This window comes from Felis catus, chromosome A1 (assembly GCF_018350175.1).
Source record: "Felis catus isolate Fca126 chromosome A1, F.catus_Fca126_mat1.0, whole genome shotgun sequence".
NCBI lineage: Eukaryota > Metazoa > Chordata > Mammalia > Carnivora > Felidae > Felis > Felis catus.
In genome coordinates this window covers 23,267,157-23,411,335 of record NC_058368.1, presented here as the reverse complement: position 1 = coordinate 23,411,335, position 144,179 = coordinate 23,267,157, and the positions used below count along the sequence as shown (strand labels likewise).

The 144,179-nt window shown below is 40.9% G+C and overlaps 1 long non-coding RNA gene across 2 annotated transcripts; it reads left to right on the top strand.

The window, feature by feature from the left end:
• Positions 1–65,992: 65,992 nt before the first annotated feature.
• LOC123384078 lies at positions 65,993–124,764 on the top strand. 2 transcript variants are annotated; one of them, XR_006594681.1, is made up of 4 exons: positions 65,993–66,391; positions 69,837–69,938; positions 120,930–121,004; positions 124,371–124,764. It is a non-coding gene; the product is annotated as an uncharacterized LOC123384078 (long non-coding RNA). The 2 variants fall into 2 exon arrangements; XR_006594682.1 differs by lacking the exon at positions 120,930–121,004 and having other exon boundaries at positions 66,069–66,391.
• Positions 124,765–144,179: the final 19,415 nt, after the last annotated feature.

The following is a 144,179-nucleotide window of genomic DNA, read 5'->3' as shown; positions in this document are numbered from 1 at the left end:
TAAACAGCTTAGAAGTTGTCACTCCCATCCTTACAATAAGAAAAAGCTGGATAAATTTGATAAATACTTGTGCACAGGATTTTGTGTAGACAAGTTTTTAAGTCAGTTGGGTCAATACCTAGGAGTACAACCACTGGATTGTTATGTTAAGACTCGGGGTGCCTGGGTGGATCAGCCGGTTAAGCATCTGACTTCAGCCTAAGTCATGATCTCATGGTTCATGAGTTCAAGCCCTGCATCGGGCTCTGTGCTGATAGCTCAGAGCCTGGAGCCTGCTTCAGATTCTGTGTCTCACTCTGTCTCTGCCCCTCCCTGACTCACACTCTGTCTATCAAAAATAAACATTAAAAAATTATTTTAAAAAATACTATATTTGGCTTTGTAAGAAATTGCCAAACTGGCTTCCAAAATGCTCTACCATTTTGCATCCCTACCAACAATGAATGAGAATTTCTGTTGTTTGTATCCTACTTAGCAACTGGCATTTTCAGTTTTTTGGATTTTAGCCTAATAGGTTTGTAGTGGTAGCTCATTATTGTTTTACTTTGCATTTCCTCATAGCATACAATGTTGAGCATTTTTCATATGCTTATTTTGCTGTCTATTTTATTTGGTGAGGTGTCTGTTCACATTGCTCACCTCACCTATCTTTAAAATTGGACTGTGTTTCTTATTGTTGAATTTCAAGAGTTCTTTGTATATTTTGGATACAAGCCTTTCATCAGATATATTTTGCAAATATCATATTGTTTTTCTGCCTGATCAGCTTAAGATTTCTTGCAGGACAGATCTGCTAACAATGAAATCCTTCAGTTTCTGTTTGTTGAAGAAAGTCTTCATTTCTCCTCAATATAGAATTTTAGGTTGGGTTTTTTTTTCCTTTTAACACTTTAAATACTTTGTTCTCACTCTTCTTGCTTACATGATTTCTGATGATTAAGTCCACTCTAATTCTTATCCAGGTTCCTCTATAGATAAGATATTTTTTCCTCTTACTTCTTTCAAGATATCCTCTTTGCTTTGGGCTTTCTATAGTTAAATTATTATATGCCTAGGTATAGATTTTTGGTTTTTATCTTGCTTTGTGTTTTTGAGCTTTCTGGATTTGTGGTTTGGGGTCTGTCCTAATTTTGGAAAATTTTCATACATTATTACTTCAAATATTTCTTTTGCCTGGTCTTTCTTTTCCTTCTGGTATTCCAATTCCATGTATGTTACACTTTTTGAAGTTTCTCACAATTCTTGGATTTTTAAATTTTGTTTCATTCTTCTTTTTCTGTTTTAATATCAGTTTGGGAAGTTTGTATTCACATAATTCAAGCTTACTAACCCTTTCCTTGGCTGTGTCAAGCCTACTGATGAGCCCATTGAAAGCATATATTCCTTCTATTACTGTCTCTAATTTCTAGCATTTCCTTTGCTTCTTTGGGGTTTCCATCTCTATTCTTTCATTAACCCTCTGTTCTTCCATCTTGTCTACTTTTTCCATTAGAGCCCTTAACATATGCTTAATAATTATTCTCAATTCCCTGGCTGGTAATTTCAACATCTGTGTCATATCTTATTCTGGTTCTGATCGTTGCTTTGTCTTTTCAAACTGTGATTCTTTTCTTGCTTTTTGAAATAACTTGAACTTTTTTGTGTGTGAAAGCCAGACATGTTCTATTGTGTACTAAAAACTGAGGTAAATCACCTTTTAGTGTGGGAATTTATGTTAATCTGGCCAGAAGTTAGGCTATGTTTCATGACTGCTGTAGTTGTATCTGTCAGAGGGATCAAATTCCTCTACTGTCCTTGTTTGTCTCACCTGTTGACTTTGGGGAGGGTTCTGAAGTATTGCTCCTCTGAGACAATCCACATCTTGCATCTTTTCACCTGTAATTCAGTTGTTATACAGGATCCCTGTTCGTGTGATCATAAGGGACAAAGGAGGGTAAATGTTCTATAATCTTATGTTAAATCTTAGTCTTTTAGTAGGCTTGTATCTCTTGTCTGTGAACTTCACAACTTTCTTTTTCCTCAGTGCTATAGCTCTTCATTTCCTTCCTTTCTCCTATTCCTTTGCCTGGCTGCAATGTTCCAATCTACTCCCTTGAATCTCTTATCCCTGTTGACTATGTTTCCTATCCCTCTCCCCATATTAAGTGAGACAGGAAGGCTAGAGCTGTCTGGAATGGGAGTAAAGCTCTTTACCCAGCTGACAGGAAGCTCAAAAAATCTTTTCTCCTGGAGAGAAGGTCTTTGTTATGGACGGTTTGGGTATATTTCACAATTGGTACTCTTCTTATTCCTGTGAAAGAGCAGTGAGGGGATGTTTGCAGGATTTTATGTTAAGAACCAGTGAGATTTCTGGGGGTTAGCCACACAGAGATTTGAGGACCCCCAAGAAGCTTTTCACTGTCATGTCTCATGTCCAAATGCAGCCTCCAGCAACACATCAAAACCACCATTCAAATGTTTCTACTGTTTTATCACTCTAGTGACTACTACTCCATGGGTGACTCTTTGTATGCACCTATTTCTTGTGATTTGGGGGCAAGATGTTCCCCTCCAACTTTGATTCTTTGATGGGTGTTAGAAAAGTCATTGATTCATAATTGCCAAAAACTAGAAGTAACCAGGATATCCTTCAATAGGTTAATAGGTTAACAAACTCTAATACATTTTGAACACTGAAATACTATTCAGCAATAAAAAAAGAATGAGCTATCAAGTCATTCAGTGACACGGATTAGTCTTAAATGTATTGTGAAAGAAGCCAGTCTGAAAAAGCTACATACTATATAATCCTATTTGTAAGACATTCCAGAAAAAGCAAAACTATAAACATAGTAAGCAGGAGAGTGGTTACCAAAGGTTTGGGGCATGATTAAATAGTTCGAGCACAGGGGATTTTAAGTCGGTGAACTATTCTATATGACACTGTGATGGTGGATACATGAAACTATGCATTTTTCAAAACTCATTAACTTGTGCCAGAAGCACAAGGAGTAAACCTTATACATACAAATATTTTAAAAATTATTTAGCAGGGAGATCTCAAGATAGAATGCAAAATGTAAAGAAAAAAGTATCTAACTATTACAAATGTCTGAAACAACATCATTGAAGGGAATGGAGGGAAAAGCTGCTGACCTAAGTGACTTTGGAAATAAGTGGAATCTGTAAGACAGAGATGAAAGGAACTATACATAAGACTGTACTCTAATTGATAAAGTCGTTTCCCATGGGAGGAGACATTAACAATTTGAAACCACCATACATGCATATTGAAATTAAACAAGTAAATGGAGGGCAGATAGTGGGAGTCAGGTTTCTCACTGCCAGAGTGAAAGGCTACGAAAAAGCAAGGGGTAAAGGCTATAATAATCCATTTGGCAATGGACTCAAAGACATCATTATCAACTCATGCTTGGCTTGATATAAATATGGATAGCTACATACAGGATTATTTATAGACACGTGTATATATACAAGAGCCCAGAAGCAACAAAAGATCACCAACAGATTCAAGGACATCTGGAACCCAGATCTTGGTTTCTAACACTACTCTTCAATAAAAATAAGGATTTCTTTTTTGAGAAATGGCCAATTCTAGGGCTGGCAAGAAATATATAAAATGACTTTGGAGTATTTTATAATACCAAAAAGTATGGAATTACTAAAAAACAAAACAACAACAACAACAAACACACACACACACACACACACACACACACACACACACACACATCATATTGGCGGGGAGAGGGTTGCCAAAGAAGTTAACTGAAAGAAATCCCAATAGCCAAAGCTGGAAAAATTTGAGTGCCAAAATAAATAATGTAGTATTAGATTATAATCCAAAGTATAAAATAAATATCTATGAGGCCATATTGATCTAAGAAAATGATTAAATAAATACATACATAAATAAGTAAATAGGGGAGAATAAACAAATCATCCATGCAGGGGAAGTCCATATAATTTGTGTAGATACTGTGCCCTCAAGGATGTGGAGTTTAACTCCCCACTCCTTAAGTATGTGCTGTGCATAGGGATTTCCCTCCAAAGAGGGGAAAGAGGGAATAAAAGTAAGTTTACAATGGAGAAACTTGACAAACACTAACATCAGTAATGATAAGTTATGTTGCTAGTATGTATACCTGATAATATAAAGAGAGTGGCACTTCATTTCTGTGGTTTTCTTCCACAAAATCCATAACCTGGCCTAATCATGGAGAAAACATCAGACAATTGAGAAACACTGTACAAAATATCTAACCAATACTGAAAATTTTGAAGGTCATCAAAAACAAGGGAAGTCTGATAAACTGTGACAGCAAAGGGGAAACTAAAGAGTCATCCTATCTAAACATAATGGGTAACTATGTGGTATCCTGGGTGGGATCCTAAAATAAATACAGGTCATTAGGTAAAAACTAAGTATATTTGAATAAAGTGTGGATTTAATTAACAGTAATGCATTGATGTTGGTTCATTAATTGTAACAAATGTGCCATATCAATCTAAGGTATTTATAAGAGAAGAAACTGGGTTTGGGATATATGGGAACTCTCTGTACTGTTTCACAATTTTTCTGTAAATATGAAACTATTTTAAAATGAAAAGTTTATTAAACAGTGTTCAGCATACCATAAAAATTATGAGACATACAAAGAATAATAACAGATAACTGATAATAAGAAAAATCAAAAAACAATGGAAGGAGACCCACAGATAAAAAAGTTATTGAAATTAGATGACAAGGACTTCAAATTAACAATTAGAAATAGATTAAATAAATGAGAGGAAAGATGGACAATTTCTACAGAGAAGTGAAATCTCTTAAAACTAACTAATGGATAGCCTAAGACTGAAAAATACAGTGTCTTAAATTAAGAATGAATTTAAAAGGCTTAGTTAACAGCAGACTGAACATCAGAAGGATTCATAAACTTGAAGATTAGTCCATTAAATGATCCAATCTGGAGAATAAAGAAAAAAGAATTAAAAAAAAAAAAAAAAAACAGGGGCATCTGGGAGGTTCAGTCAGGTAAGCATCCAACTTTGGTTCAGATCATGATCTCACGGTTCATGAGTTCAAGCCCTGTGTCGGGCTCTGGGTTGACAGCTCAGAGCCTGGAGCCTGATTCAGATTCTGTGTCTCCCTCTCTCTCTGCCTCCCCCCACTCCACACTCAAATAAATGTAAATAAATAAATAAATACATAGATAGATAGATAGCACAATGTGAAAGGCATGTTGAACAACACAAAGTTTTCTGACATACATTAGCTGGAATGGCATACATACAGATGGAGAGAGAATGAAACAGAACAATATTTGTAGAAATAATGGCCAATAATTTTCCAAAACTGGTAAAAAGACATAACATCACAAGTTCAAAAAGCTCAGCAAAACAGGATAATTATCAAGCCAAGCAATAAAAACACAAAGAAAACTATACCCAGGCACATCAGTTAAATGGCTAAAAAAACAAAGATGAAGAGAAAAGTCTGAAAAGCACTCAGAAACTACTATACCTATTACATTCATATCAACAGCAATAAGAATTTTGGCTGATTTCTCAACAGTTACAATGAAAGCTAGAATGGCACAATAATGTATGATAAGAAAAAACTGCCAGCCCTAGAATTCTATACCCAGTGAAATATCCTTCTAATCCAGCGCCTCCAAACAGAACTTACCTTCTCTCCTTACAAACCTTGTCTTCTTCTGAAACTCACTACATGCAATATGGTTTCAACATCCAGACTCTTAGGGCCAGCCTTGCTTTCTCCTCTTTTTGACTCTCACAATCTCACCAATTTCTATCAATTCCAATTCAGAAAATCATCAGAATTCAACACTCCTCTTCAGCCTCACTAATACTGCACTCTTCCAAGCCTTCAACATTTCTTGCCTAACCTATGACAACAGTTCATTGTCTAGGGCTCTCTACCACTGCTCTCTCCCTACAAAGTTTATCTTCCACACAACCTCTGAAATTAGTTTTCTAAAAACAAAGTCTATCCTGTCTCTCTGATGCTTAAAAGTCTTTTCTGACTTTCCATTGCTTTTGAATAGAATTTACATATTACAACATATAAGATCCTTCACAATCTTAACCCCAACAACTCTTCTACCATCTATTCTTGCATATTATTTTCTTCTTTTGTTGTTATAAAAATGTAAAATAATTATAGGCTTATGTCTTTTTCTCTTTTACCATATCATATATTAACTTCTCAAAATAAATGACCATGATCATCTGGAGAATGTTCTGCTAAAGACTAAAACTTGAAACGGTGGAGGAGGGTAAGGAGTCATCATCTTCTATATCAGGGGTTTCCAGAAAGTCATATTGAGTCCTCACAAGACAGAAAATACCATGGAATAAAAGGTTTATAATGAAGGTTTGGAGTCCCTGGAAGCCATCAGGGGAGCCATTAACAGGGGAAGTTATATAGTCCTATTCTCCAATAGTTAATATAGTAAGATCCTTTGTAGGTAAAGAGCCAGAAGGGTGAAAAGCTGTCCAACCCCTAATAATATAAATTGGTTGCAAGACATAGGGGACTATTTCACAAAGAACAGATCCCAGAGTCAGTTCATTAACAGTGTTCTTGGGGCTTCTGGTGCCTTAGAAAATGACTTTATATGGGACAAAAAGAAGCATCAAGGGCTATGTCCCTGGGAACTCAGGGCACAATACAGATTCAGTGGATTGCCCACCACACAGACATTTCTTCCAGGATTCCCAGTGCCTTGCACAGATGTGAGCCACAAGCCAACCTGAAGACTCTGTCAAAATGACCAGTTGTCCACAGTGACATCATGTGGCCAAAAGGAGTAATGGCAGTATCTGACCCATCTTCTGTTCCCCTAGCTAACCTTAACTTTCAGATCATGTTAGTTCTCAGGGTTCATAAAAGGGTGTACCCTAAAAAGATAATGCTGAACTTCCTCCTAATTTGGCATGCGATAATTTCAGTTGTCGCTATTGTTAAAATGGAAAAATAAAGGGTTTATGGCCATAATTGTCCTCTAGTATCTACAGTGATACAAACTGGGAAAAAAATATTTGCAACTCCTACCACTGTAAAAGAGTTTAAAAAAAAAAAAACCTAGAATCTTTTGTATCAAGAAAAATGTACTCTGTATTGCAGAACCCATCAGAACTGTTCTGGCTAATGTAGAGGTTGGAGACTTGGAGCCCCTGTGACTCAGACTCCTCATATGCTTGCCCAGCCTCAACAGCAGCCTTTGACCCCCTCCACAGAACCCAAGAGTTCCACAGAACATAGTTTACAAATCACTTTCTTGATGATAGAAAGACCATGAAAATTTTAAACCAGAGGGTGGCATCACCAGATCATCCGTGAAGGACACAGAATGTTTTTAAAGGTGGGGGGGGGGGGGGGACAAGACAAAATTGGGGACAATACACCTGGATTGGAAGAATTTCATGGAAGGACAGGCAAGCCTTTTGACCAGTTTGATGCCATGAGTAATGTTAGATATTAATACCCATAAAATGTGCTGAACTAAGTTTCTTTCTTTTTTTTTTTTAATTTGAGAGAGTACAGTGGAGATGGGAAGAGAGGGAGGGAGGGAGGGAGGGAGGGAGGGAGGGAGAGAGGGAGAGGAAGAGGAAGAGGAAGAGGGAGAGAGAAGAGAGAGAGAGAGAATCCTAAGCAGGCTCCATGCTCACCAGGGAGCCAGACACGGGGCTTAATCCCACAACCCTGGGATCATGACCTGAGCTGAAATCAAGAGGTGGATTCTCAAACAACTGAGCCATCCAGAAGCCCTGAATCTATTTCTAAATCCTTGTCAAAAGCAGTCCTAGGGAAAAGAAAATAGTGCTTTCGATCCTAGTAAGAAAGGATTCATATTTGACTACCTTGCAAATATGATTATCATCAAATTCTTCAATTGAACACTTTTCTGTTGAAAAGTTTCTTTCATGCAAGATTTTTTTTCCTGAAACATAGCTCGGAAAAATTATTTTCATCAAAGTGAGCCTAAATTCTGCTGAAAAGGAGGAGATTTAAGCCTGTTGTGATGAAAAGTCATGTTTCCAAGCTAATTTTTAGGAAAAATCTAATAAAAGAAATACTTAACAGAAAAGTACAGAATGCCTGCTGGGATAAAAATGAAATGAAGTTTCCAAGCAACTTGTGAGTAAAAATACAGTAAAAAATAATGTTTTTAACAGAAATTATGGAATTCAAGCATCTTGTAATAAACATGTATTTTCAAGCTAGTTTTGAGACGTATCTAGGAAAAAAAATTTTTAAATAAAAATGGAATTTAATCCTGTTGTCTTTTCCAAACTGGTTTTGAGGGTAATTTCAGCATAAAACGGAAAAAAGAAAAAGAAAAAAGTACCAAATTTAAGCATTACAATTGCAAAAAAGACAAAAACACAATGGAAGCATTATGAAACAGAGATGAAATTGTCCCCAACATGCCAAAAAATGACAGCCTTTGTATCACACTGGTGTAATCTTGCAGTGAGGCAGTTTCTGTAGTCCAAGGTGATTCTCTGGAAGGGTCTGAGCTGTGAGCTGTGAGCTGTCAGCAGCCTGGGGAATGAGTACCTGGGTCCCTGTGGGGGGTCTGGGTAAGTGCTTGGCAACACTATTGGCAAAGAGCACAAGTGGTAAATTTAGGGAATTTAGGAAGGAAAAATGTGGGACCACCTAATAGAGAACTTTAGGTAAGTTAGAGCTTACCAATGTCTCACCAACTCAAGAAAAGATGCCTTAATGAAGACTCAAGTTCTCAAAAAGGCATCAAGGTAACAGTGTTTCAACATATTTAAAGACAGAAAAGGGAGGGAGGCTAAATAAGGTAGTTTTATTCATTTTCACCAGGTGGAAACTCTGACGAATTTCAAGCCCACATGCTATTGAAATATAAGTGATGGCTAAGGGTAACAAAAGCAAGTTAAATCACATCTTTAGAAGAGAAAATCTATAATTGCAGCTGTGCTGTAACTTGCACAGGATATGGAGGAGAATTTTTTCCTGTTTTCCCAGATTCAAGGCTTGCCACCCCATACTGAGTCCAAGAAAGCATCACAATGCATAATTGGGGTCAGACACTCCCATAGAACACCTCTTCCCCCAAAAATTCACTGCCCACCCCTGTTAGTCTACAAATGCATACACAGGAATCAAAGAAACCACTGGACACACAAGTCAAGAGAATTTAGTATTCGTGATGAGCTTGTCCCTCCTTTCTCTGTGCTCCCATCTCAATTCAAGCAAGGAGACAAGAGAATCATTCTACTTAACCAGCAAAGAGATTAGCATTTCATTCCCTTGTTGGGCAATGGTGCTTCTGATCTCTTCTCTGTGTGCTGTTTGAGAAAAACACAAGAGTATGGGAACAGGGTCGCCAGATAAAATATGAATACATGAGACTTACACTAAAAACTTATTCACTGTTTATCTGAAATTCAATTAACTGGATTTCCTCTGTCTTTATTTACTAAATCTGGCAATCCTATTTGGAGGGAACAACAAGGCAGAGAGATCCAGTGGCAGAGGGACAGTGGAAATTGAACACATGAAGGTAGCTGGACCTGTGCTACCTTGCAGGTGCCCATTCAAGATCTCACTGACAGTAAGGAGATTCCACCAACAATAATAACCTGAACCTGAATATCTGGGGCGGAAGCTGTGTAGGGAGAATCAGGAAGGACCAAGAAACTAGGAAGCTTCGAAGGGTTCTACAGAGAGCTCTCCCACACATATGTCCCAGAGGGAGCCAGTATGTGAACACTTGTCCAACATTTAGTCAAAGCCAATGAAACAGTAACAGCAGAGAGAACAAAGGTACCAGTCAAATAAGAGATACGTGTGTCTTTCCATGTCCCTACAGCCAGCCCCAAAGCACCAGGGAAGACAGGACCCCAAAATGGCAGAGGTGGCGGAGAAATGAAAGAGCAAGTCCAGCGAGTCTCCTGAACCACATTGAGAAGAGGGAAGAAACAAGAGGAAATGAGCATTACATTGGATTGCATTAAAATTTTAAAGTGGGTCAAACTATATTAATACCGATGCAAAACAAATTTAGTGGCTTAAAACAACAGATGTTTATGATCTCACAGCTTCTGTAGGACATGAATCTGTATACAGCTTCAGGCTACAATCAAGATAGTGGCTGGGGCTACAACCATCTCAGGGCTCAACTGAGGGAAGATCTGACTCCAAGCTTATTCATTCATTCAGTTCCTCATAATGTCCTAGACTGAAGGCCTTAGCTTCTCCCTGGCTGTTGGCCAGAGACCATCTCAACTCCTTGCCACATGGCCCTCTCTAACACAAGAGCCATTTTAAGAACTTTCTACCACAGACTGCATTGACTTAATAACTGAGAGTGATCAAAAAGCTACAGTACTGGGACACCTAGATGGCTTAGTCAGTTAGGCATCCGACTTGAGCTCAGATCATGATCTCACAGTTCGTGAATTTGAGCCCCACATCAGGCTCACTGCTGTCAGCACAAAGCCTGCTTTCGATCCTCTGTCCCCTTCTCTCTCCGTCCCTCCCCTGCTCACGCTCCCTCTCTCAAAATAAATAAAACATTTTTTAAAAAGGCTACAGTACTGCCAAGTATTTCATTTATGGATGGGGAAAAAGAGACTGAACAGAGCATAACTGAAAAAGGTATTGAGAAAACTCAAACTTCTATTTGTACCCATTAAATTCAAACAGTTCCATAAATTGGATACAAAAGTTTACCCTCTTGAGCCTTTGGCAGCCATTGTATAGTAAGGAAGAGAGACAATGTGGTAGAGAAAAGAGAACTCATTCTTCGGAGAACATCAGAACCATTTGAAGCTCAGCCTCAACACTACTAGTAGCCATGTGTTCATTAACATCTTTGAAATACAATCTTCTTCTCAGTAATCAGAGTTGTGATGAGCATAACAGATGATGTACATGGTTACATAAAATGTCCACTCTATACATACTGGCCATTACTGTCATTATCATTACCATTGCCATTACCATTATACAATCCTCCATGGCTCATCTATCCAAGATTAGTGGTGAGCAGAACCCAAATTGTTCTCATCTCTATTTTAAAGCAAGAAGAAGACAGAAGTCAGAGCAGTCATTTGTGCATAAGCAAGCACATATTTCTAGCTTGTACCTGAATTTTGTCCTAAATGTGTAATTTTTCTGAGACTGACTCACTGCTCAGTGTTGCACTTTCCCAAAGAAAGTGAAAAATCATGTCTGTTGACACCTAGGTAGAGCTTGGTATGAAGTAGAATATCACTCGTGTGTATCTGCTCATAGAGTGTCACTGGATCAAGATGCTGTGAGAGAATCCAACATAGCCATATGCAACTAGAACGTCTCCACGTCCAGCAAGAGCCTCACTCCCGAAGCAACATCACAGCAGTCTTTATCTCACAGTTCAGACAATGAATAGCTGGCCAGAGAAGCAGCAAAAAATATAAGAGGGGTTTATAAGATGTTTTTCTCTCCTCCCAAACAGGAGATTTTGGGGTTAATACTAACGACCCTCCTCCTCCTCTTCCACTTTCATCATCTTCATCATTATCTTCTTCTTCATCTTCTTCATCATCTTTATGATCACAACCATGACCACCACTACCATTCATTGATATCTTTCCATGTATATTATTTATCTATTGTTGTGTATAAATTATCCTAAAACTTATAGTTCAACAGTTTAAAACAACAAGTATTTATTATCTCACAAGGTGTCAAAGGGTCAGGAATCCAGAAGTAGTCTAGTTAGATTCCTCTAGCTCAGTGGCTATCATGAGGTTTCAGTGAATCTTCTGGCGGAAAGAGATTCAGGCTTCAGTGATCTGAAAGCTTAGCTGAAGCTGAAGATCCACGTCCAAGCTCGCTCACGTGGCCATTGTCTGGAGGCTTTAGTTCCACACCGGGTGAGCCTTTCCATAGAGCAGCACAGCCATGGGCTTCCCCCCAGATGAACAATTTGAAAGGGAATAACCAAGACAGAAGCCACAGTGCCTTTGCATGACCAGTTCCCCAAAGTTGTACACTATCACTTCCACTTCAATCTATTCCCTAGAAGTCACCAAATACAGCACACACTCAAGGGGAGGGGAATTAGTCTCCAGCTCTTGAAGGGAGGAATATCAAAGAATTTGTAGACATATTTTTAAAACCATCACATCATGGTACAAGGACCATGGTAAACATGATACATGTATACTCTTCTCTGGTATAAAAGGAAAAATTGTTTATTCAAGCATTTATTCATTCAACAAACCTTTATTGTGGACTTTACCCATCCAAAAATATGTTCCAAGTGACTATTTTGCCCTATCCTTTGTGCACTTTATCCCTTATTGTTTCTTGTTTCTACCTTTATTCTTTTTCTTTAGTGTACCTATTCCAATCTCTTCCTGGAACCTTGCGATAGCATCTCTCTTCTGGCCCTCAAAACATCCCCACATTTATGTTTCTTTCAAGCCAACTTAACTCATTACAAAGCAGTATCTTAAGTCTACACTTAGATATAACATTTATAATTTAGCCACTGTCTGCAGCAAAGATACAATACAATATTAATTGGGGAAATAGTCGACACACGATCGTCTCAAATGTGACAGAAGACAGTCACCTTCAGGATGTGATCTGGGAAGGAGAGAAGTGTTGCTGTTACTAGAACAACTCCCTCCATCTATTCTTAGGAGTTCTTGCTTAGAGGAAATTCACCAAAGTTACTCTTTAAAATGCAAGTGTTCCCAGAAGACACAGAGGCGAAACTATTAGTGGCACACAACTCCTTGACTAAAATTGCTCCATCAGGTTAGCTATACAACCACCTGACTGGGCTCAGAAGAAATTAGACACAAAATACAAAAGACTTATTGAGACACAGAAACTTAGGAAGGGTGTAGATTAGGTTCCCATAAGATTTTTCAAAGATAGCTCAGGAGATGGGAGAGAGCACAAGATACCAGAGGCAGCATAAAGGAGGTCCATCATGAATGCTTTAGTTTGGGTTCTCTCAAAAGCAGGAAGGACATGGTGTCAGGGACCCTATTCAAGAGACTCTCCCAGGGTGCAGGAAAAAAAAGGGAGCAAAACAATGAGGCAGAAAATACAAGTAGAGGGTTCTGTTCTGCTGGGGTCTTCTCACCTCCCAGAATTGTTTCTGCCTAAAGGAATGGAGATTAAAGAATTATCCACAGTCTCCCTTCCCCCATTGGATAAGGACTCCTCTAGGACAACAAATCTGTTTTTCTGATTGTACTGTGGGCTTCTGCTCTCATAAAAGACCCTAGAGCCAAAAGTATAAAGACATGCTGGCCTCACCCTAAGTGAGTGTTTTGTACTCTAGGGGCACCTGACCTCACATGGAACTGTCCCTGGCAGCCATGGCTGAAAATCAGCAGTGAGTGAAGGGATGTGATGTAGGATGCCAAAGACATCTACTAAATGGCAGGTGCAGAAAGTGTACCAGTGAGGGGCAGAAAGGGGGTGCTGAAAACAAGCATCATCTACATCCCATTTTTACTTAGGCTCAGTGCTAAAGACAGCTCTGTTTGAACTCCCATGAAAGTGGGAGTTAATTATTACACATCCAAGAAGTATTCCTTCTAAGATGATCTCCCATAGATAATCTCTATGGTGTGTTAAAATGAAATACCAAAAGCGCAGGAAACAAAAGAAAACATTAAGAAATTGGACTCAGTCAAAATTCAGAACTTTTGAGCTTCCAAGGACACCATCCAGAAAGCAGAACAACAACCCACTGAAACTGGGAGAAACTATACGCAAATCGTATATATGGCGAGACATATATAGATTATAATAAAGAGATCTTATAATTCCATAATAAAAAGAGACAGGCAACCTACTAATAATTGGACAAAGGATTTGAATAAACATTTCTTCAAAGGAGATGAACAAGTGACCAATAAGCACACAAAATGATGTTCAACATATATTAGCCATCCGGGAAATACAAATCAAAAAACACAGTGAGATATCATTCCATATCCATTAAGATGGCTATGATCAAAAAGAAAGATAGTAACAAGTGTTAGGGAGCATGTGGAGAAATTGGAACTCTCAAACACTGTCACTGGTATTGCAAATGGTGCAGTCACTTTAGAAACCATCTGGCATTTCCTCAAAAAGTTATACATAGAATTACCATATGACCTAACAATTCCACTGCTAGATATGTACCCAAGAGAAATGAAAAATGTGTCCACACAAAAACCTGCATACGAATGTTCAGAGCAGCATTATTCATAATAGTCAAAAAGTGAAAGCAAATTAAATGTCCATCAAACGAATGATCAACAGAATGTGATGTATGCATAAAATGGAGTCGAATTTGGCAATAAAAAGAAATGAAGTAATGATACAGGCTACAACATGGATAAATCTTGAACACACTATGCTAAGTGAAAGAAGCCAACCACCTATTGTATGACCTCATTTATAAGAAATATCCAGAAGAGGCAAATAAAGAGACAGAGTAGATGAGTGGTTGCCTTTGGCTTAAAGAGTTTGGAGGGATATGAAGAGTGACTGCTAATGAGTACAGGATTTGACAAAAATAGTCTAAAATTAGGTACTGTTGACGGTTGCACGACGGTGAATATACTAAAAACCATTGACTTGTACTCGTTAAATAGGTGAATTTTATAGTGTGTGAATCAATTTTTAGTAAAGCTGTTATAAAAGAAAATTTTAATGAAAAATCAGGTGGTGCTGGCGTAAGATCAACAAGGCAATATTGGTACATATTGTAATAAATTTATAAGAAATACTGAGCACCTGCTGTATGCAAAGCACTATCAATAAAATTATAGAGGAAATACCCAGTGCATAACAATAAGCTAATCTGTCACATTATGTATTTTGATGCAAGCTATGCAAGCCTGATAAACAAAGAAAAGGTTAATAACGTTTCTCTTCAATGTATGCATTTATTCACTTCTTTTAAGTGAAGGAGAGCAATCAAGTTGCATAAAATTAAAATCTTAATTGCTCAGCTCGAGGCTGTATTTTGTAAAGAAGGTTCATAAACACAGCGCATGATCAGAATCTATGGAATGTCCTGAGAGAACATCAAACACAAATGAGTTGCCACAGGATGTTTCCACATAGAATTAAATACTACCGTTACAAGATTAACAAATGATTTATTTATAATTGCAGACTCTTTGTTGAGGGAAAGCTAAACAATATTTCAGTTCTAAGAGGTTCCTAAAATTTTAGCTATGTCTACTATCTCAGGAAAAAAACTCATTAGTTGAGAGACCTCACCTTTCAGATGAGAATCTTAGATGGATTCATTGTCATTCTAATAATGAGGGGAAAATATCCCCAATATCCCTATTCAATGAGCACCTGGCCAATTTCCAGCCCCCGAGGAAAGTGAAAATTCTGCTCAGTGACAACACATTATTTAACTCACCAGGGCAATTTAAGATAACACAATGTGACTCACACCTATGCAAGGAAGTTTGTCATGTGAAAGCATTTTTTTCCTTAAGAAATACCTGCTGGCCGTCAAGATAGAAAAAATACATGTCAAATTGTGAGCATGTTTAGAGAATTGCCCTGAGGGATTCTGTGACCATGCGCAAATTAGCTTCCTTCCAGATCTTTGTGGGGGTGACTTCCAAAGGCTTCAAACCACATACATGGCTTGATGGGAGAAGGTAGCAGTTTTTAATTTGATTATATATGTAACAAATCTATATAATATTGAATATATGATAAAAGTTAAAACTGGGGCACGAGGGTGGCTCAAGTCATGATCTCATGGTTTGTTTGAGCCCCGCATTGGGCTCTGTGCTGACAGCTCAAAGCCTGGAGCCTGCTTCAGATTTTGTGTCTCTCTCTCTCTCTCTGCTCCCTTCCCCACTCATGCTCTGTCTCTCAAAACTAGCATTTAAAAAAATGTTTTTATGTTAAAACTACATGTAATATATGATACATATAATCCATGGAAAATGCATGTTTATAATTAATTTATATAAATAATATATATAATATAAATATAAATATATTTATAATATATACTACACATAGGAAATATATAGTGTATTTATAATTTATAATACAGTATTTATAGAGCATGTATAAATAGTTAAATTTTGAGCAAGGAAGAATCTGTAACACAAAATGCTCACTGTGCCTTTCCACTAGCTGAGTTTGCGCTTACGTTTCCCTGGAAGTTTCTCCAGTGCCCTCATGTTAGCACTTCATTTCACACATCCTCCACGGTAGATAGGAGGCAAAGGACACGGAATCCTCTTTTTATCCTCACGCACTAGTTGGTTATCTGAAATGCAAAATAAATGAGAGGGAAAGAAAAAAGTCAAACAAACTGCCAGATCATCTCTGTATAATTTCACACTTGCAATTTTACCTAAAACAGTGATTTTGCTAAAAAGGGAAGTGAGAGGGTCCTAATATGGATTTAAGAGTCCTTTCTTCCCAAGTGGAAACGGCTCCCGCACCCCATTCAACTGTTACGAAGGTCCATACTGCTGTTTCACTTAACATCTTTAATTAGCTCCCCTCTGAGACACAACAACAAAACTGAGCTCGTGATCATAAAATAAACAGAAAAGATTTGCCTGGAGTCTAAACTAACCAGTAGTTGGTTTCTGCCTCCCCCAGGAAGCTCACTGGACTCCTGCAGCCCCCACTGTCCCTCATTAGCAAGTGTGAGGCATGCCCTGCTTTGAGGGTCTTCCCAGGTGGGGCCCCGTGTGACCTTGCGTTGGGTGTCTTCCCTGCGCTGGCCTAAACTTAGGAAATGCTTCCCAGAATGAATCCCAGCTGGAGGCACTTCTCCAGGGCTTTTGTTGCTGCTTATGGTAAGTGATCGCAGCAGCAAAGGGTATTAAATTTTAAATTATTGGGGATTCTTCTTCCTGTAACTTTGAAATTACTTAGCCTAAACATTTCTTAGGATGAGCTCAGAGCAGAACCCACTGTTGCCTAATCCTCCAGAGAGAGGCTCTGTTCTGACGAGCTTGGGAAGGAAGGAAAAAAAAAAAAGAAAAGAAAAAAAGAAAAGAAAAGAAACCATTATTAAGCCTCTAAATGCCAGAATACTTTCTGTTCTCATCTTACTTAGCCTTTATACCACACCTGTGAGATGTTCATCCTCATCCAAAGACATGCTGAGATGAGGAAACTGAGTCCCCAAGGTCAAGCCACTTATCCAAGGCCACACAGTGTGTACCAGACAGAGCAAGACAGCCGGTCTCTAAAGCAGTGGTTCTCAGCTCCTTCTGAGCCATGGACTTCTCTGAGCATCTGGTGATAGCTACAGACTTCTCCATGCACACATTTCATAAACAAATTTAGAAGCCGGGCACCCCTTGAGGACTAGCCCTGAGCCTGTAGAAATCCGGGCCTCGGAGCTTTCTTTCCTCTTCCCACACCGCTAGGCTGCCTCCCACGGGACGAGGCTGGGGAGGAGGGAAAGGAAATCGCCCGATATTTAAAACATCTGTTTTTCTCACGCCAAGATGCTTCCACCTACCTTCCCATGGTATTAAATTCTTTATGAGTCTTTTTCTACTGACCAAAGGCATTTTGATCAGAAACTACTTATAGGAAGCAAAAATTAAAATGATTTCAAAACCTATTCATCAGCCTCCTGTGTTGTTTTCCTCTCCGGAAATCCCACTTAAAGTATTTATCCAAAAGAACTGAACACAGAATCTCCTAGAGCTGTCTGCACTCTGATGTCCACTGCAGCATTATTCACAACAGCCGAAATGTGGAAGCAAACTACCAGTCCGTTGAGAGATGAATGGACAGAGAAAATGTGGTAGGTACATACGATGAAATAGTATTCAGCCTTCAAAAAGAAGGAAATTCTGCCATGGGCTACAATATTGATGAAACTTGAGAACATTATGCTTACATTACATACATACATACATGCATTACAATACATTCTTGTGAAGTAAGAGTTGTAAACATACACACTTTGAAGAGTAACCACCAGTAACAGTGACCAGAGATCTGGTTTTCAGGTAGTCCCAAACATGAAACACTGAAAGAACATTTTGTTTTCTGTCAGTCCCTCTATATCTAACATAACCATCCCTTGTGCTGAAAATCACTTAGCATCTCGTTTCAAGCTCAAAAATTAATTTTCACAACAGAATACATTACTCCACTAAAAGATTGCTGTCAGTAAAAGGGCCTGTATTTTCAAAGTCCATTAGGGACAGAACTGTTGGTTTTTTTTTTTTTTTTGTTTTTTTTTTTTTTGGAAAGAGATACAAATGGGTTTCTTCTTTATAAATTAATGTAAATGCAATTTAAAATGCACTAAGCTACTTACTTATTGACACTCTTCTTGGCACAGGGGAGATCGTGTTCTAAGCCCCTGCTGATCAGGTCCTGAAGATATCTCTTTCTTCCAAAGTCTGCCAGGGTCTCAGCCAGCTTGCCACCACTTTCCACTCACCAAGATGGTCCTAATGTTCCCCTAAGCCTGACTAAACTTTACTTGGTTTCTTCCTGACTATGGTACCCTGACTTCCCTTTTCTTAGAACATTTACTTTTGAAAACTTGCAATTGTGAATTCTTTCTCTGCCCCATGGAGATAAAATCTCTCAGGCTCTTGCCAGGTTTACAACTCAGGAAAGTCTTTCTCAAGGATCAGGAATTGCAATCGTCAAGGAAGATAACAACCCTATCTCCCAGTCTCTGTGAGAGGATAGGGGTCTAACTTCAGTAAAGTGTCAATTAGCAAACACTGAAGACCTAATCACATAGACCCAGCTCCTGCATAATATCATTAGGTCTCCCTCACTAGCTCACTCTAACACTTAAAAATCCTTCCTCAGGGAGCCTGGGTGGCTCGGTCAGTTAAACATCCACCTTTGGCTCAGGTCATGATCTCACAGTTCATGAGTTTGAGCCCCACATCAGGCTCTGTGCTGACCGCTCAGAGCCTGGAGCCTGCTTCGGATTCTGTGTCTCTCTTTCTCTGCCTGCCCCCTCCTTGTGCGCGCACGCTCTCTCTCTCTCTCTCTCTCTCTCAAATAAGCATTAAAAAAACCTTCGGGGCACCTGGGTGGGTCAGTCGGTTAAGCGTCCGACTTCAGTTCAGGTCATTATCTCATGGTTTGTGGGTTCAAGCCCCGCGTCAGGCTCTGTGATGACGGGTCAGAGCCTGGAGCCTGCTTCAGATTCTGTATCTCCCTCTCTCTCTGCCCCTCCTCCATTCATGCTCTGTCTCTCTCTCAAAAATAAAAAATAAACATTAAATTTTTTTAAAAAAATTCTCCCCCAAAGGATGCCAGAATATACAATGGGGAAAAGGCAGTCTTTTCTATAAATTGTGATGGGAAAACTAAGAAGCTATCTGTAAAAGAATAAAACTAGATCACTTTCTTACACCATACACAAAAATAAACTCAAAATAGATTAAAGACCTAAATATATGAGACCTGAAACCATAAAACCCCTAGAAGAAAACATAGGTGGTAGCAATCTCCTGAATATCAGCTTTAGCAACACAGTTATGGATATGTCTCCTCAGGCAAGGGAAAGAAAAACAAAAATAAACTGTTGGGGCGATATCAAAATAAAAAACGTTTGCACATTTAAGGAAACCATCAACAAAATGAAAAGGGAACCTACTGAATGGGAAAAGATATTAGCAAATCATATATCCAATAAGAGGCTAACAATCTCAAATCTCTAAAGAATCAAAAAACCAAACACTCTGATTAAAACATGGCAGAAGACCTGAATAGACATTTTTCCAAAGAAGACAATACTGATGGCCAACAGGCACATGACAAGATGCTCAACATCACTCATCATCAGAGAAATGCAAATCAAAACCATAGGAGATATTACCCTACACCTCAGAATGCCCAGTATCAAAAAACAAGTAAAAAATAACAAGTGTTGGTGAGGATGTAGGGAAAAGGGAACACATGTGCTCTGTTGGTGGGAATGTAAATTGGTGCAGCCACTGTGGAAGACAGTATGGAGTCTCCTCAAAAACTTAAAAATAAAAATACCATACAATCCAATAATTCCACTACTGGGTATCTCCTGAAAGAAAAGAAAAACACTAATTCAAAGGGATATATGCATCCCTATGTTTATTGCAGCATTATTTATCATAGCCAAGATATGGATGTAACCCAAGTGTCCACTGATAGATAAAGAAGAGGTCATGTGTACATGTGTGTGTGTGTGTGTGTGTGCGCGTATGTATATATAATATATATAGTGGAATATTGCTCAGCCATAAAAAAGAATGAGATCTTGCCATTTGTGACAACATGGATGGACCTAGATGGTATTATGCTAAATGAGATAAATCAGACAAAGATAAATGCCATATGATTTCACTTATATGTAGAATCTAAAACACAAATGAATGAACAAACAGACTTTTAAATACAGAGAACAAACTGGTGGTTGCCGTAGGGGAGGTGGGCAGGGGGGCAAAACCGATATAAAATAAATTGAGGAGATGAAAACTACAGCATAGGGAATATAGTCAATAATGTATGGTCAATAACATTGTATGGTGACTATATTTATCATGGTGAGCACTGAGCAGTGTATAAAATTGTTGAATCAATATGTTATACACACCTAAAACTAATATAGGACTGTATGTTAACTGTACCTCACAAATACATACATACACACACACATACATAAAAAGTCCCATCTTCGGTTTCAATGGAATTGCTTTCAATCTCTCTCCCCTATTGCTATAGTCTTGAATACAGTCTTCCTTGCCTGTACCTTTGTTGAGTGCAATTTTTCTTTGACACTGCACCTCTCCAGAACCACTACCATCCACTCCATTTTTTTAGGCCCTTCTTTAGGACTAGAATCAGAATAAAATGATGGAATTTGAGTAAACTTCCTGAAACACAAAGAGATGAATTGATGTATTTTCAAATCTAAAAGCCATTACAAAATTGTTGATCAGTCTGTATGCTTCATGCACAGACATACACTATATGCCTACAAGTATATCAATCCTCTGAGGTTTTTAAATAGGCTTAGAAAAGAGTCATTAAGGGCATATACCGGAATGATTAAAAATGGTCATTTCTAGGCAGCAAGATAATGGAATTTTTCTTTTCTTCTATAAGTAGGCCATATTTTCTAAATTTTCTACAAAGAATTGCATGTGAGGGCAAATTTTTTTAATGGGACGAAAGGGAAGATTTCAAACAGTAAAAAGAATTCTCAAATGCTATCCCTCAAAATAATCACACTAGCTTTTCTTTTTGCCAGCTTTCCTCCTAAGTATTGTGGGTCGGAAACAGACAATGCTAACAAAAAATATTACAAATGTACTCGCTGCTCTGAATACTAGTTTTTCATTCCTGGATGTCTCTTAGAAAACTAAAGCCTTCCGACCTTTCTCTTTGATTCTTATATGGTGAGTCCATGTAGGACCTACTGCATAGGTCCCGTGTCCTCCTCTGGTCCAGGCAAGTGTCTACCACACAGAAGTATCTGAATTCAATGCTGCAGACCTCTAAAAAGCCTCCTCAAGCCCCCTGAAGAAGCTACCATTCCCTCCAGTGAGTGATTTATATCTCAGATGTCAAAGACGCAGTAGGGCTCTACCCCCACCCCTGGCCTCAAAGTTCACAGGAACGAGGACCACTCATGTCATTCTGTCCCTCTCAAGTGAGCCAACTGACTGCCCAGAAGGGCAGATGTGAGCTCATATTATCAAAAGAAGAGAACTTGACACTTGTTAAGGTCAAACTTTAAACAAGCTAATGCTCATCTATAGGAAGAAATTGTGGCCGGGGATGAGAGGATAAGGGGTCAACTCTATTTACAAACACTTGTAACAAATATCATATGATTTCACTCATATATGGAATTTAAGATACAAAACAAATGAATATTAGGGAAGGGAAACAAAAATAATATAAAAACAGAGAGGGAGACAGACCATAAGAGACTCTTAAATACAGAGAACAAACTGAGGGTTGCTGGGGAGGTGTTGGATAGGGGGGATGGGCTAAATGGGTGATGGGCATTAAGGAGGACACTTGTTGGGATGAGCACGGGGTGTTACATGGAAGTGATAAATCACTGAATTCTGTTCCTGAAATCATTATTACACTATATGCTAACTAACTTAGATTTAAATTTTTAAAAAATTAGTTGTATAAATTTATTTTTACCTAAGGAGAAGAAGGAATACATTGTGAGTAAAATAAAATGGAATATGATACCTAAAAACAAAATAAATAAAATTAAAATAAAACACATTAAGACCACAGAAGGGAATCTCCCTGTTTTGGAGTCAGACTCCTGGGTGGCCCTATACCTATTATTTCAAATGGAGTCCCCTGCACACAAGTAGGACACAGACTAATTAGAGCCCTGAAAAAAACAAACCAAACTGCACCAGGATTAACCAATATCTACAAGGAGAAATTTGGGAAGAATTAATCTCTGTAATAGGAAGCAGGAATAAGTCCTTGGCAAGGCAACACTTAACAGTGGAGAAGGAAAATTATTTATTCAAAAAGCCTAAGGAAACTATAGGATCTCCACTGGAAAGATGAAAAACCCCACGCTCCAGGGAAAGCCAGGTTGAGGCGGCTATTTACAAAAGTTCTTTGCGCTAAGCAGAAACAACGTAGCCTGAGTCCTCATCCTAGGACATATCAGGTGCCAGAGAAAGAAGGCTCTCCTCCACAGAGAGAAGCATTTAACAATCACAGGTCCCCAGACTCTAATACCAACCCCTTGGTGCCACACGTGTTCTCATATTCTGAATTTTGGGGATTTTAGGAAGGAAATCTGGTGCATAATCAACAACATTGTATAACATCTCCAGCGGGGTCTGGGACAACATCTCAATTTTTTTTTAAGCAAAACACATGAAGAGTCACACTAAATAATATAAATAAAGGATATAGATAAATAGACTCACATCAGTTCAAGTTTTGCTGCCAGATGGATTATGGAAAAAAGAATTCAATTTCGTGAGGTTTGGGGGTTTCAGAAATGTCCATAAGGGATTGTGGAGCTGGATTTTTTAATAGGTCTGTCTTTCCCGCCACAGACTAAGAATCGTGCCGTATTTATCTTCCCCACTACCTGGCTGATGTCTGGTGCTCAGCAGGCATGTTGAATTTAATTGATTAACCCCAGGCTTTCCGTCTCGGCACTTCTCCAAAGCTCTGGATGCTCAGAGAGACCCACACAGCAAGAGCAGGGGGTACTCTGCTCAATGTATTCTGAGCCTCTTTAAATTGAAGGAGTTAAAAACCAAGCAAATTTTCTGCCTGCTTTTCACTTCCCCAATTTCAAGTGCTGCCATTGTGATCACAAAGGCCAAGAATTCGGTTTCTGCAGTATCATGTTGTTGGGAGGTTTGAGAGCAATGTTCTGGAAAACCCTCATGAAATGACAAGGATGCCTCATCTGGGGAAACTAGTCGCCATAACTATTAATGCCCGTCCCTGTGAAGCCTGGAGGCAAAGGGAATGACTGAAGGCATAGCGGGAATGGCAGTTTTCACCTCCCTCCCTGGGCAGGCGAGATTTCTGGGGGGACGCTTCTCTGAGCCAGGCTTCTCTGCAAGGCCTCCTCAGCACTGCCCTGTCTGCCTCTCCCCCTCACCACTGCCAGAAAAGGAAAGGCCATCAGCTCAGCCCTGCCTCCTCTGTGTCTCCCTGGAAGTCACCGGAGGTCTGGAAATAGATGCGTCCTGTTGTTCTCTATGGTCCCAGTCCTTTATCATAGGGGACAAGGTCACCCTACTTCCTGGCAGTACTGGTAGCACAATTAGTCTTCTGTTTCATGAGGAAGAGAGTGTGAGCTTAAACTTTAAGGCAAGGAAGAAAACACAGATTTTAGAACTAAATAGTTAAAGGCGTGCCTAGGTGGTTTGGTCGGTCAAGCATCCAACTCTTTTTTTTTTTTTAGTTCAGTTTATTTATTTATTTGCAGGGGGAGGGGGGCAGGTGCAGAGAGAGGGGAGAGAGAGAATCTCAAGAAGGCACTGGGCTGTCAGCACAGAGCCCAACACAGGACTAGAACTCACTGTGAGGTCACGACCTAAGCCACAATCAAAAGTCGGAGGCTCAACTGAGCCACCCAGGCACCCCAAACATCCACCTATTGATTTGGGCTCAAGTCATGGTCTTACAGTTCACGAGTTTGAGCCTCGCATGGGGCTCCATGCTGACAGTGCAGAGCCCTGCTTGCAATTCTCTCTCACCCTCGCTCCCTGCCCCCCCACTGCATTCTCTCTCTCTCAAAATAAATAAGCTTTTTTAAAAATTATAAAATTCAATATTTAAAGCAATGAGGACACCGGAAAAAGCAGCTGGGAGTAGGGAGAGCATCACAGTCACACAGGCCAACTGGGTATTCCTACCTGCTGACACCGAGGGCTGGTCCTTTGAGACGCAACAACTGTCTGATCTAGAAAACTCAACATGAAGAAATTTAAATGTGGAGAATACATTCATTCTCTAATGGCCATACTGCAAGTACTTTTTTTAAGTTACCTTATGCTTGCATTACCTAGTTAAATGCCTCACGTCTATTTTTCGGTTTTACTTTTTTGCAGTGTTCCTTAGTGTATACATATACACAGCTCAAATCAAGCAAGCAAACAAGCAATGAGATAGATTATATAGGGAAAAATTAAGTCTCCAGTACCACTCCTGTTCCAAGGGCCCTGGCCTCAAGTTCTTTTTTTTTTTTAATGTTTATTTATTTTTGAGAGAGACAGACAGAGCATGAGCAGGGGAGGACAGAGACAGAGGAAGACACAGAATCTGAAGCAGGCTCCAGGCTCCGAGCTGTCAGCACAGAGCCTGATGTGGGGCTCGAACTCAAGAGCCTTGAGATCATGACCTGAGCCGAAGCTGGCACCCAACTAACTGATTGAGCCACCCAGGCACCCTCCCCCGCCAAGTTCTTCTTTTCAGAGGAAACTACTGTGGCTAGATTTGGGATTCTTCCAGAAATAGTCTCTACATATATAAGGTTGTATCACTTTTTAAATGTATGCTCTATGGCACTGTACACACTATTCCACATCTTGCTCCCTCTCTTCAAATGCATTGAAATTATTAATATCCCTCTATGCTTTCAGCATGCTAACCTCTTCTTTTTTTTTTATTTTTATTTAATTTTTTTTCAACATTTTTTTTATTTATTTTTGGGACAGAGAGAGACAGAGCACGAATGGGGGAGGGGCAGAGAGAGAGGGAGACACAGAATCGGAAACAGGCTCCAGGCTCTGAGCCATCAGCCCAGAGCCCGACGCAGGGCTCGAACTCACAGACCGCAAGATCGTGACCTGGCTGAAGTCGGACGCTTAACCGACTGCGCCACCCAGGTGCCCCTGACCTCTTCTGCAACATGCACAGGCCTTCAGACTTCTTCAGGGACTCCCACTGCCTATATCTGAAGACCTCAGCTTGGCATTCAGGGCTGGTCTGCTACTTTCTAACCAACCCCCATAGATGCTGCTATGCATTGAATTGGGTCCCCCAAAAAGACTTTTAAATCTTAACCACCAGATTCTGTAAGTGAGACCTTATCTGGAAATAGTCTTTGCAAGTGTGGTTAAGATGAGGTCATATTGGAGTAGAGGGAGCCCTTATTCTAAAGTGACTGTTGTCCTTGTAAGAAAAGAAGAAGAAATACAGAGACCTACATGCAGAAATGGAAGGTCATGTGAAAAGACACAGGAAGAATTCTGTGTAAGGATGGAGACAGAGATTGGGGTGAGGCATCTACAAGCCAAGGGACACCAAACATTGCAAGAAACATCAGAAGATAGAATAGAGGCATGGAACAATTCTCCCCAGCAGCCTTCAGAAACAGCATGGCCCTTCTGCCATCTTGATTTTGAATTTCTGGGCTCCAGAATGATGAAAGGATAAATTTCCATTGTTTTAAGCCACTCAGTTTGTGGCATGTTGTCAGAGCAATTCTGGGCAACTAATACAATGCCATTGAGCTTTTCTTTTTCCCTAACGTTTCCACCCCAATGGACAACACTTGCCTCCCTCTCCTTTTCCTACCCACTCCTCACAACCCTGTCAGCCAAGCTGAGTGGCTCTTTCTCCAGAATCTTCCTTGAACCTTCAGGCCCGCTTTTTCTCTGGCCTCCCCTGAACTACTTATTTGTGCTCTGCATAATTTGTTCCCTTGAGTTCTATTGTCTCGTGTGTGCACGTCTTTCCTCCTCAACCGGACCAAAGTTCCTTGAGTATCGAAACTGTGTTTTACTTTTTTCTTGATCCAGGATGGACTTGCAGTGTATATTCAACAAGCAATCCTTGATACGATAGTGTTAAAAGATTAGTAACTTCTGGAAATGAAAAGAAAAGAGCCCTCTGAGATTCTTCATTAGGCTTTCCAAAGTATGTTCAATGTCTCAAATCTAATACAATGAAAGAAAATCTATTAAAAAGGCATTTATTCTTCACTGCATTTCAAATGTAAAATGGATTCCTTGTTGTTGTGTTGTGGGGTTTTTTTATATGAAATTCAAGTGAGGATAATCATTACAAAGTTCACTATTACAAGTAGTAAATTAAATGCTAAAGTGTAAGGTGACTCATGAAAACCAAATATAAATTACCAGAAATACATTTATTTTATAGTAAGATAATACCTCATTTTTTGATAATCTGCAGAAAAAGGAATCTAAAATAATAAGGACAAGGACAACATTAATGGATCTCTAACAGGCAATTGATTTAGAAAGTCTGAGAAAGTGCCCAGCCAACTTCAGACATTACTGGAATAAGAGAAGTGAGTGCACACTTATCAATAGACCAGTACTAATGACCATTGGATTTACCTAGATGCAAACTTCCTTCTCACAAAATTATTTTAGGAGTACTGCAGATCCTAGAATCAAATAATCTTATGAGTCAGAAAGGACCTTGAAATTCAATATCATGTAATCTCTTACCCCATATAGAATCTCCTTCCCTTCCTCCCTGAATTTCCATCAAACCTTTGACAAACAGTTGACAGCAGAAAGCTGTGTTGAAGGTCCCTGGAATCTGTTCCAACTGTGCATCCTGAAGGAGAACACCTAGAGAGAGACCCCTCAACTCTACCTCCTCACCCTCAGCTTTAAGTCTCAACAGGAAGATTTCACATCAGAAAAAAAAAAAAAAAAGATGAATGGTAATTCTTTACCTAAGTCACCAGTCAGGTCAGCCATCTCTTGGCCCTTGAGTCCTCAGAACCACCTCTCCAACAGGTCACTTCACATTTCCTACCAAGCATCACCTGTAAGATCAGGTACTTCTGAAAAAAACAAGGGTTTGCTCACTGCACCCAGAAATGGCATATTTCACTCACACAAAGGCTGTGGGGGTGAAAGAGCAGGTTTTGGAATCCTACAGCTTAGACCTAATGGGTTTGAGAATGACTACTATTGAGTCATTCCAGAAGCATCTGGATATCTAATCAGCATCTCGTCTTAAAATGAGACCTCAACTAGGGTGGGTTATAAAGAAAAAGCAGAATAGACCGTGTATTAGTTTCTGACACTGCATAACAAATTATCACAATTTAGCAGCTTTAAAAAAAAAACATATTTATCTACTTCTACAAATCAGAAGTCGAGGCACAGCTTAGCTAGGTCCTCTGCAAGGCTGTTACCATGGTTTCACCCAAGGGTTCAGTTCTCCTCTGGAGTCATGACTGGCAGTAAATCTATTTCCAAACTCCTTCAGGTTGTTAACCAGAATTCATTTCTTTGTGGCTATAACACTGAGGTCCCTGGTTCTTATTGGCTATTGACTGGAGGCCTCTCTTAGCTCCTAAAGGCTGCTCACAGTTCTGCCACTCGGCCCTCTCCTTAGCCTTCTGAGAACATGGCAGACTGATTTTTCAAAGCCAGCAAAGGGAAAAGAGCAAGTCTGCTAGTCAGAAACTTATTTTACCTGGTGTAATCAGTCATCACATAGTGACATCCTATCGCCTTTGCCATATTGTTTGTCAGAATATTAGTCACACGTCCCAGCCCATACCCAAGGAGAGGGGTTTTTACAAGAGCTTGAACATCAGAAGTTGTGGTCATTGGAGGATTGCCTTAGAGTCTGTCTACCAGAGCCCCAACAATCCATATTTTTTAAAGCTCTCCAGTGACACCGATGTTGAATCAGTCTTCAGAACTATTGTTAAAAGATACAGTAGAGAAGACAACACAGGGGGGAGATTACTTTGCTGTTGTAATTTTCAACCTGGACTGTCCCTTAGAATCGAAAATACCCGTGGAGTGTTTTCAAACTCTGCACCCCAAACCCATCAGATCAGAATACCTGGAAGTGGATTTGTTTTTTTTTTTTTCAAACACCACAGGTGTTTCCAAAGTGCAACCAAAGCTAAGAAACACTGTTTTACTGGAACAGTGGGGAGTCAGAGTCAGTCTTAATGGAAAAAGGTAATCCTTCGGGCAAGTTTTGAAAAACAAGTAGATGTTTTCTAGGTGAAACACAGGAGTGACAAGTGATAAGGCAGTGACATTTATAGTAATTTCATGAACTTTGTGGAGTCAGAGAAGGGAATGAATGTAGGAGGCAGCACTGATAAGACTTTGTGCCAAATGTAAGGTTAACAAAGAAGGAGGAATCTCAGATGACTTCCAGACCTCAAGTTTAGATGCATGAGAGAGCATATAAACCACTAACTGAGAGAATCAAGAGGAGAAGCTGGTTGGAGGATGAGAGGAGGTAGAGACGCTGAGCTCTGTTCTAAATATGTCAACTTGTACACATGTTTAAAGGCATTTTACTTTAACTTGTACTAATGCTCCATTGCTTGCTGAGTCCATTTAATATAGATGGGGCCTTGCCAACATTTTCCCAATTCATTTACTCTTCTGTTTTCTATTTTCCATAGGATTTAGCTGCCCAGCACAGAGTCATGTGAATTTCATATTTACCTCTATTTCCTACCCCAAAACGTCATTTATTATTTTACCAGTGACACAACCCCTTGAATGACCCTTCCCACCATTAAATGTCAAGTGATTATTTTGCAATGCTAGCTATTAAATTTTAATGTGTGTTGATTTAGCAATTACCAAGGTGTTAAGAGTTTTGAGAACCATAATAATTAAATCCTTTTGTAAAAATCCTTTTTAATGTGCTCAACTTGATTTCCTCAGTACTCCCTCCTAAAGGCAAGTAGCCTCCCACAGAAATGAAGAAAGACTGAACAGTTCTCTGATGAATGATTGATGAATGATTATTTCCAAAATTTATAGAATCTAGCATTGTACACTATGTTGTGCAGTGGTTAATTATCCAATTGAATGATGTCAATGTTTCTTTGCTTATTTACACATTAATCAGAAGTCTGACTAGTGTTAAACCTTGGAAGAATTTTATGTGCATTTGCACATAAAAATGTGGACTAAAACTCCTTCCTGCAATCTTAAAGTGCTATCAATTACTGGTCTTTAACGAATCAGTGAAAACATTATAATCACTGCCTCTTCTCATAAACATTAGCCATAATAATATGTATTTTTTTTAAATGCTATAACTCAGCACCCCTTATTCTCATCACTTTTTAAGGCATTTTTCCCTAAAGTATCATCATTTTTCAGAACTTCTCTAAGAAAATCACAAAGAAACCTTTCTAAAATGAAAGGAGTGCCTGGGTGGCTCAGTCGGTTAAGCACCTGACTTCAGCTCAGGTCATGATTTCTCTGCGTGACTTCGAGCACCATGTCCGGCTCTGTGCTGACAGCTCAGAGCTAGGAGCCTGCTTCAGATTCTGTGTCTCCCTCTCTCTCTCTGCCCCTTCCCTGCTCACAGTCTGTCTCTCAAAAACTAATAAACATTAAAAAAGTTAAAATTAAAACCATAACATGTAGACAACAAGATATTTAAGATAGTGCTTGAAGGCTTTTTAAGATAAGAAAATTACTGTTACTTTCTGCATACGAAAATAGAAACGTATCAAAACCTCAACCTCACATTTTAGAGGTGAATATCAAGGGAGATCTTTAAGGTGAGACGGAATTCCCAAAAACATTACTAACTGAAAACTCTTGGGGAAAGTAATAAATTGTGATTCAATAATACTTTCCCTTCATCATTATTAAGAATGTTCTTAAGTAGCCACAAGGTACATTTTGCTACCAAAGAAAGTGATGAGGTGTTCATAGCAAGACTAGTTTGGGAAACAAATAAATCTTCCCATTAAACTTAGCAGAACACCATACCCTGAAGGTCCCATAAATTAGGTGAGTGTGACTCAGTGAGAAGCCAAAGTGGAAAATCTATCCTGTAGGATTTTTCATTTGTAAAACACTTTGATTTTTAAAGCATCATTACACCATTATCACATTTTATCTCAAAAGCATCCCTATGATGGGCAGATGCTCATTGTTCAGAAAGAAAGGGTGGAAGCAAGGTTTGTAATAGGCCAATACATTTTGAAACTATCTTGATCGAGGTGAAAGCATCTCCTGTATGATAAAGACAGTCATTCACTTCAGACCACTAGGGCCTGAGGTCAGAGGGGAGTAACTACACACAAAAGCCAGTTTACAGCTTTTCTCCTACTCACAAGACAGCCAAGCAGCAGACACTAGGGAGACTCTGGTTCCTCCTTCAGCTGGAAGTGAGTAACTTTGCTAAAGGAAAGAATATCCCTGTTATCTAATAGCTCATTTCACTGTTCTTTAAGTCCACTTTCCTCCGTCCCTCACTTCTCATCCCTCTTTCATCAACTCAAGGCAGAGTCTCTCAGAATTCCAGAAAGCCCTGGGCCATTTCCATTGTTTTAGGCTCCCGGCATAATAAGACATAAAGACAATCCAAAATAGGATGACAAAGTTATTATTTAAAATTAATTCTTCTAGGAAAATAAGCCTATGAAGAGATGCTCAACACCATATATTATTAGGTTAACTGCAAATTAAAACAATAAGATACCACCACGCACCTGTGAGAATGGCCAAAATCCCAACACTGATAACACCAAATGCTGGTGAGGATGTATAGCAACAGGAACTCTCACATATTGCTGTTGGGAATGCAAAATGTTACCACCAGTGTGGAAGATAGTTCAGCGGTTGCTCACAAAACTAAACATACTTTAACCAGCAGTTATGTTCCTTGATTTTACCCAAATGAGTTGAAAACTTACAGTCACACAAAAACCTGCACACATGATTATACCATCTTTATTCATAATTTCCAACAGTTGGAAGCAACCAAGATGTCCTTTATTAGGTGAAGAGAGAAGTAAACCTGATACATCCAGGTAATGGATTGTTCATAATAAAAAGAAATGATAAAAAATACAAGGAGGAACCTTAAGTTCATATTACTAAGTGAAAGAAGCCAATCTGAAATGGCTACACACTATATGATTCCAACTATATGACATTCTGGAAAAGGCAAAATTATGGACACAGCAAAAAGTGCAGCAGTTGCCAAGAGTTAGTATAGAGAGAACAGATGACTTTTAGGGCAGTGAAACTATTCTATACAATACTATAATGACACATAGATTTCACTATATATTTATCAAAACTCATAGAATATACAACATCAAGAATGAACCCTAATGTAAACTATAGTCTTAGGGTGATAATAACATGCCAATATAGGCTCATCAATTGTAACTCCGGTGCAGAATACTGACAGTAGGGGAGGCTGTGTATGTAGTGAGGGCACAGGGTATATGGGAACTCTCTATTTTAGGCTCAGTTTTGCTATGAACCAAAAACTTTTCTTAAAAAAAATCTATTTTTAAAAATTAATGCTTATAGCACACACACACACACACCCACACACACACACACACACACAAATACAAATGTATAACTTCATTGAGAGAGAATGTCAAAACTCAGTTTGAGGCCTATAGCAGTCAGTATTGGCAATTACAAATAACACTTCAGCGAAAATAATTTATTAAAGAATATTTGTTAGTTTGCAGAAGTTATAGAGAAACCAGAGAACTAATTGTAATAATGTACATCTTAAAACAACTCAGAAGCAATATGCAGTCACAGGAGAGACTCCACCACTGCCGTCAGCTGGTTGGTCCTAAACACACAGGGACTGAATGCCAGAAACTCTGCCTCAAATGTCCCATAAGAACCAAATGCCTCTGCCATCACTTCCCAGATCAGTCTTCCAACAGCTACTTCCTTATGTTGCTTCCTTCTCTGAGTCCTACACATATACATCTGACTGTAGCACCTAAGTCATAGTTTTGCACCCTAACCACAAAAGGTTTGAAAATAAATTCTAATTCTGTCATGAGAAAGTGGGACTACCAATGCAAGAAACTATCATTACACCTAGAAATCTGGAAGATAACTTGGGTGTCAACTTATAGCAGTTAGACTTAATATGGGACAGGTTGAGCCTGGAAAAGAACGGAAGGAAGGAAGGAAGGAAGGAAGGAAGGAAGGAAGGAAGGAAGGAAGGAAGGAAGGAAGAAAAGTTAAATGTGAGAGTGTGTAGCTCATTGGAGAGGTCATATGTGGAGATATACAGGTAAGAAATCATAGCATCAAGTGATAGTTAAAACCAAGAAAGCAGATTACAAAGACCAGGGAGATAATGTACAGTGAGAAAAGCAAAGTTCCAGGGATGAAGCCTTTCACCAATGTTTAAAAGTAGAATAGAGTAAGAGAAAGTCATGAAGGAAGTGACAAATAGAGGTCATCAACTTTCAAGAAGAAAGAGTGTCAAGTCTGGAAAATCAGCAAAACACTCCCATGAAGAGTGAAAAATCTCCTTTGAATTTAGAGATCCAGAGAGTGTTGGTGGATCACCATGAATGTACCTTCGTTCCAACACTACTACTGCAATGTATCAAAACAGTCTGGTTCTGTTGATTTCTCCCCAGCCTTCTGAAGGCTTCTGAAGGCCAGGAATGATGTCTCATTTATCTCAGAATCCCAGCACCTAGTACAGTACTTGGAACAAGGATTTTAGTAAAGATCTACTGATCCTAACTGAACTGAGACCTGAAGTTCCCTGTAAAAGCCCATGCAATAAGCCACGGGTAAAAAATTCCTGTAATTCAGGTTTTGGGGCCTCTTAACACTCTGACTCTCCAAGCACCTCTAATACAGAATCACTCATTTGTAACATCTTGAGATCACAAGGTTCAGTAAGAGTTCCCTCCCTCATGTTTTAGAACTATCACCTTTCAAATAAATTAATTCCCTTCTCTTTCACAAGGTAATAATAGTGATAACAATACAAACAAAAAACATCTGTGGAGTACTTTACATTTTACGAAGAGTTTAATGCTCATAACTCCCACGTAATGCCAACAAAAACCCTGTGAAATGAGTATTTTCACTGCCCCTATCTTATAGAGATATTACATAACTGGTCTAAAACTTACACTTAAAAAGAGATTCCCCCCTGAATTTGCCAAGGTCCTCTGGCTTCAAACCCCAAGCTCATTTCTCTCTGCCACACTAGCTGGGGTGGCTCGCAGAGATTTTTGCTTCTATCTCTTTATACCTCCAGGCTCGTGTGTGATTAGCATTTTGCTAGTTGTCATTTATCATCCTGGCATCTGTTGCTGGAGCTGCTGAGGGTACGTATTAGTCATTTCAAGGAATTCAATTCAAATCCAGTGAATGAGATGATTTCTTAAGCTTTTGGGGGGAAATTTTTCAAAGGCTCACACCTTGATGTATTGGGGAAAGAGGAACGTTTTTTAGGTATTTGGGGATCAGGAATCCAGCCTGACCAGTTCACATGACTTCTGATTCCCTGCTTACATTTGGAGAATGCAAATGTGGGTGGGCCCCAGGGTAAATCCTTAGGGCTATTGGGTTGGTGACAGATTCTGCTTCACCAGGTTCTGATGACACTGCAACTGATCAAGGACCCTAAAATCCTGGGACTGCAGCAATAGAGATAACAAAAGTGACAGCTGCGGCCCCTACCTATTTCCCCAAATTTTACAAATTCCCTCTCTCTCAACTCTGAGCAGAGAACTCAATTTCTAGGCTACATGGGTCAATACCAGATGGTACTGGACAAAAAGCAGGAGCAATTGAGTAATTTCTCTCAGAGCAACCCAAGCACAGCTGTGACCTGAGCTGCTTGCCTTTTTTCTTTTTTTTTTTTAACTCAAAGGTGTTAAAAAATCCTTCAGTTACTCAAATGAAGAGGAAATTGGGATTATAGTCTTTGATTTTTATTTTTTTTTTTCAACGTTTATTTATTTTTGGGGACAGAGAGAGACAGAGCATGAACGGGCGAGGGGCAGAGAGAGAGGGAGACACAGAATCGGAAGCAGGCTCCAGGCTCTGAGCCATCAGCCCAGAGCCTGACGCTGGGCTCGAACTCACGGACCACGAGATCGTGACCTGGCTGAAGTCGGACGCTTAACCGACTGCGCCACCCAGGCGCCCCAGTCTTTGATTTTTAAATACTTTATCCGAAAATATTGGACTTTCCAAATTTTGAATTTTGGACTCCTTTCCAAAATTAAGCTCTCAGGGTGGCTCTGTCCTAAGGATATGAACTCAAAAGCAATACGTGCTGAGATGGATGCCCAGCAAACTGGAGACACAAGGCAAAACTGGACAGGACTGGGACAATATGCCTGGTGGCAAAGCCTGGCCAGGGCAAAGTCAAGTTGGATCATCCAAAGTGCCCAAAGAATGTATCAGGCTCAGGTATGGCCCTGGGATTCTCCTCTGGCAGCCAGCTCAAATCACTGCGTGGGCCCACAGGTTAAAGGATAATGCCATATCAGACAGAATTGTGTCACCATCCTGGAAAAGACATGACATAACAGAGAACTTTGCCACAGCCAAAAAAACATAGTTTGAAATCCTGTTGCTTCTTCTTAGCAGATAACTGGGGCTCCTCTTGAACCTGTTTCTTTCCTGTGAGGCATATTCATACCTATGACTTTTTAATTATTGTTGATTAAAGAAAATGTTCACTTAACTGAAGACCATCGGGGAGGGGAAGGGAAAAAAAGAAGTTAGAGAGAGAGAGAGCCAAACCATAAGAGACTCTTAAAAACAGAGAATAAGCTGAGGTGTTGATGGGGGATGGGTGGGAGGGGAGGGTGGGTGATGGGCATTGAGGAGGGCACCTGTTGGGATGAGCCCTGGGTGTTGTAGGGAAACCAATTTGAGCAATAAATTTCATATAAAAAAAAAAATGTTCACAAAGCACCTTGCACAATGCATCAACAAAACAGGAATGAAAGAATGAAAAATATTGTAATGATTCTTAAGATCTGTCCTTTCAGCACGGGACCAATGGTAGTAGCAGGGAACAGAATGTGGAGAGCACAGGAGACTGGCCAAAACTAGCAGGATGGTATGAGAATTGGCATTTGGGAACTTTAAAAAGCATTCATTTCATTAACTACACCAGGCTGTGCATATTACCCCAAGGTTTAGAGGGTTTTTTTTTTTCCTTAAACACACAGAAAACCAAGTCATACACAAAAGCAGTTATTATCACCATTAACATCCTCCTAGTAGAGTCTCTTGAAGATAAATTGTAGCTCAAGTTCTAATTCTTGAAGATAAATTCTAAGAAAAGAAGAGATGTGTATGTAAATGCAAGATGCCGCTGCCTACTATAAATCATTTCTGACAAAAAGAGAGGTCTATGGTGAAACTGACCATGACATTCTGATTACAAATTGCTTCCAAGGACACACAAAATAATTATAAAGTAAGATAAGAATGCCTGTGTAGGAGAATGAAGATTCTGAATTGCTTCTCTTAAAAGTTTTGATACGGGTTTTTCTGAGTACTTCTCCATTCCAAATAATAAACCTTCAATACAAGCACTTGTGACTTCAAACATCTGTATTCATCGTTGAAACATATTTCTTCAGTAAAGACAGGCTGGGAATGCAAGGAAGATAAAATTCAAATAAGTTTATTCTGCAACTGTGCTCAAAGAAGCTGAAATAAATATCCAAAAATGTTTCATTTTTTCATGCAACTCCTAGCTTCAACCAAAGAAAAATCAAACAGTATATTAACAGCATCTGTAAAAATGGCAAAGGCAGCCAACAAATAAGCCCAAAGACATAGAAAGAAGGATCTGAATCTAAGAGCTGAGAGAAAACTTGTTTTTTTTTTAATGTGTTTTGTTCTTTTTTGTAAAATTAATATTTTAAAATACTAATGGCCTAGAATTGTAGTTATCATTAATGGAAACATAAACCACATTTAGTTATACGCTTTTCTCATTTCACTTCTTAAATTTACTCTCAAGTGAGGGAGGCATACAGCTGGACAACACACAGGACGATCTGCCAAGAAAACAGCTTTAAAGTGAAGCTGATAGTTACTGTCTTGCTAATGGCGGGCAAAAGAACTCCTCATAATGATGGCTTTCACTGCTCTCCAGCATGAAGTGGTGAACATTTTCAAGTGCCCCCAAAGAAAATCCAGAAATTGGAGAGAAGAGCTTTATTTGGGGAAAAGAGGCAGAAAAGTTCAGATGCCACCAAGCAGAGGATAAAATAGACTTGTCTAGGGGCGCCTGGGTGGCTCAGTCGGTTGAGCATCCGACTTCAGCTCAGGTCACGATCTCGCGGTCCGTGAGTTCGAGCCCTGCGTCGGGCTCTGGGCTGATGGCTCGGAGCCTGGAGCCTGCTTCCGATTCTGTGTCTCCTTCTCTCTCTGCCCCTCCCCCATTCATGCTCTGTCTCTGTCTCAAAAATAAATAAAAATGTTAAAAAAAAAATAAAAAAAAATAGACTTGTCTAGTGAAGATGTAAAAATTGCATGATGTGAATAAGGTAAATCTACTCCTCTGTGTCCACTATAAAATCCTCCGTGAAACCTTCTTGGTCTACCAGGTTTCTGGGTAAGTAGATTCTTCAAGAAAGAGGCGCTAGGTCTGCACACAGGCACTCACAGGTAGAACACAGGAAGGGTGGTTGTGGCTTCTGGAGCCAGAGGATGAGAGCACAGCTGATGTCCGGGTCACAGAATGGTGCACAACCCAAGGACCAATCAGCAGGCCTCCACCCAACACCTGACCCATGCTTAGCAGGGACTTTGCCAACTAATGTAGGGAACAAAGGAAAGATAAGTCATGGAAGGATAGAAAAGAAAATGAGCAAAGAAAAAACCCACTCACAAATTACCACTTGCTAGGCATAACAAACCACAGAATGAAACCTGACTTTTCCAAATACTCTCAGCCCAAGAAGCAGCCTATTCACTAGAATAGCACAGGAATCTAGGGATCCAGTCATGGAATTGTACCTACAAATATACTGAAATGGAAACACATCTTTTTATTGGTCTTGTATGCTTTACAGCTGGCAGTCTTTTCCAACCCCCATCATCACTTCTCAGTCTTTCTCACTTCATTTTTATATCTCAGAGTACCAGAAAAAACTGTAGTCCTATATGATACGGTATTTGTGGCTCATACTGCAGTTTTCCATTAAAGGGACACCAAGTCCAGGAATAAAAGAGAGCCATCTCTCAAAATAAGGTCTTAGAGTACTGAGTGCCTCCCATAGAGTCAATTTTGAGCCAGAGGTTGTGAAAGATCTAGAAAATGTCAGTTCCCCTCTATTAATAAACTGATAGGTCAGTTTAGTGTAAAAGCTGGTAGTGTAAAAGAATAACTGTAATGGGCAGTGAAATTTACTTGTTCCGGAGAGGTAACATCTAAAACAAAAGCAAAAAACTCACAAACAGCAATATTTGTGTAAAAACAAGAACATTAAATCAATACAAGGTACAGAAAAGACAAGAGAAGCTAAGTGCATGGTCATGAACCAAAATATAACACTGTATTAAAAAAAAATACAGCTATTATTCTTAGGCAAATTTGGCCAAGAGGAGCTTGTCAATTAAGTTTCAAATATAATACCTTTCCAACTTGCAAAATTTGGTGTTTCCACGGTGCCATTTTGTTCCTGCCTCTACTGACTGCAGAAGGCTCCCACTCTCCCTTCTGTATTAGCCACAATCCAAACTCAACCACTTTCATAACTATCAAAGGCTGGTACGTGCTTTGCTTAATAAATACCTTACAAGGCACATAAGTTGTTACTTAGAGATAGAAAGGTAAAAAGCAACTTCTTCAGATGCCAATGAGATATTTATCCCCAGATGAATAACTAGATATCCCATCAGCTTTTAGAGGAAACCCTCATTGCTAAGGAAGGATTGAACTTTTCAACCTTTATCTTTGTGTTGCTGATCTTCCTGACCAAAGGTACTGAAGCAAAGTGCTATTAGCTAAATTATTAGCAAAGAAGGGCCAGCAAGTTATCACTATGAAGAAATATTCAATAGAAAATTTGAATGCAGTTGACCCTTGAACAACATGAGGGTTAGGGGCACTGGCCTCCACACAGTCAAAAATTGGTATATAACTTCTGACTCCCCTAAAACTTCACTGCTAATAGCCTACTGTTGACCAGAAGACTTAATGATAACACAAACAGATGATTAACATATTTTATATGTTGTAGGTATTATTTATACTGTATTCTTGCAATAAAGTAAGGTAGAGAAAAGAAAATGTTATTAAGAAAATCATAAGGAAGAGAAAATACACTTACAGGACTGCACTGTATTGATCAAAAAAAATGCATATAAGTGGACCCACGTAGTTCAAAACCCGTATTGTTCAAGGGTAAGCTGTAATTGAGTAAATGTTTGAGGTGGTAAGACAAATGAAGTCTTGCTAAATAAAAGATAAGGATTTTCCACGCTAGAGGCTGATGTGAAGGAGATTATCACATTACTGAATTTATAACTCTGACCATTTTATTTTGAAGTTTAAGTAGAATACAGAATTAATGCAATTAAAAGTTTAAGAAGTATTGCTAATTTTTAATTTAAATCTATAATTTTAAAAGTACTCATATTTTAAGAGTGGTATTTATTTTCTCTTATTGCTGTTGCCACAATCAGAAGGCACAATTTAATTAATAGTCAAAGAAAAATGGAGAAGCAGAAATTGAAAAATTAGGTCCAAGTTATTTAATTTGCAATAAGGCAGAAAAAAACCAGTGGACTTGCAAATGTATTGCCATACAAATAAAATGAAGTAACTGAAAAAGTATAGTTCCTTTTCAATATGGCTTCCAGAATTGGCTAACATCTCATGCCATCATTGTGGAATAAATCAGTGTATTACAAACCCCACAATCTACAAATGCAAATTTTCAAACACTCACCATCACCCTATACTTTTCCCTACCAGATTCGAGACTCCTAAGTATTCCAAATATTCTTAGCATGAGAACAAAATCCTGTCTTTCATATCTATTGGTAAGTCTGATATCACTTGTAGAAAATTGTATGCATGCATGTGTATGCAAACCTGCCTATCTCAAGGAAATTATTTGATTTAAAGAAATTAAACACGGGCTATAATGTAGAGTATCTGAGTTCCACACTTAGCCAGTCCAGAAAAGCCCCACCAGGATCTCTGTAACATTTGTCCTCATTGTGAATAGCAGACCCCCCATAATTCTCTGTCAAAACCCTTGTTACTTTCTTCAGAGCACTTATCAAGAGCCGAAAACATTTGGTTTCTTCGTTTCTTTGGTTGTCTGCCTCCCATGATTAGAATATAAGGTCTTCTAGGACACATAGGTTGTCTTCTTTGCTCATTGTCAGAGCAAAGAACAATGTCCAGGAGTAGATTCAAAAATAATTGGAAGAATTCTTCAGAATTCTAGTTATAATGGCTGAGAAAGAAAGAGGAATAGGCCCTGACATTGAGAAGATGGCCTGGGGCTCACAACTAGACCATGTGACTCTCTCAGGGGACAAACAATCTCACAGAATATCAGCCTCAGCCTGACACTCTGAGACCATGATAAAATGGGACAAAGCAGAGCCACTTCATGATTTTGGCAAAGCACAAAAACAGGTCACTGTGCCACCCACAAAGTGCCACCCACCTCCCCGCTCTTAGCCAAAATGAGGGACTGCTAGTTCATTACCATGTAGAGCTTTATCCTCATTCCAGTTTCCCCTTCCTGTAAGTGAGATTCATTGAAATACCCAATCATAGTATTGCCCAATTTTCTACCGGGACCCAATCTGAAGGCAATTCCTGCTTCCTTAGACCCTCCCCCAAGTCACCTAACTGAAGCCCAAATGCTTCAAAGTTTCCTTCTGACACCCTCTTACTGAGAGACCCATGATTTCCCACGGTAAGTGTTTTCTTTTTCTTCTGGAAGTCACAAATCTGACTGGTTCAACTGCAGGCATGTTCTTGGTGGTCTCTGGCCAAGGGGCATTAGCAGAGTATGGCACAAAAAAGTAGGAGAGAAAAATTTGGCCGAAAATGAGCCAAATTTTCAGACAAAAGAGAAGTGGAACTTACGAGTGGTATAAAATACCAGCCACTGCTAGATATTTTAATAATCGAATAACAACAGCTAGCATTACTTGAGCCTCCACGCTATGCCAGGCACTGTGTTATACCTCATCGACTTCCCACTACAACTCTCTAAGGTAGATTCTATTATCTACTCCACTTTACAGATAGGGAAACTGAGGGTTAGTGAAGTCATTTGCTCACATCCATAGCTAATAACTGATTAAATCAGCAGTCAACCCCAGAGTCAGAAACATTATACTGATTTCTCTCCCAGTGGCTTATTTTCAGAGGGGGTTAAATTTTAAAGTACTATACCGCTAAACTCTCATGACAAAGATAGTGTTCAATGTGAGAAAGGCAACCTTCAAAACTCTAGTAAAGAATTTCAGCATCCCTTCAGAATATCCTGGGGGGGGCTCCAGGCCTATGCCAAACCACTCTCAGACTTCCGCACTTCAAAGTAGTTTAGTCATTGGCACTATATTTGCATCATAAAACCAGCTTTTCATTGGTACATTTTTTAGAACTAAAAAATGATTGTCTTTCTGACTACTTAAGTGTTTCTCTGCTAGATACAGGTTTTGCTCCTGCCAAACGGAAGATCATCCTTTCAATAAAAGCAACAGACTATTTTTCCAACTGTGCCATGAACGTTCCACAGCCAGCACTGAATGGAGTGACTCAACAGAACATCTCTCTCCTTTCTGAACTAATAATAACCAGAACAATTGCATTCCCAGCTAAAACAGGGCAAAAAGCTGCAGGATCTATACCCTGAAAGAAATCAAAAGAAATGGCAACAGTGTAATATCTACTCAAAACATAATTCTAGTTCTTCTCTCAGCTTTGTAGAGAAATCTTCAGCATCCCATGGAAGGTGAATTAATTGCTCTTAAATGCCAGCCCAGGTGAGCCACTGACTAGATTATGAAGACATTTGCAGTGTACTTCTAATTGTCCCTGTAAGGAACAATAAAAATAGGACCAGCAGACAGCCAGTCAAGAGGCTCTTTTCCATGTCACTCATTTGGCTCAATTCTATTGGGACAATTTACCACAAAATAAAAGAAGGAATCATGGAACCGTACAACAGAGATACAGTTTCCTGCTCGGGCCTGACATGAGTGACTGAAGTAAGACTAACTGACAAAACAAGAGGGCTAGCAAAATTCCTGAGACAGCCAGACCAAAGAAGTTTCCAGGAGTAGGAGGAGATATACCACACGAAGAGCCGTTCTTTGAAAGTTGCTTATTCTTCTCTAATAATTGAGTGACTAAAGCCCAGCCTATGAACCAAAGTGAAGTAATTATTTCACAGAATACACTAATCCATATTCATATAAAGCATAGACTAGGTACAGGAAGCCATTATTATGTGGGGGGGGGGGTCTATTACATTGTTTTATATCATGAAGAGGCCTACCCCTCAGTAAAGGTTGGGAACCATGAGTTTCCACCATATTTCTCTAGTCTGTTATTAACAATTTCATGCAAAACAAAACTTAAAAGCTTACTAAAGTCAACGTTTGTTGAACTGCAATTTAATTTCTCCAAACCTGCAACTGTCTACAGGATGTCCAGGTCACTGAAATATGGAAAAATGTAATGGAGCAGTAACAATTTAAATTCATTTTAGACGAGGACCATCAGACACCTTAAGTAAAAAGTAATCTACTGAGTGCTTGCAACAGGTACCTTAACTATAGTCATGACCAAAAGTGTTCATATAATTACTGTCATATTTCCTTGTCCCTGGCTCTGGTGGATTAGTTCCCATTCATTAATTCTCTCTACAATGGGTCATTTCTGATAGCAGTCTTAAAACAGTAGGAGAAGATGAGGACCCAGAAGATATTTGCATTCTACTTCTCATTATAATATAAATTAAGATGTAAGGGGCACCTGGGTGGCTCAGTCGGTTGAGCAGCCAACTTTGGCTCAGGATATGATCTCAGGGTCTCTGAGTTCGAGCCCTGCATCGGGCTCCATGCTGACAGCTCAGAGCCTGGAGCCTGCTTCGGATTCTGTGTCTCCCTCTCTCTCTACCTCTCCCCTGCTCATGCTCTGTCTCTCTCTGTCAAAAATAAACATTAAATAATAATAATAATAAATAATATAAATTAAGATGATAAAATATACCAAACCACTCCTTCAGATTTATTCCAAGCAGTGTTTCTGAGATTCTGAGATTCAGCTCTGAGTATCCCATGCATTACTTACTCTCTTATCTCCTATTTCGTCTCCTTAAAGTTCTTCTTCTTAAATTCATAGACATTCCCAGAAACTCCTGAGGCTTCTTGGGATTTCCTTTAAAGAAATTATAGGAGGAAAACACACTTAAGAACAGTGATTGCTCTGGATGATGAGCAAAAAGAAGTTCCTTCTTTTTACGCTGGGCATGTGTTTCTTATAATCAGAAAAAATATTAAAAGTGAAATGTGGAAATAATAATCCTAACTCTTTCCAGGATAACTTGCAAACAAGGCAGCTTTCACCAACCTTCCCCACTCATCAGTCATTCTGATCTCACAGCATCACACACTGTTTGTTAGAGAGCATTTGCACTGACATTTGGTAAAAACAAATATCCTAGGTCTGTTCCTTGTTGCACAGATTACAGAGAACTGGTCCTTCCAACATCTTCCTTGTTGCTCTCTGCAATCAACAAGGGTAGGGTTTTGTCTTTTACTTTTTTCTGCTTCGTATCCTTCCTTTACCATTGGAAAGCAGGACTGGGCCTTCAGAGGCAGAAGGGTAACCCTGGGTCTGCATTCTCCATGCTTGATTCTTGATCTGCTAGATGAATCTGGGAATTTCTCTCCTGTGCACATCTATTTCCAAAACCTCTTGGTTGTACTCATGGCTACATGGGGAACTTTGTTTAAAAGAAATATTTAAATGCTTCCAATTATGATTTCCAAAATATTATCCCTGTTGCACATGTTTCCTTTATTTTTGTGATCAATATTTTGAATATTTACATATAATTAACTGGGTTTCCAGGAATAGAGTTCTAATTTATAACATTGCTTTTAGAGGAAATAAGGAGTTAATGCAATCATCATACAAGAAGAAATTAAGTAGCAAGTTTAAGGCATAAAACTCCGATTCCTTCTTCCATTTCCACCTCTTCTTACTTTTTATTTTAACCCTTCTTAAAGCACTGACCTGCCATAATTACTTGGCCAGCCTCCACTGTCCTCTCTAATAAACAGGGAGCCGTGCAGTTCTGGTTTTCTATAAAGAAGAATCTGAAAAGGCTAATGCAGAGATAAAAGGCAACAACCTACAGTGTTGCCTGTATTCCAGGGAAGAAATATAATTAACACAATCATGCCCACTCAGGCCTCTCCTTCTTATACTGGTAAGAAATTAGATGTGCTAAAATTAAACTCCAAAGGAGTGCTGATCTAACCATGTGTAAAGCCAACCGTATAGAAATAGTGACAATACAGTTCTATGATCTGAATATCATCAAGCATCTCTAAAACTGCTGTTCCCTTGGCATCTCTGATGACAAGCAGAATAATGCTGCATCCCCAGCCATTTGCTCAGACTGTGAAGAGCTTATAGAATCTGGTGACAACCTAGCTTCCCTAATAATTCATGCCAATTTCATTGCTTACATACTCTGCATCTTCCCTAAAAAGCCAGCCACTCACCCTCCCAGGCCGCTGTTCTAAACCTCAGGCTTTCACAGCACACAGCACTTGGATGCATACATAGACAGGATTACAGTTATTTCTAACTTGTTTGTCTGTGGTTCAAGCTCTCAGTGTCAGCGTGGCTTCATAACATAAGAGTAGACACTAATGATCTCTATTCAATTTCTATTCTTAAGAGCAGTGGAATAATTGGGCCTGGCTGCTGGCCTTTCTGGGTCCCACCTCCCCGCCCACCTCCCTGGTCCTACCCAAGCCTGTCTTTGTGACTATTATTGGTCCCACTGACCTCCCTCCATTCAGCTCTTCCTGGTGCTTGGACACATGCCATAAGCATTACTGTGTGTTGCAAGAAAGAGGCTTTCCTATGGGTCATGTGTTTGGCTCCCACAATTCCTGTCATAACTTTTCTTTGAAAAGATATTTTTGTGATCTTTCATATTAAAATATTGATGAAACCAGAAGGAGACAAAAGGCAGGCTAAGAAATATCATTAGGGTCCTTTACTGGGTTGGTGTGAGAGAAGTTCGTAAATATTTGTGAAAAGAAGAAAAAGAGAATGTAGCTCTAAGGACCTCTAGAGGATGTAAGTATATATTTAAAGCATTTTAAGATGCTAAGAAATGTTTAAGGTTAACGAAAACAAGAAAATGTTTTGTAAAATTAAGATAGCAAATGTCCCTTGAGGATACTGGGCACTTCCGTTTTGCACATTACTGAGCGAGGACATAGCTCTATCAGGATATTCTGAACTGCAAGTTGCAAAAACCCTGATTCAACTGCTGAAATAAATAAGGAAGTTTATCAGATAACATAAGAGGAAGTCAATAGATAGTTAATAGGACTGCAGGCACTAAATAATCAGAGTTCTTGTTCTCAGTGCCTACTATCCGTTCAGTCATTTGACTCTGATGTCTTCTATGTCCCCAGGTTAGCTTTTCTCATACTTACAAGATGGCTACCCACAGCAATGGGAACCTTCTTTATTTCCTGCTAGAGAGAGAGAGAGACAGTCTCCCCCCCCCAGTCACAGAATATAAGGCCAAGTTTGGGCCTAGTTAGATCCCATGCCCATTCCTAGATCCATAACAGTGACAGGGGAAATGCTACATGCTTATTGGATTGGACTAAGTAGGACCCACCCACACCTGGGGATGGAGTTGATTCCCCTAACTCACAGGACTAAATGGAAGAAGGCTGGTACCTGAACCAAATCAGATCTTGCCCCATTAGAAAAGAAGGAGAGAGCAAACCACTCACATCACCCACTGCAGTACCATCATGATTGCAAGTGTAGGCTTTTGTGTCCAACAGACCAGCATTCAGATTCTAGCTTCAGAATTTTACCTTAATTACTTCACTTTGTTATGCCTCAGTTTTTACATCTATAAAAGACCTCACATGGTTGTTGTGAACTTTCAGTGGGATTACATATAAACAAGTAGGCACAATATATGGGAAGTAGTAAGTACTCAGTAAATGATAGTAGTGGTGAATGTTCTTACAACCACTATTATTAATATCGTTGGTGATATTGTTGCTATTATTGCCATCATCATCATTATTCATTATTATAGTCCTCCTTAGCACTCCAATTTTTGGCCTAATTTGTGGACTGGGAACTGGGGGAATATGGGGGTTCTGGGCAGCTGAGAGACCAAGGCTGATAAGCTAAACTAGTTCTTCCCACTCCCAGCATGAAAGAATTTCTCTAAGCAAATAAGAGCTGCTGTCCCCACCCTCCAGGGAAACCACTGCACAGACCTTCCCCTTTTTGAGAATGCTCCAGGTGCTCTGGCCCACATTAGGCTCCCTGCAGATCAGGACCATCTAGTCCCCTGGAAAGGTGCAGGCCCAGTCCTGGGTGTGACCCCTTAAAGGACACATCTGTGCCTTTACCAGCAGCTCCTGTCATCCGGTTTCCCAAGAGGTTCCCTGAGGAGTATCACCTGTTGATTGATATGGTTTCTGTTCCCCTGTACTTTTTATTATTCTCCTGTCTTCCATATGGAAAATGTGATCTAGTGAGTCTTAAGGATATTTGCTTTGACATGACATTTTGGAACGAAGCCATCTAACATCCCTGCGATACAGTTCTGATTGTGTACAGGTTGAGTACAGACTGGTCATAGATTAGAATAGTGCCCTATTCGACAAGGAGTTACTGTCAACTTCTAGGATTCCCAAGGAGACCAACTGATGTCTCCCCCTCCCAACCACCATCATCCTGAGACCACTTTCTGGGTCCTGTGATGACCCTTCTCCAAGGAGCCTATGCCCTGTTAGCCAGTGTCGACCTGTAGGCTTTGGAAGCAGCTGAGGTCTTCATCTCCATTCCCCAGTCTGCCTCCCATCTCCTACTGTCCCAAAGCCCTTTCCTCACCACACCTCCCCACCCTGAACCTCCATCTATCATTAGCATCTGTTCCTGAGAGCCTTTCTGTCCTTTCTCATCAGTCAGTCCTGGTGTTTTCCAAGAGAAAGAGCAAAATTGAAAATGATTTTTAAATGAACAGCGACACGACTGGCAAGATGGAAGGAAATGGGGATTTGGGAAGTCAGTCAGATCTGGCTTCAGATGCCAGCTGTACCAGAGCTGTGTGGCCATGGGGGAAATTACTGAGCCTCTCTGAACCTTAACTTATTCATCTGTCTTCGGAATCTTTAAAAGGGCTGAAATGACATACACGGAAAGTGCCAAGCTTAGGAGCTGGCCCAACAAGTGGCAGCTTGGAAGTGTGGTGCTTACAGCACCCATAGAAGGAAGTAGACAGGAAGATTCTATCTTCGAGGAATTCTCAGCCAAGGATGAGGGGCATTCTTTTCTCTTTGCAAGCCCCAACTCAGTAGGCAAACGAATTTTTTAAGACTGTGAAGTTCTGAAAGATCAGAACATCAGGAAGGGACATCAACCAGGATTTTTACATCAACCTCTTTCATCTTGTGCTCAGCCCTTGGCTGGTGAGTTTTCCTTCTTGAAAGCTCTCAGAAGTTTTTTTAGTGAGGACTCCCCTGTCTCTAGTGAGTCAGGAAAAAGAGTTTCTTTTACTGTCAACCACCAGAGACCGTCCCTGCTCAGTTTTTCTAACAATAAGTTAACCTTGTCCCTGCAGAGAAAGAAGAACCCTTTTTGCACGGCTGGAAAACAGTATGGAGGCCACTCTGGAAAACAGTATGGAGGTTCCTCAAAAAATTAAAAATAGAACTACCCTACAACCCAGCAATTGCACTACTAGGTATTTATCCAAAGCATACAAAAATGCTGATTCAAAGAGGTACATGCACCCCAATGTTTATAGTAGCACTATTGACAATAGCCAAAGTATGGAAAGAGCCCAAAATGTCCATCGACAGATAAATGGATAAATAAGATGTAGTGTGTGTATATATATATATATATATATATATATATATACACACACACACACACACACATATATACACACACACATATATATACACACACATATATATATACATATATATATATATACGTATATATATATACATATATATATATATATATATTCAGTGGAATATTACTCGGTGATGAAAAGAATGAAATCTTGCCATTTGCAACAACATGGATGGAACTAGAGTGTATCACACTAAGCAAAGTAGAGAACGAAAAATATATGATTTTGCTTATTAGTGGAATTTAAGATACAAAACAGATGAACATAAGGGAATGGAAGCAAAAATAATATAAAAACAGAGAGGGAGACTAACCATGAGCAACTCCTAAATACAGAGAACAAACGGAGGGTTGCTGGTGGGGTGTTAGGTAGGGGGGAAAGCTGAAAGGGTGATGGGCATTAAGGAGGGCACTTGTTAAGATGAGCACTGGGTGTTGTATGTAAGTGATGAATCACTTACTAAATTCTATTCCTGAAAAAACAAATACATTTTGATTTTTAAAAAAAGGTAACCTCCTCCCTCTTCCAGGGGCTATGCTCTTCCATGCTTGAATAACTGGCAGTGATATCTTCCAATTACAACTTTTCATGTCCCATTGGGAGCAATGAGCAGTGGACTCTCTCTATTCTCCAATTAGAGAATTGGTAATAGGCAAAAATTCTCATCACAAGATCTGGTCAGATACAGAGATTTTGGAAGTATGGCTTGTATTTTCATCCTCTCCAAGTGTGTAACTTCAATAAATTATCTCTTGTGATACAATGCTCTGTTAATGACAGTTTTATCAATGGTATCCTTTCCCAAATAGAATGTTGTAGTAGGTCCATCAGCGTCCAATTAGGACACAGCAACTACTTAGTAATTTGATCAGGAAAAGTTGATTATGAAGGATTATTAATTATGACAGGGATTGCCATAATGGATTGGCTGGTGTCTCAGCCAGCTTGGGCTGCCATGACAAATTACCATATTCTGGGTGGCTTAATAAGAATTTATTTCTCACAGTCCTGGAGGCTGAAAGTCTAAGGTCGGGTGCTGGCCAATTTGGTTCTTAGTAAGGACTTGCTTCCTAGTTTGCAGATGGCGTGTTCTCATTGTGTCCTCATGTGGCAGAGAGCAGAGAGGTGAAGCAAGCTCTCTCCTGTCTCTTCTTATAAGGGCACTAATCCCATTCATGAAGGCTCCCACTCTCATGATCTAATTTCCTCCCAAAGGCCACACCTCCTAACACCATCACACTGGAGATCAGGTTATAAATTTGGGAGGACACAAACATTCAGTCAACAGAAACTAGTGAGAAGTAGAGAGAACTCTAAAGAATACAGAAATTATGGGAGGCTCAGCTGCTATTCCAAAGCTGAAAGAGAGCACCCAAGGAAGAAATCTTCTCCTTCAACCCAGGGTTAAGATCCAGACCTCCTGGAGAGGTCTCACTTGATGATGGAGAAGCTGATCAGGTGCTGCAGGAGTGGAACTTGCTAGAAATACACCCCCTGGGGGTTCCAGAGAAATCTGTCCACAAAGAGGTGCCTCATTCTGGACCTCACTCCAAAGCCATATGAGGGTGTGTGGGGAAACCACTCCCTGAATGGTGCCTTGATGGCAGCACTCAGCTATGTAACGGTCTGGAGGGGCTGAGGAAATTGGTGACTGCTGTGCTCTAAGAACTGGGTGCTGGAGAAGCAGGGAGAAGACCAGAGCTAGGAAGTATAGGAAACCCCTTGAGATGGACCTCAGAGTTGGCAAAGAATAGTGAACCGTCCTCAGATGGTAGAGAGAGCCAGAGGGCATAGGTGCAGGGGTGGGGCACTCCTCTCCTGTGTATCCTGAGAGGTAGCATAGGCCTCTGGGATTGAACTGTCCAATGAGGTAGCCACTAACCACGTATATGCGTTTGATTCAAATTTTAAATAATTAAAATGAAATCAAATTGTAAAACTCAGTTCCTCAGTTATACCAGCCACATTTCAAGTGCTCACTTGTCATATGAGACTGTTGGCTACAGCCTAGGGACAGCCCAGCTCCAGGGTGCCCTGCCTGTGATCCCACCCATCTGGTCTGGGAGCAACAGAGCTATGGTGGCCATGTTTGACCCTGAGGCAATGTGTCTGGCTTCTCATAATCTTTGTGACACATGCGACAGATCCGGAATGCCCTAAGTGAGCCGGCCAGAGGACCCAGGGGTTCTAGGAGAGCCGCTTTTCTTTCTTTTAGGTTTCTCATATACCGCATTACATTTGTGACCCTATTACCCCTACATTTCCCAAACTGGAGCCCCACGGCACATGTGTGAGCGTGCCAAGGGGCAAGTGCTTTCCGCTCAATGAGGATTCTGAAAACACTAGGCTAAACTAAATCGAACAGGGTTTTTTTCTGCAGAGCAGGCAATGTCCACGTTCTCTATTCCCCCTATGTTCCTCCAACTCATTTCCAATGGCCACTGCATCTCTTTGCCTGTGGGATTTCTCCAAAGCCTGAGAAACTGCTTTGCCAGTGACAGACTGGAAGTGTAAGAATTTGGGAGCAGCCCTCAACGATGACTGACAGAAGATGATGTACCAATATCCCAGATCCTTTAATCTTCAGATGGCACAATTCTGAGGCCTGCACTTGCACTTCATGCTGTCTCCCAGACTTTCCCCTTGGGCGTAATCTCTGGCCACCCACAGCAACGGCTGGCCTGATTACACACCCTTTTCTGGCTTCCTTACCATTCTCGTAACTGCCTCCCCACTTCTTCCCTGATGTTCCCCAGATCTCCCAAATAAATGACTTGTCCTTGAATCCTTATTGCAGGATCCACTTCTAGGAAAACTCAAACTGTGACATTCTAGGTGACATCTTAGCTATTAATACACATTTTCAATCTTCAAGAGAGGAAGGACATACACGGCAGTTCCTAGACTCATGGACATTGAGTCCACCTTCATATGGCATTCTTGCCACATCTACCCCGAACACTGTTCCATAAAAACGGCTTGGGAAATGCTGGTGTGAATCATAAAGAATGGGTTCCAAACTCATAGCTCTCAAAACGAATCTGAAGGTTGCTGTAAACTCGAGTCTAAAGACATCAGTCCAACGGACTGCTGAGGCCTTTGGCCTTATCTTTATAATAGAAGTTCTCTGAAATCATAATGGAAACTAAAGAGAAATTTCTGCCTGCCTTATCCAAAGCCGTAATGCATTCACAATAGGAACTCTGTGTGCAGTCCTGTTTAAGAATGGCATCATGGTGTGAAGGGAGTCCAGAGAACGTCAGACAGGAGGACCGAGGGAGCATGAGGCTTGCCACCTGAGGGTAGATGAAAAGTTGGGATTTTTCAGGGAGGAGGGGAAAGGCAGAAGTGATAGGCTAGGAATATACTATGAATAAATAGCATACATGGAATATCTGCCTCTCCTCTTCTCATTTCAGAATATCAGCTTTGAAGGGTAGCTCCTAACATCTGAGAGAAATAAGCTGAAGATAAAAAGAGCAATTCACTATTATATACAACTTATACCATTTATACAATTCTAGGAATCTTCCTCCACATCCTACCTCAAGAATTAAAAGCTGAATATAAAAACAGAATCTAAGAAAGGTTAAGTAAATTCCTGGTCACCAGAATCAATAGAGACGCAGGATTGCATAGCGTAAACCTTGGAGTCAAACAGGCCACGTTTGAACAGCAGCCCTGCTGAGCGACCAGGGACATCCCTACGTCTGTCTGCACATTAGGTTCCTCATCTGTGAAATGAAAAGTACCTGCCTTTAAGAGCTGTTGTAAGGAAGACAACTAATGGATATTAAAAACCCAGTATAGTGCCTCAGTCAGTAGGAACTATTACTACAGTCCGTAATAATTTCCTTAAAGCATCCAGTATATATTGTTATCTTGTTTCCATAATCTGCTGTGACCAGCCTCAGGGAAAATGATTAAACCCCCTCCCCGTGGGTCCCTAGCACCGCTGTCAAGGACAAGCCTCAGGGGTGGAAGGGCCAAGGTGGAGCAGGGGCCACCAGGACACAGAATCCATTGTGCGCTCTGCACACAGCGCTTGCAACGGCCTGCCTCACCCCTACCCGGGGAAGACCAGATTTGCCTCTGCTTGTCCTCAGCTGCAGCCATTAAACTGCATTAAGTCTTCCATCAGTGCACAGAAATGTCTCCAGGCTTAGGGACATTTTCATTAATGTTCCTATTCCCCAATCACACTTCCCCTGCCTGCAAAGACAATTCTCTTGACCCCACTTCTTCCAGTTGCCTCCCAACTTCCCCGCTCTTAAAGCAGAACTCCTTGCAAGAGTCCTTTACATCACTGTCTCCAAGCCCCTTCTCCCATCCTGTGTTGACCATACTGCCCTTTGGGCCTGCCCCTCGCAGCTCTGGTCAAACTGACCTTCCCATGGCCAAAGCCTATGTACATCTGTCAGTTCTCGTCTTTCCTGACCCTTCCGCGGTGCTTGATCCTGATGGTTCTTTTCCTTGCAACTCTGTATGCCCTTCATTTCAGGACCCTGTGCCCTCTGGTTCTCCTCCACCAGCCCTGCTCCTCAGTCCCAGGGGCTCCCAGCCTCACTGAGGGCTCAGACTCAGTGGCGGGCCTCCATTCTCCCACATTTGTCGCATCCTTCAGTGAATTCACCCATGGCCTTAAATACCATCTATAGAGGCACCTGGATGGCTTAGTCAGTTAAGTGTCTGACCTCGGCTCAGGTCATGATCTTGCGGTTCATGGGTTCTAGCCCCATGTACGGCTCTGTGCTGACAGCTCAGAGCCTGGATGGAGACTGCTTCAGATTCTCTATCTCCATATGGCTCTCTGCCCACCCCCCATACTCCATCTCTGTCTCTCTCTCTCTCAAAAATAAACACTAAGAAAAATTTTAATAAGTAAAAAATACTTTCTATAAGCTACCAACTCTCACATTTATCTCTCCAGTATGAACTTCCCCCCTTAAAATAATAAAAACTCTCCCTTTCTTGTCCCACCTAAGCATTCCTTCCTTTTGTTAGAGAAATAAAACGTTTCCAGTGGGTCAGTTCCTCCTTCAGGCCAAGTATGGACATTGACAACAGTCTCAAATAGATGCGTCTGTAGCTGACTTATTACTTTTGGAATGTTTGTCTTCCTCATCAAGTGTATCAGCCATACCCCCTGGTACATTCCATTTTCATGTGTTCCACCACCCCCGGACCTTTTGTATGATGGCCCAGCTCAGGATCCTCAACAATACTTGGTTTGTCAACATTTTACCTGCACCCCAGAATATCGTTATATTAAGAACATTTTAATCACTTCAAATAATAGGGGATATAAGACACAATACCCTTTTTTAAATGTCAAGGCAAAGTACCCATTTTTACGACCACCTTATCATGTCACGTAATCCAAGATTTGTTATCAAAATGCCATTCTGGCAGCAGTGGGGATGGACAGGAAACTGGTTGTGGGCCTAGAGAGGAGTCTGATCAAGAAATAATGAGGCCTGAAATAAGACAGCAACTACAGAGATAGAGGACGTGCCAGATTTGTCAAAGTCTGAGCGTATCAGGCCAAAAGGATAAGAGTGAGATAAAAAATGAACTCAGGTAAATGGCATCATGGAATAAAATTGGGAATACAGAATGAAAACTAACAGATAGGGCATAATTAATGGATCCTTGTGATCCAATGTTCCTTTTGTTTGAGAAAACAGTAACCCTCTTTCTAGCTCACAGGGAAAAGGAGTAATAATAATAACAATATACCAGGACCCTCCAGAATCGATCTCCTCTGTTCCTGCCCTTCCCATGCTAGATGGAGATTTTTCTTGATGGTACAGGAAAGTATTCAGAACTTAATCAGGGCAACACTGTGATATAAAGACAAAGCCACATGAGCCCAGGCCACACCTGTGCAATCCAATAGGCATAACACTTTTAAGGGAATAAATGAACTTATCTGAACTGACAAGTTGCCCTGGCCGCACTATTCAGTGGACATGGAAAAGTCCCACTCACTAAAGAGATGGGAAGTGGTAGAAGGAAGTGGTAAGGTTGACCTTTCAGCCAGAGGTCCTACCTGGGACAGCCTGCACAGACTGTGTCTGAGTACTTATGGTCAGTTTTGCTCACAGGGGGTGAATGTGAATGTTTCTCCTCTCGTCTACCTCCTCACGCTTCTATGATGGTGTGCCCAAACCAGATGAGTTGGTGTCATTGCCCACAAAGGACTTCCAGATTAGTCGTCATAACTGCAAACAACTTAGCACATACCCTTAGCCAAGCACCATGGTAGGTGTTTTACTTATATCAACTCATTTAATCCTTCCCACAACTCTGAGGTAAGGGTGCTATTGTTATCATCCCCATTTTAAAGATAAGGGAACTGAGGCACTGAGAGGTTAAGGAACTTGTCCAATGTTACACAGAATTAGGTGGCAGTTCTGAGATTTCAAACCAGGCCGTCTGGCTTCAGGGGCTGTGCTCTTAACCATTACGCTACTCTTGGGTCTATGGAAATAAACTGTAAACAATTGAAATGAAGCATTTCTGGTATCAGGTATTGGTAGTCAGTACCTGCTATAGCACGGGTCCAGCTTGCAGGGGGAAGGTCAGGAAAGACATTTAAGCTCTTGAACAGGGTCTTGCTAGATGACCAGGGGTTCCCCAGTCAGGTTGGCAGTGTGAGTTCCACACAGAGAGAACCTTGTGGTCAGAGACACATCAGACAGGAAGCTGGAAGGAGTTAGTTCAGAGTGGCTGGAATAAGGACTGAGGGGTGGGGAAGGGGAGGGGGCAGAGATGGCACTTCAAAAGGAAAAGCTAGATAGGTAGCCACGTGCCTGAAGCCTTCTAAGTTATGCAAAAAATAAACAAAGATACCTTGCTTCTGGGCCATAGTCTTTCACTCAATTCCACTTAGATCAGTATTTGAAGTCACCGGACAATGAGGGAGCCAGAGCCCCCATGTGACCAAATACAACGGTACTGCCTCCTACTAGCTCAGAACTGCTTTTGCTCAAGGCTTTTTAAGTGTCTCCTGTACTACATGTTTCAACACAGCGGTTTAACCCCCCACCAAACTGCCTACTGGGTGACACAAAGTGGCTTCCATAGTTGTACCCAGGGAGGGACTCTTTTCAGCTCCAATGCCAATCAGAAGGGGCTCTCCATGGCCAAAAGAAGTCTACCAACACATTCCCTTTGCAATCTGACAGACAACAGAGTCAAGAGCAGAGATTTAGGCTTGGAAAGCAAAGCTGCAGTATCAAACAAACAAGAAACTGTTCCAGGGAAATAGATGAAAAATAAAGCAAGGAGCCAGCCTTCTTTTTCATATGTTTCAGACAGAAAAATCAAACGAATGAACAAAAATCATCTGTAGCAATGTATGTGCTATACAAGATACTTAAGGAAAACCCAAAGCACGTGCCTCTGCAAAGGCAAAGCTACACGTGTGCCTGACTCTGGAAAGTCATGTCCCATGCAGATGGCCTTGAGAAAAGAAGCGTGTGGCGTGTCGAAGAGAACCTGGGGAATTCAGGTAAATTCTAGCCCAAAACAGAAACCATTCCCTGACCCTACATACTAGAGAGGGCTTTCATTAGTTTCTCAGAGGAAAGAGAAAAAACAAAAACAAAAACAAAAAACAGGACATTTACATCAGTATCTGCTCTCTCGTAGTCACTCTCACCCTTTCCTTCCTTCAGCCCACCCCAACTCAAGTCCATTCGGAGAACAGCAAACTCAAGCCCAACCCCCACCTCCCACACATGGGAACAGCCTCTCACAAGAGGCATCTTGTGAGTAATCACAAGCCCTAGTCCAGGAATGTGCCTCCCAGATCTGAGCTGAGAGGGTCCTTCATTTCTACTAATGCTGCAGATCTAGAAGGGAAGGTGCAGAGAAGGGAAGGTGCATGGGGACAGCTTGGGACTCCACGGCAACCTTGCCTTTCCTATTCTTTCATCCACACAGGGTCCTGAAGGCCTTAAAAATAAAAAGGATGAGGTATGTCTAGGTGGCTCAGTAGGTTAAGCATCCAACTCTTGATTTCAGCTCAGGGCATGAACTCACAGTTCATGAGTTCGAGCCCCGCCACAGGATACATGCTGACAGTGCAGAACCTGCTTGGGATTCTCTCTCTCAAAATAAATAAATAATCTTTAAAAAAAATTTTTAATAAGAAAAACATATTTATACAGTTAAAATTCTTATATTTTTGTAAAGAAGACAGTGTCTTCCCTAGAAAATAAATAAACTGAATTTTGAGGCAAAGCAGGTCTCTCCGGGAAATACAACTGAGAAAGCATATTACAGACTCTATTACATATTCATCTTTTGTAAACAGATTCCTCCAAAAGGACCAAGAGCATACATTGGGATTCGGGGCGTGTTTCCTTTCTTTGTGGAGTGAATATAATAATGCCCGAAAATGAGAACTATTACCATGCTAGACGACCCTACTTTAAAACCAAAAATAAAATTGAAGGATTGCTAATGACACACAGGAACAGAAGTAAGACACCTTATCTTATAATGTTTTCCACTTTCCCCATGAATCCTCTTACCCTGGATATTTTCAAAAGATGCTTCTATACACACATATCAAAATACCATCAAGGGAAGCACTCCTGCTCCTTACCTCTCACTTTTAATCAAGACCCCCCCCTCCACACAGCTGGCTGCCACAGCAGCAGGGAGACAGATCAAGCAGTTACTCAGCTCACTTTATCTTACTACTGTCCTAAATATCCATCAAGAAGCTGCAGAGGACAGAGTGAATAGAGCAGATCTGAAGTACACCCTTGCCCAGCCTCAGCCAAAGCCACGACTCAACTGCAAAAAGTGAGTAGTATAGGTAGACTCTGATATACACCCAAGTCATCAGTGACTCAAACCCCAAAATGGCCTCAGTGGGCAAGAGGGTCAACCCAGAGCTGGGCCTTCTCTCCACCCTTACCTGAGGGAACCTCCTTCCACCCTCCACCCTCCTATTGATATTGGAGCTTTGTATTAAACATTAGGGTCTACAAGACACACAGATGAGAGCCTTAAGTGAAGCAACAACAAGTTTGAGCATCCCAAGGAATCACTGCAGTCCCTGACCTCCAAAATGTGTCCAAATTTCAATAGACTAAAAATTAAGGAAATCTTGCTATATTCTTGGAGATTCAGACACAAAGCACATTAAGGGTTCTGAGAGAAAATGAAGCCAACACACGGTATCCACTTTAACCAGGGGCAGAGCCAACTTCACAGACAAGTGACCTGTGCTGTGCGGTCACACAGACCCCAGTTTAGAAGAGCCCATATGTGACTTGAGGCTCTGTGGTCACCATCTTGAAATTCTATTTTTTTTTAAAGGTTCTGAATTTTCACTTTGCATTGGCCCCCTACAAGTTGCATAGTCAACTCTAACCGGGGTTACTCTCGTATTGGCAACACCTCTAAACACCAAGGGATATAGTTTGCACGGGGTGCAAAGCTAAAATGAACTGAAATCAGGAAAACTCTAAAGGATATACTATCTCTCTTGTGCCTACTACCCCACAAAATTTTCCCTCCAAATTGTCTGAATTTTTTCACTTCACTTTATCAAATGGCCTAAATGTTTCCCCACCCCACCCCACCCTCACTGGGAAAAATAATAGTGAAGAAGGAAGGGGAGGGAGAGAAAAAAAAAATCTCTTTTTAAATGAAATAGCTCCAATGAACTATTGGGACCTCATCAAAGTAAAAATCTCTGCACAGCAAGGAAACAATCAGCAAAACTAAAAGGCAATTGATGGAATGGGAGAAGATATTTGCAAATGACATATCAGATAAAGGGTTAGATCTAAAATCTATAAAGAACTTATCAGACTCAACACCCAAAAAACAAAGAATCCAGTGAAGGAATGGGCAAAAGATATGAATAGACACTTCTCCAAAGACAACATCCAGATGGCTAACAGACACATGAAAAAATGTTCAACATCACTCATCATCAGGGAAATACAAATTAAAACCACAATGAGATACCAGTCAGAATGGCTAACATTAACAACTCAGGCAACAACAGATGTTGGTGAGGATGCAGAGAAAGAGGATCTCTTTTAAACTGCTGGTAGGAATGTAAACTGGTGCAGCCACTCTGGAAAACAGTAGGGAGGTTCCTCAAAAAATTAAAAATATAACTACCCTGTGACCCAGCAATTTCACTACTAGGTATTTATCCAAGAGATACAGATATGCTGTTTCAAAGGGGCACATGCACCCCAATGTTTATAGCAACGCTATCAACACTAGCCAAAGTATGGAAAGAGCCCAAATGTACATTGACAGATGAATGGATAAAGAAGATGTGGTGCGCGCGCGCACACACACACACTGGAGTATTACTTGGCAATCAAAAAGAATAAAATCTTGCCATTTGCAATTGTGTGGATGGAACTAGAGGGTTTTTGGCTAAGTGAAATTAGTCAGAGAAAGACAAATATCATATGACTTCACTCATATGAGGAATTTAAGATACAAAACAGATGAACATAAGGGGAGGAAAGCAAAAATAATATATAAACAAAGAGGGGGATAAAACATAAGAGACTCGTAAATATAGAGAACAGAGCATTGCTGGAGGGGTTGTGGGAGGGGGGATGGGCTAAATGGGTAAGGGGCATTAAGGAAGACACTAGCTGGGATGAGCACTGGGTGTTATACTTAGGGGATGAATCACCGGAATCTACTCCTGAAATCATTGTTGCACCATATGCTTACTAACTTGGATGTAAATTAAAAAATAAATAAAATATTAAAAAAATACCCAGCTCCATTAACATTCCAGGATATGAGTCATTCACAGGAGAGTATGAATTAATTGAATCTTCCTGTTTCCCTCAGCAGCCATGTTTCCATTGGATGGGCAGAGGGAGGTAGAAGGAGTGGTCTATAGCAAGGGTCCTGGTGAGATAGATACCATGGTGGTGGCCTCTGGGCAGAATTTAGGATATTAAGGTCTGGGCATTAAGGACAGGAGACCCAGAGGGCAGCCAAGGGGTAAGAAAAGGAGTAACAGCATGTTAATGGTAAATTACTCTGCCTCTTCCCGAAGTTTGCCTGGCACAGGTCAGTACCAAAGAAAGGTTAAGTTCCTTTCTCCACTCTGGACACCATGAATCCTATTCCACAAGAATTTCAGAATTAATTAGCATCATTAATTTAGCGACCTCATCTTCCAAAGATATATACACACTGGCTTAGCACTATATACACAAAACAGGTTTTCTGAGGGAAAATGCCTTCAAATTTCCAAATCTCTGATTTACAAATTAATTTTCAGGATACCTCCTATCCAAAGGTTAAATATAATCTGAATCCTATTCAACTGATTCACAGAACCAATGAAAATACCAGGAAATACATTCCTACAAATGAGATTTTTTTTACTGTGCATTGGTCCTTTCCCCAGTACATTCAATTAGTAAAATAAACAAAACAATGACTTTCTCCATTATTTGCCAGTATTTCAATATTGGCGATTGAAATTGAATGATCTGATGTTTTGACTTAAATGTAATAGGTACTTTTCTTCCAGAGACTCTAAGTTCCTAATTCATCCTCATGTGAAATGAAATATGGATGACTTTCCACATATCCACAGAAACAGCAAAAACCACTTGCCCACTTGACAGAGAGATGTACAAGTCAATAGTGGGGCCCAGTTTCCAGCTTAACACTTTTCTCCCCCGACTGGCCAGGTTTCAACAATTACCAGCATTCAGACCTGTGTGACCCATAAAGCCTTTCTCCCTGAACACCCATCTCCAGCAAATAAAACTTACTAAACACCTACTACAGGGGCATATGGGTGGCTTAGTCGGTTAAGCGTCCGACTTCAGCTCAGGTCATGATCTCATGGTCTGTGAGTTCAAGCCCCAGGTCGGGCTCTGTGCTGACAGCTCAGAGTCTGGAATCTGCTTTGGATTCTGTGTCTCCCTCTCTCTCTGCCCCTCCCCTGCTCTCGCTCTGTTTCTCAGAAATAAACATTTAAAAAAAAAAGCACCTACTAGGGGCCACTTTAAATGCCTTTCTTCTAATCCTAAATACAGTCTTTGAAATAGAAGCTATTGGCCCATTTTACAAATGGGAGAACTGAAGTTCAGCAAAGGAAGGGGTTTACCCAAGGTCACATGGCAAGCATACTGGGCTTAGGACTTGACCTCTACTGACACCATGCCACCTCCCAGGGCAGGATTTGGGCAACAGGATACTCTAGGTGGGTGAAAGGAGAGGGAGAGTGAATACTGAGTGCTCAGTGCCCAGTTCATAACTGACCTGACAGTCAGGCTAGGTACCAGTCATGGGAAGACAGAAGGAGGCTCTCACTTCCCCCAGTGAAGATGACCTCAGCCCCAGGCCCCAACTTGCTTCTCACCTTATAGTATGGGCTCTGTTCCACCCTCACTACCATGCCTGGAATCTGTCATTGTATCTCCAACCCCAAGATGACCACAGAGACTCTTCAACAGACTCAAAGAGGCTAGGTTAGGACGATGTGACAGGAATGGCAGCTGCTATCAATGTTATAAAAGCTACATGGCATGTGACCATGAGCACAGAACAAGAGAGGGATCTTGTTTCTTCAGTGCTTTCTTGTTTCTCTATCATTGTGCACATGCCCCAATAGCTCTTACAATAGCCCCTCAAAAATCCCCTTATATATCTTATGGAAATGTCATTATTTATGATCTTTTTCATTCCAACAAATCTCAATATGTTGGATTCTTCATTGAGCTTTACCACAAGAATTATGTAGAATGTAACATCAAGATAAAAATTGCAAATATATAAACCACTGATATATAAGTATGAATTCAATTTTACCTTTCTCTCTCTCTCTGTTTTTTTTTTTTTCCTAAAAATGACATGTATTTTCTCCTGGGTTGCTACCCAAATTCTCAATTAAGACAATGGTTCTTCTCTCTGGGAGCATATTCACATCACCTGGGGATATTTCATATGACACAGTGCCTGAGCCCCAATCCAGAAACAAGTGACTTAGTCTCAGGGATAGGAGGGCCTAGGTATTGCTTTAAAAATTCCTAGGTGGTTCAAAGAGGCTTCTAAGATTGGTAAACTTTAGGGTAATGATGCTCATTTGCAGCACCTGGGGAGATTTTAAAAGTACTGGTGCCTGATCCCACCCCCATAATTTCCACATAATTGGTCTGTAGTGAGCCTGGGAGTATTAGAGGAGCTCCCCAGGGGGCTCTAATGTCTGAGAATCACTAGAGAGCACAGAAGGGACATTATCATCCAACAGAAAGCAATGGCAAATGAGGAGACGTAAAAGGAACAAAATTATTCATGCTCCTCTGAATAGTTGGAACCCAACACTTGTGTCCCCGCCTGTTCCCCTTCCAAATATACGAGTAGTGAAGATAAAGATGGTTCCTCACACATCCACAGGCTGCCTTCTTTATATTCCCTCACAAGCACAGACCCCACTCTGCCATTTGCACAGGGTGTGTGGCCTCAGGCAATGGACTTAACTCCTGAAGTCTCAGTCCTCCCCTCTGTAACATGGGCATGCTCACCATCTGCTGAGTAGTAGTGAGGACATTAAAGGTGGCAATGCAGGTAAAGTGATTAGCAAGAGACTCAACACATAGTAAGTGCTCAATCAGTAAGTGTTAGCTATTTTAATTACCAGTGGCCTTTTTAGTCTCTTTTTGGTAATAATCACCACTGATAATTAACACTCACCAGGCTTATTACACTCCAGGCACTCTTCAAGTGTTTAAAATGTATTAATTCATTTTAAGCCTCACGATGACCTTATACATGAATCCAATTATGAGCCACATTTTATAGATGAGCAAGTTGAGGCACAGAGGGGTGAGTGAGTAGTAGCGCCCATGTCTTCACAGTACTGACTCCCACTTGCAGCAATGACTCTCACACCATTCTACGTGCAGCTAGACGACCTCTCCATTTACCTCCGCCGGCTCTCATATCTATTCTCTGTGCTACAAGCCTGAAGTCTGAGGCACCACCTGGGATGTGATGGAGACGACCGAGGCCATGGATCATCCCAAGGTCCCTCCTCCAGCCCCTGTCCCCAATGTCAGGGAGAGCTCAGTGCTTCCTTCCCTCTGTCCATCTTACAACTTCTTTGCAGGTTTAACCCTGCTCAGATAAGTTTACCTCTACCTTCTGTTCGTTGAGAGGCTTAAACAGAATAATTTGTGTGAAGGTCCAGGCACAGTGTCTAGGACACAGTACTCTGAGCCAATAGTATGTCCCTGTTCCCCTTAATCAGTGTGACTTCTCAGATCTCTTGGGAATTATTTCCTCCTGAGCAGCATGCCTGTAAGTCCATCAGCCCAGTGAACAGCTATGCCTTTCACATTGGCCCCACACATCGGCCTCTGGGCTGCCCACAGATCCAGTGCTGGGCAGTGGCAGCAAGTGTCGGAGGCGGTAGTCTGCAAAGGGAAGGGAACACGGCCCCACAGAGCCTTACAGAGACAGACACTGTCCCAGCACGCTGCCATCTGAGCGTCATTTCTTACCACCCCATCAGCCCGCTGGCCCCACCTACAAGCTGAATTAAGTCCTCCCCATTGATCCACAGAGAGTCTGCAGAGAGCTCTACCTTCCCCGACTTTGCACTCAACCAAGACTCAGATTCCAAACCTATCCTCCCGACCTCCCTGAGCCAGCCATTTAGATTTGTTGGTTCATTGTTGGCATTTTCCCCAAGCTGGCCCAGCTGTGTTCATCAATGCCAAAAATTACCAGTAATGTATTTTATTACTTCCTGATTGCCCAAACCTTTTATTTTAGCTTCCTAGATGCCAAATTTTAAGTCACCGGGCAGTAACGTTGCCCCTTCTGAGTCATCCATTAACTTCTTGTTTTTAATGGCTCTGCTTTCTGTCTGGTACTTCTTTGTCCCTGAGCATCATTTTGGAAATTTTCCTGGCCCATTATTTTTAAGCCACAGAGTCTACAAAGCCCACCAGTCTAAGTATGGGTAAGAACTATTGCCACCTCCTAGAAATCACTTATGGGGAGGAAAGGTCACATAGGAAACTTTCCTGATAAAAGCTGGGTGGGTTTCTGAAGATATGGAATGCTGTTTCCCCACGGTATCCAGGATAGCATTAGGAAATCCTTCTCTACAGAATAATCAAAGGTAGCCCAGCTCGTCTGCAGGATTATCAGACAGCAGGCGGCACAGTCCAACTGTGGGGGCTACAAGTGTAAACTCCATTGGTTCACTGTATAACTTAGTCGTGCTTCACTTCCTGACCTCAGTTCCCCATCTGCAAATGGAGATAACAATGGGATTTGCACAGAAATTAAAAGAGATCATGTATTTTCAATATGTGGCATGGAGCAGATGGTCAAGAAATTATTGCTGTGGTTACTATTACCATTTTCATTATCTTTTTGATAGTGACAGAATTTTCTTCTCTAGGAAGCTTCAAGAGCTAAGGGCTGGAAAAACACCTCTGTAAACAGGGAGGCAGGACTAGATGAACGTGATGTTCTCTGACTCTGGTCAGTCACCACAGAAGAGGAAGCAGAGCAGCGCCTGGGTCCCTGGGCATTCCTGACCTCTCCTATCCCACTTGCCTACTCCTCAGCCCCCCTGTCCAGCTCCCTTCCCCCCAGCCCCAACTCCTCCCCTCCTTTATCTCTCCAAGGTGCTGAAACATTAGATGGCCTCCTGGCTGTTCAGTGGGAAAACATACAGAGCTTATATTTTTCTGTCTTTAATATGAAGTATTTTAAAGACTAAAAGTTCCAAGAAGGGGATGCCTGGGTGGCTCAGTGGGTTGAGCGTCCGACTTTAGCTCAGGTCATGATCTCATGTCTCATGAGTTCAAGCTCTACATCAGGCTCTGCGTTGACAGCCTGGAGCCTGCTTTGGAATCTGTGTCTCCCTCGCTCTCTGCCCCTCCCCCACGCTCACTCGCTCTCTCAAAAAAAAAAAAAAAAAAAAAAACAAAACAAAACAAAACCAAGAAGTACCTTAAACTATTAGCGGCTGGAGTGGAAGGGAGAAAATGTGGTCAGAGTGTGCTTTTCACTTTTAATTGAATATAATGTATAAGTTATTGTATAATGTACATACTGTAATTTATGAGTGATTATGGCTAAAATTGGCTCTCTTCTTTGTATTTTTTCAGTATTCCAATATTTTAACCTAATTCATGCCTTTTGGGGATTAAATAAATGAGTAATAAAGATTTATCATTCCAATTAAATGAATTTTCCCTGATTCAGGAATTTCACTGCAGTAAAGCTTGCTTTCCTATATGATGAATAGCCCAAGCTCTGTCTTTAAGCCTTGTGAGATGGCAGAGAAAATTCACTGGCATCATGAAAAAAGCACAGAGGAAGTCTGAAGAGAGAGGAAGATACGATCTTTAGCTAAAAAGTGAGCACCCAGCCAGTGCCAGAGGTCAGAGGCCAGTAAGCTCCTCACCCTGCGATCCTCCTGCCTTCCTTCTCCAACACCCTGTATTCTAGAAGATCCTGCATCTATTTCCTTTTAGCACATTTGATAATCTCCTTTTGCAGTTAGAGTAATTATAAAGAAATTTACTTTCTCCATATTTGATACACGGGCTTGTCTATTAGTGGTGGATGCTTGACATATGTAGACCAAGGCAGTGCTCTGTGTGTCCATCGTTGTGAGCACACTGATGAATCTGGAGTTTTTCTGAGCTAAGAGGTAGGTGCCATCAGTTCTAGTACTGTCTGTGTACCCCTAAAACAGAGTTCAGGCCTAAGGGAACCTGCTATTTAAAAACCCAAGACCTAAGTTTATCTCAGTCCAGGTACCGCCATTTTGCCCAACGTTGCCACAGATACATTTCTCTGTATTCCTAATTTATCCCCATCAGCCAAGAATCGGTGTTTAGTCATCAAATCTAAATAAAAAAGTGTCCAAACCAAGTATAAATTGGTATACCTTTCTGGAGGGTAATTTGTCCATATCTACCTAGTAAAATAAAAGTAAAATTGGTTTTACTTCTATGAACTCACTTGCTTAAGTGTGCAGAAATAAAGTCACACATCCATTACAGCATGGTTTACAACAGAAACAGTAGGAACGACATAACTCCAAACATCCATACAATGGCATATATGCATTCTTTAAAAGGAATGAGGTATATCTCTAAATAGTGATGATGAAGATATCCAAAACACACTGTTAAGGGGGAAGGAAACAGTCCATTTACGTATTATAAACCGACATACAGGGGCGCCTGGGTGACAGTTGGTTCAGTGTCCGACTTCAGCTCAGGTCATGATCTCATGGTTTGTGAGCTCGAGACCCACATCCAGCAGAGCCCACTTCAGATGCTCTGTCACCCTCTCTCTCTGCCCCCCCCACTTGCACTTTCTCAAAAATAAACATTGAAAATAATAAAAAAATAAACCTACTTATATAAACAGAAAAGTAATTTGTTTTTATGCTCATATAGACAGACAAAATGTAGAAAATATCTCATTTCACACAATAAATTTTTTATATGTGGCTTAAAATGTTCCAGGCTCTGTTTTAAGCTCTTTATAAACACTAACTCATTTAATCCTCATGACCGCCTCTGACATAGGTACTATTAATCATCTGCATTTCAGATAAGGATCAGTAGCCTCAGAAAGCCCAAGGTCATAACAAGATCCTGACTCAGGCAGTTTGGCCCGGCACCTTTTTTGTTGTTGTTGTTATTTTTTAGGGTTTTTTTTGTTTTGTTTGATTTGGTTTGGTTTTTTTTTTTTTTTTTTTTTTTTTGAGAGAGAGCAGAGGAGGGGCAGAGAAAGAGGGATAGAGAGATTCCCAAGCAGGCTCTGCACTATCAGCACAGAGCCCAATGTGGGGCTCAAACTCGGGGACTGTGATGTGAGAACAGGGCCTGAGCTGAAATCAAGAATTGGATGCCTAACCAACTGAGCCACGCAGGCACCCCAGCATCTTTTTAACAATTACAGAATGCCCCTTCTTTCTAGTACTCCTCTAATTTTTCATATACCAGCAGTTATTTCTTTTATTTTAAAATTTAAGAATTAAGAGAAAAAAGTGGGGTGCCTGGGTGGCTCAGTCAGTTAGGCATCCAGCTCTTGGTCTCAGCTTAGGTCATGATCTCATGGGTTGATGAGTTCAAGGCCCGCATTGGGCTCTACACTGACAGCACAGAGCCTGCTTGGGATTCTCTCTCCCTCTCTCTCTGCTCCTCACCCACTCTCTCTCTCTCTCAAATAAATAAACTTTAAAGAGAGAGAGAAAAAAGAGTCTACATCCATTTGGGGCATTATCAGTTTTTGTTATAAGGCATAAACATGCATTCCTGCTTCAGGGGTCAGAGGTTTAGAACAGAATTCAGAAATATGAGCAGGTTATTTGCCTTTTAAGTGATAAAAATGGCAGAATTTGTTTCAACTCTTGATACTTACTGAAATCTAGCCCAAGAAAACAAGTGGTTTCAGAGACCCTGCTTTTGGAGATACATCTATGAGACCCTGAAAGCCCCAAGCCAAAGAGCTCTCCAATCACGTCTCCATTCATCAAGAAAGCCAGGCGCAGGTGGGGAGAAGTGGGTCTCACTGGGGTGCTGCAGTGCCCCGCACTGGCTGTGGATACCCACACGCCAAGAAGGTCTTAGGAATTTCATAGTAATCGCCCTGCCCTCTAAGGTGGGCACTTAAGTTATTGGAAATGAATCACAACTTACCTCCTAGTGGTGGTTTTGGCATCTACAAGCTGGGGGACTACTACTGTTGCTCTACTTAACTGATGACATCACACAAGAAGGTCTATTAGATGTACTGAGGGGTAAGAGAAAGTGGACGGCAACAAACAAGAAAATGTAATCAGCTGGTAAACAAAGAGAGAGAAAGCTTCAGTCAAAAGGATCAGACTGAGGAAGGGAACACCCCCAAGCCCCATGTATGGGACCAAAGGAGAGTGGATGAATGAGGTAGGCGATTCCCGGGTACACTCGGGTCTGGTGGGGAGGGGCGACAAAACAGCCAGGAACTTTGGATGTAAATAACAAGAACCAAGGCGGCTTACAGAAAAGAGGGTGGGCGCAGTATTGCAAGGGCGAATGGAAGCCAGCGGCCGTTCACAGCCAGGTAAGAACCAAACTGGAAGCTAGAAACCCAGCAGTCACCCCAGTTGCAGAATTCTCAGACCTGCCAAAATTCCAGGCGGTAGATATTCTTCAGCACACCTACATGGCAGAAGCAAGTGGTGTTTCTATTCGGTCATCTTCCCCAGGCTTCCAAAAATCAAGAGACAGTTCCAACATCTAAATCAAGTTGGCAGTGTCCTTGGCTCCCTGAATTATTTTGCAATCTGCAGCTCACACCTCTTAGCCTTCCTGACAGGAGAAAAGAGAGAGACAGCATTTCCATTTCTCTGTGTGATGCCAACTTCTTATCTCTTCTCACTTCTATCTCCCTTCTTTCCTCTATGACATTTCTTTGGCTGCCCAGAAAGTCATTTACAGTCTCCCTTATGGCATCGCTGGCCCCCTCCCTCAGCCATGAACCTTCCCCATGGTACATTTCTGTAATGGTTTGATGGATTGCTCAGAGTGGGATCATTCTGCAGTCTACATTCGGGCGTGACTGCCCCCACAGCTGCAGCTCCCAGGGCTCACAAGTGACCCAGCTGCACTGTGGAAAGCAGGGTCCAGAAACCTGAGTACAAATTTCATTTCAGGAGTCCTAGTTTTCACCTGAGGGCCTATCATAGCGAGGTTTCTACTAACAGCAGAGCCTGAAACAAGGACTCGCTGTGGGTAGTTTATTTGGGAGGCAATCCCAGGAAGCAGAAATGGGATGGGGATGGTGGTGGGGAGACAGATTATGACAAAGTGAAAAATTCAAGCTAAGAGTATGTTATCTAGCCTGCCTCTGAAGGCAATGGGAGCTCTGTTTTGTTGGGAACCTCTGACAAGTGTTCAGATCCTCCCAGAATTACCATCCTACAGAGTGGGAGGCTGAAGTTGGAGCCACAGACCCCAAACCTCTTCCTTCAAAGACTGTCCTAGGGGTCTGTATGCATCTTTACTTTCTAGTTGCTCCTATGCATGGACCAAGAGGGCTCTGACAATTTTAAAGACCTCCGCAGTAGAAAGAAAAAAAGAAAAGAAAAGCTAAGCTTGGAGCAAGATGCCTTTAGCAGAAGCAAGTAAGAACTTGCAGTAAATTCCGCTGAGTTGCAGCCAAATTCAAGAGTTGGCCGAAGGGAATGGGACACAAAACCTGGGCTGGGATAGGTCTTTAACTGCTCAAAGGAACACATACATGTATTTTAAAAAAACTTAAGTAGAGAAGAGTGTCCAGATCTTCCTGGACTTACAATGGGTTATAACCTGATAAACCCATTGTAAATGGAAACTGTCATAAATTGAAAATGCATTTATGCACGTAACCTACCAAACATCACAGCTTAGCCTAGCCAAACTTCAACATGCTCAGAACATTGCCCACAATTGGGCAAAATCATCTGACACAAAGCCCATGTTGTAATAAAGTATTGAATATCTCATGGCACTGATTGAGTACTGAAAGGGGCAAACAGAATCATTGCCTGGGTGCAGAACGCTTGTATCAGTGGTTCACCCTGGTGATGGCAGGCCTGTCTGGGAGCTGCCGCTGCCCAGCATCACAAGACAGGATCGCTCGGCGTAGTGCTGGCCCAAGAAAATATCAAAATTCAAAATTCGAAGTATAACCTCTACTCAATGCATATCACTTTTGTCCCATTGTTAAGTCAAAAATCCAGGCCTAAACAAAAGCCTAAGTCTAAGGGCCCCTGGGTGTCTCAGTCGGTTAAGCATCCAACTTTGGCTCAGGCCATGGTTTCATGGTCTGTGAGTCTGAGCCCCGCATCAGGCTCTCTGCTGTCGGCACAGAGGCCACTTCAGAGACTCAGTCCCTGTCTGTCTCTCCCTGCCCCTCCGGAGCTCATGCTCTCTTTCTCTCAAAAATAAATAAATATTAAAAAAAAAAAAAAAAAAAAAAAAAAAAACTAAGTCAAAGCATCATAAATCAGGGATCACCTGAATAGTAAAAAGCAGGAATTTCATACTTCCCCTCCCCAAGCCAAAGCCTCCTTCCCAGAGTCACCCCCCTTAAAACCATTACTGCCTTTTCTGTGAGTTACCTCCAATGACCTCCGTTTCTTACTCTTCCACCAAAGAAATGTATTGGAATCATCCCTCGTCTCCATACCAAGGATTTCTCATGAAGCTTTGGGGTTTTTCCCCCCAATCTACCTTTCTGCCCAAGGAATCACAAATAAGATAATGAGAGAAGGATTTGACCCAGCTTAGCTCTTCACATGCAGTCATTTATGCCTCATCAGGGTTAGGAAGTACTTGGATTCACACAGATTTATTTCCATGCCTGAGATGCCTACAGGAAACATACAGAGCTGTGGTGATGCCAAGGCAGAATCCCAGAGCAGCAAATAAATGGAATTACGTATCTGGAAATTGGTGCCACAGATATGCAAATTGCTTTGGGTGAGCATCGATTCCAACAAGAATTGAATTTCGGAAACTACTATACCCAACACAAGGAAATATTTGACCACATGACAGGTTTTCTGTGACGACTCAGACCTTCTCTTTATCCAGACAGCCTAGAGCATCATCTCATCGTGTGACGAAGGTGATGTGTCTACGGCAGAGGTATACTCTGAATTTGCCGGGACAAACACAATTGCAGATATTCTATCCAAATGGCTCATGGGGGCCCTTGTTAGACCACAAATATGGTGGCACAAGATATTAATGATCAAAAGAGGTGAACCTAGCCCTAGCATAAGAGTTCAGCCCAGCAGCTGTGTACTAAACTGTCTTGACACACTCTCAGCATTGCCACACTTAGCATACATTTATGATTCTGAGCAAATTACTTAACCACTCTGTGCTTGGATTACTCATCAGTAAATAAAGGGTAATAGTAACATCTACTTCAAAAGGTCATTATAGGGGCACCCTGGGTGGCTCAGTTGATTAACAGTCCGACTTCGGCCTAGGTCATGATCTGGATGATCCCGAGCCCCACATCAGGCTCTGTGCTGACAGCTCAGAGCTTGGAGCCCGTTTCAGTTTCTGTGTCTTCCTATCTCTCTCTGCCCCTCCCCTGCTCATGCTCTGTCTCTCTCTCTCTCTCAAAAGTAAATAAACATTTAAAAAACATTTTTTTAAAGATCACTATAAGGATTAAGTGAGATAGCACAATACTTCTCCATCCATCCTGGGTGAAAGAACATATTTCTAAAATTTTCAATCTGATGTGAACTAATACTCTTAAAAACACAATAAAAATAGCCACCATATAGCAATGACAAATGCAAACTGCTAAACACAAATATCCAATTCTCACTTCCCTCATGTTAAACAGGTTACAAGCTTTTATCAATCATCACCAGTCTGAGGACCACACTTAGAGTAACACCGCAATCAATCGCATCCATAAAGGGCTTGGCATCGTGTCTGGTATGCTGTAAGTGTTCGACAAGTGTTGGCTTTTTTAATTAATATTACCTGAGATATATCCAATTTTATGGTAAATGCTTTTGCTGATGTGAACCACGTTGTCGGAAGCTGTCTCTGCTGAGCAGGAGGAGAGCGGGGGAGAGCTGAGCTGTTTGAGTAGCAAATTAAAAACAACAGGCCAAAATGAAATAAGAGTGAAGCCTTTAATCACTCACTGTGATAGCAAAAGCAAGAGGCTAACCTGCAGGAAGCAGCCAACTCTCCCATTCCATTCTCCCCCACAGAACAGTGCTCTAGTTGGAGAGACAGGCGAATCAGCACAGATGGGGGGTGGGGGTGGGGGTGGGGCATCTCACTGCCTGGGGAGCCCAGAACAAAAGTCTTCTGCAGTTTTAATGGACCTGGAGTTCACAGGAGAGGGGAGGGCTGGAAGTTGAAAAGAACAGGGTATTGAATCTGAGTGCAGAGGACAGTATCTTCAAGGTTTCCCGATTAGAAGACCTCCAAATGCAAGTCCTGGCCTAGGAATGCAGGCCTGCGTAACAGCATGGCTGGCCAAGAGGCCCTGAGTCCTGACCGTAACTCCCCTCACAGACTGCAGTGCACTGGCTGTACATCAAGTCTATGTGGGAAGGGTATATCAGTCGGGATTCTCCAGGGAAACAGAACAAAATGGATGTGTTCACTACACAGAAATGCATAGCAAAAAAAAAAAAATGTGTTTATACATATTTACATAAAGAGATTTATTTTAAGGTACTGGCTCATGTGATTTTGAAGGCTGAAAAGTCCCACTGTCTGCTGTATGCAAGCTAGAGTCCTAGGTAGGCCAGTGGTGTAAGTTGAAGGTCTGAGAGCTGGAGAACCCATGGAGTAGATCCCAGTCCAACCAGGAGCCCAAGGCAGGGAAGGATTGATGTGAAAATCCAACCAATCAAGCAGAGAGAGAATTCAACCTTCTTCTGCCTCCAAGTTTTAGTCACACCCTCAAGGGATTGGATGTTGCCCGCCCACATGGGGAGGGCCATCTGCTTTACTCACTCTACCAATTCAAATGCTAATTTCTCCCAGAACCATCTTTGCTGATGTATCTAGAAATAATGTTTAATCTGATATCTCTGGGCAGCCCATGGTCCAGTCGGGTTGACACACAAAATTAAACATCACAAAGGGTAATTTTCCTTCCCAAAGCCTCCTAGATAAAGCCTTTGTAATTGCCTGTAGTCTAGCCTGAAAAATATCACACATAGGGTTTTTAGGCCAGGAACTGAGCTCCTCACTGTGATCAAGGTTCTGACCCAAGAAAGGGCAAAATTTGAATGACAAACACTGCTCTTTGAGGTAGCCTTTTTAGAAGAATACTCTGACTCAACAAATGACCTTGTTTTAGGATAAGTCTTTCGTAACACAGGTGTTTGAAAATCAACAGATAACACCATTTAGGAATTTCAACTAGAAAACAAATGCAAATTCTGAGAATAATTTGAACAAAACGAAGTTTTAAATTATGATGAGAAGTGACATAGCAAAACTCTGCTCTTTATTCCTTTCTGAAGAATAGTTCTTAAAAATCATTCCATGAACAACCAACTTGGTTATTATAACTTTCTAAACAATATTTCTAACTATGGGAATCTCATTAGCTTTGCCCAGTAATTTAGTAGCGATGATTCTATCATTGCCTGCTTCTTCAGTCTCTTCTTATGATTAAGATATTCTTTTTAAGAATGACCTCACCCGGTTGGGTGAAACTGAAATGTAGGTCATAAAAGTAGTAAGGGATAAAAACTGGGAAACTTTACCTGGGAAAAGAAACTTAGAAGGACCAGGAAATGATGACACAACAGCTCTCTTTAATATTTCCTGTATTAGATGTATTCAGAGAGAAATTAACTGGGACCAACGAATAAAGGTAAGAGAGAAGCATTATTTGAGCTACACATACACAAATAAATATTTTAATATAGGAACATTCAAGAGTTTTTAAGAACAGGCCACCTAATGAGAAAACCATATATCTGCAGCTCCAAGAATTTTTTAATGATAACTGATGAAGTTCTGGGGTGATGGGAGTTTCTTGGGGTCCAGAGCTGACAGCCAAGAAAGAATTCTTGAAGACATCTTTGGTGCAAAAGGAGATTTTATTAAAGTATGGGGACAGGACCCATGGGCAGGAAAAGCTTCATGGGGTCTTGATGGGTAACTCATTATATACTCTCAGGTTGGGAGGGGGTCAGGGATACAGCAAATCTCCAAGGAATTTTGGAAGCAAGGTTTCTAGGACCCTGAGGGGCTTACTGTTGCTAGGGAAAGACCATTTATTACTGTTGAATAAAACTTCAGTCAAGAGACCCTTCAGACGCCTATGGGGGGGCCATAAACTTGGAGCAAGATTGCCAGCATACATCCTAAGGCAGTTGAGATAAAGGAGGTAGATTTACTGGATCCTGCAGGTTGGGACAATATTACACCAAGGTACTCTTTTGTCCCTAGCAAAGTGTCATCATTGAGGCAGCTGAGCTCCTACTTGTCAGTGGGCTGTAGGCAGTAAGGGTATTTAGTTTTTCATTTGCCTTAGTTTCCCACATCACCATGGCAAGCACTTAACCCCTTTCCTTTGTTCTTGGGTAGCCAGGAGTGTCCAAGGAATTTCGCATGTATTCCACATGGGGAGGAGGGGAGGTTGTGCCAGCCTGTCCCATGCTCCCTCATCAATAACAATGGTGATGGGTGGATTAAAGCATGAATACAAAAGCAACACACACCAAAGGCTTTATCAATTTTATTTGTCCAAAGGTCATCATAATATTGATCAAGTTGCTGAAACAAGGAGAAATAACAAAAATAAACTGGTCTCAAAACAGTTGAGATCTATCTGATAGGGAAAAATTATGTGATAAGATGGCCGACGGGACTGATCTGGGAATTCCAGTTCCTGCCCAAAGACTCTCCTGCTGAGTTCTTCTTCCTGCTCCGCTTGCCGCGTGCACCAAATTGCCACTAATGTGGAAGTAACAGACTATAAATTGTCCCCCATGCTTAAGTTCAGGGATCAGACCTCTGGAGAATGATCTCCTCAGAGCCTGCTGGTGTGAAATAAACCTCCTGCCTTCCAAGATCTCCAAGTGCCGCTTGGTTCTTCCGCCGGCTGATCCAGACCAGGTTCCATAACATTTTCAATACTCATTTCTAAATTTGGACTCAGGATTTACCTCATAGATAGCAGCTCTTAACTGGTATGTCAATTTGTATTTAACTTGTATTTGAACACTTGCATGAAAAATATATTTTCATAAAGTTAGGCAGAAAAGAATGTTACCCAAACTTTAGCTATATGACTTTCATAATAGTTCTAGAATTAATTACTGACTTTTAGCATTACAGAGATTCTGTATCACCTTGAAAGTCTTAATTATCCCTCAGCATCATCAAATCCCCTCCAAACTGAGCCAAAGAATTCATCACGTCCTGAGGCTTGCATTTCAAAGACTATTGCAGAAACTTAATGTAAAATTCATATGCTTCAAATGTCTGTGAATTTGTTCTGAAATTGGGTCTTCATTTCCATAAAATAACTCTGGAATGCCACAAAGCATGTGATTCTACTGAGCTGAGGGACAGTTCAGCAAGAGGAAATGAGCATAGTCTCCAACTACCATCTCTAAAAATCACTCGTGCACCAGTTAGAATGTTCTCAGTAGCTAGAAACAGAAAACTCAACTTAAACTGGCTCACACATTGAACAAGACTTATTGGCTCACATAACTTACAACTCAAAGCTGGCACATTTCTTAGGCATGATTTGTTCAAGACTCCAGCTCAGTATCTCTGCACTTCTCTTTACGGTTATCTCGTGTGTGAACTTCAAGACAGCTTCACAATAGGACACAATGATGCCAGGAATTTCAGTCTTTATATCCATATTCTTCATCATCCACGAGAGAGAGAGAGAAAGGGCAAGAGAGAGAGAGAGAAAAGAGAGAAAAAGAATGGGTTTTCCTACGTCCTGGAACTCTAGTAAATTTTCTAAGGGTTACGTTGATGAGGCAACCTCTGAACCAACCCCTGGGACTATGGGAATGTCACGCACTGAATGGCTTAAACCCGGTGGTCTGAAACAACTGTGGGAGCAGAGGGGGCAGGGCAAGGCCTGGGTTTGCAGCATTCGCCAATTTCGGTGATATAAGTGCTTCCTCCCCAGCCAACGTGATGAGAGAAAGAGAGAAAATTTAAAAAATTAAAAAAAATAAAAATAACATGAAGAATGCCAGTGATATTGTCAAAGAGAAGGAAGAAGTAACAGTTTGAAAGCCCGGGGGGAAAAATAATGCCTTTTCCTGATGGTATCCTACTGAGGTAAATCCACTTGACAAAATGGTCACATACATAAAGACTACAATAATAGATTCCTAAAATATTAACAGTTGTTTTTTTCTTGGTGGTGGAATTACAAATAACCTTCATATTTTGCGAATATACAACATACCATTTTTACAATAGAAAAAAAGCAATAAGTTCTTAATATTACTTGCAAAACAAAACCAAAGCTCATCCAGGAACAGATGCCAGAATTCAGCACTCCCACTGCAGCATTTTCTATTAAATTACATGGCATCAATCAACAAGCATTCCTCTCATGCAACGGAATAGAATGAAATTGTTTAGGAAAGGAAAGGCTGCTTTGCCATATTATAAATTTGCTTTTTCGGCAATAGTCATGCAAATATTTATAGATCACCCTTTATCTGCCATAATAGTTTCCATGAATTGTTCCAAAACAATTTAGTTGGCATTCATCTTTTTAATAATATTCTAAAATTTTAATTGGAATAAAAAGCATCAAAACGAGTATGTTTTACAGATTAATCATCTCACTCAACTATCACAGCAGTGCTAACTCGGAACTGCAAGTCACAAAAGATTAGGAAAAAATGATGAAGTTGATGGACCAGCAAAACTATCTTTAATTCTATGGGGAATTTAAATGATCAAAAACTAACTGGTTCTCCTTGCTTAAAAAATTATAACGTCTGAGTGGCAGATGAAATAAGACAGAAATTCATCTTTCTTCCTCTGCCCCTCATTCATAAGCCTTTTTGTTAATTTCACAATGGAGAATATGAAAAATTAATGAGATTTTTGCTTAAAGCATATCCCTCTAAGCTTACATTTATTTAAATTAGAAATTCACCGAAATGATGTGTGCTTTTTCAGACTCCTGAAAAACAATTCGGTAGCCTTCAAATAACAATCTCAAAAGATAGAGAAATTATACAAATATATTTCAGAAACAAGTATCTAAATTTCTATTTTTTTTTCCTCTTGAGTCTTTTTTCAAATCAAAAGCTACAAAGTATTTAAATTCATTCAAGTGTACATGCTTATTTCTGCATCTAGCATAAGATTGTATTATTTTGTCGTGTCAGAAAAGCAGCAATTATAGGACCATGACACTGGAATTCATATGCCATAACACAAATGTCCAAAGGATTTACAGTGACATGACCTTGAGAGTAGAAGATGATCTTTCTCCCTAGATATATGTCTTCCATACCAGATTAGTTACTCCTGACGCAAAGGATCTTCTTTGTGTCATCGGCACCTTTACGTACCGGTGGACATTTAAAAGGTTTTCAGTGAGTGTTGAATAAATGAGTCAGCAATTAAATGAAGCTCTGTTTTGTCCCATGCCTCAAGTTCACTAATCCAGAAACCACTTCAAACTTAAATAAGCAGAGATATAAAGCTTAGTGAGGGACACAGTCACAAAGTAGCTTCTCAAGTCAAACATGGTCCATCCATTCTCAAAACCTCAAAGAGACCACTTTCTCATTTAAGGAAGCCATAGTATCTCCACATTATTTACCAGAATCCAATGCCTAATTCAGGTCTCCAGGAGCCCTTCCAGCAAGCTATGAAGACAAGCACCAGGTGTCCTTTGGAACTCTGAGTCCTGGGTTTGGGCGCCTCTCTGTCAATGAACTCTCCCCTATCTAGTCTTACATTCCTCCCCTCACAGAACCAACATTCTCAAGATGTGCCCCCACATGTGTTTCCCCAGTTTCTCTAGGTTCTTTTAGCCAGATTCTGTGATTCCTTTGTGAGGACCATTTCTTCCTGAAGCCAGACCCATACTTCCCTCTTCAGGCTGAGCAGAGACCTGAATCTGGTTATTGGCCTAATTAGGTAACGAGGGAGGGTGGGAGCAAAGAAGTTACCCACTTCACATGAGGCTTTGCATGGGACCCAGGCCACTGGGGTGGGGGTGGGGTTCCTTTGTAAAGGGCAAAGGAGATGCTTCTGCCAAATAAGGATCCAGAGCAACTGAAGTTTAATGTTACCTATTGCTTGCCTCAGAATCCCCATCTTTCCTTATCAGGGTCCTAACATTGACATAGGAGACCTGTTGCAGTGTTGCATATAAAGCTTTACACTCCTACCATCCTTAAAATTAAACCCTGACGTTGATTTTTCAGCACAGTCTGTATGGTAGCTACACCGGCTAGCAGAACATGGCTTAAATGTGTCTGTGACTCTGTTTACAAAGCTGCCAATGCCATCAAAAGAAGAGGCCCCATGCCACAATCCTTATAAATCTTCTTTCTCCCATAACATCCAAGTGCATCAGCAATAGGTCTTCCAACTACACTTCTCAATAAACCACAAGTGAAAACTTCTGTAACCAAGATGTGTATTAGGCAGAATCATGCCCCCACAAATGTCTATATCCTAATCCCAGAAACTATGAAATGTTACTTTATGTATTAACAAAAGAGATTTTGCAGCTGTGATCACAGTTAAGTACTTTGAGATGGAAAGTTTATCCTGGAATATCAGGTGGACCCAATCTGATCACACGTCCTTAAAAACAGAACCTTTCCTATCTGGATTAGATAGCTCTCTATGTGAGATGTGACCTTAGAAGAAGGGTCAGGGAGATGCTGCATAGCTGGCCTTTGAAACAGAGGAAGGGTCCACAAGCCAAGGAATGCAGGCAGCTTCTAGGAGCTGGAAACAGCAAGGAAATCGATTCTCTCCCAGACCCTCCAGAAGTAACGTAACCCTACTGACACCTTGATTTTAGCCTACTGAGACCCAGGTTGGACTTCTAACCTACCAGGCTTTAAGAAAAGTAATCAATACATTTGTGTTGTTTCAAGCCACTAAAATTACGGTAATTTGTCACAATAGCAATAAAAATCCAATTCAGGATGCTGTTGCACGCCAGGGTTATTAACACTCCACTCACCACCAACAATGGAGCTCCTATGGCTTTGAGACAGATAGGCAGGCAATTCGACTTTAAAATTGATCTTGAGGCTCTGCTTTCTAGGTCCACTCCTGTTCCAGTTACCTCCCCTAGAAAACAGTCTGTGACAAAATTCCTTTTTCATGAGTTTCCTAAACACAAAATTTCATCAGTACACACGCACACACAGCCCTAATTCAAAATTACTATATGTTAGTAAACAAACTGTAGGCTTGATTAGCCACAGTTAGCCAAAAATCAGTGGATTTTTGGACTGCCTTAGAGAAGTTCCTCTTTTCTGAGTTCTTGTTACTAAGAACAAGAATAGGGTCTGTACTAGATTAGCACTGCTCTTGCTGGGCAATCCTGATGTTGGATAAGACCAGATAACTCACTTAGGTCTTATTGAAAGGTCTGGGCCAGCTGTCCATTGTGCCCTTTGATTCTGGGATGTCTTAGCAGTCGATGGTGCTACCAGAGATCTTAGGTCTGGCTCTGGGTAGCTCCCCCCACGGAGCAATGTTCTTCAACAAACATGCCTATTAACATTCTTCCCTGTGATTTCTACCTGCGTGCCTTCTAAAACACACATTCCTCTCCTTATTGACCTTTTCACTCTAAAACTATATTTGTATCACAGATATACCTGTTATTACAATTAACTTAGTATTTATAGCTATTGAAATCAAAATGAGTTACAATTAAGTTCACTGCACACTACCCCCTTTCTTTTCCTGTGGGCTTTCACTAGGTTCTCTCTGGGTTTGAATTCCAGGAAAAGAAATCCAGAGTAGATCAAATGAATCATTTAAATTACTGATTCTGAGGCTTACAAACACAGGTACGGGACACTGAGAGAAGTTATAGGTCACCCTTTCTGTAAATATACAAACTACCTAAAGGAATCGACTTCCCCCTATGTAGGACAGTATGAGGGTTGGTATAAGTCTCCAAATTAAAAGCAAAATACAAAAGTGAACTCACTGACCATATATCCTCATAAATTTAGGAATCTGGGGAATTAATTCAAGGCCTCTTTGCACCCTATGTTCAAACCAATGAAGCTGCACAACAGTTTTCTCCCTGAACAGCCTCGGCCTGTTGGGCAATGTCCAGGGAATGGAGCCCTGAGGCCACAGAAAGCTGGTCCTGTTCAACTAACTTCATGGTTCCAGGAACATTCATAAAAATAATGGGTGATGACAAAAGCATGTATTTATAAGAGCTATTATAAATGTTGTTAAATGTGCTCAAGTATCAAAAGCAGCTTCAGGACTTTCATTTTAAGTAAAATATAGTCAATGGATTGAAATGGTAATAGCCTGTCCAGATTCTTGAAATAAATGGAGCCTGGTAGATAAATTGCTTTATGTGGAAATTACTTCAGAGTCTACTCTGATACATACTGTTTTTGAACATGTAGAGCAAGATTCAATAAAGTTAACTCTAATAGGATCTGATATCCTATGTTTTCCTGGTGGTTCTTGAAGTTTAATATGCTTAAGAATTGCCTGGGCTGATTGTTAAATAGGCCAATCCTGGTTCCCAGTCCCAGAGATTTGGAATTAGTGTATCTGAGGTGGGACCTAGAAATCTGTCTTTTTAACAGGCGTCCTCTCCCTTCAGAGGATTCTGACACAGGTGGGTGACAAAGCTTTCTTTTAAAATAATCTGTGTGAGTCTATCGCTGGACTCCTACTCTGGAATCTCAGTGAGTCCAATGACCCAGCAAAGAATGCAAGGAGGGATGTGATAGATTGTAAGCACTGTGCTTACTGATCCTCTTACTGATTCTCTTACTGAGCCTCTTACTGATCCTCTTAGGTCTCACCTGTCACCAGTCACCAGTATCTTTGACCTTGCAGCCAGTGGCCCATTCTTCATGGACTGTGACCAACTTAATGGGGTTACAATCCATCAAGACTTCCTCTCATGTCTGTGTCTCCCATCCTCACTTCCTGCCACAGGGCTTCACTGTATGACACACTGTGGGACTCACCTGCACCACACACATGTAACCTGTAAGTACTGGAGGAATTAATGTCCCATGAAGCAAAACTTGGATCTTGGGAAATGGAGGGGGCAGAGAAACTCTTCACCATCCTCCCCTGATGGACAATCCCAAGAAGCAGTCATTTACATGGTATCTTGGAAGATGGTTCCATTGAAAGCAAGCAATTATCACACCTGATACATCAAATGGCTCTCTCATTCCCTTTCTCCCCTTGTCTCTCACCTGTGTTCGTTGGTATTGCACTCATCGATAACCTAAGAGCACATAAGCCTTTGCCTCCAGCTTTGCTTTCTGGAGAACCCAGGCTAAGATATATCATATAATTAAGTTATTTAACCGTAGTGTAGCAAAGAATTATAAATCCAGGAGCTCCCCTGACCTGATATATTCCTCCCTCACTGAACATTGCTGAGATCTCTGAACTTTAGACAAAATATCTCCATGAGGGACACAGGAGGTACTGAGAAGCCACATCCACTTACACCAGCATGCAGCCTCGATCTTGTAGGCATCATTTACATCACTTGGTAGGTAGAACCCTAATCAAGCCCAATATAAGTTGCCATTCTCACCAATCCCAAAGTCTGGACTGACCAATTTTTATAGCCTAGCATGACTCACCTGGGTTACACAAAATTCATCTAGATTAAAAGATTTATCTGTTCAATAAGAATGCAATGTGAGTTTGACATTCCGAACTTCTATCCCAACAAAGCTAAGTTCCGTTTCTCTGCCGTGTCCTTTCGTGACCTACACTAGGACATCGCACCCACCACATTCCATTCAGCAGAAGCAAACCACCTGTGCAGCTCACATTCATCTTCACATGGAGGGAAAGGAGACTTCCCCTTGACATGGAAGAATATCAGAGTCTGCAGATGATCTGGAAACTACCACCCGGTTTTGCCCCAGAAAGGCTCACTAGCGTATTCACATCACAGAATCCCTAGTTAAGCTGCAGCTTTTTGATGACAGAATTGTGACCATCACTTCCTAGTGCAAAGTTGTATGTGCAGTAGACCAAGAATATAGGCTAAATAGATACACTCAAAAGCAAAAGACATCATCTTCATGGTTCCCTGCACTTTAGTTATTTCAATCATTACTAAAACCAGGTATTTACATTAAAGCCCTCAATTGACATGCCAGGTGGAAAACTGAGGCCGTTAGATGAGTAACTGGAGCAAAAGTCCCTTTCACTTCAATTACTTCAAAAGACGATGCAGGAGTTTTTGCCAATAGTGAGATTTTTCTCCTCCCCTCTGGAGGCAGCAGACTTTCCCCTCAAGTTTTTCTGTCAACTTCTTATTTCTCCCTGGTGGATCTGGGCAACTCAGAGAAGCAATTTGTCACCAATCCTTTTTATTGAAGATAGAAGTCACCGTTCTAGTCTAAACTAGTCCCAGGTGAGCAGCGTGTTAACAAGCACTAACTCCTTCATTAACTTCAAACAGGCTGTCATTCCTGGAACATCCAAGGGAGTGAGAACTAGATTGTTACAGTGAGACGAGATTGGTCCCAACAATAGAATCAGAAACCCGTTGAGAATTTTCAACAAAGCAAGCATCAAGCATAGGAAGCTAAATGCTTTAGATCTATAGTACCTGAAGTCCAAAACAAAATTGAAAAGGAAAAAAGATTCTCCCCACCACCCATTCCAGAGGAAGTTATGCATATTCCTAACTACATTTAAAAAAGAGAAAGAAAGAAACTTCTGCCAAAATGCTTCCATTCACTCCACTAAGATCAACCAAAGGAAAAAAAAAAAAAGTATGTTCTCCAAAAGATAAGAACCTGAAGCATAATTTATCCAATTTGCACTATCTCGTTATAGCCAACATTCAAACTGACTTTCAAGTGATAGTAAACCTTTTATTATATATGGCAATGGTTCAAGAGTATAAATTCAGTCTCTTTGAAAAGACTCTTACTCCCCTTACCATGAACTCATCTGTTTCTAACTTAAGAAATATGCCATTTTAATTACAGAGGAAGTGACTGTGAAAAGTCAGGTTTTGCCTATTTTTGTAAACTGAAACCTCGTAGGACACAAATTGCCTGTGCGGCCCACATGTGCTGTGCTAACTATAGACCTGACCAAGCAGCAAGACAGGAACATCACCAGACACAGATATAGAGCAAAGAAGATAGTGGTTACTAAGAAACAAAGCACTACGCATCTGGCCTTTTTTTTTTTTTTTTTCTTACAACTCCCACCACTGTGATAGTTACGAGAGATGCACTCTTTTCTTTTATTAGCACTTAAAATGGGTAGGTGACACATTACTGAATTTACTTACTAGGATACAGGATGCATCATTATAGAAGATGCCAAGACTACCTTCTAATGGCAAATGGGTAACTCTGGCTTTTTTAAGCCACCCCTTATAGGCCAGCCATTACAGTGGTAACAGAATATACAGGTGCTTGCACTCAGAGGCTGAGATTAGATGTGGATAGAATTCCAGGGGCCTGGGGGATAGAGCAAAAATGGAACAGGACACGTATGAGACTCCAGCTTAATAGCACAAGTTGCCAAGTATAGGAAGAGCCAGTGGTGTGGGTTAGGCCAGACCCACAGAATTAACGAGGTGAAAGGAAAGGACTGTGGGGCCAGGAAGCAGATCTGTGAGACAGAGAAGTTGGCACTGGTATCATTCTGGTGTGCCTAGACTTCTTTTTAGCCCCAGCCCTGGCAGGCTGGGAAAAGTGTTCTACGCTGAGTCATCTGAGAACACCCATTTTTATGTTTCTAAACTGTCACACAGGCTTCGTCACTCTGCCGCTGTAAAGTTTCTATCCAGGGCCATACAAAGTTGCTGTCCCCAGAGGTCTTTGAGAATGAGGAAAATGAGAAAAAGAGAGTAGAAGTGACAAGACGAATTCACAGACCCCTCCAGGTTTCTGCTTTCTAATAGACCTCAAATGGAATAATCCTCCTAAACCACCACATGGGCTTTGCAATCTGAAAGCCTTCTCAACAGCAACAAAGCTGAAGATCGATTTCACCCCAGCGAAAAGTAAAGTAAGCAAAGGGCATCAGAGAGAAGGAAAGCACAGAGAGGTGGAACTAGCAGCTTCTAAGATTTTTTATTTTTTTCAATTTTTTTTTTATCTGTTTTGAGAGACAGAGTGAGAGGGGAAAGGGCAGATAGGGAGGGAGAAAGAATCCCAAGCAGCCTCCCAGCTGTCATTGAGGAGCCCAATGTGGGGTTCAAACTCACAAACCGCGAGATCACGACCTGAGCTGAAACCAAGAGGGACGCTTAACCGACTAAGCAACCCAGGCGCCCCGGGCAGCTTCCAAAATTAAGTGGTGAGTATTCAGGCATTCTTAGATCAGTGTGAGATCGTGTCAGGGATTCATTCATTCCTTGGTCACCCTCTATCTGTCAAGAACTTCTTGGGTGTGGAGAAGAAAAGGTGAAATTCATTTATGACTTCCAGGAGCAGAAATAGAGACTTTACACCACAGCGGACTACTTGCTATAACCCTGAGCAAATGCTGGAGGTGCATGGAGGGGCAAATGCCAGGTGAAATAAGAGTGCTCAGCATGGAGGAGGGGAAAAGCCAACCAGGGGAGGGTGGGTACTCCAGAAAGAAGAGCTGGCAGGTGACAGGTCTATCATAGTAAAAGTTCTCTGACAAAGAAAGTCTGTCTCCCTGCAAAAAGACGGCAGGTGGGAGCCAAGCAAGGTCAGCTACTTTCCTGCAAGTGAAATAATTTACAACAAGCATGAACCTCAGGGCTTTGAAACGTTCACGATTTCAGGCACACCAACGCGATAAAACAGATGATCTCTCTTCTCCTTTAACATCTCTAGTCACTAATGTGGGAGAAATTTGCCATGCAACTCATTGAATGCTAAAATTAGTATTTACACGTTTGTAAGCAAAAGGCTAATACTTGGTGTTTCTGTAATTTTAAGACGTGGATAATTGTTAAACGTGGATGGCTGTGTTAATTGCGTTAATTTAGAATCTTAAAATAAATATGATTAATAATTAGCATCCACAATATTGCTTCACAAGAATCACTTCTGAGCGAGTGTTCCCTGCCGTGGTGGGTCTGAGAGGAGTCCGCCTCCTTGCTCATCTCTGGCAAATGTGGACAAGGGCAAGCAGACACAGTCACCTCATCTCCCTGGAAGCCTTTCCCCTCACCAAGGTGGGGGGCACTCGATCCTGGCAGAGACTTCGATGGGTCTTCAAATAAAAAGCAACAGGAAACAGCCTCCCCGGATGAGGGCATAGGATTCTTTTTTTGTTATAATTTGCTGGTATGAGCAAAACCATGCATCTTGAATTTGAATAGAACATGATGCAAAAAATGCTATTTTTGTCCTTAAAACTTTATCTGCCATGAAAACTAAATTTAACATAATGATCCTACTTTGGATCCTGAGCCACCAAAACACAAAACAAAAACAAAAACCATATAGATATTGGGACAATTGGAGAAGGGGAGAAACTTAAGTTATAGATCAATCTTGTATTGACATTAAATTTCCTGGTTTTGATCATTGTATTGTAGCTGTGTAAGAAAACGTCTTTATTCCAGGGGCACCTGGGTGGCCCAGTCAGTTGAGCGTCCGACTTTGGCCGAGGTCATGATCTCACAGCTTGTGAGTTTGGGCCCCGCATCGGGCTCTGTGCTGACAGCTGGGAGCCTGGAGCCTGCTTCAGATTCTGTGTCTCCCTCTCTCTGCCCTTCCCCCACTCTCTCTCTTCTCTCTCTTCTCTCTCTCTCTCTCTCTCTCTCTCTCTCTCTCTCTCTCCTTCAAAAATAAACATTTAAAAAAATTTATTTTGAAGAAAATGTCTTTATTCTTAGTAGGTATACATTAATGTCTTCAGGGGCAAGTGACAGGACTTCTGCAAAGTATTCTCAAATGGTTCAAAAATAATAATATATAGAAAGTGAAAAATGATAAAGCAAATGTGGCAAATTATTAGCAATTGGTAAATTGGGGTGAGAGGTATGCATGAGTTCTTTGTACTGTAGTTACAATTTTTCTCTCAGTTTGAAAAATATTTCCAGATAAAATTGTAGAAGAGTTCTACTTCTCTACCTTTCACAGAGTGCTGATTGCCTATTATCTCCTATCATCACACTATCTTCCTCCCAGCTGCCCTCCTCTCATGTGATTTTAGTTATCACTTGAGGAGCACTTATGTCACAAACACTGTGCTGGGTATTCTCAGGGAAATACAGAGATACAGAGTAGTGAGGTGCAAACCCTACAAGAGTGGGCACACATAACCATCCTGTGAGAAAGAAGCTACCATGAGGGGGAAGGACAGAGGAGGAAATCAGAAAGCACTGGGGCTGGTTTAGGCTACAGAAGGCTTCATGTAGAGCACATCTGATCTGAGGTCAGCTCTAAGGACAGGTAGGATTGTCACAGTATAACCCTAGAGTGCAGGACAAGTGGCAGAAGGCATAGGGGTAGTTGGAATGTCATGAAAAAAAAAAAAAAACCCTGACACGAGAAGGGGAAGGTGGGTTCCACCTGGGAATGTGCTGGGCATGAAGTAAGGTCAGAAAGGAAAGATAAGGTCAGATGCAGAGTAGCCTTAAATGACAAGAGAAGTATTTTGAATTTTAGTTTAGACACCAGGGAGTTAAGATCTTTGAGAAAGTGGTTGTTTCCATCTGAGACTGGGAACCATGTCTTGAGTTTCCTTTGTAGAATTTTACTTCACACATAACTGACATTCAGTAAATAGTGGTGGTGTGATATTTGTAAAAAAGTAAACATTTACAACGTAATGCAATTTTCTTCAAACTCGAGTCTCAGGGACACCTGGGTGGCTCAGTCGGTTAAGCATCTGACTCTTGGTTTTGGCTCAGGTCATGATTTCATAGTTTGTGAGGTCAAACCCAGGTTGGGTTCTGTGCTGATGGCATGGAGCCTGCTTGGGATTCTCTCTCTCTCCCTGTCTCTCTCTGCACCTCCCCCGTGCATGCACACACATGTTCTAAGTAAATAAACATTAAAAAAAAAAAAAAAAAAACAAGTCTCAGAGATTTCTATCATTAAAATATGAAATCTATTCTGAAGTGGGAAAAATTGTTGGGTGCCTCCCATGTACCAAATGTTTTACATATTTTCTTATTTAACCTGCCCAATTCCCACATTTAATAAGTGGAGCAAAAAAAATTAGGTAAACACCCAATATTATAGGGGACAAGACAGGCTGCTTTAGTTTCAAGCAATAAAAAAAAAAAAAATCAAAACAAAACAACAAAAACCAAAAAACACATTTAACTCAAGCATTTAAGAACTGAACAGAAAGTTTGGAAATCAGATTCAAAATTTTCAGTTAGGAACCAAAGCAGTGGCTACTGAGATGAATTCACCCCAGCTGCTTTTAATCTCTTGGTCACTCTCATCCTAATGCAAGTTCTGGCAGAAATCATTCATAGCCATTTTTAGCTAAGGGGTGGTAGGGCATCTCAACTGTTACTCCCATCATATTGTGTCCATGGTACCATAAAAAGAGAATATGTTTTCAGAGGCTGGGGTGGCCATGGATATGAGGCACTCTTATCTCCTGCTACAAGGATATCTCCTGGCCAACAGTTGAACAGGGTAGGGGTGAGAAGTGAGGAATAATAAGGGGTCATTCCAGCAGGACGCAGAAGTCCTCCAGTGGACACCTTTGGCTTGAAGATTCCCCATAAACCTAGCCAAACTTTTTTCAACACTGCATTTCAAGACTTCCCACACAACCTTCCTTGCCTCTCTCTTTCTCCAGGTGTCAGACCTGCCTGTGATCTGAAGGTCTGTCCCGTTCCACCTACCTCTGCTCCCTCTCCCAATAAATCTCTGAATATCTAATCCTGTCCTGGCATCTGCTTCTCAGCAGACCAGAACTAATGCAGCAGTAAACCAAATGTTGATCTCTAGCCTATGTCACGTCAAATCTATGTTCTTTTCACTATCCTCACAGGAGCAGTTATAGGCAGGAAAAACGTGGTTACCCTAATAATCACAGAGGAGACTCCACTCTTATTTAGGTGACAGAATAGAGGATAGATTTATCCATAATAAAAAAAAAGCTAGTTATGAAATTCATTTAAAAAATAAAGACCAGTTAGGGGGTAATGTTTATATTTCCCAAATTATGTGACTCTTTAGGGGATTGTTTCAAAGTACAGAGTTCCACTGGGATGTTTGAAATCTACAGTGACTTACTGCAACCCTCCTGAATGTCCAGTGGAAATTCTATTCCTATATTTGATAACAGGGAAAGAAAAGAGTCCCTACATCTCTCTCCCAAGCTCACCTCCCAAACTGGAAAGAGCTGCAAGAATCAAGCCCCAGTGAGGACAGAGAAACAAAATGGCAGGTGTCTGGCCACCTCATCCCTGCTTCCACTGTCAGGGTGGAGGTGAAAGCTGTCTCTGAGACAAGAACCATTGTATTGTATCTCCAACAGTTCAACCAAACCCCAGCGAGAACACAGTGCCAAGAGACTGCAGGGACATCAGTCAGAAAAACCCAATACCTGATCATTTAGCTCAACAGGGTGAAAGTCTCCAGAAGGGAAAATGATCTTTTATGAGTCAACTGGGAACTACAATGAAGTGACACATTTTAATTTGTCAGGCCTTACCACAATACCCGTAAAAGATATTTTTATATTACTGGAGCTGTGTTTGAGGGAAAATGGAGGTATTCATAGCAACAAAATCTAGATGTCTTAGGAAAAAACCTTGATTTATATCAAGAGCCTTCCATGCACCCATTTATGTAGCAAATATTTAGCAAATGCTTCCTAAGTACATAGCTGCATAAAGACTCCTTTCTTCAAAAATTTTATAATTTAAATAAAGACCTGGGGGATGTTAAATGAAACATTTATTGCATATGTATGTGTGTCAGACAAGATATATTCATGTGAGAACTTCATAGCAGTATGGGAAGAGAGGTCTCCTACCCTGAGACATTGACAATTAAGTGCAAAACACAAGGTGGATGGATAGATGGATCTTGAAGGACTGTACTGGGCACAGCAGCAGCACCTGGGAACTTGTTAGCCATGCAAAATCACCAGCACCACCCCAGGTCTCCTGGATACTCTAGAAGTGAGGCCCATAAGTCTGGATGATTCTGGTGCACAGTGAAGTTTGAAAAACACTGGTAAAAATGATGACTCTGAGACTCCAAGAAGGTGGACCTCTGAGGGCAGAAGAGGTCAGAGAAGACATCTCAGGGTCTAAGTGAGATCTGGGAAATCGGTATGGGAGGGGAGAATGAGACACCAAAGCAGGGTGTACCCATTGTACTGGGTCCTCAACACATTTTCCCCCTGGGTCTTGGAGGCTTCATGCTGATGATAGGGGCAAATCCTCTCTCTTTAACTATGTCTGGTCTTATCCACTGGATAACCCAGTCTAGGATAACCCAGTCTAGTCCTGGGCACTGATACCTGATCCAATTTAATCTTTCAGTTTAAACAGTTCAAGCAGTCCTTAGAGTCTTACCAAGACAACATTATTAATTCCTCACCCTACAGGTGAAATTCTCACCCCAGCCAGTCCCTTTCAGGCTATTGCTACCTCTGTTATCTTACAAACTTGTGTCAGTATCTCTCATTCTCCCCAGTACAAATGGAAGTGAATTTTAAAAAGGAAAATGCCCCCAAGTATAGAAAATAGAGAACATGAATTTTAATCTACCATCCCATGGAGAATTGCACATTTTAAAGGATTATTTAAAACTTGGATGGCAGCTTGTGCCACAGTTGCAGCTGCAACTTAATAGCCAATCACAGCAAGCACTCTGCAGAAATTTCTAGCGGTTTTGCAAATAGTTCGAAGGCTCATCAACCTGTTTCTCAAAAATGCCTCTTTATTTTCCCAGCAAATTTGCATTTCATCTGCCAATGTCCTTTCCTCCTACACACCCATATTTCTTTCTAGCGCTCCTCAAGGTCCCAAGTACAGTGAGAACAAGTTACAGTTAAAACTACGTAGTTAATTAAAACTATACACTGTGACAGAAACACATCTTCCATTCCAAGCTACCCAGTGAAATCAGATGAAGATTCCCTACTTTAAGCAGAGTGCACTATTCTTCTTATTCATTCCACAGCACCTCCTATTGGGAAAGGCCACCCACCCCGGGGGGGGGGGGGGGGTACGTTCTTGCTTACTGTACCAAAATGCAAACCTCTTCCATCTCCTGATACTGAAGAAGTTGAAGGCGTGGCCAAATGTAACTACCATGTAACTGTTGCCCCAGGGAGGGAAATTAGCTTGTTTCTTGCTGCCATGTTTGCTGCTTGCTCAGAAAGTTGCTGGGCGTTTGGGCCCGGGTTCCTCTGCTGCAATGTACATAACGTATAGCACCCAGTGGACTCATTGTGCCCTGCAAGGGGCTCAGGCCTGGGGAACTTGTCCCACCTTGCTGATGCTCCTGCTGTTTGCTCTGCTATGAGTAATAAACTGTGTTGTACTGATCCCTTAAGTCTTGTCTATTTTTGGCACCCAGAGAGTGGCAGTGGGTTTGCTCCTTGCCATCCTCTATGAGATTGGGGTTTGTCTTTGACACCCACTATGTGCCTAAGGATCTGTGATAGTCGCTGCTGCCCAGCATCCTGGCATCAAAGGACCACAAACCCTGCACCCTCAGGCCCACAAAGCACCACAAGGGATGCTTGGATGGGACTTGGAATAATACAAAATATTTTCTGAATCTTCAAGCAAGACCTTATGACAACATAAGTGAGTAGGTGCAGTGGGGGTTCATCCTTGTAGGAGACATGAAAATGCACCACCCACATCCTCCTTCAAGAAGAACTTGGTGTCTGGCTGATGGAAATGCCATCAGCACAGCAACTCCAGCTGTTTGTTCGTCAGAGTCTGCAGTCACCTCCTCTGAGGCCACATTCTTCCCAAAGCAGCCCATGTCCAGTGACTGAACCAGACAAGAGTATAAAGGCCAAGCTATTGTGGTCCAACATGGGACAACTGTGAAGGGCAAACTTGACTGCCGAGCTCCCTCACAAGTTGACTAAGACTTTAATGAACCCAAATTGCATATTGATTCTCCTTCTGCCCAATTTTACTTCCCCTACTTTTTTTCCACAGGTGTCAATTCCTATTATACAATTCCATCCCAGCATTTTCTTCCAAAGAGCCAAGCGTTCAAAAGCTGGTCCCAGAAGTGGTCCAGGAAAGCAGGCCAAAAGATGGGGTTTTGAAGCCTGACCACTAGCCATCTGGTAGGCCATGAGGACTCAGTGGCTGATACTGGAGAACAAATAGTCTGGCACAAAGTGTGGGTCCAGTTGTTAAAACACTCACTAATGGTGAACTGTGGTTATGTACAGGAAATGTATTAGCAGGCAAGATGTATGAGGTATATAGAGAAATCTGCGATACATAGAAAAAATAGTAGCCGTAGGAGAGTGGGACTGGATGATGATCAGTCAACATCACTGGTGCTCTGCAGAAAGATATGGAACACCTGAAAGCCAGGCATGAAAGCCAGAGGGCCTCACATATACAGAAACTCTCACATCCTATAACAGAATACTCTGAGTGCTGAACTTCAAAGATGGTTAAGGCTCAACCAAGGCTGGTCTGTTATGTCAAGGTCAGGCCCTGGTTGTGAACACCTGGGATCCTAAACATGGAGTAGGGAAATCTTGGTGGATTCCCCTGAGGATTTTCACTCCCCAGACTCCTCTGAACCCTCTGAGAAAACAGACTTGGTATGTTCCTCCCTGTTAAGAGCTACAAGACACTCCTCCTACCCCTATTGCTGGAAGACAATGTGGAGGCTTCTCCCCAGCTAGACAACAAGTGCCTCCCTCAGGGTCCACAACCCTCTTAGCCATTATTATTAAAGTAGGAAAATATGAGACTAGGTAAGAAAGTGAGTCCTAGCTAAGATCCAGCTTATAATAGCTCCACTGAGTCCAAGAACCCATCCAGGAGCTATTTCCCCAGTCCTAGAATGTATATTTGGGATTGATACACAGTCAATTCCCATTTTTCACCATAGTTATACTCTGTAAAGTCACTGCAAACACTGAATTAGTGAATACTGAACCATCACTCCTTAGCGAAATATGGAACTAGGTTCCTACAAGCCTCTGGTCACAATCTTTTCATCAACTAATCAACACATAACCTTGCTTCATATGTGTTTCTGTGTCAAATATCTTATTTCATATATATTGTTGATTCATTAACATTGAACTGACAGTGAGTAGCACTGTAACTTATGTCTGAAGGAAGCTTATCTAACACACATTTTCTCTGAAAGAGACGTCACCGCCTTCTTGCTCTTAGGAACGCTAGACAGCCCTTTGGCACTATGTCTGGGGGCCATCTTAAACAGCAAAGTCATCCCCAAAAAAGCACAACAATGAAAAACATGGTACTTTACAGACCACAAAAAGGACATTTACTTACAGTGTGAGAGTCGAAACAAGAAGACAGAGCATCACCTTATTTAACCTCAGCTATGACCATGCATTCTGGGTGACTCAAGTCTTTTATGACTCTGCAAATGTCCACTAATGACCATGAAATCACCATGAGTATTGATTTGGGAATTAATAAGTTTTAGCAAGTAGGCGAATTTGCAAACATGGAATCCATGAATGATGAAGATTGACTGTACATGATTAATGAATGGCATTATTTTTGTAACCAAAGTTTAGTTTGGTTAACTATGTGATAACCTATGGTTAGTTAACCTTTGTCTGAAGAAATCCTTGATCCCACACACTTCTGCTCTGATTTGTAGGGAGAAAGCATAGGGAGGTAGCAACAGCTGGACCAGGTGCTTGCCTTGTAAATCTAAACCCTGCATGACAGCAAAGACACTTGTCACCAGTCCTGGTGTGAAAAACACCAGTCTGAGTGATAACTACCCCATACACTCACTCTAAGAATTCACAACAGACTTAATTTCTTTTTGCCTTCCCCACATCACTTACAACAGTCCGAGTTTGTGAAACACAGAGGGGTTTTAATCTTGAGATAGGACTTCCACCCTAGGAGAGTCTAGAACACAAGAAATTGCCAAAGCTAACCTTGCAAGCCTCCCAAGACAGGAGTGTCATTCAAACTGCCTACAAAGGAGAATGCTGTTTGATGCAGCCAGGGAATTAAACCCAGGCAAAGAAAGACCAGAAAATTTAACCTGGTCTCCTACCCAAAACATCTTGCTAAGATAGAGACTAATTTTAGTCTCCACAGCCTAAACTATTTACTTTCTGGCCCTTTACAGAAAAAGTTTGCCAACCCCCATATTAGATTATGTGGTCAAGGACTTGGCAAATGCATTCTTTTCTAACTAAGAGAGAGGGCCAGAAACAGTTTATATTTATTTTAAAGGAGCAACAGGATACATTTAAAGTTTTGACCCAGGACTCTGTTAAGTCTCCTGCCCCCTGTCATAATAGAAGCCAAGGAGATCTGGGCATCTTTCCAAACATCTCATTACTCCATAACATCAATGATATTATGCTGATCAAGACAGGTGAGCAAGAGAAGATCAGCATGCAGAGGTTTATGCACTCCTGGGCTTGAGAGATAAACCCTATGAAGATTCAGGGGCAAGTCAATTCCATAAAGGATTTAGAGGTTTAATGGTAAGGGGTGTGCTGAGTCATTCTTCAAAATAAGATGCAAATTATTGTACTTTGCAACCCCTTCCATGAAGAAAGAATACTTGATGAGCATCTTCAGGTCTTGGAGGCAGTACATTCCACACCTAGGGTGACTGCTCTAGCCTATATACCAGATGACAAAAAGCTTCCAGCTTTAGGTGGATCATCAAGTGGTACAAGCAGTCCTGCCACTTGGGCCATATGACCTGGCTAACCTACGGTGATTGATATTTCAATGGTCAGAAAAGATGCCATAAAGAATTTATGGCAAACCTCAGTGAAAAAAAATTACAACTCAGGCCCTAGGGTTCTGAAGCAAGGCCATGTCATCTGAGGTGGAGAATCACACACCTTTTTAAAAAAACCATTTCTGGCATGCTACTGGGCCCTACAGTAGCATGGAACAGAAATGGAAGAAATGGAACACTTGGTAATTGGCATACCAAATGACCATGCATCCAGAAGAACCATCATAAAACGAGTTCTATCAGGCCCAACAAGTCATAAGATAACGCAAGCCCAGCAATAACCCAAGTGAAATGAAAATGTCATTAGGAAGTTGCAAGCTAAATGGTAATAAATACCATTACATATTCAATAGACTGGCCAGAACCAAAGATTAAAAATACAAGTCTTGGAAAGGATGTAGAAAATCTGAAACCCTCATACATTGCTGGTGGGAATGTAAAATGGCCACTCTGGAAACTGATTTGGCAGTTTTCTTTAAAAATTAAATATATGCTAACAATATAGCCCCTCATCATTATAAAATATTTCTCTTTATCCCTAGTCATCTTTCTTGTATGAAGACTACTCTCTGGTATTAATACAACCACTTCAGCTTTCTTAAGGTTAATGTCTGCATATTTCTATCATTTTCACCTTTAACTTATCTGTTATATTCAAAAATGGGTTTCTGGTAGATAGCATATAATCTTGTGTTTTGTTTTTTTGTTTTTTGTTTTTTGTGTCCAGTCTGATCATCTCTACCATTTAACTAGAATTAGACCATTTACATTTAACATAATCATCAATATTGTTGGTTTTTTAATTTATTTTGAGAGAGCACGTGCGTGCACAAGCAGGGGAGAGGCAGAATAAGAGGGAGAGAGAGAATCTTAAGCAGAGAGCAACAGCACAGAGCCCAATGTGGAGCTCAAGCCTATGATCCATAAGATCATGACCCAAGCTAAAATCAAGAGTCAGACGTCCAGTCGAGGCTCCCATTATCGTTGGTTTTTAAATCTTCCATCTTGCTATTTGTTTTCTATTTATCTCTTCTTTGGTCATCTTTTTTTCCTTCTCTTGGCTTAATTGAAGGTTTTTTTTTGTCTCTGTATTTATGAATCTATTTATGGTTTTTTGTTTGTTCATTGGCTTAGTTTTTTTGGATTCCACATATAAGTGAAATCATGTAATGTTTGTCTTTCTCTGATTTATTTCACTTAACATAATACCCTCTTGGTCTATCCATGGCTTTTTTGTTAAACTTGTTTGTTTTTAGGATTCCTTTTTTTCCCCACTATTGACTAGTTATCTATATCTCTTTGTTTTTTGTTTTTTATAGTAGTCTTAGGGTTTTAAAATACACATCTTCTAGTTGACATAATCTATTTTCAAATAATATTCTGCTTCACTTACAATGTAAGAACCTAGCAGCATTTCCCCATAGTGTGTTCTATAATTGTCATATATTTTACTTCTACATGTTGTAACTCCACAATTCATTTTTTACTTTAAATAGTTAACCATAGGGGCGTCTGGGTGGGTCAGTGAGTTGAGCATCTGACTTTGGCTCAGGTCATGATCTCACAGCTTATGAGTTTGAGCCCCGTGTCAGCTCTGTGCCAACAGCTCAGAGCCTGGAGCCTGCTTCAGATTCTGGGTCTCCCTCTCTCTCTACCTCTCCTCTGCCCATGCTGTCTCTGTCTCAAAAATAAACATTAAAAAATTTTTTAAATAAATAACTACAATTTAAATAAATTTTAAAGTGAAAATAAAAGTTAGTTATATTCACCCAAATATTTACCACTTCCAGCACTCTTTATTCCTTTGAGCAGATCCAATTTTATATGCAGCGAACTTTTAAAGACCTGAACAAGTCTTTAAAATTTCTTATAATTAATGTCTGATAGTAATAAATTCTCCTAGCTTTTGTTTGAAAAAAATGTTTATTTCATCTTCAAATTTTAAAGATACGTTCTTTGGTTGTAGAATTTCAGACATTTTTTCCCAGCACTTTAAAGGTGCTGTTCCAGTGTCTTTTCACTTTCATAATTCCCCCATTATCTCTGATAATTTTTATTTTTGCTCCTTTTTTATGCAAGTTATTTTCCCCCCTGACCACTTTTAAATTTTCTCATCTATGGTTTCAGAAGGTTGATTTCAGGAAGATGGTTTTCTTTGTGCTTATCATTCTTATACTTTAAACTTCTTGGATATGTTGAGTTATAGCTTCATCAAATTTAAAATTTTTCATCTATCTTTTCTTCAAATCTTTTTTCTGCCCCACCCATCTCCCACCCCTCTTTCTTTCTAGGATTCCAATTTTATGTACATTATATAACTTGATACTATTCCATAAATTTTATTAGTCACTAGTGCTTCGTTCTATTTTATTTTTTTCTTCCTTTTTTTTTTCCTCTCTGTGCTTCATGTTGGGTATTTTCTAGGGTTATTTGTTTGCATTTACTGATATTGTGTTAGACAATGTCTAATCTGCTATTAATACCAAACAGTAAATTTTTTATCTTAAATACTGAATTTTTCATCCCTACCAGTTTTTCTTTATTATCTTTCATTTCTCTTTTCACAATGTTCATTTTTTAATATATTGATTATAGTTATAATAATAGCTGGATGTTTTACTCTTTCTGTTAATCCTACCAACTCTCATTTCTCAGTCCATTTCTGCTGCCGGATTTTTCTTCTGGTTGTGTATTACATTTTCCTGCTTTTTGGTACATTTAGAATTTTTTGTTAGATCCTAGACATTCTGAGTTTTATATTGTGAGAATTTGTATTTTGTTCTCTTCCTTTAGATACTGTTGGTCTTTGTTTGGGCATTCAGTAAATTGCAGTATAGTTTAGGTTTGTTTGTTTGTTTTTAAGGTTTGTTAGAGCTAGTATGAATGAGCCCTTACTTTACAGATAATTTATCATGCAAATAAGGCATGGTCCTTCTAGAATCTCTATTGAATGGTCCAGGTAATCAACAAGGATTTTCCAGTCTGGCTAGTCACAGTTCAAATACCTCCCAGCCCTGTGCAAGGTTTGGCAATTGTTCAGCCCACAGCAACCTGGGAACTCTTTGCTCTACTTACTTCATGGAGTTCCACTCTATAACCATACATCTTAGTATTCAGCAAAGACACAAGAGGATCCCATGCAAATATATTGAGTTATTTTTCTGCATTGCTCTTGTAACTTCTAGTTTCCTCAGCCTTTGTCAACTCTGATCACTGTCTTCTGAACTCAGAAAAATCATCATTGCCTGCTTAGGATCAACACACAACCACTCAGCTTTATGATGAGGAAAGAGCCACCAGGAAAAAAACTGCAGTGATCACAGGGCTCCTCTCATCCATTTCCCTTCTCTCAAGAATCACAACCCTGTGTCTCCTGTTGTCTAATGGCTGAAAACAAGTGTTTCATGTATTTTTTTCAGCTTTGTAATTACTTGGGAGATGGTCTCAAATCCAGTCCCTCAGTTATGGTCAGAAAAGGAAGTCTATGAATGAGCTGTGAAAAGTTATAACCTCCATCTATCAATGTACAGTTTCACCATTCTTTTAGTACGCATCATTTTCAACCAACTATATATATTGAGCACCAACTATATATAACAACACTATAATGCACTACGGAGGACATACAGATTAAGAAGACTAGGACCTGCCCTTAATGAGATTCTAATCTCCTTGAGGTGATACACTACACACTGGTGACTAGGCAAAATGCGTTAAGGATTATAACTGAAGTGTCAAAGCAGTACAGAAAAGGGAAATAATATCAATAGCCTTAAAGATGGCTTCAAGGAGAAGGTGGCATGTGGGCTGATCCAGAAAAATGTGTAGGATTTCAATAAGAGGGCAGATCAACAGATGGTAAGTGTAATGAGCGCTTGGAAGACAATGGCTTGGTGAGCAATGTAGCCAAATCTTGGAAAGAAGAGGGAGAATAATTTGGGAAATGAGTCTAGATAAAAGAGCTAATAGTAAGCTTTTGAACTCTTCAATGACATTCCAAAGAACTTGAACATGAACATTGATATCATTTGTCCAGGCTACCAACATGTCTATGATACACAAGGAGTTGCATAGCAAGAATACTCAGAATTTTAATACTAGATTCCTAAACCCTGATATTATCCGCTTATCGCTTAAACCGTTACTCCTTTCTTGCAACAGGTTCAATTAACAACTGCTGCCCACCCTCCATTCATGCTCTTAACTTCTCTTAACCTTTCATCTCAGTTGCCATTGACAGCTGAGTATTTCCATCAACAATCTGCTAAATAAGAACCCTTCCAGCTGGAGTCAGTTCCCATGACAGTCTCTTCAGTAAGTTCATTCATTCATGTATCATTCTATGTTTAGCCACTATTAAATGCCAGGCAGTAAGAGGCATGCAGTACATACAATAGAAATAAGACTAACTTCATAGAGTTTGTATTCAGTGGGGGAGACAATAAACAAGTAAACAAATAAGGAACATAACTCTGGACTGTGAATAAACAAGATATTACAATAGAGACAATCAGCAGCAGAGTGCTCTCCCCACTGGGTGTTGTATGGAAACCAATTTGACAATAAATTTCATATTAAAACAAATAAATAATAAAATTAAATTTTATTTAAAAAAAAGAAATGAAGAACCCTTCTAGACCTATTGGATCAGAGTCTGTATTTCAACAAAAAGAATGCTGGCCTCCTTGGGCTTGCTTCAATTGCACTAGAAGAACTCACACATCACTAGCCAATATAGAAAAAAAGGGGGAAGAGGTTTGCAGTTGAAACGTAGATCGTGACCTCTGTTGGAGACAAACATGCATCCATAACTCACGAGAGACCCCAGAGCTAAAGTTGTAGATTTGGGAGCTAACATCTCTAGAATGAAGCCAGGTGCAGAGTTTGATCTTGAGATAATTAGCACAGCTTTATAATTTTAAAAAAGAATTAGCAAACAAAAGTCCTGACAGTTTAAGTTTCAGTCTGCAGAATCTTTTTGTAGGGAATTCCTGTGCCACCAAACGGGGGCTGTGATTTGGCTATCACAGGCAAATAGAACTTCCAACAGCACCTACTTGCAAAATAGATTTATATAGGAACAAAGAGAGAAAAGGAAGAAGGGATGGGAGAAAGGAAATGACGGAGAAACGAAGGATGAAAGCTTTTAAAAAAAAAGTCATTTATAATGCATGAAAAACAGCTGCCTGATTCAAAAAATCTATCAGAAAAAAAATCGTAAGGTTCAGCTCTCTATTCCTATCACCACTAAAGCAATTTCATCTACCTGCGCAATTTCATCTACCTACCTACCTTTTCTTAGGAGAAAAGAAGGCTTCCCTTTAAGCAGAAAATCTCTCTCTGGGTCCTGGTATCCTTCTCTGTTAGAATGGCAGCATCTTCTAAATTTGGAAGCTATTAAATGTAACAGAACCATGTAGTATCATTATAAAGTGACCTTCAGATATCACCCAGGGGTGAAGAGCAAAATAAGGGGAAATGGTTCTGAAGACTTCCAGGACCTGTCCCAGTTCTAGTCAGGTTGGGGTGGGGGGTGCAATTTAAAAATCTATGCTGGTGTCCCATTATAGGAAATATCTTAACACATGAAAATATAGTTGTTTTTGTCCTAAAATACTTATAAAATTAATAAGACTTCTGAGTGCACAATTTTTCCAATTTATTAAATTCATAATTCATGCTAATGATATACAAATTTAGAAAGTTCAAATGCAACACAGTGAAAGACCTCCTTCCCGTCTCTGTCTCCCAGGAACCCTCCTACTCTCCTGGGAGATTTTGTCTGTGAGCTTCAGGGATAGACTATACATCTGCAGGCAACAATGGGCATATGTGTGCATATTACATGGATAACACATTCTTAAAGTGGAAACATGCTCAACAAATTGCTCTGCACATAGTTTGTTTTTGATTTTTATTTTTCCTTAACAATATATTTTGGAGCGTATTCCATATCTGTATATAAAGATCTACTTCATTTTTTTTTAATTTTTAATGTTTATATTTTGCGAGAGCATAAGCAGGTGGGGGGGGGGGGGGGGACAGAGGATCCGAAACAGGCTCTGTGCTAACAGCAGCGAGGCCGATGTGGAGCTCGAACTCAGGAACCATGAAATCGTGACCTGAGCCACTCAGGCGCCCCAAGATCTACTTCATTTTAATGGTTGTGTAATGTTCCATTGTACACATTTGTAATATTTTATTGAATTCATCTCCTTAGTAGACATGTAACTGCTTTCGATATTCTCTACTGTGCTGCAATGAGGGATCTCATATATCTGTCATGCTATACTTGTATTGAGTGTAACTATAAAGTTCTAGAAGTGGCACATGCAGACCAAAAGGTACTTACACTTGTACTATACATCCATGCTTGCAAATGGGTCTCCATGGAGCTTCTATGCCCACCATCAATCTAAAAGAGTGTCTATCTCCCATGCCTTCTCTAACAGCCTTAGCAAACATTTTCATACTTTGCACTGTAATAGGTGAAAAGTTATATCCTCGTGATATTTCAACTTGCATTCTCTTATAAGGAGTAAGGTTGGGCACTTATTTATGTTTGAGCCACTTCCACTTCCTCTACCTTAAACTATTAGTTTATGACTTTTGCCCATTTTCCTATGGGTTTGTTGCTCTCCCATTGAATTATAGGAGCTCTTCATATATTAGAGACATCAGCAAGTCTATGATATGAGTTGCACATTTTTTTTCTCTTTTGTGGTCTTTTGACTTTGATTATAAAAGTTTTACCTTGCAGGAATTTTATACTTTCATTTATTTAAATACATTAGCAATATCTTTTCAGCTTCTAGGTTTTGTGTCATGCTTACGTCTTTGCCCACCAAGATGATATTTTTTTTAAATTCTCCCATAGTTTTCTTGGTTACTTTCATTTTTTTAAATTCAGGTATAATTGACAACATTGTTTCTTTCAGGTGTATAACATGATTCAATATTTGTATATACGGTAAAACCTTGGTTTGTAAGCAAAACTCATTCCAGATATATGCTTGTAATCTAATTCACTTGTATAGCAAAGCAAATTTCCCCATAAGAAATAATAGAAACTCTGATTCCTTCCACAACCTAAAAATATTCATATAAAAATGATTACAATACTGTAATAGAATACAAAATAATAAGGAAAATACAAAATATAAAGAAAAATAAAAACCTGCACTTACCTTTTAAAACCTTTATGGCTGGTGTGAGGGAGACAGAGAGAAGAGTTATTGTGTAGGACAACTTTCACTATCACTAACAGAATCACTGCTATCTATTGGCTCAATGGAATCTTTTTCTTTTCATGCAACTTTAACAAGGAACCTGTCCAATAACACTTGTTTTTGCCTCCTTTTGAGGATTTTGCAGAAATGTGACATTGCATTGTCGTTAAACAGATTCATCACTCACATTGCTACAGCGTTATCCGGGTGGTGCTTTTCCATAAAATTTTGCACTGTCTCCCACATTTTATACATCTCCCTTATCTTATTTGAAGTGAGGGATTCTTCTTTTTCTCCTCCTCCTCTGCAGACAAGATGCAGATGCAGACTTCTCATAAAATCTTGCAATCTTGGCCACCTGTATACTTCGTTCGAACTTCTCAATGATTTCCTTCTTAACTTTCACCACAATCATCTCCTTCTTACCACCTTTCTTTTCAACCTTTTTCTGCATGGGGCCATCGTATATGCTCGCACGGATGTTGACTACAGTACAGTATTAAGAAACTCTTGTCATATACTGTATTTAATGTAACTGGCAATAAGACAGCAGAAGGCTGGGGCGCCTGGGTGGCACAGTCGGTTAAGTGTCCGATTTCAGCCAGGTCACGATCTCGCGGTCCATGAGTTCGAGCCCCGCGTCGGGCTCTGGGCTGATGGCTCAGAGCCTGGAGCCTGTTTCCGATTCTGTGTCTCCCTCTCTCTCTGCCCCTCCCCCATTCATGCTCTGTCTCTCTCTGTCCCAAAAATAAATAAACGTTGAAAAAAAAAATACAGCAGAGGGAAGGGTCTATATCTGCAGGCAGCCTAACCAAGCAAAGCATTCCTAACCTTACTCTTGTATGGAAAAGCAAAGGACTTCAAAGGGGCAAGCAAAGGGCTTTGAAGTGACAAAAAATACACTAGTGCCAGTTGTGGTCACCTTCCCACGTTCTGAAAAATCACTGATTACTGCCAAACACTGCAGCTTGAGACCCAGCATCTGAGCGTGGGAGACCATCACCCACAATCCCACAACAAGCAAGAGAGAGAGAGGGAGGGAGGGAGGGAGGAACCATTGGCTCAGTTGTGATCATGTGACAATCAGCCTCACGTACTACTCATATTGCAAGATATCACTTATCAAGTTAAAATTTATAAGAAATATTTGCTCATCTTGCAGAACACTCGCAGAACAAATTACTCACAATCCAAGGTTTTACCGGATTTGTAAAATGATCACCATAAGTCTATTTAACATCCATCATCATATATACGTAACTTTTTTTCTCATGATGAGAACTTTAAGATCTACTCTCTTAGCAACTTTCAGATATGCAATATAGTATTAATTATATTTTCCATGCTGTACATTACATTCCTAGGACTTATTTTACAACTAGACAGTTGTAGCTTTTGTCTTCCTCACCCATTTCACCCACCTCCCCACCACTTTTTGCCTCAGGGCAACCACCAATCTGTTCTTTTTATCTATGAACATGGTGGCTTTTTTTCCAAGTACTTTTATGATTTCATTGATCAGATTTAAATTGCTCCATTGTGGATTTTTTTTTTAAGTTTATTTATTTTGAGAGAGAGCATGAGTGGGGGAGGGGCAGAGAGTGAGGGAGAGAGAGAGAATCCCAAGCAGGCTCCACACTGTCAGCGCAGAGCCTGATGCAGGGCTCAAACTCACAAACAGTGAGATCATCTGAGCCGAAATCAAGAGTCATACACTCAACCGAGAGAGCCATGCAGGTGCCCCCAGTGAATTTATTTTTAGTTAGTATAATTCAACACCATTTATTGAATTAACCATATTTTCTCCACTGATTAAAAATAATCACCATTTTGTATTATAAAAAATAATGGTTAATGTTTTATTAATTTGGTAAGTATTTTAGGACAAAAATAATTATATTTTCATGTGTTAAGGTATTTCCTTATGGGACAATTCAACCAGAAGATATAATAATTGGAAATATTTATGCATTCAACATAGGAGCGCCCAAATACACAGAACAGTTAACAACAAACAAAAAAGAAACTGATAATAATAATAGAAGACTTTAACACCCCACTACATCAATGGACTAATCATTTAAACAGACAATCAACAACAGCTTTCTTTTTTTTCTTTTTAATTTTTTTTAATGTTTATTTTGAGAGAGAGACAGAGTATGAGCAGGAGAGGGGCAGAAAAAAAGGGAGACATAGAATCTGGAGCAGGCTTCAGGCTCTGAGCTGTCAACACAGAGCCCAACATGGGGCTTGAACCCATGGACTGGGAGATCATGAATGATCAGAAGCCAGACGCTTAACTGACTGAGCCACCCAGGCAACCTGGAAACAGCTTTCAATGACACAGTGGACCAGATGGATTTGACAGGTACAGTAAAACCCTGGTTTATGAGCATAATTCATTCCAGAAACATCTTGTAATCCAAAGCAAATCATGCTTTGCATATCAAAGCAAATTTCAAGAACCATTGGCTCAGGTATGATAATGTGACATTCAGCCTCACATACTACTCATGTCACAAGATATCACTCGTTTATTAAGTTAAAATTTATTAGAAATGCCTTCTTGTCTTGCAGAACACTCATAGAACAAGTTACTCACAATCCAAGGTTTTATTGTATATTCAGAATATTCCATCCTAAAACATAATACACATTCATTTAAGGTGCACATGAAACATTCTCCAGAACACATTACATATTAGCCTCAACAAATTCAAGAAGATTAAACATGCCATACATCTTTTCTGACCACAGTGCTATGAAACTAGCAATCAACCACAAGAAAAAAATCTGGAAAGGCCACAAATACACAGAGGTTAAATTACATGCTACTAAACACGAATAGGTCAGCCAGAAAATCAAAGAAATTGAAAAGTATATGGATACAAATGAAAATACAATGGTCCAAAACCTTTGGGATATAGCAAAAGCAGTTGTAAGAGGGTAGTTTATAGCAATAAAGGCCTACTTCAAGAAGCAAGAAAAATCTCAAATAATCAACCTAACTTTACACCTAAAGGAGCAAGAGGAGAAAAGAACACAAATGAAGCCTAAAGCCAGCAGGAGGAAGGAAACAACAAAGATTAGAAAAGAAATAAATAATACAAATACTTAAAAAACAATAGAAAAGATCAAACCAAGAGATAGTTTTCTGAAAAAAATCAATTAAACCTCTAGCCAAATGTATCAAAAAGAAAAAAAAAGTACCCAAATGAACACAATCACAATGAGAAAGGAGAAATAACAACCATCACCACAGAAATACAATCATTCAGAGAATATTATGAAAAACTACATGCTAACAAATTGGACAACCTAGAAAAAATGGATAAATTCCTAGAAACACCTGAACTACCAAAACTGAAACAGGAAGAAATAGAAAATTTGAACAGACTGATAACCAGCAAATAAATTGAATCAGTAATCAAAAGACTCCCAACAAACCAAAGTTCAGGACCAGATGACTTCACAAGTGAATTCTATCAAACATTTAAAGAAAAGTTAATACCTGTTCTTCTCAAACTTTTTCCAAATAATATGAGGAAGGAAAACTTCCAAATTCATTCTATGAAGAAATATTTCCCTGATACTAAAACAAGGTAAAGACACCACTGAAAAAGAGAACTACATCTCTGATGAACATAGATCCAAAAATCCTCAACAAAATATTAACAAAGAGAATCCAACTATACATTCAAAAAATCATTCATCACGATCAAGTGGGATTTATTCCTGGGTTACAAGGATGGTTCACTATTTGCAAATCAATCAACATGATACATCACATTAACGAAAGGTTCTTAATATGGTTATTAAGAACCATACGATTATTCCAATGGATGCAGAAAAGCATTTGGCAAAGTACAACATCCATTCATGATAAAAAAAAAAAAACCCTCAACAAAGTAGGCTTACTTTACACCTCTACATAACAAAGGCCATATATGAAAAAAGTCCACAAAAAACATCATCCTCAATGTCGGAAAAACTGAGAGCTTTTCCCCTAAGGTCAGGGACAAGATGAGGCTCTCCACTCTCACCACTTCCATTCAAAATAGTACTGGAAGTCCTATCTATAGAAATCAGATGACAAAAATAAATAAAAGGCATCCAAATCAGCAAGGAAGGATCCATTTACAGTTGACATGATACTATGTATACAAAACCTGAAAGTCTCCACCAAAAACCGTTAGAACTGATAAATTCAGCAAATTTGCAGGATACAAAATCAATGTACAGAAATCTGTTGCATTTCTGTTGCACCAATAACAAAGCAGAAGAAAGAGAAATTAAGGAATCAGTACCATTTACAATTGCACCAAAAGTAATAAGATACCTAGGAATAAACCTAACCAAGGAGGTGAAAGACCTGTACCCTAAAACTATAAAAAACTGATGAAAGAAATTGAAGATGATACAAAGAAATAGAAAGACATTTCATGCCTTGAATTGAAGAATATTGTTTAGAAGTTTATACTAGTCAAGGCAATCTATACATTTAATGACATCCCCATCAAAATACCAATAGCATTTTTCACAGAGCTAGAACAAACAATTCTAAAATTTGTATGAAACCACAAAAGACCCCAAAATAGCCAAAGCAACCTAAAGAAAAGCAAAGCTGAAGGCATCACAATACTGGACTTCAAGTTACGTTACAAGGCTGTAGTAATCAAAAGAGTATGGAACTGTCACAAAAACAGACACCTAGATCAATCGGACAGAATTGAAAACCCAGAAATGGACTGACAACTGTATGGTTAATCAATCTTTGACAAAGCAGGAAAGAATATCCAATGGCAAAAGGACAGTCTCTTCAGCAAATGGTGTTGGGAAACGTGGACAGCAACATACAAGAGAATGAAACTGGACCACTCTCTCACACCATGAACAAAAATAAATTCAACATGGATTAAAGACCTAAACGTGAGACCTGAAACTTTAAAAATCCTAGAAGAGAACACAGGCAGTAACTTTTTTGGCACCAGCCATAAAAACTTCTTTCTAGATAGGTCCCCTGAGACAAGGGAAACAAGTGAAAAAATGAACTCTTCTGAACTCTGCACAGTGAAGGAAACAATCAACAAACCTAAAAGGCAACCCAAAGAATGGCAGAAGGTATTTGCAAATGACCTATCCAAAAAAGGGCTAGTATCCAAAATATATTTTAAAAACTTGTAACACTCAAAAAACAAATAATCCAATTAAAATTGGGCAGAACACATGAATAGACATTTCTGCAAAGAACACTGAGATGCCCAACAGACACATGAAACGATGCTCATCATCACTCATCAGGGAAATACAAATCAAAACTACAATGATATATCACCTCATGCCTGTCAGAATGGCAACAACACAAGAAACAAGTGTTGGTGAGGATGTAGAGAAAAAGGAACCCTTGTGCGCTGTTGGTGGGAATACGAACTGGTGCAGTCACTCTAAAAAACAGTATGGAGGTTAAAAATAGAATTACCCTATAATCCAGCAATTGCACTAGTGGGTATTTACCCAAAGAATACAAAAATATAATTCAAAGGAGTATACGCACCCCAATGTTTATAGCAGCATTATCAACAATAGCCAAATTATGGAAAGATCCCAAGTGTCCATCAACTGATGAATGGATAAAGAAGACATGGTATACCAAGGGATACAGGAGTACTGATGCATAGGGGCACTTGTACCCCAATGTTTATAGCAGCACTCTTAACAATAGCTAAATTATGGAAAGAGCCTAAATGTCCATCAACTGACGAATGGATAAAGAAATTGTGGTTTATATACACAATGGAATACTACGTGGCAATGAGAAAGAATGAAATATGGCCCTTTGTAGCAACATGGATGGAACTGGAGACTGTTATGCTAAGTGAAATAAGTCATACAGAGAAAGACAAATACCATATGTTTTCACTCTTATGTGGAGCATGAGAAACTTAACAGAAGACCATGGGGGAGGGGAAGAAAAAAAAAAAAAAAGGTTAGAGAGGGAGGGAGCCAAAACATAAGAGACTCTTAAAAACTGAGAACAAACTGAGGGTTGATGGGGGGAGGGAAGGAGGTGAGGGTGCGTGATGGGCATTGAGGAGGGCACCTTTGGGGATGAGCACTGGGTGTTGTATGGAAACCAATTTGACAATACATTTCATAATAAATAAATAAATAAATAAATAAATAAATAAATAAAATAAAAACTAAAAAAAAAGAAGATATGGTATATATATATACAATGGGATATTATACAGCCATAAAAAGGAATGAATTCTTGTCATTTGCCATGACGTGGATGGAACTAGAGAATATTATTCTATGCAAAATAAGTCAGAGAAAGACAAATACCGTATGATTTCACTTATATGTGGAATTTAAAAAACAAAACAAAGTAATGGGGGGAAAAAGAGGGAGAAAGAGAGACAAACCAAGAAAGAGACTCTTAACTAAAGAGAACACATTGATGGTTACCAGAGGTGAGGTGGGTGGGAGGATGTGTTAAATAGGTAATGGGGATTGAGGAGGGCACTTGTCATAATGACTACCAGATGATGTATGGAATTGAATCACTATATTGCACACCTGAAACTAATACAGCACCTTATGTTAACTGGAATTAAAATTAAAACTCTAAGAAAAAAAAGATATTTCCTTATTACATTTAAACATGTGAACTATACCACAAGTTTCAATATCCTAACTTGGCATTTCTTTACATTTTAAAATACACTAGGAGGGCACCTGGGTGGCTCAGTTGGTTGAGCACTGACTTTGACTCAGGTCATTATCTCACAGTTCATGAGTTCAAGCCCCACATTGGGCTCTGTGCCGACAGCTCAGAGCCTGAGGCCTGCTTCAGATTCTGTGTCTCCCTCTCTCTCTGCCCTCGCCTGCTCATGTTCTGTCTCTCTCACCCTCAAAAATAAAAATAAAAAATATTAAATGAATGAATGAGTGAATGAATGGCATACACTAGGAACCTCCAACAGGATACTGGCCAAGATTTTTCTTAACTGTAAGAGGCCCCTGAGAAATATGACCAGTTATCTGGCAGCTGCATTTATACAAGATACCCTAAGTTCCTCTAACTGCCCCAAATCAGAAACATGGAAAGTCTTTTCGTAGAGAAAAAAGCCTTGGCTGCAGACTTTTGAACAAAGATCAAGATGTTCATGTCACAAAGGCAATGGTTATGGTGATCTCAGAGCCAACGATGGCAAGAGGTGACACATAGAGGATTGAAGGGGGCCAATAAAACATCTAAACTGCTTACAGTTATGTCCACCACCAGAAAGTCCTCAGATGTCATGGGTAGCAGAAAGGAGATGCAAAGTTTCTGCCAAGCAAAAAAAAAAGAGCCTGACAGAGAAAGTGTTCTACCCACTCCCCTACAACTGGATGGATAGCAGGCCGGGTGCGACAGGCAGGGTAGGGTAGACAGTGCTTTTCTTTGTTTGGAGGTTGGTTGTGATTTGGGGCAGATTTTTTGGTTTTGGTGTTTGGTTTTTCTGATTGTTGCATGAAGTGGGTTCTGCACCTGTCTTTCTCATTGCCCTGAGTCGTTTTGATTGGATCTCCAAGATGCTTTCCCCCGGGTATGTTTTGGGGAAGAGCTCAGAATAGCCACATTGGATCTAGTTCCCCTGATTATTAAGTGACAAGGATAGGATAATAGAAGCTAGCTTTTTATTTTTTGCTCTCTTGAATCTGAAACAAGTTTACTGCCAGAAACGGATGCAGATAAAAAATATATTCAAGTGACTGGGACTTGGAATCACCACAGAAAATATTCTTCTATTTAACATCAGAATGCAAAACAAGAAGTATGTTGGGTTTTTTGGTACTGGATGTTCAGCTGAATTGCATCCATTCTCCATAGGGGCAGTTGGGTAAAGAAGACAAGATATACACCCCAGTCATTCCACCCCCAGGAGGAGTCAACATATAGGAGACACTGGTGAACAAAAACAGACAATGCCCTCACTTCCTCTAGCTTACAGTCCAGGGCCTCTTAGAGGCAGAGAGAAGAAATGGCTTTCATTCCTCATAATACAATAACTACAAGGGACGTTGGAGAGTATCCAGGTGAATGGCTTCATTTTATAAACGAGAAAATTAAAACCATCCCAAACCCATTCGTGAGAGTGATGAGGCTCCATGCTGAGTGCTCCATTTGGAACACTCATTTGACTCCTCATTACAACCACATGGAGTAGACCATGTAGTTAGGCCCATTTTCAGAAAGGTTTAGTCTCTAGGTTGTGAATAAATAACTGATGGATGAACGAATGAGGAATTCTAATGCATTTACTCTGTTGTTGCATTCTTTCCTGAGGAGCTCTCTGGACAGGTCACTGTTCCCCCATCAAATCTAGTCCTTTCCTGGGGTTCCCGGTCTCTGTAAATGGCCCACCACACGTCACTGACACAAGCCAAAAACATAGGACTCTCATTAATATGTTCGTCTCTCACAGGTACCTTGAAAATCCTTCACCAAGTCCTGATAGTTTTTTAACTCCTACCACAGCTCTCCACCCCCCACCACTACTCCCCTCGTCCAAACTGCCATCATCTCTCACCTAATGACCACAGCCACCTCCTCACTAGGTCCCCACACGCATTCTGGGCTTCCTTCAATCTGCCTTCTAGGGCCTTCCAGCAAGGGTGGCCTTTTCCAAAGACGTGGTTTGAGGCCCAAAACCCCCACATGGGACAAAGCATGGCAGACACCCCAGTTTGAGATCTAAGGAGTTTCCTAAAAAGGGAACCTCCAGGATGCAATACATACTGACACTGGTACATAGGACCCAAACCAAATCCACTCTGATCTCTAACCCACCAGACTGCTACTGATTTCAGTAGCAATTGAACCTGCTGACAAGGTTCTCAGAGAAGAGACTGCAAAAAAAAAAAAAAAAGTAGCGAAGTTTCTTCAGACATGGGTTTTTTTCAGCCTCAGCTCTTATGTTGTCCATAGGACTGCATCTTGTTTTTCACTTCTTGCCCTTATACTGAGCTCTTTGCAATCTTACCGTCACCTTTTCATCCATCAGAGAGTTGACAAAGCCCACAGTACACCTGTCTTTGGCCCAGCCCCAAGCACAGATATTAGAAGATCGTTGAGTTAACACTTACAGGCCATAGTTTATATTCTCAAGACCTTAGTCATAGGTGAGAGCTAGTGAACGAGGCAATATATACACTTTTATTTTCACATACTGGAAGATTATCTAGTGGCTGCATCAAGGAGTAGACCTGCTGGGCTGGGAACAGGCATGTGTGAAAACTGTCAGTCAACATTTGCATTGCAAGCACTGAAGCCAATTTAAGTAGGAAAGGAGATTATTAGGATAGTGGATGGCACTATCCATAGTGGATGGCCTGACACTGCCCGAATCAGGCATGGGGGACTCAAAAGTCAAGGGCAGTGCCCCCAAGCAATTCTACCTTCTGCAGTGAGGAGCAGGAAGGAAGGAGGGAACAACCCTCCCAACTCTGCACAGGGGCTCAGGATCTAAGCACCCAAAAAGAATTACAACCAAGTAATTACACTTGCAGGTACATATTCAAAACACAGAAGGCAGAGACTCAAACAGTTATTTGTACCAACGTTCATAGAAGCATTATCCACAATAACCAAAAGGTTTCACAAACAACCCTAATGTCCACTGATGGGTGAATGGATAAACAAAAGGTGATGTATATATACCATGGAATATCATTCAATCTTCAAGGGAAATGAAGTTCTGATTCATGCCACAACATAGATGAATCTTGAAGACATACTAAGTAAAATAAGTGAGTCAACAAAAGGACAAATACTGTCTGATTCCTGTTTTATGAGTAGTCAAATTCTCAGAGGCACAAGGTACAATGGTGGTTACCAAGAGCTGGAGAGAACAAGGGGAAACCACTGTTTAATGGATACAGAGGTTTTGAAGGAGATATGAAAAAGTTGTGGGTGTAGATAGTGGGGATGTACTTAACCTCGTGAACGCACTCGAGGCCATTGATTTGTATATTTACTAATGGTTAAAATGATAAATATTATGTATTTTTTTACTGCAGTCATAAAAAAGGGTTGCAAACACCCACAACACTCATTTTTCAGTGTAGACTCTTCCATACATTCATATTCATGGGCATGTATTACTTATTTAAAGCAGATTTTTTTAAATTAAGGGATTTATGCAGTTATAGGATGTGCTTTCAACTATGTAAAAGTGGATCTACTATATCTTAGAAATGGTAAGTTATTGAGAAAAAAACCTGCAAAGGCCAAAAACTGCATCTGTGTGTAAATGTATTCATCAATGTAAATAAATTCACTCACTGCTGTTGCTCCCACAGACGCAGGGAACAGACTCTCTCCCTTTCTTCCCTCTCCTCCGCGTCCAACCCCAGCTTCCTGTCACACACATCGTGAATTTCATAACTCTAGCAATCTCTCAACCAAAAAGAAATTCTTGGCACAAGATTTATCACTCCCCCAAAACATAATGCAAATTATATTTTTAATGCCTGGAGCATTAATTTGAGAATGTGAACAATAATTGCAGGACTGTCACAAAAAGACTTGCAGTCTCTTCCCCCATTCTCCCCCCCCCCTCCCCCACCAAAAAAATAGAGAACAATGGAGGATGTGGAAGCTGTCACTGGCCTGGGGAGTGCAGACAGCCAAAATGGATCTCCAGTAGCGTTCAGATGAAACCACAAAGGATCAGGTTAGTCAGCCTCTATTTCTTGGCTGACGCTTTTGCACCGTGATACCACAGCGTTCATCCATGATGGCAGACGTACACAAGTCAAAATAACTTACCAGCGAATCTTTAAGAAGCCTGCTATGTGCCCAGCACTGTAACCTCAAGTCTCTATTCTGCCAGATCTAAGATGTCAAATGGAAGAGGGAAACTGTCCAGCTCTTCAGTGTCCCCGTTGAGCTTCTTGAGAACGGGAAGCAGGTTTTGTTCACCGCCCAATGCCTGACACATAGTAAGCGCCTAAAAGATGTTTGCAGTGATGCCTGAATGAGGAAACCAAGTGAAGATCCAGGGCGCTTTGCCGCATAGACAGGTATGACAAATAATCGATGGCCTCGCCTCCGTAGACTGACAGCAAGTGGATCAGGAGTCCAAGTCAAGCTGCCATCGTGCTGAGCAGTGGCCAGGAAAGTAAGGACTTCAGTCCTTCCACAAGCACTTAGTGAATGGCTCCTCTGTTGCAGACACTGCACCAAACTCTGAGGGTACACAGGAAAAGGGGATGCCGCCCCTGCACTTGGGCTGCTTCGGTTGCTTTCAGTCTTGAGGGAGAAGATGTGTCCGCCTACAACCACAGCGCAGAGTGGGAAGGGCCTCCTATAGGAGGCGGTGGGAGCCCCATGGAGGGAGCAACAGATGGGGGAACCTCTGAAGAGCCGGAATTTCAAGCAGGGACAGGCGGCCTGTGGTGGAGGGAGGAATAGCAGGAAAGATGCTTCGAAAGGGCCCAGAGAGCAGGCCTGGAAAGGACACCACAGGAAGAGGGGCTGCAAAGGAAGGAGCCAGGAGGAAAGCAGGAGGTGTTGGAAAAAGAAAAAGATAAAGATCGAGGTGCTTGGGGGAGGAGGGTGACTGAAGACAACTTGCCCTCTCTGTTTCCCTGGGAGAGCTCTAAAAGGAGATTGGTCTGGCTGGCTGGGGGTAGCACATCAGCAGTGAGAGAAGGCTGGGGGCTGGAGGAGGCTCCATTGGAGCCCAGAGAAGCATCTGTATGAAGAAAAGAGTTGGACACCATTGCCCTCCTGCCTCTGCAGCGTGGCATTGCTCTGAGCAGGTTTCTGACTGACTGTCCTCTGTCCCCACAGCGGCAGGTAGGGCCTGTAACTTCAGCCTGCGCCGGACCCAAAAGAGGTAGGGTTGTGTGGGAAGGAGTTCAGGATCCTCAATTTTTTTCTAACCCAGATTTTCCAATTCTGCATCTTGAATTCGCATCCTCATCTATAAAGTGAGCGGAAAGACCAGGTATCTGAAGTCCATTCCAGTCCTAAGAGTCTCGGACTCCTTGACTTAGGATCCATTCCAGGTATGGTAAACATGGTGTTATGGGCTAAATTGTGTCCCCAAAAATTGGTATGCTGAAGCCCTAACTCTTAGCACCTCAAACCGTGGCTGCATTTGGAAGCAGAGCCTTGAAAGAGATAATTAAGGTTGAACAAGTCATATGGGTGGGTCCTAATCCAGTCTGACTGGTATCCTTTTAAGAAGAGGAAACTTGGACAAAGAGACACAGGAGAACAGAGACTCACAGAGAAAAGGCCACGTGAGGAAAAAGTAAGAGGGCTGCCACCTGCGAGCCCAAGAGAGAGGCCCTGGGAGAACCCAAACCTGACACCACCTTGATCTTGGACTTTGAGCGTCCAGAACTAGGAGAAAATAAATTTCTGTCGTTCAAGCCACCAGCCTGTGATATTTTCCTATGACAGCCCTAGCAAACTAATGCATCTGGTAACAGACCAACTGTTAAAAGGTTAAATTGTCCAGGAAGAGGACTTCCTCAACTAAAACAGCCTCTGGTTCTTTTGACACTCAGCCAGTTCGCCTGGGGCTCTGTGCCATGACTAATAAGATGCAACTCAATATAACAAGCTCTGGCTGGATGCCAGCCACTATAAGAGGCAATAGCAGTACACACGTAATTCTCCAAGGTCTTGGGATTGAGAGGAGATGGAGAAAGGTCAATCAAAAATCTAACACCAGCCAAAACCCCTAAATCTCTCCTCTCTCCATATGTGACCTCCGCCTCCAACAACTGATGGATTCTCCTCGCCTGGGGCTAGCCCAGTCTCTCCTGGAGGTGCTGATCAGCCACAAGAAAGCAGGAAAAGAAAGCAAAGTATAGAAATCCACAGACTTGGATTAGCCATTGCTACAGAGGGGAAGCCGAGATGGCTCCCCAGGAGGGACTCCTGCTCTCAAAGGGAGAAGACAATTCAGGCAGGAAAGGGACGGAGAAGACTTTCTGGCATTTGTAATCACTAAGGCAGGCATCTCCTGAATGGAAAAGAACAGTATGAAAGCATGTACATCATTTTCTCAGCTACGCCCAGAAAAGCGTGGAAAAAAAAAAAAGAAATCTCACATCTGAGCTCTTTCTTTGGATAAAAATATGACGCAACAGAGAGAGGCAAAGAGGCCTGGAAAATGGCAAGAGGGAAAGAAAGATCTGGAGGTTGTTTTATTTTTATAATTAATATCCTATCAGAGATGAAGATCTTTAGAAGCCATTCTATTATCACAAACCTCTAAGTCATCAACAGCATTTGAATGAGAACACAGAGGCCAAATATTCTATCTCAGCATCTTAAAAAGCAAAGTTCCACACATTGCCCTGAAGGTTCCTAGTGCACCCACTGGGGACCTAAGCCCTGCCAGGATCACAGGAAGGTGGCCCTCCTCAAGAGAGCCCAGAGCTCTCGCTTTTCAAGTGACAAAGATCTTTAGCTCAATTCCTGGAGCCTGGTGCTTGCCAGAGAGCAGAACATAAAGGTTTTTATTTCTAAATATTCCTTTTGTAAATTTTTTTTCAACGTTTATTTATTTTTGGGACAGAGAGAGACAGAGCATGAACGGGGGAGGGGCAGAGAGAGAGGGAGACACAGAATCGGAAACAGGCTCCAGGCTCTGAGCCATCAGCCCAGAGCCTGACGCGGGGCTCGAACTCACGGACCGCAAGATCGTGACCTGAGCCGAAGTCGGACGCTTAACCGACTGCGCCACCCAGGCGCCCCTCTAAATATTCCTTTTGAAATTCTCTCTTTATTTATACCCTTCCCCATCAGAGAAGGCCAGCTGCTATCCTTCCAGGTCTTCTCTCCTTTCTCAAGAAAAGCTGGCAGTTGCTTCCAGGACCTGGCTGTGCAGACTCCATCCTTGCCCCACAGCCCAGGCCAGGACCTCGGGCTAAGTCTTCAGAGCACTCAGCAACCCTAGGCCAAACCGTAGCTCTCACCGTCGATGGCCTGCAGACCAAGGCAGGAAGGGTTCATCTGCCTGAAACTGGGCTTGTCAGCAGCAAATGGACATTGGGATGCTCTGTGGACAATTATCTTAGAGAATCAGAAACAAGGTCTGAGATCTGCATAAATGTGAAGCTGGTGTTTGGGCCTGAAAGAAACCTGATTGTTAAAGGAACATATAACAGACACCATGTGTCCTGAAAGGAAGAGCCCTGGACTCAGAGTCTCTGGGGTCTAGGTCCATCTTTGTTGTGTGACCCTGGACAAGTCATCTAACTTCTCTGGACCTCTGTTTTTAATCACTAGAAGAAAGCAAGTATCAGATCAATCTCTGATCAGATCAGATCAGCCCCAAGTGTTGTCATGGCTTTAGTTTCTTCAATCGTTCTGGTTAACGTTCATAGAAAACAATCTTCAGGGGCACCTGGGTGGCTCAGTAGGCTGAGTGTCTGATTGAGGCTCAGGTCATAATCTCATGGTTTGTGGGTTTGAGCCCCACATTGGGCTCTGCGCTGACAGCTCAGAGCCTGGAGCCTGCTTCGGATTCTGTGTCTCCCTCACCCTCTGCCCCTTCCCCCTTCACTCTCTCTCTCTCCCTCTCTCAAAAATAAACAAACATTGGGGCGCCTGGGTGGCACAGTCGGTTAAGCGTCCGACTTCAGCCAGGTCACGATCTCGCGGTCCAGGAGTTCGAGCCCCACGTCAGGCTCTGGGCTGATGGCTCGGAGCCTGGAGCCTGTTTCCGATTCTGTGTCTCCCTCTCTCTCTGCCCCTCCCCCGTTCATGCTCTGTCTCTCTCTGTCCCAAAAATAAATTAAAAATGTTGAAAAAAAAATTTTTTTTAAATAAACATTAAAAATTTTCAATTAAAAAAAAAAAACAACCTTCAGCCCTCATAAGATCATGATTTTTATCAATAGTAAGTTATTAAAGTGTCACAGATTGGAAATACTATTTTCCGAATCTATAGTAGGTATTTTTCATTCTTTTTTGGCTGCCCTTTCTGTGTTGGAGGAGTCTCCTACCTTAAGAGGTGTTATGAGCTGAGCTGTGTCTCCCCTAATGTTGAGGTATTAACCCCCAGTACCTCAGAATGTGGTCTTATTTGGAGATAGGGTTGTTGTAGATGTGATTAGTCAAGATGAGGCCATACCTGAGTAGATCAGACTCCCCCACCCCCCCATCCAACGTGACTGGTGTCTGTATAAAAAGGGGAATTTGACACACACACACGGTGCCAGGTGAAGTTTGGGGCCTGCTACCTCAGATGGAGGACCCACCAGAAGCTGGACAGGGCTGGAACAATCCTCCCCTCCTGCCTTCAGAGGGAAGCCCTTGACCTGGGACCTCCAGCCCCCAGAACCATGAGGCGGTAAGCGTCTGTTGTGGAAGGCACCCGGTCTGTGAGCTTTATGAGGACAGCTATAGCTCACATACGCAAGAGGTAAACCCACTTGCCACTACGAATTTGAACATGCCAGCTCCTCGCTTTCCCAGCACCGGCTGGGGTTGGGCAAGGACTTCGAGCAGGGTTCTACTGATGTGGCACGCCAGCTAGCAATGCAGAGGCAGGGACCATGAAATCCAGGCAGATGGCACACGGTGGCAGCCAACGCACACAGCTGCGACAGCCACTGGACACCACAGCACCAGCAGTGACATCTGCACCCGAGAGCAAGGGCACCAGGGTCTCTGCAGGACAAGCTCTGCAGCCTGACTTGGTGGGGGCAGTCCTCAGAGGCTGCTGGCCCTTCTGGAGACTCCTGAGTTATCCAGTACTTTCTCATGAATGTCCTTCCTAATTCGACTAACCAGAGGAGGTTGCTGTTGCTTGCCTAAGACAGCTCCCAACACAGAGTAGGTCCTGGGTTGTCATGGACTCTGGGTCTAGAGTTCTCTCTTGTCCGGTAAGAGAGTGGATGCAGGGTTAAAATGCGAGAGAGGCTAATGTCTGGGAGGAGACAAGAGCCCCGAGTAAGTGTCCTTACTCCATTTTTGTTAGGATCAGAAGGCTTACAAGCATGATGGACGTGCACAAAGAAACAATGAAACCGTGAACATTAACTCATGGGTCTGAGTGGAAGGGGGTTTTGAAGATATGTGGTGTCTGGGGTTTGGGTCAATACAAAACAAAGTCCTGGTGCTGGGCAGATGGTTGTTTATGTCAGGCATGAGGCTCCAAGTCTGTTTATCTCAGCTAGCTTAGGGGACCAGACAGACAGAGCATGCTACCTCAGGGTCAACAAGGCATCTTTCTTTTGCTAATTAGCTCCGCTCTGGGCAACTTTGCCCTGCTGTGGTCAGTGGCCCTGTTTACCTGTTTACCTATTTTGGTCCTTCCTTCCTGTGAAAGCACATTTCTGTTATTGTACTGAACTGGGGGGTGCTTCCACCCCAAATACCTAATCTTGCTTACCTAGTCTTGGATGTTTTCATCCTGAGGCTTCCTATTCCTATATACCTTGTGAACTCATGGATGCAAGCTCAGGGAGTTCCTAAGCTTATTCCCCACACCGGGTATTTGTCAGTGTTGAATAAACCCTGAATTAACATAAGTGGTAATACATAAATCACACAATTTTCTTTCTAAAATTATTCAATTTAATATACATATCGTTGTGAATATCAAAAATAATCACTGCCATTTAATGAACATGGGCCATACACCCTGGCAAAACTCCTTACTTGTGACATCAACACAACAGCACCTTGCACTAAGTAGGCCTTCCTGACTTTCACAGATGGCAAAACCCCTGTTGGGAGACCTACCAAGTGACAGATTGAGAAAATGGCAAATACAAGATTTGAACCCAGGCATTCTATGATATATGTGAACAAAACTCTCCAGAACAATATTTAAAATACTTTTTTTTAGTGTTATTTTTGAGAGAGACACAGAATATGAGTGGGGGAGAGAGAGACACAGAATCCAAAGCAGGCTCCAGGTTCTGAGCTGTCAACACAGAGCCGGATGCAGGGCTAAAACTCATGAACCACGAGATCACGACCTGAGCCGAAGTCAGACACTCAACTGACTGAACCACCAAGGCACCCCTGAAAATACTTTTTTTAAATGATATAGCAGGGGCGCCTGGGTGACTCAGTCACATCTGACTCTTGATTTCGGCTCAGGTCATGATCCCAGGGTCCTGGGATGGAGCGCCACCCCTCCCCCACTCACTAGGCTCAGCCTGTTTAAGATCCTCCTTCCCTTAAGATCCTGCCTCTCTCCCTCTGCCCCTCTCCCTTGCTCATGCATGAACACTTTTTTTAATGTTTATTTATTATTGAGCATATGACAGAGCATAAGCAGCAGAGAGGCAGAGAGAGGGGGAGACACAGAATCTGAAGCAGGCTCCAGGCTCTGAGCTGTCAGCACAGAACCCAAAGTGGGGCTCGAACTTACAAATCACGAGATCACGACCTGAGCCTAAGTCAGACACTCAACCGACTGAGCCACCCAGGCACCCCTGAGAATACATTTTTTTTTAATGATATAGCAGGGGCGCCTGGGTGACTCAGTCACTTCTGACTCTTGATTTCAGCTCAGGTCATGATCCCAGGGTCCTGGGATGGAGCACCATTCCCATTCACCCCCACCAGGCTCAGCCTGTTTAAGATCCTCCCTCCCTTAAGATCCTTCCTCTCTCCCTCTGCCCCTCTCCCTTGCTCATGCATGCACACTTTTTTTTAATGTTTATTATTAAATTATTATAGAGAGACAGAAAGAGACAGAGCATAAACAGCAGAGAGACAGAGAGAGGGGGAGATACAGAAACCGAAGCAGGCTCCAGGCTCTGAGCTGTCAGCACAGAGCCCAAAGTGGGGCTTGAACTCACAAACCACGAGATCATGACCTGAGCCAAAGTCAGACGCTTAAGCGACTGAGCCACCCAGGCACCCCTGCATTCTCTCTAAAATAAAATAAAATGATATGGCAAAGAAAAATGCAAAGTTTGATTCTGAATGAGTTACAGAATAAGATTTTAAGTGTGTCTTAATATTCATTTGTCTGGAAAAAAATTACATGTGCCTTTTCCTAGAAGAAGAGAAATAAACTAGATATCCTTTGCTGTTTTGGTAATGGCCCAAAGGAAATTGATGTAAATAGCTAAGTAATTTAGGGCACAAATTACTGAGACAATGACAAAACTGGGAAATTAATTTATCTGAGAAATTGTGTTGTATCAGCTTGGCTTATAAAACCAAATTCATTTTTTAATGTGTTAGTTAGCCATTATAAATTCTGAGATACTTTGTAAAGCTTCTGTTTGGCAAATACAAACAGTTGGGAAAATAAAGATGTACAGTGAAAAGAGCTAAAATATCTTGTTCAAAAAAGAAATTACAGGGCGCCTGGGTGACTCAGTCAGTTAAGCGTTCAACTTCGGCTCAGGTCATGACCTCATCATTCGTGGGTTGGAGCCCTGGGTTGGGTTCTGTGCTGACAGCTCGGAGCCTGGAGCCTGCTTCAGATTCTGTGTCTCCCTCTCTCTCTGCCCCTCCTCAGCTCACACCTGGTCTCTCAATCTCTCTCTCTCTCCCTCTCTAAAATAAGCATTTAAAAAAATTACAATAACCATGAAAAGCAAAGTCTCTGAACCAATGTCTGTTCTCAAGTTTGCCAGAGATATCACCATCAGAATCAAAGCATGGTTTGTAAAAAAGTACTGATAAGAAGCCCATGGTGTGGGTGACAGCAACAAATAGCTGTTGGAACCTCTAAAGCAAGGAAAAACCACTTGAGCAGGACTCTGACTTCTCAATCTCAGAGAGAAGCTCTCAGGACTCCCTGCTGGAACTGGGTACTTCCCTTTATGCCCATCCAGAATCATACCAAGTTTCACTGATAACCTCCCTTGCTGAGATTGGAATTAAGCCATTGGAGCTCTTTCTGGCCTGTCCTGGAGAGGACAGGTCACTTCTCTGGGCCTTGGCTTTCTCACATCATATGGGGAGCGCTTACTTCACCCTGCCTGACCTTTGATGGATGTCAGTGGAGACTGTAGCTCCTAAAATCCTTGTAAGTTCCCCAGAGACCTTCCAGCAAGGCTCCATTTAGCGCCCAGTTGCTTCCCTTCCTAGCTTTTCCCGAACCTCTGGCTTCAGAAGTATCATGGGGATTCTCAAATTCCACATATGAGTGAAATCATACGGTAGCAGGCTTCTCTGACTTATTTCACTTAGCCTAACACCCTCCAGTTCCATCCATGTTGTTGCAAATGGCAAAATTTCATTCTTTTGCATCACTGAGTAGTAGTCCATTTTGTGTGTGTGTGTGTGTGTGTGTACATACATTTTCTTTATGCATTCATCAGAATAACTTGGTTCTATTCCTGAAGCCAAGACTACACTGTATGCTAACTAACTTGAATATAAATAAAAGGGAAAAAAAAGTATCACGGGGAAACTGAGGGTTCTGAGACTCTCCAAGGAAAAAGCTTAAAGTTCAAGGTTCAAATGAGGTTCAGGGAAGAAGTTAGACCAAATCTACTAAAGTTAAACATAGGATTGTCTCATGAACTAGCAATTCTACTGCAGAGTATCATACCCACGAAAAATGTGTGCATTTCTCCTCCAGAAGACTCCTGGAGTCAATCCAAATGTACGTCAACAATACAATGCATTAACTACAGCATATTCATGTATTACACAGCAAGAATAAACCACTTTTATATTCAACAATATAGAATAATGTTGAGTGAAAAGAAGCTAGATACCAAACGTGAATACTGTCTTGATTCCATTTATATGAAGTTCAAGAACAGGTAACACAAATTTGTGGTGAAAGAGGTCAGAAAAGGTTACTTCTGGGGGAGTGGGTGGATATTAACTGGGTGGGAACATACATGAACTTTCTGGAATGCTGTGAGTGTCCTAGATAGTTACCCTAATAGTGATTACATGAGTATATACTTAGGTAAAAATTCAAATAATTTGTGTACTTTATATGTATATATATTTAAGTTTAATTATTTTGCAAGAGCAGGGGAGGGGCAGAGAGAGAGGGAGAGAGAGAGAATCCCAAGCAGGCTCCACACTGTCTGGTCAGAGCCCAATGTGGGCCTTGATCTCATGAATCATGAAACCATAACCTGAGCTGAAACCAAGAGTTAGACGTTTAACCAACTGAGCCACCCGGACGCCCATATATATTATATCACTAAAAAAATTTTAAGGCACAGGCTTTTGAGACTCAGGACTTCAGTCTTAAATTGGTGAGAAATAAAAGATTTCAATTAGAGGTGCTCAGGTTGGAGCCCTCAGGCTTCAGTGCTCAGCATTCAAGATAGTTCAGGATTCAGAGGGTACAACTGAAATATTTGCAAACAAATAATGATAATCACTACCATCTGTTAGGCACTCTCTAAGTGCCAAGATCTAGACCAGGCATTTTTATAAACACGACCTCATTTAATATTGCAGCAATTTCATAAGGTAGGTGCTGTTGTTATCTCCATTTTACAGAAGACATGTCTTGCTCAAGGTTGTGCAGCACTGAGTGGCAAAGTCAGGACACAAAAATAGATCCACCCAGGCTGAAGGGACACAATGGTGTCAAGAGGGGGAAAGAAAGATTTCCAGGTTCAGCTGGTCTTCACATTTCTTGGTAAGAGACTAATCAAAACTTCAGAAACAGAAACTCCTCTCCTTCCCTAGCCAACCAAGCAACCAACACATTAAAATGAGGAATGCTCTGGGGGGCTTAGTCAGTTGAGTATCAGACTTTGGCTCAGGTCATGATTTCAAGGATTCCTGGGTTGGAGCCCCACGTTGGGCTCTGTGTGGACAGCTCAGAGCCTGCTTCAGATTCTGTCTCCCTCTCTCTCTGCCCCTCCCCCGCTCATACACCCTCTCTTTCTCACTCTCAAAAATAAACATATAGATAGATGTTTATGGATATGCCTATGGATAGATGAAAGAATCAAAGAAAGAAAGATTGACAGATAGATTGAAAGAAAAGACAGAAAGGAAAGGAAAGGAAAGGAAAGGAAAGGAAAGGAAAGGAAAGGAAAGGAAAGGAAAGGAAAGGAAAGGGAAAAAGAGAGAGAGAGAGAGAAGGTTGAAGGAAAGAACAAAAGAACGAGGAATGCTCTGAGAGAACAAATCAGGTCCAGATAGAGTGGCTTCTGCTTTTGTCAGCCAGCACTCGTCCTCCCTTTCTTCTGGAAAAGGGATAGACAGATAGCAGCGTCCCACCACAGTCTCTCCCTTGGGCACATGAGGCTCCAGTGCTGACACACAGAAGTAGAAGGAGGCACGTGACTCAGCCAGAGCCAGAAGCTCCTATGGCCGAGGCCAAAGGGCCACCTGCTCCTACCTTTCCCTTACTTCTTTTGCCAATTTTCCCTCCCTTTTGTGGACTGCCCCAGAGTCTTTTCAATAAATACTGTGCTATTGGGACACCTGGGTTGCTCAGTTGGTTAAACTTCTGACTTCAGCTCAGCTCATGACCTCACAGTTTGTCAGTTCGGGCCCCATATCGGGTTCTGTGCTGATAGCTCAGAGCCTGGAGCCTGCTTCAGATTGTGTCTCCCTCTCTCTGCCCTTTCCCTGCTTGTGCTCTCTCTCTCAAAAATAAACATTTAAAAAAATAAATAAATAAATCCTATGTTATTTCATAGGGCTCTTGGCTATGGTAAAGGAGTCCAATCTGAACCAGTTTAAGTGAAAAGAGGAGTTCATCAGAAAGACTCATGGTGAGAAGGGAAGGGGGGGGAAATAGTTACAAACAGAGAGGGAGGGAGGCAAACCACAAGAGACTCTTAAATACAGAAAACAAACTGAGGGTAGATGAAGGAGTGGGGGAGAGGGGAAAAAGGGTGATGGGCATTGAGGGGGACCTGTTGGGATAAGCACAGGATGTTGTATGTAAGCCAATTTGGCAATAAATTATATTAAGAAAGAAAGAAAAGAAAGAAAAGAAAGAAAAGACCCATGGTGTTTCACAAAAGTCAAAGATAGAAACACGGCCCCCAGAACGGAGCAGCAGCCTGGAGCCCTATAGGAACCTGGAGGTCTCTCCACGTCACTCCCTGTTTTCCCTGTGCATCTGCTCTCTTCTTCCCAGTCACCACAGACAAGCCTCCTCTACCCCTCTAGCTGGAAGGTGACATGTGGCCACCCTGCTCCCAGGATATATACATTCCAGCTCCTGCACCCAACAAGAAGCCCATCTCATGCTCTTACTCCCAAAACTAAAATTTCAAGGAAAGGACTGATTGACCAGCTTGGGTAAAATGCTCCAGCCAAGAAAATGTGGGAGGATCAGGATCATGTAGAAATGGCAACTGCTACCGTCATCATGTTAGATGGATGAGGGAAGAAGAAACCAGTGGAAAAAAAAGATGGTGGACAACAATTTGATGGGTATCCACCACATGGCCTAACTTAAGCAATCCTTTGGCCATAGTGAAAAGCATCAGCTTTGGAGCTAAAAGGACCAGCTCTACTATCTATCAGCTAATGCTGGGCCAGCCTCTGCTTTCTCATTTGCAAAGTAAGGGTAATACTATCTACCTCATGGTGTCACTGAGAGAATTAAGCAGAGAAGAATATGTCAAGTACCTCGTACCCTGCCTGACACACTCAAGTGTAGAATATTTCTAATTTTATTTTGAAATCAAAACAATCATAGGAGGAGAGTGCCTTGCACATACTGAATTGTTTTTGCTCAAGTGGAGATTTTCCTATCGTATGCAGTTTGCTAATATACGGCATTTCACTGGGTTATCTCATGCTTTCGAAAATTTGTTTTGAAAAAATGCATATAAGTTACCTTAGTGCTTGTCACAAAAAAAGTGAAAGGCAAGAGGGTAACATGCTGCAGGTACCCGGGCTAATCCCTCCCTGTGAAGCAGACAGCAGCAAACTGTGTCCTTAAGATGCTTGTATTTGCTAAGGATGAGCACTAAGTGTGGACATTTATCAGTGAGAAGCTATAAATAAGAAAGTTCTAAAAAAAAAAAAAAAATTTTTTTTTCAACGTTTATTTATTTTTGGGACAGAGAGAGACAGAGCATGAACAGGGGAGGGGCAGAGAGAGAGGGAGACACAGAATCGGAAACAGGCTCCAGGCTCTGAGCCATCAGCCCAGAGCCTGATGCGGGGCTCGAACTCACGGACCACGAGATCGTGACCTGGCTGAAGTCGGACGCTCAACTGACTGCGCCACCCAGGTGCCCCTATAAATAAGAAAGTTCTAAAGAGGCCAAAAAGCTGATGGGACTGTGGCAGGAGGGGAACTTTCTAGCTGTCAGGGAAGGCAGGTGGGAAGTTCCTCTGTTTCTTTCTTTCCACAGAGCAAAGAGAACAATGTACTATTTGAGGAAATACTGGCTATCTTAAACATACATCCTTCCAGGACTGATTTAACACCTTAAACTTCATGTTATCAGTATCAAGATGGTATTTTCAAAACACAAACAACAGATACTGACTTTGATCACTATGTCAAGGCTTTGTGAAAGCGTCTTGTTAAAAGAAAAGGCCAGTCTCTTGAAGCTTATCAGTTTGACCTATTATGGCTTAGGATTCCCAGCACAGTGAGCAACCGACTTCTGGCCCCCATGGGTATCTGAGAGAACTCCCGTTCCCTGCGGCTGAATAAAGAAGGCTGGAGAAAGTGCTCCATCTATAGTGCATGCTGGAAATCAGCAAAGGTTGTGTAGAGTATTCAGATTTAGAGTAGGCTTTTGTTTATAAAAAGTTATAAACAATAACCCACATACAATTAACATCTTATATGGAATAACAACTGTTTCTCGGTTATCTGAGAGTTTATCTGCAACCTAAAATTTTACCCTACATTTTATGATATGAAAGGACTCAAGTCTTTAAATTAAACCACTTAAAATTGAAAAAGGTCTCTTTAGCAACATGAAAAATACAATGTGCTCACATGAGAATCATAGCAACCCTCCCAGCAGAGAAAACTCCTTTACAGCAGTCCTGCAAATGATCATCTGGCCTCTCAATACTTTGAGATGAGCTACTCCCTAACGTAGGGGGTGTTCCTGCTATCATTTGTCCCGTTTACATTTACACTCATTGGTACTTGAGTACAATCTTATTAAGCTTTGAAAGAAAGCAACATGAGCCTATCTTTCATACTTAAATACCCTTTCAAAGATAGGGCATGGTCATCATGCCCAACCTTACCTTCTTTATGCCCAGCTAAACTTTGGCAATACTCTAAGCAAGATACTTTTTCCAGGTGCCTTCACATCATGAACACCTTCCTCTAACTTGTTACCATGGTTCCTAAAACTGCATAATGGGAACTGGACAACGTGGCACAACATATGAAGGAAGTTTATGTTGTAGGATGTAGCCAATGGCTTCCAGCGTGGTATGAGCTTTCTTTAGAAACCGCATCGCATCATTACTATTGCTTTCAACACATCAGAAAATGAACTGCTTTCTGAAAGATGCTTTTCATTCGCAGTCTTATACATTATTTCCATTTTCCTTTAAAGCTGCACTTATTGAAGTAGTTATAGGCCAACACTGACCTTAAACTAAATCGACTGTAAAGGGACCAATTGCTGATGCTGGTCAGGAAATGGTTCTTTTGCTGGCAAGCAGAAAGGTCACTAGAGGGCCTTTATAGGAGTAAACTAAAGAAAATGTCTTTCAAACTGGGCATTCTCTCAGAGAAAGAGGGAAAAATGTGGGCAGCAATTTCCTACACTGGTGGAAGAATAATGAGCCATGAAAAAAGGGAAAGTCATAAAATTACATTTGTTGTGTTAATTAGGTGACACATCATGCGAAAGACTGGATAACATCCAAAAGAAGAAAAAGCACTATGCCATTTCTGATGTTAACCCTCTGATTAAAGGTGGGGGGCGGGGGCAGCCCAGTCACCCACTCACCCAGAGGATTTGCTGAAGGGAAGTTGCAGTTAGGCAGATGGGTTTTGTAATCAACCTCAGGACAATGTGACGGACACAATCCAGGGAGAATATATGGTGAGAAGCATGTTCCAGGAAATGGTCTCCAATTTTTAAAAAATCTCAAAACATTCTCATTCTTTTTTCTATTTCTGTTTGAATGTATTTCAGCTGCAGTTGGTCAAATCGTAGGTAGAAGGATGAGAACTATGCTTCAAGAAGAATAACTGAGGACACACGAGCACAGGGCATGAAAATTACAAAGGCATGATGGTTGCTGAGTACTTGGCACTGATGATGTCACAGACTGAAAGTTTGTGACCCTCCCCCTGAAATTTCAGGTGCTGACATCCTAACCCCCAATATGGCGATATTGGGAGGTGGGGCCTTTGAGAGGCAATGAGGTCATGAATGGGATTAGTGTCCTCATACAAGAGGCACCACAGAGCCTGCCCCTTCTGCCATGTGAAGATACAGAAAGAACTAACCCAGAAAGTGGGCCCTCACCAGACACAATCTGCCAGCACCCTGATGTTGGACTTCCAGCCTCCAGAGCTCTGAGAAATAAATGTTTGTTGTGTAAGCCATACAGTCTATGGTACTTTTGTTAGAGCAGCCCAAATTGACCAAGACAGATGGTAACCTAGTGTGCTGTGGACATTTCCCAGAAGAGAACCGTGAGGCATGTATTCTCACCACATCCACAGCCCTTAGAGATAAAGACGGTTTCTCTTGTATCATGAGGATAGATTCTGGTTAGCGTACCATCACGTGAATTCTCTTGTTACCATTTGGGTAAATACCTTTGCCCTCTCCCCCCCCCCCACTCAAAACCACCTTTTAACACTCCTGGGAATAATTACAGTCTAAGAAAAACATCTGTACCTGAGTGATTTCAAGAAGTATATCTACAAAGCCCCAAGTTTATGCTCTATATCCACTCTGAGAATTCATGGGCCATTGTGGTAGTTACCATCTTCTCTTATAATTTTCCCTCCCAAATATCACCACTCTGTCACTTGCCACCAACTTTCAGTCCCCTCCACTCTCCGCTGGGACCAATCTGGCTCTCTGCCTGAATCCCAGACCATTACCTGAAATTTTCTGTTTTCCCCATATATCCTGTAATGTTAAACACAGGTATCCATATACTTCTGAAGCCATGGATTTCAACCCCAGATGCACATCAGAATCACTTGGAAAGTTTCTTAGAAATACAAATGCTCAGAAATTCTAATATAATGGAGGGCACTGACATTGCTGATTCTTAAAAGCTTTTCAGGTGATTCTGCTGTGTAAGCCAAGGTTAAGAATTATAGTTCTAATGGTCCAACATACCCGGGAGCTGTGATACATGCCATCAGCAGTAGGTTCTCATAGCTGTGGTTATTTTTGGGGCAGTAGAAGGGAAATTCCTAGAGATAGATAGCTTCTAACAAGAAGTCCTAGAATGCCTTCAGGAATAAAGAGAATCAAGCATTAAATGTCTGACAAAAGATAATCCTAAAATTCACAAGGAAAAATAAGAACACAAGAATGGGTAAGAAAACACGTGGAAAGGTTCTGAAGACTAGCCCAACCAGATATTAATACATATTGCAGAGCTTCTATAATTAGTGTATTATTGGCATGCAAATAGACAAATCAAAAATAAATAGACTGTAAACAGACACAATTACATAAAAACAAATCAAGCATATGATAAAAGTAGTCTCTCTCAAAGCATTAGAGCAAAGATCACCATTTGAGGTAAATGGTGTTAGGATAACTGAATAGCCATTTGGAAAAAAATTAAATCCATTTCTCCTACCATAGAACAGCCTAAACTACAAATGGATCAGAGATCTAAATGCAAAATATGACAATAGACGAGCATGAGGAGAAAATTAACTTTGGAGTACAAAAGGCTTTTCTAATTATGACTCAAAATTTAGAGGCAATAAAAGATTGACAAATTTAACTACATAAAGAAAAAATTACAACTTTTACATGGTCAAAAATACCATAAGCAAAGTCAAAAGGCATGAAAAACTAGGAATAAGTTTTTGCAACATATTTCAAAGATAAAGGGCCAATTTCCCTTTTTTAAAAAAACCTTTAAAATTGAGGGGAAAATGACCAAAAGTTATAAATAAAATGAGCAAAACAACAAATAATTCACAATATAGATATAAAAATGAACTTTCAGCACATGAAAAAAATGTTTAACTTCACTCATAATAAGTAAAATGCAAATTTAAACTTTATTGAGATAGCATTTGTCAAAAAAATCACAAAGTTGCAGTACATTCTGTTGTCAAGACTGTAGGGAAACAAGCACTCCCATACTTTGCTGATGGGAATGCAAAATGGCATAGTCTCCGTGGAGGGGCATTTGGCAAGATCTAAGAAACTACATATACAGTTACCCTTAACCAGTAATCCCATTTGTAGGAATGTATCCTAAAGACATACCTCCGGTAACACCAAAATATGTGTGCAAAAGATTATTCATTACAGCATTACTTTGTAACTGTGAAATATTTGAAATTTCCTAAATATCCAAACAAAGGGATTGGCTGCAAAAACTGTGGTGTATACACACAAGAGTACCAAGCAGCTCTAAGAAGAATGAGGAAGATTTCCTGAAAAGACACAAATACATGGAGGTTAAACAAAATGTTACTAAACAATGAATGGGCCAACTAGTAAATCAAAGAAGCAAAACACATGGAAACAAATGAAAATGAAAACAAAAGCATCCAAAACTTTTGGAATGCAGTAAAAGTGGGATGTTTATAGTAATACAGGCACACCTCAAGAAGAAAAATCTCAAATAAACAATCTAACCTTACAGCTAAAGGAGCTAGAGAAAGAAAAACCTATGAAGCCTAATAAAGCCGGCAGAACAAAGGAAACAACAAAGATAATAAAAAACTGATATAGAAACTAAAAAACAAAAAAACACAGTAGAGCATATCAATGAAACCAGGAGTTGGTTCTTTGAAAAAATTAATAAAATCGATAAATCTCTAGCCAGACATCAAAAGAAAAAAAAGAAAGGACCCAAATAAATAAAATCACAAATGAAAGAGAAGTAACAGCCATCACCACAAAACTACAAATAATCATAAGAGGATATTATGAAAACTAGATCCCAATAGACTGGACAACCTAGAAGAAATGGGTAAATTCCTAGAAATAGATCAACTACCAAAACTGAAATAGGAAGAAACAAAAAATTTGAACAGACCTATAACCAGCAAAGAAATTGAATCAGTAATCAAAAAAACTCCTAACAACAAAAGTCCAGGACCAGATGGTTTCACAGGTGAATTCTACCAAACATGTAAAGAGGAGTTTAAGGAATTTAAATATTCATTTAAAGAATACCTATTCCTCTCAAACTTTCCAAAAAATGAGGACGGAAAACTTCTAAATTCTATGAAGCCAGCATTACCCTGATCCCAAAACCAGATAAAGACACCACTGACAAAGAGAACTACAGACCAATATCTCTGATGAACATCGATGCAAAAATCCTCAATAGAATACTAGGAAATGAGGGGGAAATGGGTGATGGGCATTATGGAGGGCATTTGTTGGGATGAGCACTGGGTAAGCCAATTTGACAATACATTATTTTCTTTAAAAAAAATACTAGCAAATAGAATCCAACAATACATTTAAAAAATCATTCACCAAAATGAAGTGAGATTGATTCCTGTGTTGCAAAAGGGTGGTTCAATATTTGCAAATCAAGCAATGTGACACATCACATCAATAAGTGAAAGGATAAGATCCTTATGATAGTTTCAATAATGCAGAAGAAGCATTTGACAAAGTACAACATCCGTTCATGATAAAAACCCTCAACAAAGTAGATTAGAGGGAATATATACCTGAAAATAATAAAGGCCATATATGAAAAAACTACAGCAAATATCCTCAATGGGGAAAAACTGGGAGCTTTTCCTCTGTGGACAGAAACAAGACAGGGAGGTCCACCCACATCACTTCAATTTCACATAGTAATGGAAGTCCTAGCCACAGCAATCAGACAAGAAAAAGAAATCAAATGCATCCAAATCAGCAAGGAAGAAGTCAAACTTTCACTATTTGCAGATGACATGATACTGTATATAGAAAACCTGGAAAACTCCACCAAAAAACTGTTAGAACTGATAAACAAATTCAGTAAAGTCACAGGATACAAAATCAATGTTCAGAAATCTATTGTGTTTCTATACACCAATAATATAGCAGAAGAGAAGTTAAGGGCTTAGTTCCACTTACAGTTGCACCAAAAATAATAAGATACCTAGGATTAAACCTAACTAAAGAGGTGAAATACCTATCCTCTGAAAACTAAAACCACTGAGGAAAGAAATTGAAGGTGACACAAGAAACAGAAAGACATTTCGTGCTCTTGGATAGGAAGAAGAAATATTGTTAAAATGTCTATACTATCCAAAGCAATCTACACATTCAATTCAACCCCTATCAAAATACCACCAGCATTTTTCAAAGAGCTAGAACAAACAATCCTAAAATTTGTATGGAACCAAAAGACCCTGAATAGCCTAAACAACCTTGAAAAAGAAAAGCAAAGCTGGAGGCATCACAATTCCGGAGTTAAAGTTATATTACAAGGCTGTAGTCATCAAGACAGTATGGTAATGGGATTAGATCAATAGAACTGGATAGAAAATCCAGAAATGAACCCACAATTACATGGTCAATTAATCTTTAACAAAGCAGGAAAGAATATTGAATGGCAAAAGGATAGCCTCTTTAACAAATGGTGTTGGGAAAACTGGACAGCAACATGCAAGAGAATGAAACTGAACCTCTCTCACACCATACACAAAAATAAATTTAAAATGTATTAAAGACCTAACTGTGAGACCTGAAACCATAACAATCCTAGAAGAGAACAGAGGCAGTAATTTCTTTGACATCAGCCATAGCAACATCTTTCTAGATAGGCCTCCTGAGGCAAGGGAAATGAAAGCGAAAATAAACTATTGGGACTTCATCAAAAGTCTTCTCCACAGCAGAGGAAGCAATCAATAAAACTGAAAGGCAACCTAAGGAATGGGAGAAGATATTTGGAAATGACATATCCACAAAAAGGGTTAGTATCCAAAAATCTATAAAGAATTTATAAAACTTAACACTCAAAAACAAATAACCCAATTTGAAAATGGCCAGAAGACATAGACATTTTTCCAAAGAAGACATCCAGATGGCCAACAGACACATAAAAAGATGCTCAGTATCACTATCAGGGAAATGCAAATCAAAACTACAAGGAGATACCACCTCACACCTGTCAGAATGGCTAAAATCAACAACACAAAAAACAACAGGTGTTGGCAAGGATGTGGAGAAAGGGGAACCCTCCTGCACTGTTGGTGGGAATGCAAACTGCTGCAGCCACTCTGGAAAACGATATGGAGGTTCCTCAAAAAGTTAAAAATAGAACTACCTTATGATCCAGCAGTTACACTATTAGGTACTTACCGAAAGAATACAAAAATACTATTTCTTTTTTTTAATGGTTCAATTTTGACTTTATTTTATATTCAAGAAATGGTTAAATACTCAAATCAAACCCTGAAGTGAATCCTATTAGAAGTTCAGTTGAAGAAAAAATTTATAAAATAGAGGAAGAAAAAAAATCCCGCATCCCTTTGTCATTAAACAGTTCTAATCCAAGGAGAAGGGGGTGGGGGTGGGAAAGCAAGTAGGGTAGAAAGAATTAGAGGTTTAACTTCACACTGCTCAGGATTGGATTTCACAGGCATGCTTTATAGTTTTAGTCCTACCAGTCTTTACTGGTAGGTGGTAGTTGACATGCTACAAACTTTAATCCGAAGAAGGATAGAGCACATGTCACATGATATAGCATCCTCAAAAGTGTATACATTAATGAAAATGAATTGGATTAACCATCTGTGTTCCCATAACTTCCTAGAGACATTTAACTGATGCATGTTTTAAGCAACATTTAATCATTAGTTTCTTGAAACAAATGTGAGAGGAGTATTGGCTTTCTCCCCATACTGTTTTATTTTTTTAATATAACTTACTGTCAAATTGGCTAACATACAGTGTGTGAAGTGTGCTCTTGGTTTTGGGGGTAGATTCCCATGGTTCATCACTCATATACAACACCCAATACTCTTCCCAACAAGTGCCCTCCTCAATGTCCATCACCCATTTTCCCCTCTCCGACACGGAAGACAGATTCCATATGTTTTCACTCCTATGTGGATCCTGAGAAATATCAGAAGACCATGGGGGAGGGGAAGGAAAAAAAATGGTTAGAGAGGGAGGGAGCCAAAACATAAGAGACTCCTAAAAACTGAGAACAAACTGAGGGTTTATGGGGGGGGGAGGGTGGGTGGGTGATGGGTATTGAGGAGGACACCTGTTGGGATGAGCACTGGGTGTTGTATGGAAACCAATTTGACAATAAATTTCATAAATTTCATAAATGAATGAACGAATGAATGAATGAATGAATGAATGAATAAATAAGTAAATAAAATAAAAGAATGAGGACAATTTCTATAAAATGATATGAAGTGATTTCCAGGAGGCACGGTTAAAACAACAACAACAACAACAACAACACTGAACCAAACTGCAAATACAAGACTCATGCTTCTGAGAATAACTTTTTGTATAGTTTTGACTTCTGAAAGCATACCGATGTCTTGTTCAAAAAAAAAAAAAACATTGAATCAATAAGAATGGGAAGGAAAAAAAAATCCCTGAAATTGAAAGCAAACAAACAAATAAATCTAATTGTATTTCAAATGAAAAACACAGCCACACTGAAGGGGGAAAAATAAACAATGAAAGCAGGTGGTTTATGAACACAGTCTGGCAAAGTCTTTGTTATAGCCCCTCAGTCTGAGGCAGGTTAAGGTTAGGATACCCGGTGAGGAAAAACTGCAAACAAATTCTCCACTTTTTTTTTCGATGTTTATTTATTTTCGAGAAAGAGAGACAGAACATGAGCAGAGGAGGGGCAGAGAGAGGGAGACACAGAATCCGAAGCAGGCTCCAGGCTCTGAGCTGTCAGCACAGAGCCCAATATGAGGCTTGAACTCACAAACTGCAAGATCATGACCTGAGCTGAAGTTGGAGGCTTAACTGACTGAGCCACCCAGGTGCCCTGAAATCCTCCACTTTTTTTTTGTAGATTTTCTTATGGTAGTGGTGAGGGCAAGACACTACTGAAACAGTTTTGGATGTATTATCCGACTCATCAAAAGACTAAGTATGTTCATATTGATGAAATACAGGATCCTCATTGTGGAAGGAAGGACATACAAATATTGATTTGGATCCAAAACAGGACTCTGAGGACACCTGAGTGGCTCAGTCGGTTAAGCATCTGGCTCTTGATTTCGGTTCAGGTCGTGATCTCACAGTTCAGTGAGATGGGATTCTGTGCTGACAGTGCGGAGCCTGTTTGGGACTTTCTCTCCCTCCCCCACTCTCTCTGCCTCTCCTCTCTCTCTCTCTCTCTCTCTCTCTCTCTCTCTCTCTCTCTCTCAAAATAAATAAACTTTTAAAAAATGCTCAAAAAAGCGTTCTGTGAAATGGTGACCATTCATTCCTTTCTGTTGTCACCTTGAAGAGGTACATTTTGTTGGGCCACTTATGCTTTTCATGGGTCACTTTACATCTATGTCACCGTTCGACTTAGAAAATCTAAAGCTTAAATCGAAACCTACACCTTTCCTGATGTCCCCAGGGCATCTGCCCACCTCACCACACCGTGCCCTAACCATAGCCTCATCCATGTGGAAACCACATTCGAGTAGAAGTAGAGACTTTTCCTCCCCTTTTCCCCTCTCAGCTCTTAAAATGGCAGGGATCTTGGTCCTGCTTGTATCCCCAGTTCCCACTAAAGAATCTAGAACTTGACAAACATTGGTTCGCTTAAACCGTACTGCACGTCTTTTGCCGTAGGCCACCAAAATCCTTCTGTGGGATTATAAGTCTGAAATATGAAATTCAGTAGGCAGTAGGTCTACCTCTCAAGAAAAGGAATAATCCTTGCAAATGCCCTTTGGTGAATCTGAGGTGGCACGGTAGAAAATAAGGGAGGGATCTCTAGCCGGTAATGAACTAGCTGCTCTGACTTGTGGGAAATAAACCTCAGGTGCTGTCTTTCAGGGTGACTGAGATTTTCATGGGAGAAAAAGCAGCCAATTATTGGCTGCTTAATTATAAGCACAGTCTTGTTGAGAAACAGAAAAAAGCAGCATATTGAGCTATGTTGACCTAATGTGACAGCTTCCAGGAATACTAAAGCAAATTTTAAACACAAATCAGATTCTCTGTAAGTTATTTACTACCGAAACTTGTGTTCTTTGCTGATTAAGGGCACAGCAGCAATGAACTGAACTGCTGGAGTTACTTCCAGCGCAAGACAGAAGACATCTCTTATCCTTGCAAATTCATGCGGAGATGCTCATTTGATTCTGCCACCTGTGAGGGGTTCCTGCCTCCTTCCTTCTCACAAGTTCTGATGTTCTTCCTACTTCTATGAGGTGCTGGCAGCTTTTGGGGGAATGTGATTATAAAAGCACTATCCAATGATACATTTGGTGTAGGAGTCCTTAGCCAGTATTCCAGCTTTGCTAGAGCTTACCACGCAGCATATTTTCCTTCGCACGAGTTGTTCTCACCACCTCCTACCTCGGGGCATAAAATCTACTGCTGGAGCAAATACATTTCAGTTTGGAGGCTTGAGGAGCACGCTCATCATCGTGGCTCCTCTGCAGATTCAGACATACTTTGAGTCTGCCCTCGGCTCCTGCCAACGTCAGTGAATGCTTGAGGTCCCAAGTCACAGACCTTCCCACTCTGGGAGGTTAAAGCCTGTGCATCAGCAGAGAAGAGCAAAAAGAATGTTGACGAATAGAGAGGAAAGGTAGGCCACTGGAAGAAAAGAGGGGAAGGAGACGTGTCCCAGGAGCTGCCCCTGCCCAAGTCCTCCTGGAGAGGGGACACTTCTGAACTGAGTTTAGGGTTCTTCCAGAAACTATTATCAAATGACAGAATATTCTAAAGCCTAACATCACTTCCACTTTAAGGTCAGCAAGGTATACAGAAGGTATGTACAAGTGTGGTATGAATAACACAGGTTTGAATTACAAGACCCAGTTCAAGAAACCCATGGGGGAGGGGAAGGAAAAAAAAGAGAGAGAGAGAGAGAGATTAGAGCGGGAGAGAGCCAAAGCATAAGAGCACCTAAAAACCGAGAACAAACTGAGGGTTGATGGGGGGTGGGAGGGAGGGGAGGGTGGGTGATGGGTATTGAGGAGGGCACCTGTTGGGATGAGCACTGGGTGTTGAATGGAAACCAATTTGACAATAAACTTCATATATTGAAAAATTAAAAAAAAATTAAAAAAAAAAAAAGAAGACCCAGTTCAGGGAATAGGACTCCGACACCTTACTTAGGCCACTTGGCCTTCTTTGCATCTCCTTATCTGCTCATTGTCCTCATCTGCTAAATGGGGACAACACCTGCCAGTGACATTGTAGTGAGCACCAGACAATGATACACATGAAAGAATTCTGGAGACTGATGTACCGAGCAAGGGTAAGTTTTCATTTCAACCATGGGTGGAGGGCTGTTAACAGACTTCTACTTCAGGGATTCTGAAAACTAAAGAATACACATGACAAGCACAATCAAGATCCCACTGATTTACATTGTTAACTTACATCCACACTCTCATGGATCTATGCATATTTCTACACATCGAATAACAAAATGGGGAGCCTTAAAAGGAACGTGAGCAGTTTTCAAATATTTGCAGGGCTGCCATGTGAAAGAGGGTTTAGATGTATCTAGAGTGGCTCAGAGATAGACCCTCAGACTGGCAGAAAAAAGCTATAGAGAAACAGATTTAGGCTCAATACATTTCAAATATTTAGGACTGATTGAAAACGGGATGGCTCCCAGTAAGGGAACGAGCTCCCTGATGTTGAAAATGTTTAAGTTGAAAGGAACATAAGTGAACTCATCATATCTGCTTTGTTGGCTTATGTCCCTCCTGTGTCCTGAACAGCGTCTGGCATGAAGAAATCACCCAGATATGTTGCACAAAGGCGTGAGCATACCCTGTGATCACTTTGACTCAAAGACTACGATTTTGTGATAGATGTTCAATAATAATTCTCCATTCTGCCTAGTCTATGTCGGTTCAGCAGCTCAGCTGGGAGTTTCAAAAGTCATAATCATTTAAAGATTTTCTTCAGGTCAAATTCACAAACCCAGAAGGGCAGCTCTGTATCTTCAGACAAATGGGTACCAAAAGGCCTGAGCTCATTGTTACACCAAGAGTATGAGATGGAAAACAGATAAAATAATCAGGCCTACACAAATCTACCAACAAAATCAAGTGAGATTAAGGAGAGGGAGAGGCTGCTATTCAGGTACAGTTCCAAGAGACTCTGCAGTCAGGAACATTCTCCTGCCCATCTCTGTATCTCTAATACTCCACACAGTGTCTGGGACAAAGTAGGCACTTAAAAACCATCTGCTGCATTCAGTTGAACTGGAATTTATATCTGACCATCATTAAACTCTTTGTCATCTCTTTTCACATTAGATTCTCATTCAGTTCTATGTTTATTCATATGCTTATTTTTATTTCATTGTATAATGTCTTTCTCCCCAGCTACATTATGAATACCATGAGGGATGAGGCCTTTTATTTATCTCTGTAGGCCAGTGTAACCTTGATACATTGTAGGACACATAGGAGGTGCTCTATTAATATCTGTTGAAGGAACTGAATGAATACTGGAAGTAGATCCCTGAAATAATTGTGTACATGAAAGAATTCTAGAATCACAGAATCCTTCCATTAGAAGAGACCATGGCAATCCTTTCAGTAACTTATTATCAAGTATTCCCATTTAGGCCGAACAATTTAAGAAATGAAACAATTTAATCTATGTAAAGTAACACTTAATGCAATAGTAATTAATATCAAGGATATTTCTTCTTTTTAAAAAAAAATTTAACATTTATTTATTTTTGAGAGACAGAGACAGAGCATGAGCAGGGGAGGCGCAGAGAGAGAGGGAGACACAGAATCCGAAGCAGGCTCCAGGCTCCAAGCTATCAGCACAGAGCCCAATGTGGGGCTCGAACTCACAAACCTTGAGATCATGATCTAAGCCAAAGTCAGACTCTTAACCGAGTGAGCCACCCAGGCGCCCCTCAAGGATATTTCTTCTATAATGACGTTCAAAAGTATTCATTAGAGTCCCAGCAAAAACTCAGCTTCAAAGTTCCTTGAGGGAAACATTTGACTCATCTACACTTCCATACTCAGATTTCAGTCAATCCAGGAGTTGCAGATTAACTAAGTTGGTCCTCTTCTCTGGGCAACATATTTTGGATTTCTCTTCTCATTGCCGCCTCCACTGGAGGACAGGCTACGCAGGGAAAAGAAACCAAGCCAATCACGGGGCATGAGTTTCGGCAGCTTTTATAAAAGCCACTGGTGAGGCAGTGTTGGTATTTGGTTCCTCTGCGGTTGTCTCTTGGGAGCTTTTCCACTCAGAGTCTTATCTCTTCACTCAGAGTGGTTTGTTTTTACCCCCCGAAAGTTCAAATGTCTATTAAGGCAACGCGACTCAAAGTATGGTCCCTGAATCCGTTTGTTACCAGCAGGTGACAAGTTAAGAACTTACACCAGCTCATAAATCAAAACACTGAAACTTCCTTCATTGGAAAAATATTGCTGCCAAGACAAAAATATTTATCAGGAGAACTAGACTGTGTGTGTAGTGACATAATTGACTTAAAATCCTGGCAGAAGATCCTTACCTGGTTGCAAATCAGTAACAAATAGCTCAGAGACTGGCACTTTCAATAGCATTATGGTAGACATCAAATGATGGCTTTTTCCTGGGGTATCTAAAGGACAATAGGAAACTTCAAACCAAAAGGGACAATTCCCTAGGTATGGGTCCTAACACACACATATATTATTTCTAGACCGGGTGAACAGTATTTGAGGTTTGGGAGGGAACCACCGAAATGAGGTATCCTGGCATGACCAAGTCTGGTACACAGTAGGTGCATAAAACAGTATCAACTCATCTTCTCCTACCCCTGCCCCAATCCATTGTTTTTCAAAGGACCACCTGCATTAGAATCACCTAAGGAATTTATTAAACCTGCATGTTGCCAGGTCTCCTGCATTAGAATCTCTGGTTAGGAGACCTAGGAAACCACCTGCTTAACAGGCATCCGAAAGACTTTTTTATGTACACCAAAACCTGGGAACCACTGGACGAGGTCAGCTGAGACTGCAAAAAAGACCTTATTGTTCACATGATTTTACAGCTGTCAAAAAAACAAAAGCCAAAAGTAAGCATTAAGAACTTTTTGTCCTTGCCGCGTTTTCAGAAAGTATATAACCACAGTGTAGCTGACCAACTAATGCCAATACTGCTCATACAATAAACAGGCTTTGCCCTCCAGTCTGTCTGTCATTTACTGTTGAAGCAACTCAGTGTGTGGTGTAGGGAAGGATAAATTCTTCCTCTATCCTTCAAGATCTTCCAGCTGGACTGAGAATTAAATTTACATGAGACAGACTAACAGAAATTAAAAAAAAAAAAAGCTTTATTGCATGTGTGTGGAGCCCTAATAATGAAATTGAGACCTCAAGAAATGACCAAGGCATGCAGTTTTTATACTTTTTAGACAAAGAGACGATAAATTTGTGAGGAACTGACCTGATAAAGAAAACAGGTGTGTGGGAGCTTTAATTAGTAAGAAATCCTAAGCAGAATTTGGGCTGTAGATTAGTTAAAAAAAATAAATAAATAAAAGTAGCAAGGTTTGTTTCTACAGCTTTCTTGGCTTTAAAGTTCCTGTCTATGGCAATAAGGATGTCTTTTTTACCACTTAGTTCAGGGAGGGTACATTTCATATGGAAAATTGATTTTTGCTTTCAGGGGAACAAAAGAGGATCTAAGGGTCTCTGCATGGACGGTTTCTTAACTTTCATTTACAGTAATCAATCAATATGCCACGGTGGCACATTTTGGGGCAGCCTGCCCTTGGCCCCTGTTTAACTGCCATTAACCTCATAGGATTCTTGCCTCTGGGTAGCCCATTGCTCAGTACAATACTGAATTTTCAATTATGTTGACTTGAGGAACAATGGGTCCTTCGGTTTTGATTTCTTATTTTAACAGAACTTCCTCATCTTAGAAATAGCCGGGATTTCAATCAACATTTTTCTCAGTGAGGAAATTTCAACATAATGGACTTCCTTCAATTGGCATTTCTCTCACAATCCCGTAACTGACTGGCATGCCAGAGCCTGCTCAAGTAAGCAGGTTCGGGGACATGGCTAGAAGTTAAATCACCTGGCACTGCAGTGACAATGTAAAATGGGCTATCAGTTTTTAAAATCCCCTCACTACAGTGCCTTATCAACAACGGTACCTCTAGGGGCGCCTGGGTGGCTCAGTCCGTTAAGCATCTGACTCTGGATTTCAGCTCAGGTCATGATCTCACGGTTCGTGGGATGGAGCCCTGAATCCAGCTCTGTGCCTACAGTGCAGAGCCTCCTTGGGATTCTCTCTCTCTCCCTATCTCTGCCCCTCCCCTGCTCATGCTCTCTCTCTAAATAAATAAATAAACATTTAAAACACAAACAAACCATGATACCTCTGTAAGATGGGCACTAGGCCAAGTGCCGTACCATAAAAATTACATTTGCCTGTTGTGGCATTAATGCTCAGCCAAGCAACTGATCTCAGTACACAGTCAAGTACACCAGAACAGGCATCAAGGGCAGAATCTAAACCACAGGGTGAACACCAAGGGGGCAGAATAGGCACCCCAGGTCAGGAACGCTGGGTCTGCCAGTGGAGAGGAGTCAGCTACAGCCTCTTACCTGTTCAGCGGTCTCCGCAAGGGTGAATGTTTCACACTGACGTACGATACCAAACACATGAGAACCGACAGCCTGGGCAAGTGAAGTCTCTGGTTTTTAAAAAGTTGACTCATAATGAAAAAGCTCTCACAAGCTGAAAACATGGTCCATATCAGTTGAATCACACTTTTGAAGAAAGCCATGACCCACTTGTTTATACCGGTCCTTTGGCCATCACTCTTCAGTATCCTTCCCAGAGTAAATGGTGGATCACAAACTGATTCCCAAACACAGAGGGACAAGGAGAGCCTGAAGAAAGGGACAGGCCACTCCAGACTGGTAGGTGGCTGTCTCAATAAGCAACGGGACTTACTTACGAGGTTTATCTTGGGCAAACGAGAGACAAGTAGATGTTCACACCTGCCCGCCATAATCTTAAGTTTATATAGAGGCCGGCGCTGGGGTCAGTCACATATTTAGTCCAGATGGTCTCAGTTACATGTTACGCTTTCACGGCGGCGGCCTTGAAAATGGCTCCAGCTGAGGGAATGGCCAACAGGCAGAAGGTATCTTTCAAAGATGGGGAGCAGGTGAGGAGCCTCTGATGGCTTCGATCTAGTTTAGAGATCAACCAGTGGTCATGTCCTTTCGTTGACCTCCTCCAGCAGTAAGAAAAGATCAGATAAAAAGACTCAGATCTATGCCTTCTCACTTCACAAGAGTTATGCCACGCCAGACACAAAGTGGATCAACACTCAGACCAATTATTTCCACTTCTTCCTAATCAGCCCCCACTGTCTTATACATCTGATGTACTGTAGCTTAGTTTTCCTCCAGTAGAATCTGAATCATCAGAATGAGGAAATTTCAATTTTTCACACACAAACGCCGTTAGCTTTGATAGCTAAATGACCGAAGGGGGAAACGGGCTTCCCCTGCCACACCCTGTTATGGTTTCAACACTTTCCTACCTCCTAGCCCAAGTAAAAGTTAAATAAAAAGTGTCCCTGCAAATGCTAACTTCATATACACCTAGGAACATACAAGAAATTGGTACCTGAAAAAGATGGCACTCCAAAACTGGTAGGGAATGGGTGAAATAGCAAACAGTGTTTGGGAAACCGGCCAGCCATGTAGGGAGAATTAAAATCTGCATTCCCAAAACTCAAGCTCAGAACTAATACCAAAATAAGTGCAGCCTTTTAAAGTATATCATGAAAACCATAAACCATAAATGTTGGTACATTTGATTGCATTAAAGATGACATGTGTGAAGGATAAATGCTATATGATTCCACTTAAATGAGGTATCTAAAATAGTCAAAGTCATAGAAACAGAGATTGGAATGGTGGTTGGCAGGGGCTGGAGGGGAGGGGAAAACGAGGAATTGCTACTCAATGGGTGTAAATTTCAGTTATGCAAGATGAGTAAGTTCTAGACATCTGCTGTACAACCCTGTCCTGTAGTAAACGATGCTGTATGTGCACTTAAAAATCTGTTAAGAGGCTAGATCTCATGTTAAGTGTTCTTACCACAATTTGTAAATATCACATATGATAAGACATGTAATATATAATAGGCAAATGGTTAATCTCAAATATGCAAAAAGTTCTTAAATATCGGTAAGAATGAACAGCCAATAGAAAAATATTTGAGGTGGGCGCCTGGGTGGCTCAGTCGGTTGGGCATCCGACTTCGGTTCAGGTCATGATCTCACGGTCTGTGGGTTGGAGCCCTGCATCGGGCTCTGTGCTGATAGCTCGGAGCCTGGAGCCTGCTTCGGTTTCTGTGTCTCCCTCTCTCTGCCCCTCCCCTGCTCATGCTCTGTATCTATCTCTCAATAATGAATAAATATTAAAAAAAAAATACTCGAGGAACATGAAATGGAAGTTACACACACACACACACACACACACACACACATATGCTCCTGCACAAATGACTAGTAAACAGATGAAAGCCTCATCAACATTAAACAGGAAAGACCTGTCTTTTGCCCATTGGAATTAGCAACGCACTGTCGTCAAAGACGCGGAAAAACTGTTATGCACTGTGAATGGGAGAGGAACCAGTACAGATTTCTTGCAAAGCAGTTCAGCTACTGCCAGAAAATGGTAAGTAGAGTTATGCTTTTACACAGCTAACCCACTTAGGGGTTTTTATCCGAAGGACAGTTTATGCACCAGAACCTTCACCTCTTTCATGCAGAACGCTAAAAATGTGGAAAACAAATTTCAACAGTGCGAGACTGGGTATGTAAAACAATGGTACACGCATTCTCTTGTGTGTGCGGTCATGAAAAATGATGTAGACCTCTATTGGACGTGATGGAAAGATGCCTAAGCGTTTACTGAAGAAAAGCACGTGGTATAGAATGTGATCCTATTTATGTAAAAGTACATTCATATATCTGTGCACATATGTTCACATGTAGAGAAGACCAGAATATTTACCAAACTGCTAACAGTTGTTATCTCTGGGTTCTGGTGTTGTGACTGAACTTACTTGTCTTTGTACTTTATGTGTCAGTGGGGTTTTTATTTGTTTTTACAATGACCGTGTGTCATTTTCACTGAAACGATGGTCTCTTTTTCCAAAACGAGGCTGGCGTCATCACACACATATATCAGAAACAGAATAAAAAGATGCTTTTCTGCTTTTAGAACTGAGCATAGGAAAAATTCTAAACCATTTAAGGTTTGTCTCTAGTTCCCAGATGATGAAATGTCCGTCCCATCACCCTGGAACTATCACTCTGAAATGCATGATTGCAAGGTCTGAAGTGGTGGTCGGTCAACTCCTCCCAAAGACAGTGACCATGTTACTGTTCAAATTAGCAACATACAACCCAGACATGAAGCTCGGGCCACCCTTTCATTGCATACCCCAACTTGCCCAACTGATCTTCTGTATTGGCATTGACTAGACACACCAGGGTACACAGCCGTCTGTGGCTTTTTTGACTGATGGCAATTGCTTCACAAATTTAGAAAGCTGTGAGTACTATCGTATTGACTACAAACTATTCAATGCTGAGCCTCTCAACCCTAGATGTGTTTACATCCTCCTTCCAATTCGAATGTTTACATCCTCACAACTGGATGTGAGGGAGCTTTTCTCAATCCTACTCAAAATGTAATCTGTGGACTGATGCTGATCTGGTCCACTAACAGTTCACAAATCCGCAAGAGAAAAGCGGTTAAGACTAAACACTTGGACACTTTTTAGCAATTTGAAGTTTTATGCTATCGAATAAAAATAAAGAATTGGGGCTCATGTTTTGTATGTAAAAAATTCATTTCTTCTAGTAATTGATTTTATTTTATAAAGGAATCAGTACATGACAGATTAGAAAAATTTAAATTTCTAATTTTTACAAAATGGCCCTTCACCTCAGTTTGAGAGGAGTTCTCTTTTATAACTAATATGTACTAGTATGAATAGGTTAGCATATTAACTGCTATAACAAATTACCACCAATTTAGCAGCCTAAAACAACACATATTTATTATCTCACAGTTCTGTAGCTCAGAAGTCCAGATAGGCTTTGCCTGGTTTCTCTGTTCAGTCTCACAAAATCAAAATCAAAGTGTCAGCCAGCTCTGCTGTCATAAGGAGGCTCTGGAAAGAAGCCACGTCCAAATGCATTCCAATTGTTAGCAAAATCAAGTTCCTTTTAGCTGTAGGACTGAGATCCTCATTTCCTTGCTGGCTGTTGGCTGAGGGCTGCCCTCAGCTGCAGGCCTCTCTGTGGTCCTTGCACATGGATTCCTACATCTCAGAAGCAGCGATAGTATACTGAATTCTCCTCAAGTTGGAATCTCTCAACGTCCCCTTTGGCCACACCTGTCTTGCCTCCAGCTGGAGAATGTTCTCTGCTTTTAAGGACTAGCGATAAGATTGGGCCTTGCTATAGACTGAATATTTGTCCCTCCAAAATTCCTACGTTGAAACTTGATACCCAGTGTGGATATTATGGGGATGTGGGACCTTTGGGAGACGCTCAGATCATGAGGGTGGAGCCCTGAATGGTATTAGTGCTCTTTTAAGAGACCCCATGGAGTTCCCTAGTCCTTTCCTTCTACCATGTGAGGAGGATATAGTGAGAAGGCATCGCCTATCAACTAGGAAGCACGCTCTCACCAATCACCAAATCTGCCAGTGCCTGGAGATCTTAGACTTCCCAGTCTCCAGAAGTGTGAGAAATAAGTTTCTGTTGCTTATAAGCCACCCAGTCTCTGGTATTTTGTTGTAGAAGCCCAGACTAAAACAAGCCTACAGGGATAATCCAGGATAATCTCCCTATTTTAAGGTCCACAGCCTTAATCACAGCTGCAAAATCCCTTTGCCATACAATGTAACGTACATATTGTTTCCGGGGGTTAGGGTGTGGATAACTGTGAAGGGACTGTTATTCTGTCTAATGGACAGGGTCAGGTGAAGTCCAGGAGTCCTCACATATTTGCTTGTTCGTGTAGGTAAAGCCTAAAGCCAGAGGAACGAAAGCAGTAACAATGGATGACACAGGAGGTGATGTGGAAGTTTGCCGCTGACTGCACCATCAGTGAGAAGGTCAAGAGAAGGAAGGGAAGTGGGGGTGGCTTGCACGGCAGCTCCCCCTCCCCACTAAACATGTCGGGGAGGCAATACACAGGAAAGCCACCGCGTACACACAAGACTGAAAGACACGAAAAAGAGAAACGGCTGGTTACTGGGGAAGAAACAGAAGTTGTTCATAGTCATCTCCTTCTGAGGCCAGGTCATGAATAACAAAGACCCTCAAATTTCCTCAAAGTGGAAAAGGAAGCTGACAGAGCTAGATTTTTTTTTTTTTTAAAGGAGAACAGAGACTGCCCTAGAGTCCATCCTGAGAACACTCAGGCCGGTAGGGGCGGTGGGGGGAGAGGGAGGAGGAGGGCATAAAATGCTGGTGCCCCGGGATGCCTGGCTTTATTACCTCAAGTCCCTCCCTTGCCCAGTCCTCTCCGCGGGCTGTCACTTGGGACACCAACTTTTAAATAATTATTATTTTATCCCTTCACCTTCACCTCTTTGTTTTAAATCAAACTTTAGACAACTGAATTACCAACCTTTTGTTCTTTCCTCATTTTACAGTGCAGACCTCTAAATCTTTAGATTTTCTACTACCACCCAATAAATCACACAAACCTGGTAACTGATTTTTCCACAGGTCTTATCTCACCGGCTTCCTTGTGTTTCAACAGGACAAAAGAGCATGATAGTAATTACAGTACACTTGCCCCCTAGCCTGCTAACATTTACGCCCATGCTCTTAACATTTCTTTAAACAGAATTCTTTCTGAGTGCCTGGGTGGTTCAGTCAGTTAAGCGGCCGACTTCGGCTCAGGTCATGATCTTACAGCTCGAAGGCTTAGGAGTTTGAGCCCCACATTGGGCTCTGTGCTGACAGCTCACAGCCTGTGTCTCCCTCTCTCTCTGCCCCTCCCCTGCTCATGTTCTGTATCTCTCTCTCTCAAAAATAAATAAACATTTTTAAAAAATTTTAAATAAAATTCTTAGCCAGGCAGAAACAACTCACCAAAATATTTTTTAAAAATTAAAAACTTCAATGTCCTGCTTAAGGTTGTTGGGGTTGTACTGTTTGCCTGCCTTCCTTTTTCTTTTTCTTTCTTCCCTCCTTCCCTTTGTTTTTATTGTAACATGTCCCCCCCCCCCCTTTAATGTGTGGATTTCTAAAATCCCATCTGCTACAAAGTATGAGTATCTATCAGGCTTGGTATCCTAGGTTCTGCTGTAAGGCTGATATCATAGTCAAAATTCGTTATATTCTTTGTAGAAAGTAGTCGTTTATATGGATTTACTCAACTGTAACAGAAAGAATTCACATGTTAAAGTAGGTTTTTTTTCACGCGAAGCAGGTAGGGCTGTAGGGACGGAAGTATCAAGCTTGTAAAAAGAATATCCAAGGGTGAAGTGACGCTTCCGGGAAGCAGTGGGAGGGTGTCCAAGTAGCTACCAGGCAGTTGTTTCAACTCCCACATCCTCCACACCGTTACACTGCAGTCATTCTTA